At 38.6% G+C, this 144179-nt stretch overlaps 4 protein-coding genes across 11 annotated transcripts; 2 read left to right on the top strand and 2 right to left on the bottom strand.

The window, feature by feature from the left end:
* The first annotated feature begins 1905 nt into the window (after positions 1-1905).
* LOC149019316 (uncharacterized) lies at positions 1906-49257 on the top strand. 8 transcript variants are annotated; one of them, XR_016173048.1, is made up of 21 exons: positions 1906-2062; positions 2424-2546; positions 3423-3537; positions 4354-4512; positions 10323-10388; positions 10495-10584; positions 10750-11058; positions 11466-11563; positions 20303-20338; positions 20736-20856; positions 20980-21216; positions 21951-22046; positions 22165-22230; positions 22340-22378; positions 22478-22612; positions 22946-23307; positions 24445-24538; positions 42084-42278; positions 47245-47363; positions 47657-47687; positions 47773-49256. XR_016173048.1 is itself a non-coding variant. In XM_089153345.1 (20 exons), the coding sequence occupies exons 3-19, from the start codon at positions 3439-3441 to the stop codon at positions 47341-47343; spliced, it is 2301 nt and encodes a 766-aa protein (XP_089009471.1). In that variant the 5' UTR covers positions 1906-2062; positions 2424-2546; positions 3423-3438; the 3' UTR covers positions 47344-47363; positions 47773-49256. The 8 variants fall into 8 exon arrangements, 4 of the variants coding, with proteins under 4 accessions (XP_089009471.1, XP_089009472.1, XP_089009473.1 ...); XR_016173047.1 differs by having other exon boundaries at positions 47245-47405; XR_016173046.1 differs by lacking the exon at positions 47657-47687 and having other exon boundaries at positions 47245-47405.
* A 1561-nt stretch (positions 49258-50818) lies between these two features.
* Positions 50819-53328, bottom strand: LOC149019315 (CASP-like protein 1E2). Its single transcript, XM_089153342.1, has 2 exons — positions 53017-53328; positions 50819-52102 (listed from the first exon to the last, which is right to left on the bottom strand). Exons 1-2 carry the CDS (start codon positions 53238-53240, stop codon positions 51763-51765), a joined length of 564 nt encoding a protein of 187 aa, XP_089009468.1. The 5' UTR covers positions 53241-53328; the 3' UTR covers positions 50819-51762.
* Positions 53329-70900: 17572 nt separating this feature from the next.
* Positions 70901-127026, top strand: PES1 (Esterase/lipase/thioesterase family protein). The gene is made up of 13 exons (XM_089153341.1): positions 70901-71726; positions 71815-71866; positions 75867-75922; positions 76149-76307; positions 76425-76529; positions 90478-90584; positions 91328-91449; positions 102354-102462; positions 122574-122707; positions 122798-123164; positions 125131-125244; positions 126228-126313; positions 126435-127026. The coding sequence occupies exons 1-13, from the start codon at positions 71285-71287 to the stop codon at positions 126733-126735; spliced, it is 2154 nt and encodes a 717-aa protein (XP_089009467.1). The 5' UTR covers positions 70901-71284; the 3' UTR covers positions 126736-127026.
* A 3511-nt stretch (positions 127027-130537) lies between these two features.
* On the bottom strand, positions 130538-132996 carry PCB2 (NAD(P)-binding Rossmann-fold superfamily protein). The gene has a single exon (XM_089153340.1). It carries the CDS (start codon positions 132807-132809, stop codon positions 131535-131537), a length of 1275 nt encoding a protein of 424 aa, XP_089009466.1. The 5' UTR covers positions 132810-132996; the 3' UTR covers positions 130538-131534.
* Positions 132997-144179: the final 11183 nt, after the last annotated feature.

The following is a 144179-nucleotide window of genomic DNA, read 5'->3' as shown; positions in this document are numbered from 1 at the left end:
AAGAAGAAATTAAGACTTATAGGAAACAAGAAAAGGAGAATCTCACGGAGGATGTAGAGAATGGCCATGCAAGAAGCGTATGAGGTGCAGAATTGAGCCCATCATCTATTTGTTGAAAATTGTTGGTTTTACCCACTGAGCAACATTGCTTTGGTATATAATGTTGGTATTAAATAGCTTTTAATATACTTTAATTAAATTAAACTAACATAGGGTGGGGTGGGGTGGGGTGGGGTTGGGTTGGGCCAGGTTGGTTTGAGGGCTAAACCGTCCTATCAGGGCTCATTATTTTGTAATCCAAGCCTGCCCTTGGGGTTTGAAAAAATAGGGCTAGAATTGGACCGGGGTGGGTCAATAGGGTTTTATTGATACCTCTAGAAGAAGGTGAACGGTTTAAAGGTTTTTAATTTGCTTCAAAGCTTACTCCACTAATGTCTTCCATTTTTCACTTCTTTCCCATTGATCTTTCACTCTCGTCGTCTATAGTAGCTTGTACAATGACTCTCTCAAACACTCCCTTCAAATTAGACAACCAAACATATCTGATCATACATAGCCATCAATGTCCGTCTCCTTACTTAGGTTGGCCTATCTTTTTCCATATCAACCCAATGCACTCAACAAATGAGCAAATCAAGGTGTGAAGTCCCCGCACATTCCCGATTGGAGCAATTGAATGCAAAATTTATACCTGTTTGGTTGTGAAAATCTTTAGATTTATAAAATCTAGAGATTCATCTTTTTACAATAAAAACGTGAATCTGTAGATTTATGGGTACGGGGTGAAATCCAGAGATTTCATCTCTACTATAAAAACATCAAACATTTGCACATTCACAAAAATCACAGATGAATCCAAAAGATTTCATTCCACATATTCGGTTAACCATACAGTTAATTTTATAAATTATAACTTCACAGATTTGAAATCTATAAATTTAAAATCTCTAGATATTTAAAATTTCTAGACTCATGTAACCAAACAGGCTAAGAAAACTGAGGTTGTATGAATAATTTTAGATGATCGAATTGATGAGTAAAAATGAAGTTACATTATACCTTGGATGTAAAATGTGTAACTTTTTATTTATTTGGAAGGATTCCAATGCATCAGTTACATTGTCACACGTATGCACTATAATAAAAAATTCCAATTTGAATTTGACTTACTCTCAAGCCCCGAAGGAAACCTCCCTCCCCTTCGGACTCCATATCTCTTTTGACTCTATATATGCGGACACCTGATATCTATGAGGATTCACCCACCCCCGGTTACAACATTCCTTTCCATTGCGCCTAAAATATGTTTACCAATTAAATATTATTTAATTAGCATATATTTGGTCAATGTACCCCATAAAAACATACATATATTGGTTCATCAAACATTGACAATTTGGTAAAAAACTCAAGGCTGAGCTTTATTTTGAGAAATTCCTTTTCTATTTAAAAATATTTGTAAGAACACATTTCTACATCAAAAGCATCGAACGGTTTAAATTCGCCAAAACCCAAAAATTCGCTGGTATACCAGAACAAAAATTTTGGAACATCACAACCCAACATCAAAAGCATCGAACGGTTTCAAATTCGCCAAAACCCAAAAATTCTCTGGTGTACCGTGTACCAAAACTGCTGTTTCACCATTTCCCAGATAACACAAGACAGTCAAGCAAAACACTCCGGGCTATAATGGTAAAAGACCATCCATGCAACTGTTTTGAATCTCGATCCTAATCCGACGGTTTTTATAGGTCGGAAGAAGATCCCCTCATCCTAGCGATATTCTATCCATTCTTTTAAATTTTAATAAACAAAATGACGAAACTACCCCTATGACGATGACATGGTGGATGAAAAGCAAAACTGAGTCAAATCGAAGGCCACTTCCATTTATTTCTCTTTTAATCTTTTACATCTTTTTCCGATAACTACAAACAGAGCTCTGAGATAAAAGAATGGCTTCGGTTCCGTTTCGGGAGTGAAATCCTGTTGGTTCGCAGAGCTGTACAAGTAAGAAACGAGCGATACTCTCAACGTGTCTCCAATTGAATCGAAAAAGGTTGCACTCTTGATTCTATTTCTCTCTGAATTCTTTTGTAGCTCTACCGGTATCTCGTCTTCCTCTGCAGTTTTGTACAGACGAGATTTTTTTCATGATTGTTTTAAAATCTATGATATTGGATGATTTGCTTTGTCACTTCGATTGTAGTGTCTGCAATTCAAAACATAATCGATGGGTTATACGTAGAGAAAAAGGGGGATAAATTTGAAAACTTGTATTTTAGGAGTTTTGCAGTTGATATCTTATAATCTATCACCGTTTGTTTTTTGATACCTGTGAAGACCCTCTTATTGTTCGCATGGTTCTTCAATTTTTGAGGAAACCTAATATATTTTCGATGGTTTCTGCTTCATCACAGTGCTGGATGCTCGAGATACACCCATTGCTGGTGGCGTGGTTCTTAGCATTGGAACTAAGACGATCTTTTCTTGCCGTGTTGCAGAATATTGTAGCATTGCAGAATTCAGAAGTGATTTGACAAGTAAGCAAGCAGCTACTGAATGTTTTTACTTGTAGATTGAGTTTAACTATGGATTTAGTTGGAAAATTTTAGTCAATGCAATGATGAAGTTTCCGCCAAACAGACTTAGTGCTAATTCTCACTTATCTTAAAAGAAAGTTGGGGTAAGACATTATGACATGAAGCATGCTGAAGTAATCCCCAAAGTACACTAGTTGTTCTAAGCTTATTTTAGCTATCATCTGATGAAATTACCCATTTAATGAAGCTGCCAGTGTATCATGAAATCGTGAAGTACTTTTTGAACATGATATGATACGTCCATGTCATCAGTATACTGGCTAGGAGATGAGTAGGACAACTATGGATCAATAGATCACTCAAGTCTGCTTTGATGCCAAGAGCTTCCAGTCGTGGTTTTCATGGTATCTAGGGTGAACCAAGACGTTAGGAGGAGCATGGATGTAAGAATGCATCCCCAAGATGCTTACATGACAAAGGCACTTGGACTATTAACCCCCCCCCCCCCCAAAAAAAAAAAAAAAAAAAGGGACGAAAAAGACAACGGCACTTGGACATGTTTGTGATGGTGTTCAATTTTGCCAATAATTGATAGCTCAGTAAACTAATAATGGTTTATATTTTTGATTTATGGTGCAGAATTCTATTTCCTGCATCACCAAATATTTTCTCACACTGATTGAATTAGCTGTGAGGATTTTTTTTCTCCTTTTTTCCTCTTTTTTTTTTTTTGGGGGGGGGGTTGGGGTTGGAGGACGAATTTGTTTTTAATTCTTATTCAATTTGGTGATGAGTCAATCTTACGGGATAAATTGGTTTATTTTATGCTCTAACTGGTAGTAAATATAAACTTACGGTGACCATGATCTGTTTCAGGGTTTTTCTTATTGCAATGCACCGTGTACCTAGTGCAGGGAACACATCCAACTCATCCCGCCCAAGGAAGGAAAAGAGGTTGACATATGTGCTGAACGATGCTGATGACAAAAAGGTGATGTCAAATTTTCGTCTTTTAATTCTCATTGTCTTATTATCTAGTCTGGCCTTTTGGAAGCATAAAGATAGCATACTTATTGCACTTAACTACTACATTCATGATAGAATATAGTTTGATGATGTCTTGTCGTCTTTTTCATCTAATATTTTCCCATAACTTGAGGATGCTAAATTTTTTATACTTATGCGCTCTCGTGTTTTTCGGTCTGATTTGCATTGGGATCTCTTCAGCGAGTCCCTATTTTGGTTCCCTGCAGAAGTAAAAAGATAAAATAAAGACAAATTTGGGAACATGACCTTTAAAAAGGGCAAAATATTATATTTTTGGATGGCTGTTTTGTTTCCTGGTGGTGAAGTTGAAATAGGGGGAAGTAAGTAATTTTATGCACTTCATTGAACAGTATAACATGTATCATTTTAAATATTAGATAGCCAGTGAGGAGTTCTTCGATTTTCCAAAATATTTTTTTCACGATCAATAGTTCAAGGAAAATTTACCCGTAAAGGGCAGGTGGAAGTTATCCATGTATCTGATGATCATTGTGTATTAGGAAGTGAATTTTTAGGCAACCCAATGCTTGTACTATTGCTTTACAATAATCAATTGGAATTTGTTTATGGTTGGCTACTTTCCTGGCAGCTGCAGGGGATTATGTTTGTGCTTCTCTCTCTTTACTCATTCATATTGTTTACAATTTTTAGGAGAAAAATGAGAAATACTTTCTGTATTTCATAAGAAGGGAGTGAAGAATGGGTTACAGTTTTCCTGTTAGGGTATACTACTCTCATTTTGCTTCTGGTCTATTTGCAGCATTCTGCAGGGATAAATTGCTTGGCATTGTTAAGGAGATCAGTTCCTGATGGTTGTGATAATCTTTTCACTGGAAGCCGAGATGGTACACTGAAGAAATGGGCACTGGCTGACGATGCTGCCACCTGCACTGCTACGTTTGAGTCTCATGTTGATTGGGTATTTTCCTTTTTGTCCTATTTTACTTGTACTTTTCTCGAGGTACCTCCCCTTCTCAATTTTCTCAAAATGGAAACTATGACAGCTTTTGCTATCCTCTTCAATCTATATGAAACCTTTCTTGTTTTCAAACGCTTGGTATGACGGGTTCTTCTTTTGCCTACAAAGCAAGAGATAAGGCTCACTATAATAACTATGTATCATAATTTCATATTAAGTATGTGAATACATAAAATACTTGTATGTTCATGGTTTCAAGACAAAAGCATGATATTCGTCTCACAAAGATATCTGTTTTTCTGATGTGCACAAGAATACCAAGGGCGGGCGTAGTTGCAATGGTAAAGGTTGCTCCTTTGTGATCAACTGTTCACTGGTTTGAGCCTGGAAACAGGCTCTTTGCGTAATCTAGGGGTAAGGTTGGGTACATTATAACTCTCCAGCCCCGTATAGTGGGGACATTGTGCACTGGTATGCTCCTTTTTGTGCAAGACTACTTTGTTCCTGAGTTAAACAAGGATAGACTGGAAGTGAAAATTTGTGTTGCTAATGGCTAATGAATAGCCAAAGCCTTTTGAACAATAAAATTTCCCTTTTCTCTCCATTGATTTTTCAAGGGTGTAATAGTCATTGCTTGAAAGTAAAAGTATTAAGTTGTGTTAGACATTCTCTTTCCCTCCCACATGGACTTGATTTCTAAAGCTATTAGCTGCAATATCCACTTTTATTCTCAAGTGAAGCAACTTTGAACCAGTGTACATTCCATCAGGTATTGCATGGATGCCAATACTATGCAAGAATCCTCCTGGAGCTGGTGGTTTTGGGTTTGTGGTGTTGGTGACGCAGCCCCTATTCAGTGAAAGCCATTGCTTCCGAGATCTTTTACCATACCCAACTCATATGGGACCAACCAAGAAAGGGTTTCTTGAAATTTTGGTTATGGGATATTGGGGTTCTTTGTGATATGGGCTTTGTGATAAGATGATTTTTTAGGAAAAAAGATTAAGTTGGGTTTTGTGGTTAGTGATGGTACGCTCTTAAATAATATTTAGGATATAATGGATACTTTAGCTCATCCCTTGGGAGGTTGATAAATTCCTTCCTATAAGGTAGATTTTAGATGGGATGAAAACTTAGGGGAATGAGATAAAGTTTTAAGGGCCTGTTTGGTTACTTGAGTCTGAAGATTTAAAAAATCTAGAGATTTCAAATCTATGGAGTCATGGTTCATAAAATTAACTATTTGGTTAGCCTAAATCTCTGGAATGAATCTGTAGAATCATCCTGAAAAAACATCTATGGAGTAATGGTTCAAATGCTTAGTATTTTTATAGTAGGGGTGAAATCTCTGGATTTCACCTCATACCCATAAATCTACAGATTCACGTTTTTACTGTAAAAAGGTAAATCCCTAGCTTTCATGAGTCCATGGATTCACACAACCAAACGAGTATAAATCTCCCATTTGTGAATTCAGAGATTTGAAATCTTTGGATTCATGTAACCAAACAGGCCCTAAAGAAATTTATATTTTGATCCTTAGAGTAACCTTTTTAATTTCCATGACTTTGGTTGGGTGGTTTGGGAGATATTAGGTTTCTTGATTTTTGGAGGAAAATAGGGTGGCAATAACAAGGATGGGCAGATCTAGGGTTTGGTTGGTTAAATGAGGCTGCAATTGGGATGGAAGGTCACTAAGGTTGGAGGGATGAGGTATCTCAAGTTTGGGATGAATCTAATGGTTATATTGGCATATATTTGACCTTGAATTTTGAGTCTCTCTAAAAGTCTAAAAATTTAAGAACATGGAGAAAGACATGGGAAGAGAAGGGGATAGATGAGGCCTTCCAGTGGTACTTGATTTGGACCTTGAATGGACCTTGGATGAAGTTGGAACACTTCTATTGATTGTGGAGCTTGTCGTTACCCTCCTTTGCAAGACGATTCCATCGATGCTCAATGTGGAAAGAGATCCTGATGGTGCTTTAAGAAACTCCATCGTTAACTCAGTCTTTGGGTCACCATTGGCTAGATCCTCACTTGATCCACCCTAACCTAGAGTTGCTGTTACCACTGTTGACTCTTGCAAGTTGCTTTGCCTGGAAAGCACAACTGTCACAGTTTGCAATACCATGGATCTTCTTACCGTCACCTCCTTCTTCCTTCGTCGGATATAGTACCTTGCGACTTGTAGCCTTCTTTGTTTGTTAGTTTTTTTAACCTTCCCTAGCCCCTAAAACTCATTCTCCTCTTTGTGAGAATCCCTCACTCGATCACCTTCTCTCTCCTCTCCCGGTGGGCTCCTCACTCACTCTCCCTTCCCCCTCAAACCTCCTCTTTCTCATTTTACTTGTAGGCCCACATTGCCTGTAGGCCCTAATTAATAAACCTCTCCCTCTTCTTCATGTCTTGTGGGCTCCCACTTACTTCGCCTCTCTCATTTCTTGCATCTAACTCCCATCTTTCGTCTCCTTCCTCTAGGCCATCCATCCATCTCTCTTCAACCTCCCTTCCCTGCTTTTAGGTATGACCTAACCCTTAAAATCCCTCCGTCCTTCCCTATCCCTTGTGGGGAGCTCACCTCTTCCAAACTAGGGACCTCTAACTTTCTTAAGAGCTTTTCCAGCCACTACTCCTTTCTTTGCTTCCCTGTGGCTTTAACTTCTGAGAATTCTCCAGTGGAGGCTGCGGATGAAGAGCCCTCTATTCTAGGGTCCCATTGCAATCTTGACTCCCTTCTTGATTTCATGGAGGGATTTGGCCTTATTGAGGGTTGTTAGAATGAACACCACGAAATAACAAATTGAAACAGAAAGAAAATGAAAAATTTAATGTGGTTTACACATTAATGTGGTGTGCTATGTCCACCCACGAAGAAGAAGAAATTCCACTATGTAGAAGAGGGAAACAATGGAGATCTCTCAACTAATTGCCAGAACGGTGCTACAAGAACTCTTACCCAAAACCCTAAAATGAAAAATCTCAAAATCTCTCAATGACCTCGTAAGTGAACATAAGGTACATATATAGACTTCAATCGGGTAAATGGGTCAATCCATCGGGATGGGTAGGTTTGGGTCAAGCCCTTTGCTTCCATCACATCGTTTGGGTTGCCCACCAAATTATGTTGGTGCGGGTCCATCTTCGAAATTGGGTATAAGAATTTGGGTTAGGACATAACAATGGTGATGGAAACGTTGTTGCTTTTGAGGGTGTCATTGAGGGCGCTTTGAGACTAATTGCGACGGCTTTAGGAGAAGCAATTGCACTACCAAAGTGCTTCACCATGTTGATGAAGATTTCATTGTGGACTTTAGGTCTTCTAGAAAGAAGAAAAAGAATAGAGAGAAATTAGGTTATGGTTTCTTGATCCAATTTAGTTTAGTTTGCTTTTGTCTTCAGTTGCTTGCTTGTTTTGCTTTGCTGTTAGGTGTGTTGCCATTCGTTGAACCTTGTTCTTTTCTTTCTTTTGGTTGGGCTTGCCGTTGGTGTAATTTGTATCTCCTCCCCCCTTCTCTCGTCTGGTTAATGAATTTTTTTTATTCATAAAAAAGAAACATCATAAAACATTCACTGTTAGACTCACTTGCAATAACTTGACATAATCCCAGCATCAAACCTTAGGTCCTGCCAAACCCTAACTTAATTTGACCCTGAAACCTATTCTTGACCTAATTGAATTTACGAGCTCATCTCAGGTCCTGCTTATTGGTTTCTAGTTGGATCCTTTCCATTCCTAGATTGAGAACTTGCTCTTGACAGCCATCTCATTGGGCCAAAAATTCAAGATCTTGGTGAGATTGGGAATGTTTTCCTCCCAACTGGATGGCCCAAGTTGCTGACTTATAAGGGTCTTTTGGGGTGGGACTTGCTATCCAGCCTATGTTAGGCCTTCTAAACACAGTGGTGGCCACAGATTAATGAAAAAAAATAACTATATAAGTGAGTTCATTTTCGATCTTAATGGGGGACAAAATAGAGAAGAAGTTTAAAGAAGATAGGGGGAAGAAGGAGAAACTTGAGAAGAATCAAACCAGTAGTGGGGGAAGAGGGAGAAGGAGAATTCTGAGAAGGCAAGAAAAAGAGGATGGGGGGTTGGAGCTAAAACACACACACAATACTTAATCTTTAATTCATATCTTTATTATTCCTTATCAAGCTGAATACAAGGATTTAAATAATAAAAGAAACATAAAATTATGACTAAAATTGTTCCTATGTAACCTATCCAGAACTAAAATTCCACTTGCATAATTATTTTAGTAAATAAATAACATAACCCCACATTATCTCTGAGACTCCCACACAGAACAGTATCCCCTATCTTATATCCTTACAAGCTGGACTTGAGGCCCACCAAATATGAATAATTTCTCTCCTTGCAAGCTGGACTTGGGGCCCACCAAATATGAAGAATTATCTCCTAGTTTACTATGCATGAACAGTAAATGCTCGTTGTGCTGCATCAGACTCCTAATTTGAAACTGCTGCACTGAAGAAGTGAAGATGCAAACTTGAACTGTGATATATTATACATTGGACATGTTCATCATCAATGTTCAAATTACGGAGTTCACACGACATTATGGGCATAATTACATTAAAATTCCAAGATCTCACTGAGATAGATCTTGCTGAGCTTTGACCGAGACATACCCATGATATGACCAAGGTAATCTGGATGTTGTCGAGATATTCAAAATACAACTGAGATCTCCATGTGATATGTTAGTTTTTCGTCTCACCTCTTGTCTCGTCTTGCTTGACTGAAAAAGCCAATATCTCGAGAGATCTCACCAAGATCTGGCAAGTTCTCTAACCATGTTTCCAATATAGAACTACATTATGTTGTGCTGAATGCTCCAATTAAAAATCACAAATTACTTGATCTCATCACAGAAACCTTTCTATCTGAACCTAATCCTTGCTTCAGAGGGGACGAAACCTTCTGGAAGAGCAGGAGGCTTTCAATTGGAGCCTCTAATGTACCGTAGACCCTACTTTTTACGTTGCTGAGTACTGTGCAAATGTGAATTGTTGCGGCATCATAATATTCATCATCATAACAATGGTATGGGATCTTGATTTCCAGTACCTGTTGCCTTTGCCAAAAGTGGTGATCATTGGGTTTAGGTTGTCCCTACCCGTTGGGTGCACCTGGGTGGAGGCACAGAGGATGCTGCAATTGATGAATATTACGCGTTTGGATTGTACAATCAGAAGTAAAATGCAGTATGGGAGCTTCAGAGGTAGCCTCTTAGGTGAGAGGGAAAAGTTCTACATTATGGTAGTTCACTTTCTACGTATATTTATTGAGCTAGTGAGTGATTTCTTTCAATTTGATGGTCTAAATTTGATATTGTGGTGGTTCAGTTGGCAAGCAAGTATGCTTAATGCAGTAGAGAAGATGTTTTAATAGAAAATACCGCTGATAGAACAGACTGTGATTCTTGTTTGTGACCCAAGTAGTTCAAACTGGGGATAGTGGTTGCTGAAATGATTCACAGAGTATTTATGACTATCTTGCATTCGTATTTTATTAGCTGATTGAAGTGCATATTTGCTTGTGCTTGTTCATGTCTGAAGTAGCTAATTGCAATGTTTATTGGTATGCTGCTCTGTTACTTCTGTCCTACATTTTTTATGTCAGTAGGTATCTCTTGATGTGTCACGTTTTGAATTTCCTTGAAATTTGCTGCACTAGGTTTTTCGTTTTGTCTTGGGATATCCCTTTAGGTTCTCAAGCTTTGGATATCTCAGATGCTGCTTAGGTTTTACCTAGTTCTAATATGATTCCCTTGGTCATGTAGGTCAATGATGCAGTCCTAGCGGGCGACAACATTCTTGTGTCATGCTCCTCAGACACCACTCTCAAGGTTCATTTTATATAAGTAAAAAATTGTTGGTTTGCACTCATTGGTGTATTATTAACTTGTTCCATGTACCAAAAAAATTATTAACTTGTTCCATTTGGATACTTAGACTTGGAACTGCTCATCTGATGGGACTTGTACTAGAACTCTCCGGCAACACTCCGACTATGTTACTTGTCTTGCTTCAGCCCAGAAAAATGTAACTCCTTTCTCAATCTGAGGTCCCTGATCTCTTGCATGAAAACGACTTTTACTGTAGAAATGTTGTTTATCTGAATATCTGATGATCATGTGCTGGATGTGATTGTTACTACTATTTTCTTTCTATGAGTTTGTGATCCTTTTGTAGTGTTATGCATTTTAGAGCAATATTGTTGCCTCTGGTGGCCTTGGTGGGGAAGTTTTCATATGGGACCTTGAAGCTGCGGTTGTTCCAGTTTCGATGTCTACTGATGCAAAGGAAGATGACTGTTCAAATGGTATAATTGGTTCTGGGACCTCCGGGCTGCCTATTACAAGTTTACGCTCTATTGGTTCAAGCAGCAGTATTACACTCCACCAGACTCAGCCACATGGATATGGTCCTATTGCTGTCAAGGGTCATAAAGAGTCTGTTTATGCGTTGGCAATGAATGATGATGGAAGCATACTTGTTTCTGGTGGTACTGAGAAGGTACATTGTGATGGTTAAAAGTTATCTTCCTTTTTCTAGTGTTACCATATTCTCACTATTGGTTATGCTGATTCCCATTATGATGTCATCTATATTGGTTTCATGGGTTGGTGCATTAGTCTACACTAGGTAGACATAATTAGTTGCGCTAAATGGATGGATGATATCAATTCGGACTGTTGAACATATTGGGAATGGTTTGGATTGACCTCATTTCGAATTTTAGCCTTAAATCCAGTCAATTAACTACCAGATAAGGGCATAGTAAACCTAGATGCCACCTACACGAATGTATGGGTGCTCCCATGGTCCCACCCTTAAAGCTTGCTCTGAGTGGGTTGTTGACTCAGTATGAAACCATAATTATTAGATTTAGCATTTTTCAAGTAACCTATTGTGCTTTGTAGGTTGTCCGTGTTTGGGACCCTAGAACTGGTTCAAAGACCATGAAGCTAAGAGGGCATACAGATAACATAAGGGCTCTGCTTCTGGATCCTACTGGGAGGTTGGTGACCAGAATTTCATTTTATTTGATTAATTTGTATATTTCATTCTATTTAGTTGATTTATACCTTTTTCCGCTTTTGGCAAAGTTGTTGTCTAAATGATTGTGTTTTCTCAAATGAAATAAGAGGAGTTCCTTGTACCAAATGCCTGCTTTGTAATTTTTCTTGTATATGTATTCGGCAAACCCCAACTGGTACTTTGATCTAACTGAGACAAGCAATAAGAAACTTGATATTTTTCCCACCAAGTTTTGGTTGGTTTTAGGCGAAATTAAAGCCTGAAACTTCATAGAATCCCTATTTTGGGCTAGTTAACATATTCAAATGATCATATTGCAAAAGTAGCAAAATTAGTTTTTTGAATTTGGACCCCTGATTGGTAGTATACAATTGATTTTTCATATCTTAAACGTTTACACATAGTTAAAGTACAAAAGGACATATAATAACCAGTGTAAAGTTTTCAATGAGTACTGAGATGAATTATCCAAACATATAGTCAGAGATTCATAATCATCAAGGATATCATCACATCAATATCCTCCTTAAGTCCTAAAATATCTGCATAATATTTAATATATATCAATAATTACTACACTTAGTATCAGTTTCACTAAAAGTCCAATGGAGCTGACATACAATGTTCTCCAACTACCTATCTTGGGATCTGGTAGGAGATCTCGCTCTCGATCTCACTACCATGAAAAACCGAGATCTCGGTCTAGATATGCCATTTTTTGGGCGTCAACTCAGTAGCCCATCTCGATGGGTTTTAGGGTCCCAGTTGGGCTAAAACTTGGTATTTAGCCTATTTAAGGCCTTTTGAACACACTAGTGGACTTGGATTGGTGAGAAAACAACCCTAAGTATGATTTCTAAGTCTACCCATAGTGTGAAATCGAAATGTTGTAGGATTAGAGAATGCAAGATTATATAATAGGTAATATAAAATTAGAGAATGCAAGATTATATAACATGTAATATAAAACCATTAAAGCATATAAATAAAAATCACGTGTATCAAATACAGTAACTTAAATGTCATCAAGATAACATTCATATGAGTATTACAATCTTGACTTTCGAGAATAGAATGATAAAAGTATACAACCGTTAAAAGTTCTATATAAGTCATTAATGCATAAGTTCATAAGACAAGTAGAGGATGATTGAGCTTCCTTTGATGTTGTAGATGTGCTCAGAGTAGTTGCAAGTGAAACTTTGGCTGAAATCCGCAAAAAATTGGGCAAAAATTGAGAGTTTCAGTGAGATATGGTGAGATTTGGGGCGAGATATAGCGAGATATGGCGAGATATGGCGAGATCTCGAGCAAGATGTCCCATTTCGCAGATCTCGCCCTTAATCTCATCTCGTTTTATGAAAAAACCAAGATATCTCGCGAGATCTTGCCGAGATCTTGCGAGATCTCCCACCATGCTTGGGATATGGATCACTAAACCATGAGGAAACCCCCTGATCTACTATGATATGAATCATGCGATGCCACTAGCAGCATATACGGCTGGTGAGTTTGGTAGGAGAATTTGTTGTCCAGAAAAGATGATTCATTATGTCCCTTTGAGTGGGAATCAAACTCAATTATCAAAATTTCCTTAAATTTCAAGACGTTGAATCGAAATACCAAAATTTGGTCTCTTTTTTTTTTGTTGGACTCGAGATTATGTTTTTATTCTGGTTGGAACAAAATCTAATTCAAGATTTCGCTGAGTTTCCGAACCTTGGTTGTATCTTCTTTTAGAGGTCGATGGTCAGATTCTTTCTTGCCTAATATTTTTTATGCCTTCAAGAACGCTATTCTTTTTAGGTCCAATTTTTTCCCTAAAGCATCATGGTCAAAATCTTTTCCTGATACTTCAGTTCAATTGCCTTTCTATTTTCTTCACTACAGTAGCAATAAATGAGCTTTATCTAGCTAAATGGGGTTGGCTACATGTGCCTTTACAAAGACACAATAATAAAAGGAAAAGAGCACAGCATTGGCATCAACTCATTGGTAGTCCACTTAGATTTGGTTGATCATGTATCCTCATGGTGGCAGATCTTGCTTGAGAGTAAGATCTCGCCACTTAAAAAAATTGAGATCTCGACCGAGACGGCGAGATCTCAGTTGAGATATGCCAATTTTTTGGCGTCAACTCGGTGGCCCATCTTGGTGGGTTTTAGGCCTTAGTTGGGTTGAAACTTGGTATTTAGCTTATTTAAGGCATTTTGAACACACTAGTGGCCTTGGATTTGTGAGAAAATAACCCTAAGTATATCTTCTAAGTCAATCCTATGTGTGAAATCTAAATGTTGCCGAATGCAAGGTTAGACTACATGTAATGTAGAACATTTAATGCATATAAGTGAAAGGCTAGTGTACTGTGTATCAATTATCAAATACATCAAACTTTCAAAGAACTCAAATGTCTTCAAAATTTACAACCATAAAAAGTAAGTGATAAATCATAAATCATAAGTCACAAGTTCACAAGAGTACAAGACAATCATAGAATGAGAATATCAAATATGGCCATATGGGATCAATTAATAAAAATTCAATCAAGATCCTCAGCTCCAGCTGCTCCACCACCAACTCCAGGTTCTCCAGCTTCAGCTCCACCACCAACTCCAGCAACACCACGACCATGAGGTTCACAACATGACGTACACCGGCAGCTACACGTCGGCCCTCCATCTCCATGAGGTGGGCTATCATATATTCCCTCACAAGAGTAGGGACAACATGACACATGGGTGTATCACCATACCCACCAGCCAACTGTTGCTTGAATCAGCATTTTCCTCTATAAAGGTTCTTCCACAGTAGTTGCATATGATCCTTTGGCCTTGTGGATCCGTGAGGGACACTATGTTGCTACACAACATCATTGTCCTCCATGCCTATAAATAAAAATATAAAGCTACATCACGTATTCAATTGAAATCAATGGTAAGGAATTAGAGTACTACATTAGTTGTATGCAAGTAACGCAACACACAAGTACACAACTGCACTTGTAAGTTTGAATATTGAAACCTGACAACTGGTAACTAGTTGGTAACTTGGTATCACTCAAGATTCTCCATCAACTGATTCTGAATGGTGGCCACATACGACTCCCAAGTTAACTCATCACTATAGTATGTCATATATCGGTTTATGGGGCTCGGATATATCTCCATGTCGAATTACTGGAGGAATAACACTCTAGGGTAACCGTCAACTATGGGTGGGTGAAAGAGCCATTGCTGCTCTTATTGTTCATGTTGCTACTGAAGATATGAGTAAGGGTTTCTAAAGCAGTTAGTCAACAACCCACCTTCACTCCCATATGTGTACTCTCTAGGTGCAGGGTCTTGAGGAATAGCATGATCTCCATAAGAAAAATACCCATTGTAATTTGACCCGGTGGTGTGATCCTCGAATAGGTACTTCGATGACTGCCAACTGGTCAAACTCTGTTGTTGTGGACCACTATGACTATGAGCTATGCTCATGCTTCGCATGTTCAATACAAGATCATGTATGCTCGCATCATCATTCCTTTATCCCTGGTTTGATCTGGTCTTCCTACTCTTGGTATAAATCGGGGCAGTAGGGGAACCACAACTTGCTGTCTTGGAATGACTCGGATCTGGTGGAGGTGACCCTTTTTGTTGACTAACCTAACTTCCACCAGTAACACCACCAACCTAATTGCCTCCATGATTTGAAGGCTGACTTGGAGTGATGGTATCATCGCCATCATTTGAACTCCCCCTACTAGACCTCACCTCAGTAGTTTCAAGTCAACCAGGTGGCTCCACCAATTGTACACTTGGTTTTGCTAATGCAAATACAATAGCCTGACCCTCATCAAAAGACATGTGCTCAACCATAAAATCTGGGCCCATGGCAACAACAATAGTAAGATCTAGGTGCCCTCCTGGCCCATCCAGCACTGGGCCACCTCAATCCCTAACCTATTGATTTATACATCCTCCTCCTCATCCTTTGTGCGGGGGGGGGGGCTCATGGAATATATTTGTCAGCTCAATCAGTTCCCCATTTTTGTCATCCATATCGTCTTGTATTTGCCCTACTCTCAACCTCATGTTGTAATGTGCATACACTAAGTCCTCGAGCCTCTTACTCTCCAATCTGTTTCGTACTTTACTATGGATGAGTGAGAAAGTGCTCCAATTCCTCTCACAACCAGGGGATGAGCAAGTCTATGCAAGGACTTTAATTGCTATATCCTTGAGATTTGGCAAACTAGATCCATATAACACCCACCAGTCAACTGCATAACCAAATATAAGAATGCATTTGGCAAGTAAATCTTAATACTTTATACCTATATAACTAATAGGTTATAGTCTTATACTCTTATGGACTTATAGTAATGGACTATTTGCCAGGATTTTTTTTATGCCTAATTGCAACTGTAGAAGGCTTTCCAAAACTCCCAGAGGCAACCCTGATCTGTACACCAATTGTTTAATTATTGTATCGTATATGTAAGAAGTTGAAGAAACAATTGAATAAGTTCTCAACTCTCCATTAATTGTCCCCTGCATAACGGGATCTGACACGAGCTTGTCCACCGTGTCTTGCACCGCATTCATCAACCTTACATTAAGCCCCAGATCATTCTTGTAATGATACTTTGGGTTGAGGTAGTAAGCTTGTATTGTGGAAATAAAAAATTTGGTTAGTGACTTAGTTGTTTACTTGTTTATAACAATGTAAATTAAAGTATACAACCAAAACTTAAAGACTTAAAATGACCCACCAACCAAGTGCAAAGGATGCATCAAGTGCAACTCCCATCCATCATGGATGATCCTTTTATAGGATTTGAAGGAGCTAGGGGCAATAACTCTAACCAATTACTTCATTTGCTGGAGGGCAACATATATGTGGGCCATTGTGGGCTTCTTCTTTAAATCCACCATCCTTACAACAATCATAGTAGGCTCTAAACTGCCCATTGTCCTATTCAGCTGCCTCCAGAAGGAATCATTAGCAATGGTTTGTTGGACTACTATTGCATCAAGATGGCTAGATCCACGCTAACTAAACATGTGCCGAAGACCCACCACTTTCTTCTGGAAGCTTTTTAGAGCCACATAGTTGTTGGTGAATCTAGTCAATCCAAGTCTGACTAGATCACACTTACAGTGATTCCTCATCATCTTTAGCACATAACCATTGTTATAAATAAAATTATTGAGCCTTCTAGCCCTCTCAACTATAGCACTTATCAACTTCTTTTTCTTAAAGTCCTTTAACATGAGATCAATCGAGTGTGCTGCATATGATGTCCAAAAGAGGTGGATCCTACTGCTCTTCTTCTTCATCAACATTTCACCAGCTTTTTGGAAGTTAGCACCATTATCCATGACAATTTGGAGTTTTGGACAACGTTGCTTGGCCTTACCTTGAGGACCACCTACCTAAGAAGCTTGTAAAGGTAGTCAACATCTTTGATTTTATCTGAGGCATCCATTGACTTAAGGAAGGTTGTTTTTCTGTTGCAGCTTAGTATAAAATTAATGATGGACTCATGGACTGTCTAGTAGGACCAGTCCATCCATCAGCCATCACAGCAACACTATAGGTTTCCATCATTCCTTCAATGAACCAATGTATTCCTCCTCCTCATTCTTCACCTTTGGTAAATATTTATTCATCACTTCCCAAGCTCTTAGGCCTTTAACCCCTACACTTGCCTTAGCAACTGCATCGATCATCCTTGATAGTATGGTGTTTTGGCTACATTGGTTGCAATGTTGTTATAAAGCATGAACTTGCTGATTGCTAACCTAGCTTCCTCCTCCCTACTGCTTTCTCTACCTCCAGCAAACATATATGGGATGCTTCTTTGATAAGTGTCTTAATGCCTAAAGAGGGAAGGGTCTTGGTCAAATTTGGCATCGTAATGTGCAATTTTCCTCCCTTTCTGTCCTCTCACTTCCCCCACTTCCGTGAATACTATGTCTAGGTGGCATGGATGCCCTTGACCTTGAAGCACCTGCTCCTCTTGTCTGTTCATATTGCCTCACATTATCAAAATGTAAAGACTATTTGCTAGCTTCCATTGCAGCCTTTATCTGTTTTCATTTGTACTATGACTCAATACCGATACGCTTCCTCCTCTCCTTGTTGTTGTCTGACTCCTCATCAATGTCAACATAAAGTCTCTTTAGCACTGTATCTTCAAATTCCCTTTGCTTTTGTGCCATCTCATCCTTTCTTTGTTCTCCCTTCCTTTAAAGTTGTTGCAATTGCTTGTTGTACTTTATAAGGAACCTTGGGACACTTGGCAACATCTTTTGTAGCCACTAGCCTAGTGTTGCTTTAATCTAATTGAACCATCATAATTCAAGATCTTGAGGAAATATATTTGCATTAGGATTTTTTCTTGTTGGTAGTCAATGGATCCCCATGTTGCCAAGCAAGGTCTTGGGTCCCATAACTAGTGCCACTCCCACTAGTTGCCATTTAAGCTACAAGCCTACAACACTCAAATACACACATGGATATTCCCAAATAATCATTGGAATAATTTTTAAATAATTAAAAACATATAAAAACAATTTATAAAACAGCAAAACACACACTTTATACTAAGATAACACATATGCAATGCTCAAATAGAGATATTTGTATTTTCAAAATAAATTACATAACATAATAAGCATCATTGAAAAAAAAAAGATAATATTTTATTAAAATATTATCTTTCATAGTTATTTAAATCTGAAAAAAAAAATAAAAATACAGCAAGCATGATAATCAAAACATAACTACTTGGGGTTGTAGCCCTTTCAATGTAGTCTAACATAAGTTAGAATCATATTCGTATCATAAGTATTTTTTTTATTTAATTTTTTAGAAATAATATTTTTTAAATATAGAAATTCAAAAAATAAATTAATAGCAGAAAATTAAATTTGTTTCCATGAAAGTATAGATTGAAGCTAGTAGATCAACATATATTTATCACTGCACTCACATAAAGATTGTAGAACATGCTATTTGAAAAAAAATTCAAATTTGGGGAAAAATCTTACCTTTATTAAAGATCAAGTTGAAATAGTCTTTGAATGATGGTAATTTGATGTTGTAGATGTGCTAAAGAAGGTTGCAACTTGAAATCCAGCTAAAGCCCCAAAAACATTCCTGCAAAACAGTGTTTTATGGGATCTCGGCGAGATCCGGTGAGAGAGAGAGGCGAGAGAGGCAAGTTATAGGCGAGAGAGTCGAGATTAGGCCATTTAAAAGGGCTGAACCATGTGGTTCAACCAAAAAAGACTAGATCTCACCATCTCGCGAGATCTAGGGGAGATCTCGCAGCAAGATATTCCATCTCTCCCATCTCAATCTTCATCTCAACTCGGTGATGCAAAAAACCGAGATATCTTGCGAGATCTCCCACCATGTGTATCCTTGCCCTTCATACTGGATTTTTTTTTGTGGCAGCTGCTGCTGCCAACAGCTGACCGCCAAGATTTTGCCACGTAGGTAAAGTTCGATCAAACAGTGTAAAATTAAAGACAAGGGCTTATATTGTAAATATAATTTCTTGTTTTTACATTTAAAGGTTTAATAGTTTCAAATTTACAAATAAAAACCCCTCACTCTATCAACACTTAATCCCGTATTTAATGCCATTTCTGGATCAGTTCCTTCCGATGTTGACCCATTGAAACTATTGTTCAAATCTACGTTTGGAGAAAACTATTAAACCTTTAAATGTAAAAACAATTTAATAGTCTACGTTTGAAGAAAACTATTAAACCTTTAAATGTAAAAACAAGAAATTATATTTATGATAGAATACCTTGTCTTTAATTTTACACTGTTTGATCGAACTTTAGTTACATGGCAAAATCTTGGCGGTCATCTGCTGGCAGCAGCAGCTGCTGCAAATAAAAATCCCTTCATACTTGAGACAGTCACAAGACCTAGTATGCGTGTCTTTCCTAACACAATGTCATTCAGATGATCTGTTTTCAGATTAGAGAGGTTGAACATAACCATGCCCTGTTATTAACTCCTAAGGTTAGATTCTTTGGTTAGTTATGAACAGATGTTTTATCTCAACTTCCTTGTTGAAGAAAATCATGTAGCCACTTGTATAACTGAATTCTTTGGTTAATTATAAAGGGCCCTTTTATCTTAACTTGCTTCTGTTCTATGCTTTAGACTTTGTTGAAATACCAAGTAAATCCTTTAGGTTTCATCAATTTCATCAGACAGATTGGTGACAATAAATATTTCCACCTCTGTTGAGTGGCTCGGGCATGAGTAATTTTTAGCATGGCTAAGAGAAAATAATGGCCAAGTAACAGGGATGACTTTTCTTGTTATCCCTGTGTCATAAAATACCTTGAATCTTCCTTTGATAAGTGGCTTGGATTATTTTCTTTCGTGGATAACTGCTTTTAACATCTATATTTATCATTCACTTTGAAATTCTCAATAGTGCTGGCAATTATCAGGGCAACACTATGCTTAAAAAAACTCTCAAACAGGACACAGCATCTTATGTTGACTCGAACACAAAATGCTTATTAAACAGTTAGAATGTGGACCCCTTCAAAGAACATCCTCAGATACTTCAAACAAAAATGTGTGTGGATTTTTATAAAGGTTATGCTGAGATGTGATTGTTTGGAACTTTCCTTAGCTGTCTATCCATTGTCATTTTTTCATGTAACCTAACAATTGTGTTATTCTATTGCAGATTTTGCTTATCAGGATCCTCTGATTCTATGATCAGGTAAGTCTTAGTCGTTGGTTAATCATGTATCGTATTAGATCTCTGTGACCAGCCTTTTATCCAAGCTCTTACTGCATGTGTAATTGATAAAATTCTGTTAGTTCACAGTGTTTTGACCATATCTTTAATACCAAATCAACTGTCAACTCTCAATGCACTGAAGATTCTTTGCCTTTGTTAGTTCTATGATGTGTTACATTACTTTTTCTCCACGAGATTCTTGACTTTTGTCTATTAAAACAATTGATTTTTGACTAGAGGCTATAACTTTCCTTTGGAAAAAGATTTCTACATTCTTGAAGAAATGCGGATGGATGTTAAATTATTATTAGAAATAAAAAGGAGAATTAGTGCTTCTTGTGTTGATTGTCCTTTTCTACCCCCCCTCGAAAACTAGGCTTTGGGATCTTGGTCAGCAGCGTTGTGTACATTCCTATGCTGTGCATACAGACTCCGTTTGGGCACTTGCCAGCACTCCAACATTCAGCCATGTTTATAGTGGTGGGAGGGACCTTTCTGTATGTAACATTTCTCCTCTGGGCTTAATGAATCTTATTTGATGATTTGGTTGAACCCAAGTTTTTATGTTTGACTTGCTGTGGTCTTTGTTCTCTTTTGGATATTCTGGATGTTTGTTTCAGGTGTACCTCACAGACTTGTCTACAAGAGAAAGTGTGCTGCTTTGCACAAAAGAACACCCTGTTCTGCAACTCGCACTGCATGATGACGGTATATGGGTCGCAACAACAGATTCTTCTGTACATAAGTGGCCCTCTGAGGGATGTAACCCACAGAAGGCTTTTCAGAGAGGTGGTTCATTTTTGGCTGGCAATTTGTCCTTTTCCAGGGCAAGAGCTTGTTTAGAAGGATCTAATCCCGTAAGTCATGCATGTCCCTGTTCCATACTTGGAGCATCATGCATTTAGTATCCTTCTCTCATATGAAACTTTTACACTTCTAGTCTATTTCCTACATCCAGGATGAACAATGTGATATGCACTTACGCATGCTACGTGTCTTTTTTTTTTTTTTTTTTGGGGGGGGGGGGGTTGGGGGGGTGGGGCAGTGGGGGACTTAATTATCTAGCCTTTTTTGACAGTTTCAATTTATGAGTATTTGAGGGTTTGTGATGGCTTTTTACAATGGTGAGTCATAGTATACTTTTTGAGTTCACATTTGATTTTACTTATGAACTTCGGCCTTCATTGTACGATGATGGAAATTGAAAATATCTATCCCTTCCCTTGCCCCCTACCCCCCCAAAAAAAAAAAAAAAAAAAAAAAAAAAAAAAAAAAGAAAAGAAAAGAAAAGAAAAGAAGATAAAGAAAGAGAGTAAAAAAAATCCGAAATTAATGAGGTATAGGGACCTGGTTGAGTCCTCAGTTTCTGCCAAGGCTAACTTGTGTTTCTACGGAATAGTTTTTCCTCAGATCAAATAATAAAATGAGAATATCCTGAAGGTAGGCCAAAGGGTAGTTGAACTCTATGGATGTTAAAAGTTGTGGTTTGATGTTTATACTAATAATTTGCCATGCTACATTGGCTTTCTTTGGGGTATTTAACTGCTATTTTGTATGTTATCTGTAGGAGTTAATTGTTTGACTTTTCCAGGTGCCTGTTTACAAAGAACCATCATTTACTATTCCTGGATCTCCAGGAATCGTTCAGCATGAAATTCTAAACAATAGAAGGCAGGTCCTGACAAAGGTGATTGTGATGCTTGTTCCATGGCTATTACTTCTACCTAAATACCTATTGAAATTGACCCTTGAAATTGTCTAACTGCCTGTAGTTATAATGTAATTTTGTTGGGGCTTTTTGATAGGATTCAGCAGGCTCGGTGAAGTTATGGGAGATCACTAGAGGAATTGTGGTTAAGGATTACGGAAAGGTTTCAAGAATAAATTGGTTCCATTAACTAGGCAGTACTTAAATAATGATTAAAAGTAATAATTAAGGGCTATTTTATGATAGTTATTCATATAGCTTCTGATCTGCAGGTTTCGTTTGAAGAGAAGAAGGAAGAACTATTTGAGATGGTATATAGTTTTTCTAGATTTGTTTCCCTATTTGGTAGAACTAAATCTTTAGTACTAAGTTTTTTGAATTTGTCGTGTTTATTCTTTTGGCTTCTGCAGGTGAGCATTCCTGCGTGGTTCACTACAGATACTAGGCTTGGAAGCTTGTCTATCCACTTGGACACACCACAATGTTTTTCTGCAGAAATGTACTCTACGGACCTGAGTATAACTGCAAAATCTGAGGATGACAAGGTAAATGGACTATTCATGAATCACTCTAGGGTTACTTACATGTTTTTAGTTGTGTTAAATCTTGAAAGCTTCAATGTTCTGGTGTAGTCTACATCAGGCTTCTTGTGCCAATCTTCTAGTTTAATTTCAGCTTTCTTTTGAGGTATGTCTTTTAGTGGTGATAATTGGAGGTGTCTTGTAGTTGCTGGAGAACTTGGATGCATTTTTTATGCAACCTAACCTTTTGCAGGACTAGCAGATTCAAATGGAACAATAAAATCTCAATCTAATTTCAAGCATAATTTGAGTTTATTTTTATATTTCGTTAATGTGCTTTTGAATATCATTCTGCAGGTCAATCTAGCACGGGAGACGCTTAAGGGTTTGTTGGCTCATTGGTTGACCAAAAGAAGGCAAAAAACAGCATCACAACCTTCAGCCAATGGTGATGGTTCATCAGGGAAGGATTTTTCAACTAGAAATCATTCCCTTTCAAGAGTTGAGGTTGATGGTAATGCAGAAAATGACATGATGGTTCACTCTGCGTTTGAGTTTTCTACGGTTTCTCCTCCTTCTATAATTACGGAGGGTTCTCATGGAGGTCCATGGAGAAAGAAGATCACTGAGTTGGATGGTACTCAAGATGATAAGGATTTCCCATGGTGGTGTCTTGATTGTACTTTGTATAATCGATTGCCGCCAAAAGAAAATACCAAGTAATAGTCTGACCTTAATCTTAGGCGAATGTTTATAGATGCATAAAGTGTAATAGTGAATTTATTTGTCTAATAGTGTTAACTCTTTCTGTTGTTGAAATTCTTTGTTTCTTTGCTGTCGACTTGTGAAGGATATGGACAACTTTCATGAATGGTGTCTCTGGAGTTTGGTAAACTAATGACTAGGTGGAAATTTTGTGTGGTTACACTTGCATTTATGCTCTGTTTGAGCAATGAACATACCAAAGCTTGCAGAGTTAAAGTTGAAGGAAGAAAGCACTTCATTTTCTTTGAATGCATCTTTGTTATTGTCGGTCACATCTTGAATACATCACTACATCTTTCTTGTTTCTGGAACCACCTCACCAACCCCCTCAAAAGACTTTATAATGGCTTGCCAGTTCCCTGTGATGTTCTAAACCGAGTATTCTTCTTCCCATTTCTTGGGTTGGGGGCAAGGGGTGTTATGTTCAAAAGCACATAGCAAGAAAAGTAGATTTGGTTAGTACTTAACCTTTGGCTTTTCATTTATGGTATTACAATAGTATATGACTGGTTCAGTTGCTTGTTTTCTGCATATGGGTTAACAACAACAACAATAAGCCTTGTCCCAACTAAATGGGGTCGGCTACATGGATTCTTGCCCTCCAATCAGTTCTGTTCGAAGCCATGCTAGTTACAAGGCCTAAGCTATACATATCCTTTCTCACCACTTCTCCGTACAGGAGCATTTATAGGTCGCCGCTGAATGTGGCCGTGCCACCTCAAACGACTTTCTCGAAGCTTATCACTTATGGGAGCAACTCCTAGACCAACTCTAATATGATAATTTCTTACCTTATCCATCCTAGTTTTGCCACTCATCCATCTTAGCATCCTCATTTCTGCTACACTGAATTTATTTATATGATTCTTTTTAACAGTCCAACACTCTGCACCATATATCATAGTTAGTCGAACAACAATCCTATAAAATTTTCTTTTAAGCTTTAATGGAATACGCCGATCACATAAGATCTGCATATGGGTTAAATGTTCTTAAATTATTTTTTATCTGCATAATTTTCAGTTGCTTGTCACTCTTATGTAGCTAAATAAGGTAATTCTTAAATCAAGTTTTGTGTTATTTTCCTGTAGGTGCAGCTTCTTACTACAACCTTACGAAGCAACAACTGTCCAAGTTGTCACACAGGGAAAACTGAGTGCGCCTCGGATATTGCGAGTGCATAAAGTAAGGAGCTATATTTGGTTTATTTGGCTGTGAATTCTGCTAACATATCAGCCAGCACTCTGCAGTACTTGAATTGGATAGCCTGGTTCTCCTGGAATTGATGGACCATGAACATGTGACCTGTTGACAATTATGACTAGGACATCAGATATACTTACTGATGAATGCCATTTTTGTTTTAGGCATTTCTCTTTATGAAAGTATGGTGTGCATTTATTGGAAAAGCTAGGAAGTTCTGAAGAATTCCAATGAAAGTACCTTTAAAATTTGTCATGTTTACAAACTGTGTGGGGACTGCTTTTTACTGCTGAAGGATCATTGAATTGTAATTTTTACCCCCTATAACAGTGTTTTTGGTATTCTTTTGTACATATTTATGACCATGGAATACTAAAATTATCTTACTAAAAAAATGAAAAAAGATTAGGGGAGCAGGTATGTTTAAGCATGATGATTAACTGTAGCATAGTTGATGCAGCCCCAAAGTGAAGGGGTTCAAATTGGGCCAACTTTCCAGGATCTTAACTCAAAAAGTAAGGGTTCAAGGTATAAGATTTTGGGAATTATAATTGGGAAACATAAGAACATAGGTTATAGTGGTTGATAGTTTTGAAGAGATCTAGAGTAATAGGGCATATTGATGAATGAGGTAGTGACGTAACCCAGGGCCTGGGCCAGCCTTTAGGTTCCCCTCTAATACAATCAGCAGTAATTTATGGTTTAATCTCACTGTCTCAGGTCTGATCTTAAGTCAATTCTCAATAGGCATCAGCTGTCAAGGATCAAATATACCCTGCAGTTTTGGGTCTAGGGCTGGTTAGATGGTTCTGGGTTTTTAGGAGGGGTGGGCAGGCCTTAGTATAGGGTTGGGATTGTAGGGTTCATAGAATTCAGTTCAAAGCTTGCTGAAGTTTGGAATTCAGAACTGAAATTCAAGTCTAGGATTTGAGAAAAGTCTAGGGTTTATGTTTTGAGGGTTTCCAGGGTTTATGGATGATGTAGGGTTGATTGGGGTAGAGTATAGGTTTCAGCCAGCAGGGTGAGGGCTTGGAACTTAGGGGGTTAAATCTGATTTTGTGGAATGCCAGTATCAGATTTGATTCCCATGCTAGGGTTTCTAAAATTAGGTCTCCTAATGTGTCTAGGACTCTAGGGGCGCTGGCTACGGTTGCAAGGAAAGGGACTAAGGTTTGGCTAGGGGTGTATGAAGAAGAATTTGACTGAAACTGAATCTGTAATTGTTTGTCTATTAGTCAGTTTCAGTCCTAGGGTTAGGGTTTTGATGGAGGCCAAGGGGGTCTGTGATTCTAGGGTTTAGAAGCTAGGGTAGGGGCTGGTGCTTAGGTTGAAGGTCATTTGGGTTGGGATGGAGCGATATCCAAGATGAAATGAGATTTAGAGGGGGATTTAGGGTTATGCATAATTTTAGGTGAACGGAGAGCTTCTATGGTGCCGCAAGGTGGAAAGGGAGGTGGAGAAGGGATAGGGGATGGGGGATGGGTTGGGGTTTTTCTTACTTGATGTTAGAGAAGAGGCTTGAAGAATTGTTGAAGAAGATCACTGATAAGAGGTTCTTTAATGGCTGCTGCAGTTGAGTGACGAAGAAAGAGAATCTGGAAATTGCAGACTTGCTGGAAATCACAAACACCAAGGCCATGGACTTCCTCCCTATGAGTCCACGACTTCCAAAATCATAAACTGATTTTTTTGCTTCTTTTTTTTTTTTTTTTTTTTTGGGGGGGGGTGTGGCGTGGGGGTTTGGTGGCTCTATTTATAGCCTTACATTGAAGAAAAATTAAACTCTGACTCAATAAAGAAAACCAACTTGAACTCAACTTTAGGAAACCTACTTGGACTCAACGTAAGGAATCCAATTTGGCTTAGAATTCCCTATTACAACTAGAATTAATTCTAATCTAGAAAAGGACTCCTAAGTAAGAGTTCCTAAACAAATACAACTTGCAAATCAACTCTAGAAAGGAATTCTACTTGAAATTGGATTCCAACTAAGACTCTTAATGGAACAAGGACTCTTTCATGACTTGCTAACAAAGGACTCTTTGGACAAAACAGAAATAGATATGGACTCTTAAAATTAAGGGGAATAAAACTAGACCAATTTGACCTCAAGGGGAAATGGCAAAATGACCAAATTACCCCTGAGGTAATCCTGCCATCTCTTGGTGTCGTATGATTGTGGGCTGAATTTTGGCTAAAGTATGAAGTACCCTATGGTTGCTAATCCTGGTTGAGATATGGGATGAAAAGTTATTGGAATAGGATGGAACTTGGAGAAAACTTAGGTAATGGTAAAGATAGGCGATACTTAATGTTTGGGACTGTTTCAATGGTTAGATTGGTCTAGATCTAATTTTGAAATTTGGATTTCTTGGGGCGTACACAAATTAAAAAAAATGGGTTATGACCTTTGATTTTGAATGGTATTTTGATCTATACTCTTGATTGGAAGAAGGGAATGATAGGTATAGGCCTTGGGATGGATTTCCAATGGATTCTAATGGTTAGTTTGGGCTGGGGATAGGTTCTGATTGCTAGGTATAAGGAAAGCGAAAATAGAAAGAAAAATGAAATTCGGGGTTGATGAATTTGGAAGTTTAAAAGATTAGATAAAGTTGTTAAACTGGTAGGAAAAACGGTGGGTTTTAAGTTTTTGTCCGATAGATTATCAGCCCTATGGAAACCTACAGGAGCGTTGGACCTTATTGACATTGGCAATGATTATTATATTGCAAAATTCGCTTTCAAAGAAGATTTTCAGAGAGCCCTAGTTGATGGTCCTTGGGTAATTGCTGATCACTATCTATCAGTGAGGAGATGGCAACCGGATTTCAACCCTGAGGAAGAAGTGCTGCAGAAATTGGTGGTATGGGTGCGTTTCCCTGGTGTATCCATAGAGTATTTTGATACTCGATTCTTGATTAGACTCGGTAACTGAGTAGGAAACGTAATTAAAATCGATTCAACAACAGCCCAAGCTGTCCGTGGTAAGTATGCGCGGGTCTATGTCAAGATTGATTTACCCAAACCCTTGCTGTCCAAGTTTAGACTCAAAGGCCGTGTTCACCAAATTCTCTACGAGTCAATGAATTTGTTGTGCTATGATTGTGGAAGATATGACCATCATAAAGAACAATGTTCTAGTTTCTATGGCGGAGAGGAAGATGTACCAGCGCCTAAACCCAAAGAGGCTGCACAAAAGGCGTTTTAAACCACTAAAAATTTTGAGGCAAAGAGGGCACCAACAGATACATATGGTCCGTGGTTACATGTGCAGAAAACAAAATTCAGAAAAGACAATCGCCGGAACCCGTCTGATAATGCCGGAGAGAAAAATGGCAGACGGGAAAGAGGAGGCCAGAGTGGTACGGAAGACGGAAATAAAGTTAATGGAGTGGGATCGGGCTCTAGATTTGCAACACTTGCAATGGTTTCCCAAGAAGATCAGGAAGTGGTACCCAACATGGAAACTAACACGACTCGTGTTGCGGCCACGTGGCAGCGTATCACACATCAAAGAGAGGGTAGAAACGTGATGGCTCCTCGAAATCATAATCAAAGAGGTGTGTTAGAGACTAGACAGGATATTGAAGAGAATTCAAAAACTACAAGGCTGCCGACAAGTGGCCAACATGTGACTAACTACTCTTTACCAGTGGAGTTACAGAAGGCAAGTAATATGATAACAAATTTGACTTAAGAAGTTGTAAATGAGGAGGAACTTTAGAGGCAGGACCAAATAGGAGAAAAAGAGGATGTGGAGAATTTTGATCCTAATCTAATGGGTGGGAGAAGTGGAAATTGCTTTGAAAAAAGTAACCACTCATTTTGCTCTCTTGCTCTCTTACCTGAACAAGGTAAACCTCCTGATGAAGTTGACGATATGGATGAAATTGTGGTCGAAACACCGATGCTCAATGAAGGACAAGACCAGTCCCTTGGGAATGATGTGGTGATGAATGACGGTAACCAAAACCCATATCAAGTTTCTTTATGAAGGTTTTTGCATGGAATTCAAGGGGAGCGGGCAATAAAGCATTTGCCACCACTCTTGAGCATTATAGACAAAAGCATAATCCTGATTGTGTTATTATTATGGAACCTCGAATAAGTGGAGAGAAGGCGGAGCGTGTCATAACTAAAATTAAGGGTGTGCGTCACTTTAAAAGCGATGCAGTTGGGCTATCAGGAGGCATTTGGTTCATTTTATTCAATACAAGTTATCAGGTATCCCTTATTCATACACATACCCAATTTCTTTTTATTGAAATTTTGGATATCATCAATAATAATAGGTGGGGTCTTGTGGCTATGTATGCCAGCCCCATTGAATCCAATCGAAATGAAGGGTGGGAGGATTTGGCTACTATATTGAATTTATATCATTACCCATATTTAGTAGTGGGAGACCTAAATGATGTACTTGATCAATCTGAAGTAAGAGGTGGAAGTCCGGTGTCGATCAGAAAATGTACAAAGTTTAGAGGAAATTTAAATCTATGCAATCTTATAGACTTGGGATTTGTGGGTCCAAAATTTACTTGGAGAGGACCCAAGTGGACCGGTTATCAAAGAATCTATCGAAGGCTGGACCGTGCACTCTATTCAGGTGGGTGGCGTATCTTGTGGCCAGATGCTATAGTTAGAGTGCTGCCCAGAATCAAATCCGATCATCATCCTTTACTAGTTGAGACAGACTCAGTTAGAAGTACCTACAAAAAGAGACCGTTCAGATTAGAAGCCATGTGGTTCACCCATGCAGATTTTGTTGATACTGTGCGACAGGGCTGGAAAACAAACCATCCTTTGCCAGATGCCTTACATCATTTGCAAGAAAAATTGTCTACTTGGAACAAACAAACTTTCGGGAACATTGAAGCTACGAAGAGAAGTTTGTATGCTCGTCTAGGGGGAATCCAAAGAAAACTTGCAGTAGGACCCTATAACCCTTATTTAGGGAGATTGGAAGAGGATCTTATAGTTGAACTTGAAAAAGTTTTGCAGAGAGAGGAAATTCTATGGGCCCAAAAATCGAGGAAAAATTGGACTTTACAAGGTGATAGGAATACGAGGTATTTTCACATATCTACCTTAAACAGAAGGAAGAGAAATAAAATTGAAGGCCTCAAGGGAGAAGATAATCAATGGATTTTTGAGGATGCAGATCTGAAAAATCATGTTGTCAATTATTTCACAAGACTCTTTACTAAGGATAATATTGATTCAGATCCTTTCCAAACAGATCATAGTTTCCCAGTTTTAGACCATGATTGGTTATCTATTCTTGGTAATGAGCTTACTGACGAGGAGATTTATCGTGCTACTCATCAAATTGGTCCATGGAAGGCTCCAGGACCAGATGGATTTTAAGCTGCTTTCTATCAAAAAACTTGGAGTATTACAGGTAAAGATGTTTGCAGGAATGTGGCCAGAGCCTTTAATGGAGAGTTAGAGACTAAGATCAATGAGACTTTGTTAGTATTGATTCCCAAAATAGACAAACCTGAGAAGATTACACAATTCCGGCCTATATCTCTCTCGTAATGTCACCTCAAAATTCTGACTAAGTTGATAACTAACAGATTGAAGGAGTTTATGCCTAGCCTTGTTGCACCCAATCAAGTCAGTTTTGTTCCTGGAAGGAATATTCAGGATAATATCATTGTTGCACAAGAACTTTTTCACTCCATGAAGCGAAAAGGAGGAAAAATCCATCAGATGGCTATTAAAATCGACTTGGAAAAGGCATATGATCGAATCCGGTGGGAATTTATTGCTGATTCACTCTTGAAAGCAAGAGTACCATCCAAACTGGTTGATGTGATTATGATGTGTGTTACAAGTCCTACCTTTAGAATTCTCTGGAATGGGGAAGGTACAAAAGAATTTAAACCTTCCAGAGGAATTCGCCAGGGGGACCCTTTGTCACCCTATTTATTTGTCCTTTGCATGGAGAGATTGACCCACTGTATCCAAGATGCATTGGCTGTAGGGAAGTGGATCCCTGGTCGTATTCGTAAAGGGGGGATGGGAATCTCCCATCTTATGTTCGCCGATGATGTAGTTCTTTTTGCGAAGCTTCCCTAGAGCAAATTACCATTGTGAAGGAATGCTTGGATAAATTTTGCAATGCATCGGGAAGCAAAGTGAGCCACGAGAGAAAACCCGTATTTTCTTCTCCAAAAATGTAGAGAGCCAGAGAGCAAAGGAGATTGCACAAAGAAGCGGCTTTACCATGACAGATGATTTGGGCAGATATCTAGGGGTACCTATTCACTAAAAAGAGACAAGAAAGGTAGTTATCAATACATTATTAATAAGGTATCAGATCGGCTCTCTAGTTGGAAAGCTTCTTCGCTTTCCCTAGCGGGACGAGTTGTCCTGGCAAAATCAGTTGTAATGACTATACCTTACTACTCGATGCAGACAACTTTGATTCCAAAAGGGGTCCTTGGTGAAGTTGAAAAACTAACTCGAGCCTTTATATGGGGCGAGTCAAATAAAAAAAAAAGGGCACATCTTGTGAGCTGGAATGAGATTTGTAGACCAAAGGTGGAAGGCGGTTTAGGCTTTAGGAAGCTTCGGGTGATGAATGAAGCCTTTATCATGAAACTCGCTTGGGGGGTTAAAAAGCAAAACTCACTTTGGTCAGCAGTTCTTCAAGATAAATATGGATCAAAAAGGCGTAAACATCCCTTTAAAGCAACCTCTCCTGATTCTCCATTGTGGTGAGCTATCTGCAAAGTTGAAAATAGAATGAAAGAGCTTTGCAAAATAAAAATTGGAGATGGAAAGAACACTTATTTCTGGAGGGACTACTGGTTAGATATAGAAGGTAATTTGGAAGACCATGTGATTTCTCTAGTTCCCAGTCAGTGGCAGTGGGAAGTCGTTAACCAATACTTGGAAAGTAATGGCATGGAATGGACAACAAAAATTGAGGGATACCTCCCTACAGAAATCTGCACCAAACTGAAGGATATCCCACTTCCCTCTAGTAACAATGGATCTGATGTGATGTCTTGGATCCCATCCACTGAAGGTATTTTTTCGATACACTCGGCATATGAGACATTGATAAAGAACGAACCAGCTGTAGATATGGGAATATTCAATGAAAAATTTTGGAATACTTCTTGGAAACTTCATCTTCCAAACCGATTTTGCAGTTTCTTTTGGCTAGTTGTAAAGAATAGGTTGATGGCTAATGCTAGAAAGCGCCACTTGCATCTTCAAGATAATGATAAATGCAATCTTTGCATGACAGAGGTGGAAGATGTATTACATGTATTTAGGGATTGTTGCTTTGCAAGAAGCATTTGGAAACGTATGGTTAAACCACGAAATCAAATATGGTTTTTTAGGTGCGAAAAGCAGGAATGGATCTATGCCAATATCTGTGGGTTTGCTGCCAAATGGAGCAACGATTGGCCTGAGCGATTTGTGTGTACCCTACAATTTCTTTGGGGATGGCGAAATCGAGATATCCATGAGGTAGATTTTTCCAGACCAGGGAATGGTATGCTCATTATCGAAAAATTTTGTCGAGCCAATAAGGAAGCTTGGACAACATGCCGAAGCCCTGTTCTTGATCCAAGTAAAGAATTTGAAGTTTTAGGGTGGACATGCCCTAGAAGAGGATGGTTTAAGTGCAACACGGATGCTGCTGTGAAAGTGAAGGAATGCTACGCTCAATTAGCTGGGGTGATTCGGGATCAAGAAGACTTGTTCAGAGGAGGATTTGCTATCAAGATTCCTCTATGCCATGTAGTAGAGGCGGAACTGCGCGCAATCAAAGAAGGGGTAAAGGTAGCGTTGGATATGGGAGCATGGCCACTCCAAATAGAATCAGACTCGTTGAAGGCCATAAGGTTACTGGAACCAGAAGTTAACGAGCAAGGATCGATGGGAAGATTAGTTGCTGAAATTCGAAGCCTATATGCTTCTCGAGGCCATGTTAGATTTAGTCATGTGAGGCGTCAAAATAACAAGGCTGCTGATTGGTTGTCTAAGAGGCGGCTAATTGGAAGAGATGATCTGGTCTTTTTCAATGATCCCCCGCAGGAAATGACAGACATCCTTAGAGAGGATTGTCTCAAGAGTTGTGCTCTAGTTTGATTTGTTTTGTTTTTTGGGTCTTTTGACCCCGTTTTGTAACCCCAAAAAAAAAAAAAAAAAAAAAAAAAAAAGGGTTGGGTTGGTTTATAAAAAAAATTTTTTTAAAAAAAAAAAAAAAAAAATAAAGAAGAAACAAGGAAATATATTCTTGGGAGAACAGAGAAAAAGAGAAGATAGGAAATCAAGTAAGGAGAGGGAGAAGGTGGAGGGGAGGCTCTATCTCATTGTACCTTACCAGCAGAAGCAATAAACAAAACTCAAAATTCAATGCATCAATTCATGGCTTAACTGAGCAATTATATCAAACAGGCTTGACTTATTCCCCATATGATAGAAAAAAAGCAATCATCCCTTTGATTTAGTTCATTCAGTTATATGGGGTCCAAGTCATTGTAATCCTATTCCTGTTGTTGATGGTTTGTAATTTTTATTGATTGTCACACTCATGTTAGTTGGGTGTATTTAATACAACACAAGAGTGAAGTCTTCCACAAGATGATACAGACTCGATTTGATGGAAAGATTGGAGCACTTTGCATTGACAATAGGAAAGAATATTTTAAGCATATTTTTCAGTCATTCTAAGTAAATCATCATATTCACCATCGGACAAGTTGTGTTGATACCCCGGCCTAGAATGGTGTAGCAGAAAGAAGCACTGGCACCTATTAGAAGTCACTTGTGCTTTGATGTTTGCATGTAATGTGACTAATGTCCCATCTCAATATTGGAGTAATGTTGTTCTAACCGTTGTCTATCTGATCAACTAGATGCCCTCTTGCATTCTTGATTTTCAATCCCCTGGAGTTGTCCTACTTAGAAAGAGCCTTTTTGTAGTACATCCAATTTGGTTGTTATGCTATGCCCACGCAGCATTATAGCCTTGGCAAGCTTGATCCATGCAAGTCTGCAATTTCCAGATGCATCTTTGTTGGCTACTCTCCTTCCCAGAAGGACTACTGCTGCTACCATCCTCCGTCTTTGTTTCCATGGATGTCATCTTCTGTGAAGCTTCTTCCTACTATAACCGGGCACCTCTTCAGGGGGGGAGTACTTTTAAAGAAGATGTGTCGATTGAACTGGATGTTTTCCCAACAATTGAAGATGACATGGAACAACAGCCAGAGTAAGATGAGATGGAACAACAAGAACAACCTTCACCACCATTACCAGAAGCAATAGACATACATAGTGAGGGGGTGCCATGGACTCCTAAGGATACCTTACAGGCACATGAACAACAAACTTCTGTTTTGAAATCCAATGTAAGAAGATATTGACAAGAGAGTGAAGAGACCATTCCCACAGTACCCTTACTGTCACAAGATCCTCTCTAGGCTTGATTTTGGATCTCCACCTGCCCCTGTTAAGGACTCTTCCCTTCAACAACCTATAGCCTTGAGAGAAAGTGTTAGAATTTAGAAATGCACTTACTCCATATCTCATGTTGTTTCTCTTAACTCTCTTTCACCTTCCTATTGTATTTTTATGTCTTCCCTCCGATACCTATCCCACATAAGTGGCAGGACGCTTATGTAGATCTTGAGTGAAAGGCAGCAAGAGACCTGTTGGTTGCAATGTTGGGACTAGGGAGCTTGTAGTTCTTCCTCCAGGCAAGAGACCTGTTGGTTGCAATGTTGTATATGGGTTTTGATGGTAAAGCAGAACAGTGATGGACCTGGTGATCAATATAAGGCCAAGTTGGCTGCCAAATGGTTCACCTAGACCTTTGGGATTGATTTTCTAGAGACCTTTGCAATTGTTGCAAAAGTGAATGCAGTCACAATATTACTTGCATGTGCCGTCAACTTGGGATGGCACCTTCAGCATTTAAATGTGAAGAATGCCTTCTTACATGGAGAACTAGAAAAAGAAGTCTACATGAAAATTCCCCATTGTTTCTCTAACAACAAAACCTAGGGTAAAATTTGTAGACTTTGATGTGCACTATATGGGTTAAAACAGTCTCCCTGGTCTTGGTTTGAGAGTTTTTATAGTGCAATGTTGTCAGTAGGATGCTGACCGCACCCTCTTCATCAAAATAATAGGACCTCAAGTCACCATCCTCATTGTGTATGTTGATGATATAGTTGTGACAAGAAATGATTGCGGAGAAATACTCAAATTAAAGAAATTCTTGAGTCAGGAATTTGAAATAAAAGATCTAGGAAAATTGAGGTATTTTTTAGGGATTGAAGTTGCTCATTCAGCTGAAAGTATTTTATTATCCCAAAGAAAGTATGTCTAGGACTTATTATTTGAAATAGGCCTACTAGGTTGTGATCCAAGCTATACTCCTTTAGAAGTTGGGACCTTGAGTCAAGGAATAGGTGAACCTGTTGATAAAGGCCGATATCAGCAATTTGTGGGATGATTAAAATACTTATCTCATACACGACTTGGCATTACTATTACTGTTGGTATTGTAAGTGAATTCATGCATGATTAACATTCCAATCATATGTTTGTTATCTTCCATATGCGTTATTATTAATTTGTTCCTGCCAAAGGTGTTCTCCTATCCCCACATGATCATATTCAAGTTTAAGCTTTGCAATGATGCAGATTGGGGAAGCTTACATGATCGGAAGTCCACATCACGATACTGTACCTTTATAGGTGGAAATTTAGTCACTTGACAAAGCAAGAAGTGGAAAGATGTGCAAGATCTGGTGCTGAAGCAGAATTTCGAGCTATAATTCAACAGAAGACATTCAAGATGAGGTTCCTTGGTTTTGCTAATGATATTGTTTTGATTGATGAGACACAAGTTGGGATCAATACTCGAATCATGGAGAACAACTTTGGAATCAGAAGGCTTTAAACTAAGTAGAACAAAGACTAAATCTCTAGTTTGTAACTTTGGTCATGATCAGACGGATGATGAGGTGGTGAAGCTTTATGGGAAGGAGATTCCACACTATGATTTATTTTAGGTACCTTGTCTCAATCATAAATAAAAAAGGTTGTCTAGAGGATGATGTTTCCTAAAGAATTAAAATAGGGTGGATGAAGTGGAGAGGTGTGTCTGGAGTCTTGTGTGATCAATGTCTTCCATTAAAGCTCAAACAAAAATTTGATAGGACCATTGTACAACCAGCTATGATGTGTTGTGTAGAGTGTTGGGTTGTTAAAAAACATCATATGGATAAACTTAGCGTAGCAAAAATGGGGATGCTGAGATGGATGGGTTACAAAACTAGGAAGGATATAAGAAATGATCGTATTAGAGCTGGTTCAGAAGTAGCTATGAGAAATGATAAATTGAAAAGAAAGTCGATTGAGGTGCCATGGCCACGTTCACCAGAGGCCTTTAAATGCCCCTGTATGGAGAAGCGATTCAATACAGATTGAAAGAAGAAGAACTAGGGGCAAACCTAGGATAACCTTATGAGAAGTGGTGAGAAAGGATATGCATAGCTTAGGCCTTGTATCTAGTTTGGCCTCAAACAAACTTGATTGGAAGGCAAGATTACCTGTAGTCAACCCCCTTTAGTTTGGACAATGGTTTATTGGTGGTTGTTGATTAGACAAATTTGTGAGTTGTTATAGTTATATGATCTTCTTGAAGATTTGGGAGTACAGGCACCTCTTCCATGATGCTTTATTATGACAACAAGGCTGCCATAAGCAGTGCCCATAAACCAGTACAACATGCCAAGACAAAGCTATTAGGGCCCTAGGATCACAAGATCACGCCATGTGGAGGGGAGAGCGAGAGGGTTAGTGGTGAATGGGGGTTATAAATAGGGGGAAGGTATAAGGAAAGATTATCGGTTATCGAATGTGAGGTTTGGGGCAACCTTTGGTTGAGGGCACCATTTGGTGTAGGGGTGACTGGCACCATCAAAAGTCTCAAAACCAGTGTTATCTTCTAGTTTCTTTGCTGTGTAATTCATATCGAAGTAATTCAATATCAGTCTAGATAAGCAGGTTCCTATTAACTGGTATCAGAGTGCATTTCAATCCGCAGGAAGAGATGAAGACCAGAATGTCCATATTTTCCGGAGAAGGGTGTGAATGCATGGCTCAAGGAGGTTTTACACTTCTGCTTGTTGTTTGGAAGAGTAGATTGGGTATAAATACCAATTGGAGTGGCTCTTCAACAATTGGAAGGTGATGCATTGGACTGGGTTTACTGGAGTTTGATTGGAGCAGCTTCAAGGAAGCCCTGCAATTGGATTTTGGTGTGGGGAAGACAGTCAAGAAAATCAATGACCTGCTGAAACCAGAAGAGGTCATATAGCAAGAAGTATTGGTAGCTGGATTTGGGGCAAAATCTGAGGATTTGACCACTGCTGTAGACCTCACAAAGGGTGAGATTTACAAAAAGTTTCCACCACAGACCTGGCCGCTGAGATCCAAGCGGAGGTGCAAAGGATTGATCGCATATTGGGAGATGGCACAACTGGTGTTCTAATGCACTCAGTGGTAGTGCTCATTCTTAATGACCACAATAGCATCGTGCGAGACAAAAAGTCGAAGGCTGATTTTATACGCAACAGTCAAGGGATACATGAAGGGGAGATTTCTATATAGAGGAGGAAGAAGAGGAAGTCGGGAGTGGGAAAATGCAGATACTCCATCAGAACAAAGAGAAGAATGTCTGGGGGGTGCGCATTCCGGCAAAGCCTCCTTGGTGGCAGCCCCGGAAATGGGGAGACTGCAAGGTGGAGGAAGAATTGCTGGCTACATGGGGGGCAGAAACAGCGTGATTTCAGGCATCCTTGTGCCCACGATTGAGAAGCGTTGGGAGTTGCAGCACTAGAGGCTGTTAGGGTTTATAGTTACACCATAGATATGAATCTTGCAAGAGAAGGGAGGAAGAAGACAGGCTGGACTGATTGGTGGTTGGACCAGAGCATTAAAGCATTAGAGTGGGCTTTTGTTACAAACCCAGCTTTAAAGAGCCCAACTAATTCGAACAAAAAATAGCGGTCCACTTATGTTACGGACTGAAGGATCAACACTCAAAGCATGGGCCCATTGAGGGTAATAATGTTGGGCCCAGCTTAGATGACGGGCTGGGAGATGCACAGTCAGGGCAGCAAGTTATAGGCCCATTTAGAAGAATTAATAAACAGGTATTTTTGGAAACACACTGTTTCTTCTTCTTCTTGCCCCACCGTGTTGACCCAGTATCTGAAGTGTGAACTCGAACCAGGAAGGGCTGAGGGTGGTGGCGGAGGAGCTCGCTTCAACTCCAGTGGCAGCGGTGTGGATTTTCACTTTCGAGGAAGCTATCAGAGGGTGGATTGGAAACGGCGGCTTCACCTGCAGGTATTTTGACACTCCCTTTTTCAAACAGCCAATTGCGGAAGGGGGTTTGGTTTTGCGATAATGGGAAATCAAACTCCATCAAGGATGCCATTTGATTTTAGCAAACGAAAGAATTTTTTAAAGGATCGTGACATGATCCTTGGTGAAAGGTTTTCCATAACTCCATCAGATTCTATAGCCACTAGTGCTGCAAATAATGCTCTGGTCATCCCTTCCTTTTTTGCTGGTTTAAAGGGTGTTAAGGAGCATGCTTAAATCAGCTGTACTCGATTTTGTAGCAGAAAATTTTAATCTGGAGTTTTTTGAGGCACCAACAGGTTGGAAATTCTTTGGGAACTTAATGGATGTTGCGATATGTTCAAATGGTGGTGATGAAAGTTTTGGAACAGCTTCTGATCATATACAAGAGAATGATGCTATCGGGCACCAGTTGTATCCTTGGAAATGGGACTGCTATTGAGCTTCTGAGAATGTCGCTGAGTTGGCATCACTGTGTGGCAAGCATGTGAAGACCAAGTTCCTAATTTTCCTTCACCTCGAGGACAAGGTGAATTTCAAGGGGCCAAAAGTGTTAGGGCCTTGGGCTCAGAAGTTCACACCATGTTGAGGGGGGAGTGAGAGCCAGTTAGTGGTGAATGGGGGTTATAATTAGGGGGAAGGTATAAGGAAAAATTATTGATTATTGTATGTGAGGTTTGGGCAGCCTTTGGCTGAGGGCACCGTTAGGTGTAGGGGGTGATTGGCACCATCAAAACCAGTGTTCGTTGCTGTAATTCATATCAAAGTAGTTCAATATTTGTCTAGATAGGTGAGTTCCTATCAAAAGCATGTGGAGATTGACATTCACTTATAATAGAAATGTTGGAAAGCGGTGTCATCTGTATGCCATTTGTGTAGTTAAGATCAAGTAGCAGATTTCTTCATCAAAGGTTTGTTTGGACAGGTATTTCATCCCATGTTGTCCAAGTTGGGCATGTGTGATATCTATGCCCCAACTTGAGCGGTTGTGTTGAAGGACTCAAACCTGTCAAGCTAGCCCAGGTAATTAGGGGAGAGTCCTAATCGAATTAGGACTCTTCTCTCCCTGTCCTTTTAGGAGTTTAATGTTCTTTATTTGTTTCCTAATCTGTTTTGTACTCATATTTCCTCTAAGTCAGTCTTAAAACTACGAATTGTAAATCTATAAATGCCCTATTAGGGTGAATGAATAAAATTACCTTGGGAGTAAAGTTGCTTAGCACCTTTAACCCAAAAAAAAAGTTGCTTAGCACCAGTCGTCCATGACGAAAAGGTTTATATCGTCTACAGGCGGTCCAAATCTGGTGAATGGTTCAAAACTTCTAGAAGTCAAAGGGATCTTATTTGGTCTTCACATGGAGATGAATTAGAAGTCAGTTATTGTTTGACTATGAGGCATTGTACTTTCTATTCTACAAGTTATTGGACCTCACCTTTTTAGTACTGAAGGCATACATAAGATGCATCAAAGGAACCTCCTTCGATCCCATCACCCCCTGTTCCCTGGTCCCGGTTGGTTTGGTTTAAAGGTCACATTCCCCGCCATACACTCACCCTTTGGAGGGCCCTCAATCTTGCCCTCCCTACCCAATCTTTTCTCATTAGCCGCCATATCCCCGCTAACCCTACCTGTTCCTTTTGTTGGAATGCCTCTGAGAACATTGAGCACATTTTCTTCTCCTGCTCCCTTTCCCGTTCCATTTGGGACAAAGCCCTTGCCTCCATTTGGCCTCGCTCGCGTCGATCTTTTGCGTTTGCTAGGGATTGGTCCTAGATCTTGAGGAACTTTGTAGGACACTCTATTTGCGATCGCCTCGGCAAGCTAGTCTTCGGTGCCACCATCCACCATCTTTGGTGGGAGCGTAACGTTAGAAGATGGACCTCCAAATCTCGTTCTCTTGAGCTGATTTGGAACGCCATCTGCTTTGATGTATCTTCTAGATTGCTGTCTATCCCCCATCCCCTAGTGGTGGACTCCCCCAGAAATAGGTTAATTGTTAGTTTCTGGGATCTCCGCTCATCTTTTATTTCCCCTGCTTGAGTGCTTTGTGCTACTTCGTTTGTGGCTTTGTATTGCTTGTTGTCTTTAATATAATTATTTATTCATCCAAAAAAAAATGCATCAAAGGATCCAAAGCAGACATCTCAATTTCATGCACTAATGATTTGGATGGTGAAGCATTTAAAGACAGCATGACCCCCTGTTGAGCAATTTTTTGAACCCAAGTTTGGTCAGTAGCCAAGCTCTGCACTCAGTAACCAAGGGAATCCACAACTGCAGCTCTTGGAGTTCCAAAAATGGTTAGACAACTAGCAGCAGGTCAGACCAAACACGCATATGTTGAAGACGTCATGCTAGATACAACTGAAGTGTTGATAGATGATGCAGAAGTCAAGAATACTCCATAGTAACTCAAAACAAGCATGCTGCTATCCTTTATAGGGGGAATTTGTATATTTGATGAGTAAGTTCCTAAAGTTAAGGACGTCACAACACTTTACGACAACCTCTGGTTAGCAGGCGAACATGTATAGTTTGTCATGCCACCAAAGTATTGTGAGGGGCAGACTACTCATCTGGAAGATTTATACGTTGTCTCCATGAACTGCTGAAGTTTTGTTATGGATTGGAGCTCGACCTTCGTCACACCCCATGTTCAAAATCTCGTCTTGTCTCGATGTCTCAACAAGATCTAGACAACTGAGATGCCGACATTTTGCTGATGTCTTGGCAAAACATGGTATAATGATGTACCATGTTTTGGAGGGTTGTAGGTGGTTTTGGGTCTGATATTTTGTGTACAGCCTAATTTGAGGCTAGTAAATAAAATACCAATGTTATTTTGACTGAAACCTAACACAGACTGTCTCTTGATTCACACACGTCTAGTTGTATGCGGACTGGATGATGTATTTTCACAAATCTAAACATGGATATAGAAGAAAACATTGAAACATTCATTAAAATGCAAGAACAAATATTGAGAAGTAGCCAAATCTCAATTATAATTTAAAAATATAAATTGTAAATTTGTATTGAAGTTTTTCAAAATTTCACTGAAGTGTCCGAGATTTCGGTTAGATACCAAAGTTACTGCGAGATTTCATGGAGACTGAATCTCGTTTCGTACCATGTTTTGTCTCGCCAAGGTTGAGATGACCGAGATTATGAGCATGGTTTTGAACCATGCTCATACCAAGGTGATCATTTGAATGTCTAAAACTTGAGGTCGAGTTTTTCTTAAGAATGGGTGAGCTGATGTAGATCGATGAGAAAAACCCAGCCACTCCTGAAACCTAATAGTCAGCCCATCATACCAGCATATTTTGGGCCCAGATTTTTAAGTGTATATCCTGGTCTATGCTGTAGCAGTTGGTATTTCTGAGATGATGATGTGTGAACTAGAACTTGGAGTACTAGATTTGATGAAACTTTATAGGGAAATTTTCAGCACCACCCGTTGAATTTGCCACTAAAATTAATGCCACCCATAGAGTTATCCAATTTATCAGGCAGACCCCCTATTACTAACACCTTTAGTCCCAGCTAGTTTTTATCATTCATTTCCAATATTACCCCCACATCCCAAGGGAAGAAGATGGAGAAGGAGAGGAAAATGAAAAGATATTTGTGGGAGAATAGAAATCATGTAGAAGATGCAAAAATGGAAGAAGAGGAGTGATTGCAGATGGTAGAGGAAGACGAAGAGTAGAGCGTAGGGTTTTTTGTTCAAGGGTATTCTTGTTGTTTTGTAAAGTTTAACTTGCTTACATCAGCACTAACTGTGACTTTCTAATGGGTGGGGGGTGTCATTGATATATTTTTCTCAAATAGGGGATCTGATTAATAAATTGGGTAAGTGGGGGTGGCAATAGTTTTACGGGGTAACTTGGGGGTGGCGCTGAAAATTTCCCGATTTTATATTTACTCTAGCAAATTTTGTGTAAAACATCAAATGAAATATGATAGATATGATATGGGTGCTTTTTCATTTCCTCATTTTGTAATTGAGTATGCATCAGAACACATGTTTGCGTTTAAATTGTTGGACCATCAAACTAATATTCGATGGTGAACTTTGTTGTTATGTTAATTGGATTTGTTCTGCAGGTTATCAACTATGTCGTAGAAAAGATAGTTCTTGACAAACCATTGGATGGTGGGAATTCTGATGGAACATTTGCTCCTGTACTGGGTGCTGGACATTCACCACTGTCAACAGGTGGGGGAGATGGCTCCTTCCGGCCTAGCTTGAAGCCCTGGCAGAAGCTAAAACCTTCGATAGAGATCTTGTGCAATAATCAGGCAAGTGAATTTAGTTCCAATACAATTCCTGTTGTTTTCTACCATGTTGAATCAACAACTGAGAAAAAAGGTCTTCCTTGCATCAACATGATTCAAAAGCCAATGAAACTAATTGATAGTTTAAAATCCAAATGACTTGATTTTTATCCCAAAAAATGGTTGTCATTTATTTGGCTTTCATGCAAAGAAGTGCTCATGCTCTGCTACTAATGGTGATGTTGATAATTGTCAATAAATCCAACAAGAGAAAGCAAAAATTTTATTACTGAGAGTCAACGGTGAGTTCTGTCTGTCATAGTATCAAGGCCCAAAAATTAGCTGATTTTTGCAGCTTTCTGTTTCAGGCTGTTGCCATAGATTGACAGTGGAGAGTACCTACTCCCTAGGCAATCAGCTATGGATGATGTTAGCTTTCAGGGTTTTGAAGAATACTCATGAAGATATTGGTTTCATATGAAACAAGACTCTTCGGCTAGGATTTCCAGTCCTGGAGCAGATCTGCATACATGCCATTATAACCAAATAGCAAATATTAATCTTGAATCCTGACTATAACTTGTGTGGTCTTGAACATCTTTTTAGCTAACAATACTGCAACTAGGCAGTATCGGACAAGTCAAAACAGAAAGGAAGCAGAGCATAAGTGATATCAATTAAGTTGAGCACTTTGTTTTGATAAAAATAGGAGGCAATTAACACCACTCTTGCACAAATGGTTATTGAGCCCAATCAATCATTGAAGGAGAAATTCACCATAAAGTAGTGGCTCAATAATGCAGGTTCATCACCAAATTGGGTTCCTTTCTAGGTTGGGTTATGTAAATGCTGGGCCCTTGATCCCATGGGTCTATGTAATAGTAATAGGCCACTTTAATTGGCCCAAAGAGGGTGATTAGGTATTTTAGTTTCCATACTTGGTGTTTCATATAAGGTTGTTAAGGGGGACAAGTATTAAAAACGAATTTATGGATAAGAATTTGTTATCTTTGAGCATTGCTTAGCCTTGTGAGAGTTATTTCGTTTCCTCTTGCTCTCCATTGAAGTTTTATCTTTCTCCAGGTCTATTGAAGATATCTTTCTAGTTGTTGGGATAGTTGCAAGTTCACAGACGTCTTTGAATATTCATAAAACAGTTGACTTATTCTCAATCCCTGATCATCTTTTTCTTCTCATCCTCTACAGCCCCAAACTCTTTTGAGAAATATTTACCATCTGAAAAGAGGGGAAAAAACAGTCTTTGTCTAAAGAAATGTGTTGAGAAACGGTAGATGAATAGAACCTTTCAACAAGATAGTGCTTTTTCAAATCTCTCAAAGTGGAATCTATTCCAAACATATGTGCCAATGGTTCCTTACTTGGATAGGGTGCAAAAATCTAAATTTCACCCTTCCAGAAAAACTTCTATTGCTCCATCTCTGCAGGGGAAAAGAACCCGTCGCTGTCTCGACTATGCTACCAGAGGCTCTGGGGAAGTCGGAATAGGAGAGCGAGGATTCATTAAATTGTGAAACGTTACCTTGCCATAATGTGAAGTCTTTCCAATGCCAATAAAAAGTAACCCATCCAATGTTATTTAACATCCAAAAAACTGCTAAACAAAATGTGTCCCAAGCCGAAATTTTACAAGTACCGCCTCATCCCGGACCGTCGCAAGGAAAACTATAACCAAATCCTTTTTATCTGGAGAATAGTGAATTGCTATTATCATTAATAGCATTTAACCAGCCCGGAAACCATATGCTGCAACCCGCATTGAATGCAAATGCGGGGCCATTGGTTGAAGATAAAAGTATATTGAACCCATATGAACTCTTCCCATGAGCAGATTGTATCCATTGGGCAAATATGGGTTCGATCAAGATTTGTTTCTCTGGAGTACCAAAAGCAAGCATGACGTCGTTATGCACATAAAGTCCCAAAGTATGGAACTTGAGAAAGAGGCTGGCCCAACTTACATGGGCTCTATTTGATTATTTGATTTGATTTCTCCTCCTTTCTTTAATCGCAGGAGGTCAATCAAAAAAGAGATGTTAATTAATCAAAGGTCCAACTGATCACTGCGTCTATATATATTTATTTGAATGAAATATGAAATTTAGTCTATATATATTTATTTGAATGAAATATGAAATTTAAAATTCATATTCCTTTTTTTATTGTGTTATCTTCTCTCTTCTATTTCCTCCAGGTCAATACTCCACCTCTTAATCGGATGCCACCTATCTTTTTCTTCTAATCCTCTACAGCCCCAGACTCTTAACTTCCCTTTTTGTTTTTTCAAATTTTCAAGTTCTAAATGCTACAGACAATTCCCACAATTAAAATAGCTACCCTAAAGCTTCCCCTGTCAATCGGATCCTTCCATCTCATACTTGACCCTAGAGAACCCCATCTCGTGGTCTCTAGGAAACCCTAAGATTCATCCAGCCCAAATCGACTACCAGAATTAACTCCAATTCTGACCTGATTACTCCCCACACTCTCGTGACAAAAATATTGAGTTTGATTGCATTATGACTTGTGGAAACCCTAGATTTCATTATTCTTCACTGTCCAGAAACCTGAAACCATAACCTTTATTTCCTTTTAACTTAAAAAATTCAGCAAGTTTCCGTCGTCCAAAATTCTCCAAACCTTAACTTATAGCTTCGCAACACTCAATTGACATTATCGAACCATTCAACTTTAAGAATTAGCAGAAACACTAAATTGACCAAGGTGAATCAGTGAACATACTGGTTATTGGCTCCTAGTTTATCTCCCTCCATCTAGGACTGCACCACTCAAAGATATAGATGTACAGACTGGGGGGTGCCATATACACTCAAGCACCAGGTTCTGATCCTTCTCATAGAGCTGCGGAAGTTCGGACTGGGCAGTGTCACTTGTTGTTGTAGAAAGAGCTGCTGACATCCAAAAAGTAAGGGTGGTAACTTATCTTCAATTTGATGCTTGCTTTCTTTTCTGTAGCATCAGTTCAGTGTTTTAGACCCTCGAAACCAAGTCTCTTACCTGGAAGGATGTTTTATATGTACTCCTGGGAAAAGAGGGTATAACATAAAGCAATTGACTTTTAGTATGAAACTTAGACAGTGTACAAGTCTAATTACAAGGAAAGTAAAGCAAAGTAAAGCAGAGTAACTACTCATAGCGTAAGAATTACAATTAAACACGAATACCCTCCATCATGTCAACGCTGATACCTATTTAGATTATAAGCCTAATTACAAGAAAAGTGAACTACAATTATAACTCAAGAGTCTTAACTATTAAAGTTAAACAAGGACACTCCCCCGCTCATTAACAATGACAAACACCCTCATGGGATCAGTTTTTAACAGTATGTACAGCTGGGATATTGTGTACTGGTCCATCTCGAAGAAACATTATCATTGTTCTGCTGGCATGTATGTTCACTGATTTCCTTGAAGAATCATGCAGATTCGTATTTCATTTATCCTTCTTTGGGATGGGAGTTCTCTTGATTGAAAATGTCTTGAATTACTGTTGATGCAATTCCAGCACCAAATTTAGTTATTTTTCCTAGTAATAGGCCAAGGGTTAGGCCGTTAGGGTATATAGGTATTTGGTCTTCATTGGATGGGGTTTCCTTTGTAATCGGTCAACTTATGGGACCTACAAGTTTGGTATATGAGTTGAATATGGAAATTCCCTTAGTCTCTTTTCCTAGTCCTAGTTAGAGTTGATACATATCGCTTAATTAGTCCTTATTGGAGCTGATGCATGTTATTTAGTTAGTCCTTATTGAGGCTCATGCATGTTATTTAGTTAGTCATTATTGGAGTTGATGGGGAGTCCTTGTAAGTGTTTGAATTTTGAAACCAAAGTCATCTTTTGTTAGTCAAGTTAAGAGTTCGAGTCCAATTAGAACTTATATCCAGATCAAGATAGTAGTCCAAGTCCAATTAGCAATTCTGTTTTCATCTTTTATTGTGAGGTTATAAGCACCCCTTCCCCCCCCCCCCCCCAAACCAATAAAAAAAATCATGGTTCATCCATCATTCATGTAACTGGCAGTCTCAGCATAACCCCGTCCCTCTGCCCTCTTACATATTTATCTTATTTTTCTTCAACTTTTGGAGTTTCTAAAACCCTAAGACCTAGATATCCCGTTTCTCCCAGTTGGCCATCTAAACCCGACCAAACTTTGGAGAATCGTATTCCTATACCATCACCTACTTTCCCTTTAATTTTTTACCCATTCTGACTAGCCAAGCCCCAGAAAAATTAAGCCCTATTTCCAAACTCTAATTCCCAAAACCTAACTCAACAAGTTTAGTCCAGAGGAAATTTTTACCCTTTTACTGAAACTGAACAGAATTTTCACCATTGCATTCCAGCCCCATCAAAGCTTACTTGGCTTAAAACCCTACCAAAAATTACCACTGGGAACTTTAATGGCACATATTCATATAAACTCTAAGTTGAATTTTAAGATGAGGTTGGTTTTGACAAGATCAAGAACTGGCACTCATTCGATTGAGGCTACATTAATTCTGGTGGAGCTAACCTTGATGAGAACCTGTTAAGTTCAGGTTTGGTATTTGGAGATAGCAAATATGATCATTGTTCTACTTTGTTTTCTTAATGTAGTGATCACATTTCTTTTTGGAATCCCAAAGTTGGCTCTTTTGACATAGTTTATAGCAGTCTAGTTTCAAGATCTGCTCCAGGAAACACATGAAAACCAACAGTGAAAAAGAGCTCACCTGGTTCTTGTTTTTGTTTCAAATCATCTTGGCATTGGAATTGTAAGACAAAAATATGCACTTTGAGCTTATTAAAGCGTCAGACCACAAAAAAAAAAAGCTTATTAAAGCTTGCTCAATGCTGCAGTAGAGATTTCTTGTAATATACTTCATTAAAAAGGGAAATTTTCACCTTTTGTCTATCAACAATTGCAGAACTTTCTTTTTATCATTTGATCAAGTGTACGCTTTTTCAGGTTTTATCACCAGAGATGAGCTTAGCCACAGTTCGAGCTTATATATGGAAGAAACCTGAGGATTTGATCCTTCATTACAGAATTTTGCAAGGGCGGTGATTCTGTTGATCTTCAAGCCGGTCAGTGCAGCCTGATCGATCCTGTAATTTGCATATCAACATGTACTTTTCCAATCAAATCTTTGTATAGTTTTTTTCAAGGGTTCTTTTCTTCTTTTTGCTTTTCCCTTTTTGGGGGGTGGTGGAGGGGTTGTTTCCTGGATGGGCCAGTTAGAAGTGCCACATTACCTTTATGCGTGGCAAATTTTGGTGTACTGGGCCTGTGAGACGAACCTTTTGCTACCTTGAGGAATAATTTCCCTTGGGGTAAATATTAACTTCTGGGCATTTGAGTGTACTCCATTTTTTCACAGGCATGACTTCACTTTTGAAATCCCTGTGAAGGTAAGCCAATGTGGTGGTTTTAGATGAAAATGTGAGTTTTATGCATTTGACACTCTAATGGTATTCCTTTCTGCTCCAAATTTAGGTGCTTGAGGGAATCGAGCATTTTGGTCTGTGGACACTGTGGGGGCAATCTACTGCTGTATAAAACATGAAGTGTAATTAATTTTTTTTGGGATGCTGATCATGGTCAGGACTGTAAATCTGGGTAGCTGATCGATTATAGATGAAGCATTGGATTTTCTCCAAAATTTGCAGAGCGGGTGTTGTGTGAACTCCTGTTTAGCTGAATGATCTTCCAAATTTTGTCTATTCAGGTATGCAGATGGGGCGGTTATTTTCTTTGGAAGTTCCTTAGGATGAGTTTGCCATCTTAAGGCAAAAAATCTTTAGTTGGTGGAAGAGAACAGGAGTTTGGTAGCCATGAAAAAGCTCAGGAACCATCCCGAGAGAGGATAAAATTAATAACAATATGGTGCAGAGCATTGTAGGCTTAATGGGAAGACTTTTGTTTAGGAGGTAATTGACCTTCAAATAGAAGTATCCCATATATGTCAAACATGTTATTCAATGTGTCTATATCTGTTGTTCTGTTGTCCTGTTCAATTTTCTTCTATTTGATGGTGGAATCAGGAAGGATCAAATGAAGTTTTGGCCTCTTCTAACGTACTCTTCTTTTCTTGACATTTACTTAGTAAGTTGTCTTTCTGTAGGGGATTGTTTTGGGTTGGAGGTAACTCTTCCTCACAATTTCAGCCCAGAGAAACAACTCTGGGGCATAAAGTTTTAACAATGATGAGCTGACAAAGTACTCTCTCTTTCTTTTTATTTTTTCTTTCCTGGTAAAGATGTGCTATCAGGAGGTTGAACAGTGATGGCCTGGCAAAGAACTGTCCATCTACCTTTGTATTGAGGCTCTTTCAAATTTAGTGTTTTAGCACCCCAACAACTTATTGTTTTGTGCTTTGCTCTCCAAACCAACAGTAAGCTTCAACAGATCACTGTCAGTCGATTTAAAAATTGAAATGTTCAATGTGGTTACAACCCATTGAAATGTCAAATACCCAGGGCCATCACTGGCTTCAATCTTCATCTTTTCACCTGCCCAACCAAAAACCAAACCCGGCAGAAGCGAACCACCACAGTGACTTCTAATGTCGAAGGAAGCAGCCAGACAAACCGAAAATAGATTCAATACAAAATGAACCATTGGTTTTATAGGAAAAATGAGAAACAAGTGCCCTTTGGTTGGCAACAAACATGACTAGGGTTGCACTCTGTACGCCAATAGAAAGAACATACCCAAGGAATTCATTACAAAAGAACAAACAAAGCCCAAACATCTCGAGAAAAGCAGTCATTTTTTTTATATTTTTGGTACGAAGGGTCTGTATTAAGTCTGGAGATGGGGATATTAATATGCCTCAGCAAGAGTTGAACTCACGACTTCTTCACTAAGAGGTGTTGATTTCACCATTAGAACAACTCTGTATTGGCAGTAGTCATTTTTTTACATGAGAGACAGTACGCAGAGGTTTTATATTACACTAGAGCATGGTAAAAAATTTGAGGGAAACTCAAGTTTCGATCGAGTGAAAATGAAAAACTTATGTGGAAATTTCGAGGAACCGATGATTTTTCCGTACAAGTTTTGACAGGTTTTAGAGAGTATTTTGGGGTGGGATCATGTATTTAAGCTAACTAGAGTATAAAGAACACATTTGTTGTATTTTGCTAAAAAAATCAATGTAGATATGTCATTCAATGTACATAACATCAATGTAGAGTTGTCCAAAAAATACATTATAAACTTAACTACTTAAGCACATAACATTCAATATATAATTTCTAACTTCAAAATAATTTACAATAAAGGAAAATACAACTTAGTGTTAAAAAGAGTGCCAAGAGTGGATTCATCCTGTGAGCTGAGTAGTACTATTTTTGTAACATCCTCTCCTCCAACCAACGAACATAGACATCCCATGACATTTTATGCCTATGGTTGTCAAGTTAATCGACAACTGTAACTTTATGAGTCTGGTCATCAATATGCTTAAGATAACCAACTTGAGGGAATACGCACTTTGGATAGGGAAGTCCTGATGGAGAATGTATTTGTCATGGGTATTTGGAGAAACATGAAATAAATAAAAAATTGAAAATTTGGAAAAACTACAAAATTTACAGGAAAAAATCTCAATTTTTCACAAAATTTCCCAGGTTTCCACAAAATTTCCTAGGTTTTTACGAAATTTGGGAATTTTTTTTCCTCATGAACCAGCTGGTCCAATTGGGTTGAACAAAATTTCGACAGTTTTGATCGAAATTGAGGACTTTTTTTCAATCATCATGAGTTTCATTTCGCATTTTTCAAAATGGAAAATTTTGTGAAAATTTCGCAAGTTTCGATGAAATTTTGTTCTATGCACTAGAGTAAATGAAGATTCCAATCATTATTTACAATTCACTAATTCCCATATCGATCTAACCAGTAGTGTTTTTTTATGGTTGACTGGTAGAGTCTCTCAATCCAAGCCCTGATACCCATGAGGCAAACAAGTCCATTACACGCATAGTTGGTTTGAGAAATGGGAACTTTTCATCCAATAAGGATTTGTGTAACACACATCTATCAATAAAACTATTTATTGTAGCATCAGTTTTCTGAAACAAAAATTGAGTTTGGCTTGGATTTAAGTGAAGGAATATTTATGAAATTTGCCACTCCAAATATAACAATGGCAAATTTCATAAGTTTATTACAACTTTCAAATTTATTTAAAAAAAAAAAAATTACCATAGATATTTGTTTCTATTTTTAGAAACAACTTTTATCATTGTTTCCAGAAACATTTAGAATTATTTCTCGTGTCTTTCGAAACAAAAATTCTTGGTGAATTATCAAACACATTTAAAATCTACAAATATATATAAAAGTAAATTTTGGGCATCTCTATAATTTTTTTAATTTTTTTTTTCCGATCATCATCAAACCAGTGAGAGCAAATGACAGGGAGAGGTGTGGAAGAACAGAGGTTCAAACCGATGACCTCCTTGGACTTAACCTCAACATAAAAGGCTACCAATACCATGCTACAGCCTACAAGTACATCCACTTCAATTTATCACTTAACCCCTATTACTAAAACTTGAAGTCTCAGCTAGTTTTATGCATCTATTTTTAATAAACCACCTTAACTAATAGGTAATGGGTGATCCTTCTTCACTTCCCCCTGCAACCACAACCAAGTCTTAAATTGGTTATTTTGTTTTTGTAATTTCTGGTAATAGTGTTGGTTGGTTTTGTGAATTAGACACTTTTTGGCTCGGATGTACTTTTCTCTCCAATTCAGGTTAAGTATAGTTGTTTTCACTTTAGTGAATTGAGCGTCAACATGTTTATTGAATCAGTTGGGATGAGATTGTTTAAAACGACCTAGCACAATCCCAATGCTAAACTGCAGATTGTTTTTGTTGATTATATATGAAGACTTCGCTGCAGCCTTAATTGAATCAACTGTATATCAACTTTTATTGGTGAGTTTTAAATGCATACACATGGAGAGATTTGACAAGACCAAACGCCAAGTCAGAGCTCCAATACCTTTTGAATAATAAAAGCTCCAAGCAGCACAGAAACAGCTTAAAGCAAAAGAGATACACTGCAATCGATACAAACATAGCTCAAGAGACTCCCTCAAATTCAATGAAGCCAGCATAAGTTACACTAATTAGTGTTGGAAGCTAGCAATAAATTAAATTTCGCCCGTTGAAAAAAATGAATTTCAAAATGATCAAATAGACGTTACCTTTACTAGCAGAACTTTTAAAACTTTCCAGAATAATGTTGTTTCTCACCTTCTATCCGTTTTCTAAGACTGAATTAAATGGTTTCAATTAATGTACAACAACAACCAACTTGTACGTAGAACAAACTAGTCTTCAACGTGTACACCAAGCTAGCTCGGAATTCAAAGAAACACCATACATCACCTATCATCACCTGCCATGAAGATTAACAAACAACTACAGCAGTAATAATAATAATAATAAAAATAATAATACGAATATTTTAGAGTGATTTCTTGCGAAGTTGCAGAGCCGTGAGTGATAGTAGAACCAGATACGCAAGTCCTCCAACCAGAGAAACTCCAAGAGCGATAACGCTGTAACGGCAGTATTTCTCAAAGACGTTACAAACCTTCTCCCACCTCACATGAGCGTTCCCCTTGTAAGCTACCTGGCCAATCGCCGCTGCAGCTCCGTCGCCGGAGAAGAGCAGCGCCACCACGATCATATCAAGAATCATCATCACCGCTGCCACCCCATTTATCGCCGTCACCTTCATTATCGACATCATCAATGTCAATGCTGCGTATGCACACGCTATCACGTTCGCCACAAGGAAATATCTGTAGTAGGTTTATCCACAAAATCAAATTCATCAAATTCTTCAGTGATAGTAAGAAACTTTAATTTTAAATGGGCCCAACAAAATTAAATGGACGGCTTATCCAAAAAGTACAAAGGCCCAACCGTTAGTTGCGGTCTCTATTCATAAATGTGCAGCACTATGTTACCAACAGTTGAGATCAAAATCTCGCCAAGAATTCGATTTTTAGTCGCCTGTGAGACGGAAGGTTGAGATCGAAATCTCGACCTGTCGGTAGCAGGTAAATACGCAGCATTCAAGTCTCGCCCTTCAACGTAAGGCTCAGATATGGTTAATGGTATGGTCCATTTGGATACTTTCTTATTCTGTCAGTTGGGTTAGTCGGGTCGTAAATAGGCTATAACAGTTCAATTCCATAATTGAAGAGCATCAGTTTTTTTTTTTTTTTTTTTGTACAAAGAGGCTTTATTAAGCCGGAGGATTGGGATATTGATATGCCTCAATAAGAATTGAACTCATGACCTCTTATTAAGAGTTGTTGGTTTCATCACTAGAACAGCTCTAAATTGACAGAGCGGTGTTTATTGAGACAAAGATCTAATAATTGAAGAGCGTGGTGTTTATTGAGACAAAGATCAAAATTGCACGATGACCGTTAGATTGGAATCCACCAGTTCATCGGTACGGGATTATTTAATGTTTTACATTTAAAATTTGCAGTCATGGCCAAGTGGCAGTTGGCCATTAGCAAACTCTTTAGCAAAAGAGATTTAAGAGATCTTGATCGTCGGAAACTAACAGTTTCACCTGAGAAATTGAGTTTTCCGGTGGAGAGAACGGGAAAAGATAACGTTCTAAAAACTGAATCTAGGTATACTTTTCTAGTTTAAAGTGAAAAAAACTACGATAAATTGAGATCAGAGATCGGCTTACACGAAGGCGGAAGAGTATTGCCATTTAGCAGTTGCAGGAACGTTCAGAGGAGGAAGATTAGGAAGAATGACGACAGAGACGAGCTCAGTTTCCTTAGAAACAAGAGTGACGATAACAGCGATGAGAGTAGAGATCAGTGCCAGCGACCGAAGCAACACTTCTGAAGCTCTCACTTTTCTTTTGTTGGCCACCTTCGCCTCGTTCTTCACTCCACCGTTCTCCATGACTGCTTTCTGCAATGAAAACAAGTCAGAACAAGAACAAGAAGGAGGCTGAGAAGAGTGTTGAGAACTTAGAGCGACGAAAGGAACGAGAGAGTCTTTGTGTTTATAGGGAGTGAATGCTGTGGTAGGCGTTGTAATAAAAGCCAGAGACACGTGTATTTGAGTAGGTGTGAACGCATTCGTTTTTTTCAAACTACGTAGGCGGAGTATCTACCGTTAGATTGGAATCTTGGATTATTTGCTTGCTGCAGTTATGGATCGTAGTTTTAGTCATATATAGTAAATTAATAATAGAAGGGTGGAATTGTCAATTCACTGCGAAATGAGAAGAAGAAGAAGATCAGAAGAAGAAGAAGATCAGAAGAAGAATCGTTAATACCGATCGGAATCTGTCCCAGCAATCCGCAGTTGACGCGTGTAATTAAATGCGGGCAGTTGAGTCTCAACCCCTCACTAACAGGGCCCGACCAGGGACCAAGGACCAGGTTTTCCCATAATGTCTACGTTGGTCGAAATTACCATGGGGCTTGCCAGCTCCAAATCCTCTGGGTCCAAGTAGGGCGTCCGTTCAACTGTCCAACCACCTCACTAAAGGTGCCCGACTAGGGACGAGGTTTTTCCATATTGTCTACATTGATTACCATGGGACTTTCTAGCTCTAAATCCTCTGGGTCCGAGTAGGGCGTTCGTCCAGGTGTCCAATCTCTAAATGCCTTACTAGTGGTACCAGGATTGGTTCCCAAGTACCATGGATAGGGCATTGATAGCACTAGAGATCATGTTTTGGACTTTCATCCCTTTCTTTTTCAAGTGTAGTGTAAATCTAGAATGGGAGTTGGTAAACAAATCGATCTTTAGAATGAGATTGATTTAGATCAATTGCAATATCAAACAATCTCAGTGTGGTAGTTGTTGTGGGGCTTATTTTTAAATATTAAACCACCATTGTATGATTGAGGCTTGGGATCACTCTCATCAGTATGATTCTCTAGAGTATGAAATTTTTAGGGACGAGGTTTTCCATAATGTATACCATTGGACTTTCCAAATTCCAACTCCAAATCCTCTGGGTCCAAGTAGAGCGTGCGTCCAAGCATCCAATCTCTAGATGCCTTATCTATGGTACCAAGGTTGGTTCCAAATCCCAAGTACTATGGACATGGCATTGATGGCATTGGAGATCTTCTTTTTTTTTTTTTTTTGAACAAATAATAACTTATATTAAACCCTATAGGCTAATGCTAGAGGAAAGGAAATTAGTGTTTACAAAACAAGGTGGGGGTTGCCACCAGATATGATTAAGCTGAAATTTCTTAGAGCCACGGGCTAAGAAATCAGCAAGATAGTTACAAGATCTATGGACAAAGCGAAAACTTATATACACCAAACTAGAAGAGAGCCTCAGAATTTCCTGGACTAAGCCGTGACTTGGCCAGTCTAGAGACTGGACTTGGCCATTTAAGGCCTTTACAGCTATGAGGCAATCTGAAAATATTACAACCTGATTAATATGCAAATTACATATAAGTAAGACAGCGTCTCTAATTGCTTCTAATTCTGCTGCAAGTGCTGAAAAACCAAACCCAAAGTTAACCTTTGCAAGAACAAAATGTCCTGTAAGACTCCAAACAATGTTACTCCTCCCTGAATGCCTTGAAGACTTGTCCCACGAAGCATCTGAGAAAACCTTGAAATATGTTTGAGGTGGTAAAAGATTTGTATCTGAAGCACTACTGTTGCTTGCTGTGATATCCACACTATCAATTGGACCCTGGATAGAAGTGTGTTCTTGCACCCATTGAATTTTGTTGAGTAACCTATTCATCCAAATCATAGTATTAGAAAGTGAAGCACTTTTACCATTAAATAAAAATTCATTTCTAAAATGACCCAACAAAGTATACTACTAAACTTTACCATTCTCACTTTCATCCCTTTCTTTTTCAAAGTGTATTATAAATCTAGAATGGGAGTTGGTTAACAAATCGACCTTAGAATGAGATTGATTGGGATCAATATCCAACCTTGTCAGTGTGGTAGTTGATGTAGGGCTTATTTTAATATAGTGAACCATCATTGTATGATTGAGGCTTGAAATCACTATCGTAATTATGATTCTCTAGAATGTAGTATTTTTATATTATTTTATTATAAATTTACCAAGAAAATCTATTTCTAAGTCATAGTCTTTGTTTGTTTTACTATTTTTTTGGGGTAAAAGTAATTTTCGGTATCTCCAATACCATGCAGGCATTGGGATTAGCTCCATGCATGGGTATTATCGAATCACGATATCTTTCTTTATGTTTCTTTTGAGTTGACCAAGTCAATAAAAAGACAAGTTAATTTTATCTTTTCATTTTAGTCCAAAAGAGAAAACAAAGCTAGATATTTTTAATTTGGTTTTGTCGCTTTCAAATTTAGAAGAAAATTTTGACCAATAAAGAGTCTAAGAAATTATTTTCTTTTCAATTTTTAGCCCGGAAAATACGGCATTAGCGTGGAAAATCTGATAGACTTGGATTTCTTCAATGAATAGAAAATGAAAATGAAGATAAAATTTTAATGACTTGGTTTCTTCTAACTGTGGAGAAAAGATAGGGTACGTCTTCTGACTTATCATCGAAATTTTCTATCATATTTATGATTTTTATCGTTATCCTCCTTTGAATGAAGATGAAAGCTTTGATTTTTAATCAGTTACGAGAGTGATTGACATTAGATTATCTCAATAATCTCTTATTCCAAAAGGCATTTTTGAAATATGATATTAAAATACGACTAAGGGCGGTGGTTTAATGAGCCCAAGCTCACTCTCAAGCAGTTTGGTAGTTCTAATGTTTCATGTTCGAATTCTCTCTGCTCCTTTGTTTCAGACATTGAACAGTTGTATGCTCTTTGGCTTGGCCATGAGATCATCACCACTGGCTTCTGTGGACTATACTAGGCCTCTAGTAGGGCTACGCTGATGGGGTCAGTGCTTGTGCTTCACAGGGCTAATGCTTATAGGTCAAACCCAAAAGTTCGAACATTGCATAACTGGGGGAGGTGGACAAGGTTGCCACTACCAACCAAATAAAAAATTAAAGAAAAAATCTTGTCCCTGTAAGTTGATTAATTAACAACCCACACGAACTCCATATAATGACTCTACCTAAAAATAATGTTTAAGTGTCGGAGTGTCATTGTTGGTCAAATGATTTTAAGAGATATACTATCTTGTATCGAGTATTTTATCATACTGGACCTATTGATCAACGTAGTCTAGTACAACTCAATAGAGAGATGTATCAATTGTATCATATTGGTTGTTTGCAATATGGATATGTATCGGCTAGTATCATATTGTATTGTGGAATACTTTTTTCTTGGAACTACAAAGCAAGGGCGAAACCCAAGACACGACAAGCGGAAGCCAGGAAGGAATGCCGCGCCCGTCGGCCGGGCCTCCAGCTGGGTCGGCCAGTGCCCACCAGAGACATTTGACGACTGTTGGTTCGAGAAGCAACATTCTCACATCCTCTACCCCACGAATTGTGGAATACTTTAAACCTTGCCTAAAAACACCTTGCTGCAAAAATAAAAAGGCAGTCTTATAATCTTAGCGGCTACCGTCATTCTTGAAAGTGGTCTTAAAAAATCTGCACCCTTGATCTGGTTGGTAGACTAGATTGTATTTAAATGATCACAGGTCATGTTACTTTATAAATTGTCTTTCCATAGGCTTTCAAATCTTTTTGAAAAGTCGTGTTTGGTAGACTTTGAATATTTTAAATGCACAGTTTCCATTTTGCAGACATTGCAAATTCTTCAACATTAGCCACCATCAAGGATTGTTTCCAATGAATGATTAAAAATAAAATAAAAAAAATTAAGGAGAGAACAAATAAGAGAGGAAAAATAGGTAAAGTCCAATTTTCCTTTCAATTTTTAGACCGGAAAATATAGCATGGAAATCTGATAATTTCTTGCATGGATAGAAAATGAAAAAATGAAGATAAAATGACTTAAGCTTTCTTCTAACTGTGGAAAAAAGATTGGGTCTTCTGACTTATCATCGAAATTTTCTATCACATTTTCTCGTTCTTCTCCTTTGAATGTTTCTTCAAAATTATTTTTAAGTAAATTCTGACTTTTAATCAGTTGCCGAGAATGACTGGCATTAGTTTATCACTATAATCTCTTATTCCAAAAAGTTGTCTTTGAAATATGATATTAATATCTTGTCTTATCATCACCGACCAAAAAATGATAATAATAAAGGATAATTCTTGTCTTTGTAAGTTGATTAGCGACTCACAAGAACTTCACATGATGACATTAGCTGAAAACAAAGTTTACATATCAGAGTATTGTATTTGTCAAGTGACTTTAAGAAATATATCGTTTCAAATAGTAGTGGGCCTATTAGTCGAGTGTGGATCATCTCCACTGACAGAGACGGTTTTACAATCACAAACTATGTGGGGTCTACAAATAAATAAAACATTAAAAAAAAAACTCCATCACCTTAATTTTGTAGGTCCCCCTTAATTTGTGGTCAACAGCCATTGGAGGAGACGATCCGGACTCCTATTAGTCAATGTATTTTAATGTAATTTAATAAAGAGACGTATCAATATGCATTAAAGGAAACTTCTTGTCCCCGTAAGTTGATTAGCGACTCACAGGATCGAACTTCACATGATGACATTAGCTGAAAACAAGGTTTACACTATCGGAGTATTGTATTCGTCAAGTGATTTTAAGAAATGTATTGTCTCCTATCGAGTATTGTATCGTAATGGGCCTATTAGCACTGTACCTTAAATCGCCGACACGGGGTGATTTTTCGCCGTGTCGCTTGGGGGCAACACGACACTCCCCTAGGTGACACGATATATTCCTTAAGTTGGTGATATATTGCCAACTGCGATTATTCGGGCGATGGAGGAGGGAAAGCAGGAGGTGGCAAAGGAGGTTTTGGAGATGGAGTCGTGAGTGGACGTGGGGGTGGGTGGTGGTGGCTATGTTGAATGGAAGGATCCTCTTGAAGAGGGATTTTGAAAGAGAAAAGATGGGGTTTGATCAAAGACGGAGAGAGGTTCTCCGGCAGCAAAGTTGGTAAGAGTAGAGGCGGAGAGAGCAGAGGTAGTCAAAATGAGTGGCGGCGAGGTGGTGCCGAGTGTAAACGGCTTCTTTCATGAGGTGGGGCTGCTCCTTGCAGTGTCTCACAAATCACAATGTCTTCATTGTCAAGCTTAGATGCCTTGCAAGTGCAGTCTTTCATGAGGCGGGGCTGCTCTTGCAGTGTCTAACATTAGTCGGGGGGGAGAGAGAGAGAGAGAGAGAGAGAGAGAGAGAGAGAGAGAGAGAGAGAGAGAGAGAGAGAGAGAGAGAGAGAGAGAGAGAGAGAGAGAGAGAGAGAGAGAGAGTGGTTATGTTTTTCTTCCTTTTACTAGTTGCCGTATCTCCTTTCCCTCTATTCTTCATTTCTCCTCTCTCTCTCTCTCTCACTCACAACCTCTGTTCTTCATTTCTCTTCACTTGTTGTCGTTGCCGCATCATCAGATTTAGAACCTGCATAAAGCTAAGGCAAGACCAGGGTTTTCAACTTTTCAAAAGTAAAAATCGTCTAACAAGTCCGTGGTGTCGCCAGGTACCGACACAGCGACACTGGTTGTCATGTCGGACCGTGCCTATTAGTCAATGTATTTTAATGCAATTCAACAGAGTGACATATCAATATGTATTGTATCGATTGTATCCATATTGAATACATATCGGCTAATATCATATCGTACTAATACTTTAAACCTTGCCTGAAAATGCAAAAACAAAAAGCCAGCCGTGTAGTCTTAGCGGCCACCGTCATTGTTGAAGGTGGTATTAGAAAATCTGACCCCTTTTTCTTTGTTTGGTAGACTAGATTATACTTAAATGGTCTCAATTTTTTAATCTTAATTTTAATTTTAATAAATAGTCATATTACTTAGAAATCATCTTTCAATAGGCTTTCAAATCTTTTTCGGAAAAGTCATGTTTGGTACAATGAATATTTTACATGACCTTTCAAATACTCTAACGTTAGGCACCATCAAGGAAGGTTTCCAATTAATGATTGAAAGTAAAAGAAATCAATATGATCAAAATATATTGTCTCTAAAAATGACTTAATTATTTTTTAATTGAAATTTTATTTTGAAAATTGAACCTTACACAAAGGTGGGTGATAAAGAGGATTCCTTCCCCCATCTTCTTCCTCTCATTTCCCTCTTCCGCCTTATTTTTGCACGCTGATGGTAATGGCGATGGCGATGTTAGCAAGCATTGTCACCTTGATCCTCCTTATACTGATTGCGATCGTTATTCTCATCTTCTTGGCCTATAAGTCATAGCATTTCTTCTACTCTTCTTGAACTCCCTCAAAGTAACATAGTCTATTTTACGAAAACATTATGCCATAATGTTTTTGGATTTTTTTTTTACACTTTATCCCTTGTTTAACTCCTAATGGATTTTTTGAACATTTTGAAAAAAATGCTCACTAATATTGCTATCAACCCATTGGCATTATAACAGAAAGGTAGTGCGGAAGAATAGAATCACTATCGTAGGGGAATTGGAGAATTGAGCAAAGATAGTATCTTTTCTCTCTATCTCTTAAAAGTAAGAGTTTAATGAACAAATATTTATTAAAATTATGCGTAAACATATATTTATTGTACGAATGATCTATTTGTTGTAAGTGCAACGTTGATTAGACGGTAAAGGTAGCGTTTATCAACACAATGATTTTGGGTTTGATTCTCTGCTATTGTAAAATGCTTCTTTTAACTCCTCAAAATGTAAAATCAGGGCCCGGTTAGTCAGGGCCAACCTGACCTTATTAGGGTTTATCAGGGCAGGCCGAGTTGGGCCAGGCCCTATTAGGGTTGGATTAGGGTTAGGAATTTGAAAACCTTGACAAGGTTGGGCCGAACTTGGGTTCCAATTTCATTCTCTAGGGTTAGACTAGGGTTCAAGGGTGGCCCAAGCCCATTGATACCCCTAGTTCAACCCAATTTACTCCGTCTAAACTGGTTTAAGTTCTCATTGGATTAGTTTCTACTTGTTCCTGGGTTTAGTTTGGTTCAGACTAAATGGATGGGTGATTAATCACCTTGATCAATAAGAACTGATCCAAATTGGCCTTATAAAAACTTGATCCAAACCAAACCTTAGAGCCATATACTGTTGGAATCCAAATTTTTTATGTGGAATTAGAACAGTAGAAACAGTATAATTAAGCCTCTTGATTTCCCCCCCCCCCCCCCCGTAATAAACCACTTGGGTATTGAACGTCAATAAATAGCTGCAAGCTGGGGTTGAACTATGATTAGTGTTGATCCGTTGGCAATGATCAATGCCTTTGAGTGAAAAGATGAAAATTCTATTCTCCTCGGTGGTATGTTTAAATTATATATTAAAAGTACATGGAGATGTAAGAGATGTGAGTAAAGATCCATTTGATAATTCACCAAGTGTTTTTGCTTTGAAAAACACTAAAAAGAGTTTTAAGTGTTTTTTGAAGCAAAAACATTTTCTTTGGAGTTTGATCAAACTTGCTTCTCGAAGTAGAAAGTTTGAAAAGTGTAATAAAATTTACGAAATTTGCTATTGTTATGTTTAGAGTGCCAAATTCCACAAATACCATTCTAAAACTGTCTCATTTATACCCAACTTACATCCAATTTTGTTTCAAGAAATAGACACATAACTAATTATTGCATAAAAATGTTTCTTGAAGCAAAAATTTTCATAAATTTAAGTTTAAATTGCAAAAGGCATGTGAAATGAATCGGATTTTTTAAACAGATTTTGGCTAATTTTTCTGCTTCTTGAAGCAAAAAACACTTGAAACTATTTTTCAATGGGTTATTAAATAGGTCCTATGTTTGCCTTCAACCTAAGCCCAATCTAACTTTGACGTGAACTGCCAATAGTGGGTTAGTGAAACAATTAAAATCCCAACTTCCCACGGGGAGGTCGAAAAAAAAAAAAGAAAAAAGAAAAAAACACGCTTTGACATGAACTTTAAAAGTTTCAATCCTTAGTCCCTAAAGGCCCGAGAAACTAAGTATGCGTCCGATAGCGATCTTTCTTGAGAACGGTATTCTTTTCCAGAATTATTTTTCAGCATTTTCATCAAGGAACATTTTGGCCGTTTGGTAAAACTAATGCATTGAACTTTTGAGAATGCTTGTAGAACAAATTGGAGTTTGGTAATGTATGTTTTCAAGAACGATTTTTATGATAAAAGATGTCATTAATACATATATAAAATAAGCCCAAATTTTTTTCTTGAAGTTTCATATACTAAATCATACTTTAATATTTAAAATACAGAAAAACCAAAAAAATACTTGTTGTTGCCCACTTTTTGTTATAACTTAATTATTAATTGAACCTTGCTATTTATGAAATTATTACTACCCTCACTTTTAATGGTGTTAAGAGGTTATTGAGGTTGGATGTGTAGTGTCCATTTTGTTTTTTATTATTATAATTAAAAAGTCAAAAGATAAAATTACCCTCATTTTGAAAAACTATATAAAATACCAATTTTGCCTTATATTCTTCTCATTTTGGATTTAAAAAAATTGAATCCTCATAAGATGAATAAGTATTAACAACCTTAAAAGTTATTTTGAGGCTTTTGAAAAATGCAAAGATGCCATGCCATCAATTAACTAAAATAACTAGTAGCATGCATCAATAATTTAAAGCAAAGTCTAACGCTAGATTAGTAATTTAAAAAATCATAGGTGATAAGGTAGTAATCAAGTTATAGTTTGAGTAGAACGCATTTTGGTCGTTTTATTGTGTTCTCAGAACGATGAAACACCCAAAACAATTCTTTAGCCTAAAACATGTCCACTAATCACTATATTCATAATTTTAACCCCCAAAAAAGATCACTATACTCATCATCAATTCTCAAAAAAAAAAAAAAAAAAAAAAATTCCATCTTCAATCTTTTGAAATTACATGTTGTACCCTCCTTCACTTTCCTAATGGGCATTTGGTGGTTTCTGTTAAAAAGGTAAGGAGAGCTGCCCCTTTTGGGAAGAGTCTGGGCCTTTTTCTTTCAAAGTGAAGGAAAGCATCTAGGTTAATCTTGACTTATGAGGCAACAAAAAAGCACAGATTTTTTTTGTTTTTTGGTATAAGAAAAAACATTCAATTTTCCCATTTCGCAGAGCTAAATTTCTGGTTTTCCAGATATAATAGAAAGAGACAAATAAAATAGATAAAACCCAGAATAATGTTGATTTTTTTTCAATTAAAATGAATTCAAAGTTCCACAAGCAAATGCAAAATTGTGTTAGCCCTAAATGATTCAGTTCTGAGATTAAGAGGACTAGCAAAAAAGTGTTTTGCAAACCAAAATGACTGAAGAAACATGCCAATGAGTTTCATTTGTGTAATTACAGAACACACAGTTTCCACTAGATTTATTCCATTTAGCCCTCTTACTGTTTACAGCTAGACCATTATGGATGATGACACACTAGAGGAAAGTTTTAAACTTGGGATGAAGTTTAAAAGCTTTATAGATCTTCCAAAGTTTGGTCTCATTTAGGTCTAGAAAAGTTGAAACACAAGAGACTTTTGTGGCAGCCATCATAGTGGAAAAAAAATCCATTTTCACAAAAGGGTGGGACCAAGAATCATTTGAGGGTTTGTATTGAACTAACTTGTGGAAGTGTCATCCCTTGGGTGTTTGCCACTATGGATGGTGAAGAAGGGCCTTAACATAAATTGTAAATGGCACTCAATTTTCCTAGTTTTTACAAATATAACCCTATTCGTTTTCTCTTTGACTTGCTATTATAATGGAAGCCAAACATTCATTTGGACTAGAAAAACTAAGGAACATACCAAAAGATAATTTCTAGCATTTCTTGTTTTGAGAAACAAAAAATTAGCTGAAAAGTGTTCGATAAAACTGTGTTGTTTTAAGTGATTTTTGAAACATAAATTGAAATTTATACATGTTGTGACTAGTGATGATAAAGTGAAGAATATGCAAGAAATTGAGAGAAAGACACACATAATTGACGACAGAGTTCGACTTTTCAGCCTACATCTTCGGGACTGAAGATAGAATCCAATCCACTAAATCAAAGAGTAGCCAGATCTTATAGAACAGAGCAATATGTACAATTGAAACAACTCTAGGCTAGCAATCACAGAGGTGCAATCCACGCTCGAAACCTCCATTTGTACACTGAAAATCGTTCACAGAGAAGCAACAATGGTAGTATTGTTCTTGGAGCCCTAGCTTGCGGGAGAAGAAGATGAACCTAGCACTATGATCCCCAAAATGAATCTAACCCAAATACATGAACCAACCCAAGTATAAATAGCATAGCCTGAATCAGTAGTTTAGGTGTCGACTTGAGATGGCTCAAGCTAAACTTGTCCAACAGAAAATAACAAATTACAGATTAGACCCTATCAATTCTCCCCCTTAATATATTAGATAATACCTCCGTATAGTAGACTGGACTTCAACTGTCATCGTCCAAGTGTACCTGCAAGACAACAAAGGAAAAAAACAACAACAGTACAATGCAACACAACAAGCAAAATACCTATGACACAACTAATATGCAAAAGAAAAATATAAAACCTGCAGATGCACAATGCAACAAATGTAGCAGGTAGAGAAGCCCCACAACTCAAGTGTTCATAATTCTGACAAAAAAACAACATGGACAGCAAATCGTGCACAAGCAAAACATATCTCAAAACTAGAGATAAACATGAACAAAAGCTGTAAAAAATTGGGCAGCATCTCCCCTAAAAAAGCAACATGTTCAAAACCTTGAAAAACAACAAAATCCATAAGACACTCACCATAAATTAACAAAACAAAGTAATATACAACTCCAAGCTGCATAAAGTACATAAAACTAGAAAACAATATCACCAATTCCCAATAACTCAAGACAATGCAAGAACTTGGAGAGAGGCAACACTTTCTACCACAATCTGCAGGATTTTGCTCAGTACTCACTTTTCAATCAAAAGTGCACTATTAGTTATTTTCTCTCTAAGAAATAAGTAGTGAATATCAATATATTTGATTCTATCATGATAAATTGGGTTCTTACACAAAAAAATAACACTTTGATTATCAACAAATACAACATGCTTCTTCTTCAAAACACCCAATTCACATAATAAACCATGAAACCATATGCATTCCTTCACAAACTCAAATGCAGCAACAAGCTTAGCCTTAGTAGCAGACAAGGCAACCACAGACTGTTGTGGCACCTTCCAACTGATACAATTATCAGATGACATAAAGAAATAAGAAAAATAATGATTTCCTGTTATCCTTATTAGTAGCGTAATAATAACAAAGTCACTAGGAGAGCTCTTGAACACAGTATATTTATTAACAGTACCCATCAAATACTTCAAGAGCCACTTGAGAGCAAGTCAGTGTTCCTTACAGAATTTGACATAAACCTATACAACATGAGTAGTGTCGGGTCTAGTACATATTATGAGATACATAAAAGACCCCAAAAGACTAGAGTAAGTGACTTTATCCATTTCATCTTTTCAAAAATGGTCTTAGGATAATGATCATATGGAAGTTTAAAATGTGCAGCCAAAAGAACCTTGATAGATTTAAAATTCAGCATCTTAAACTTTTCAATGGCCTTAAGTACATAGTCCCCCCCCCCTCCCCTCATTTTGATATATCTCAATCCCTAACACTTTATTGGTTGGACCAAGCTCTTTCATCTCAAATTTAGACTTCAACTTGCATTTATTTTCTTGAATAAGACTAGAATCAACACATACAATTAAAATATCATCCACATAAAGTAGTAAATATAAATGAATAGAGTCTGAAATAAGAAAATAGAAGCAACTGCCATAAACACTTCTTTTAAAACCAACACTTAATACAAATGACTCAAATCTTTTATTACATCGTCTCATTGTCTCGAGGCTTGTTTAAGTCCATTCTTTAGTTTCATCATCGGTTGCTAAGATGTCTAAAGGGGGCTGCATATATATCATCTTTTCTAAATTGCCATTAAGAAAGACAATTTTAACATCCATTTGCTCTATTGTAATTTGTGCTTGAATAACTAAGGATAGCAACACCACTGTAGTCTTATACTTAGCAAGTGGAGAAAAGATCTCATCATAATCCACCCCTTCCTTTTGGACAAAACACTTAGCGACAAGTCTAGCCTTATATCTCTTGGAGTTATTCACTCTATCATCTTTAATTTTGAAGATCCACTTACAAGGTAAAAGCTTATGGTTTTTAGGTTTATCAACTAGTTCTCAAACTTGATTCTTATTCAATGATTCCAACTCCTCATTTATGGTTTGAATCCACAAATCTTTATCCTTGGAATCTAAGGCCTCCTCATAAGAACTAGGTTCACCAAGACCAAACTCGAAGCTAAATCATCAGCCGCAAGGGAAAAATTAGCTAAATACCTCTTAGGTGGTCTGATTTCTCTCCTCACTCTATCCTTGGCTAGCTGATAGCTATTCAAATCAGGAACCCCACCCATATCACTAGTAGAAGTTAGAGGAAAAAGCAAAGGTCCTCCACCAATATTAGGCTCCACAACCTCATGCTCATTATCACTAAAGCTAGGTTGAGGGGAAGTCATGGGTGCTACAGGTTCATAACCATAAATGATTTTAACAGGATCCAAAGGAATACCAACTTGCTCTGAGTCAAACTAAGTAAAACCAGTTAATCTTTAGTATAAAGGGTTAAGATTGGTATTATCAATAAACAAGCAAGGGAATACACTCCCTCTAAAGAGAATATCCTTACTTACAAATGTCTTCACCTCAGGTATAGATCATGTCTTCACCTCAAGTATAGATCTTGTCTTCACCTCAGGTATAGATCTATCCCACAATTTATAGCATTGAACTCCCTCAGGATAACCCAATAATATACACTTCCTACTCCTAGGTTCCAACTTGCCAATGCTTGATGAGCAAAGGCCTCACAACCAAATACCCTAAGGTTGTCCAACTTTGGGGGATTTCCCCACCACATCTCCTCAAGAATCAAGGAACCAATGGTCACAGAAGGGCATCTAGTTATTAGGTAGATAGACAGCTGTAGTCATAGCCTCACCCCAAAACCCCTTGGGAACCCTAGAACTAATGAACATGCATCTTGTTTTGTTTAGGATAGTCATGTTCATTCTTTCAAAAATGTCATTTTGTTGAGGAGTAGCTTTAACTATTCTATGCTTTGAATACATTTGTCTTTACAATACCCATTAAATATTTCATTAGCAAATTCTAACCCATCATCAGTTCTTAATGTGTTGACATTTTTTCCACTCATGTTGTCAACCAAAGCAACCCATTCCTTAAACCTAGCAAAAGTCTCATCCATGGACTTTAATAAAATCCAAGTCTTCCAAAAGTAGTCATCAACTAGGATAAGAAGTAGGAGTTACCTCTATAAGACATGACTAATACTGGCCCCCCACAAATCAGCTTGTAAATATTCCAATATGGCATTAGAAAAATGAGACCCAACCCCAAAACTCAATTGTATTGCTTACCAAGAACACAAGACTCACAAAAGTCCAAATTTTCAACTTTCTCCTTGCAAAAAAAAAATATTTCTTTAGAGCTTGCATTCCTCTATTATAATGTACTCCAACCTAGAGTGCCACACACTAGTACAGGTAGACTCACTAGACAAGCAACAATCAGTAGAGACATCATCAAGATAAGTACTATCATTTAACACATACAAACGAGACTGAGATTTACCTTTTAAACATGCATGTGAAGCTTTAGAAATTGTATGAACATATCTATATATACTTGTATCACAAAACTAGCACTATCAAAGCTGCTTATGGAAATCAAACTTCTCTTTAGATCAGGAATGTATCTAACATCAAGCAATATAAAAACATAATTAGTGTGAGTGAACAATTTAACAGTACCAATGCCAACCACATCACACACATCATTGTTACCCATCATTACTTTAACATTATCTATTTCAGTCAAGTATAAACCAATGTAAATAAGAGCACGTATGGTAAGTATAATCAGAACTAATAATCCAATTATCATGCCTATCACTATCAGAAATGGTCAATACCTCACAAATATCTTCATACACATTGGCTTGGCCATTACTAGTGGAGGGCATATCAGAATTTGATGTCTTATTTTATTTCAATTTTCTTTTCACTTTCTTACAAAAGAAACATCTCTTGTTATTCCCATTTTTATTCTTGTTAGTATTGGTATGGTTGTCATTTCCTTTATCTTTCCCTTTGGGGTTATCTTGTTTGTTAGGGCTCTTGCCATTTATAAATAAGTTCTCCCCACTTCCCTTGGCCTTCCTAAAAGCCAACAACTTTGATTTCCTATTCTTGAGAGCCTCAATATATTAATCAATGGTCACATTTTGACAAACATATTTATATAGAATTTTTAACAACAAGATAATCATTGTGAAGGAAACTCAACAATATAATAGACAAGTCTTGGTCATTTAAATTATTTTTCTCCCCAGTGCTAGTTAAATCTTGAACCAACTTCTTAAACATGTATAGATTTTGGTCTAGACTGATAGCAGGATCCATTTTGAAGCAATATAACATTTCCTTCAAATAGATCATGTTACCTAATTAAATTCTTTTTTTGATAAATTTGTTAAACCTTTCTCCATACTTTTATAGGGGGTATTATCTTCCTCATCTAGGCACCTATTAACACCATCATTCATACTCTAGAGCATGCAACCAATTGCATTTTCCACCACCTCAGTCCTCAATGTAAGGTCTATGCTTTCAAAGAAAGCATCAAGATCATCTATAGCCTTCAGTAATCTTTGTTGGATCATCAGGGCTCTTATCTTTCTCTTTCAAATCCCAAAGTCTCCACTTTTATCAAATTTCTCAGTGTTTACCCTTGAGCTCTCCATTAGAAATCTTAAATCCAGGAACTTAGGGTTTTCACCATTACCTACAGCCCAACAAGAGCTTGTGGTAATCACACTGGGAGGTGCTTTCTCCCCAGGCAAATCAAACCTCTTCTCAGTCTCCACTTTAATTTTTTTAAGCAATATTCTCACAAATTAGAATATACAAAATGAATACAGGTATAATTTGAACCAAAATACAATATAAAATTATTACAAAATTGATTTAAGACAACACGTTGGCCAAACCTAGCAATGTAACAAACAACAAACTACTATGCACAATTATTAACAGTTAATAGCAAGAGCATACCAACTAATCAAATTAGATAATATCAAATGTAATAAATCCTAAAATCAAGACATAAGTCACAAGAACATATTAATTAGATGCACACAAACCCTAGCCGATCTTGATTAACCAAGATAGTTAACCTAATCAGCAAACAAGGAGCAGGATTGACTAAACCACATGCCACGAACACTCAGAGAGATCCTAAACCATGAATTAGAGCAATTAGAACAAAAAACCCCAATTCAGTTTCATCATAGATCGAACAAAAGTGGCTTTGATACCACATGTTGTGACTAGTGATGATAAAGCAAATAATATGCAAGAAATTGAGAGAGAGAGAGACACACACACACACAAAATTGATGACGGAGTTTGGCTTTTCAACCTACGTTTCTAGGACTTAAGATAGAATTCAATCCACTATATCAGAGGGTAGCGGGACCTTACAAAACAAAGCAATGTGTACAATTGAAGGAGGCCCTAGGTTAAGAGGTCACAGCGGTGCAATCCATGCTCAAAACTTCCATTTGTACACTGAAATCCTTCACAGAAAAGAAGCAGCAACAACATTGTTCTTGGAGCCCTAGCTTGCGGGAGAAGAATATGAACATAGCACAATGAACTCTAAAATGAATCTAACCCAAATACATGAACCAACCCAAGTGTAAACAGCATAGCCTAAACTGGTAGTATAAGCCCCGGTTTAACATGATTCAAGCTAAACTTAAACATATGGTCCAATAGAAAGTAACAAATTACAGATTAGACCTTAACAATGCAAGTTTTTGCTTCAATAAAATGTTTCAAGTTGTTCTAAATCATGAATTAGAGCAATTAGAACAAAAAAACCCCAATTTGGTTTCATCATAGATCGAACCTCAACTAACTCTGATACCACATGTTGTGACTTGTGATGATAAAGCAAAGAATATGCAAGAAATTGAGAGAGACACACACAATTGATGACAAAGTTTGGCTTTTCAACCTACGTCTCTGAGACTCAAGATAAAATCCAATCCATTATATGAGAGGGTACCGAGACCTTACAGAGCAATGTGTACAATCGAAGGAGGCCCTAGGGTAGGCGATCACAGCGGTGCAATCCACACTCAAAACTTCCATTTGTACACTGAAATCCTTCACAGAGAAGCATTAGCGGTAGTGTTGTTCTTGGAGCCCTAGCTTAGGGGAGAAAAATACGAACAAAGAACAATGAACCCCAAATGAATCTAACCCAAATACATGAACCACTCCAAATATAAATAACCTAGCCTAAACCGGTAGTATAAGTGCCGTTTTAAGATGGTTCAAGCTAAACTTAAACCCTTGGTCCAATAGAAAATAATAAATTACAGATTAGACCTTAACAATACAAATTTTTGCTTCAATAAAATGTTTCAAGTTGTTGTGTTTGTTTCTTGAACAAAAAATTGGGTGCAGGTTGGGTTTAAGTGAAAGAATTTAGAGACCCATTCATGGAGTTTGACATTATAAACATGAAAACCCTAACAAAAACCTATTGATAATGTTTTTGCTTCTAGAAACAAGTTTTGTCAAATGCTTGAAAAAGTGTTTCTGTTTCCAGAAACAACAAGAACTGTTTTCTGAACCAAAAACACTTGGTGGGGGTCCTAAGCTCCTTCATCTATGAATTAGGAAAATCTTATATCCGTAGATGATGTGATCATCTAATTGGGTGGATGCAAATATTCTTTTTTTGTCGTTGGTGCAGTATAACACAATCTACAAACAAATATTAATCCAAAAGTTTTTCTTACTTTTGAAAGGTCTATTAGTATTCAATTAACTTAAATATGTCAATAATTCTTTCTACTGATTTTATAAATTTTATAACAGATCTACAAGAATCAAATGGGGAAAGATCTGAGTTTCTCTCACATCTCTTCATCACATATAGGAGTGAGGTCTATAGGTCCACAAGTGCACCTCCAGATGTTGACCAAATAAATTAGAGGGGGGAACCTTTGTAAATCTTATATAGATTTTTCTCCTAATATGTGGTAGAGATGTGTGAAGGTAGCACCTGCTTCTCTCCCAGCAGGATTCAAAGAAAAGACAGTTGCTCAAGTCCAAAGCCCTAACCTAGCCGGTTCACATCCCTTGGGCTAAAGAGGATCAACAAAGGCCTTCAGAGCCTCGCAGGAAGCGGATCAGGGTATTACAGTAAATTCGCATGGAAGGCAGGGCAGTTTTCTGTTATAAGTGGACACATCCAGCTGTTCACCAAGTTGGGAAACCAGAGAGGGAGACGGTAACGGCTATCCCGCCAACACGACAACACTCATTTCACTTTGTCTGCTCAGAAACGGCCCACGCACCCGTACTCTCTCAGTCACACAAAAGATCACATAGAGAGAGAGAGAGAGAGAGAGAGAGAGAGAGAGAGAGTTGCTCTTGCTTGCTTTTTCCATTTCCCTAGAATCAGTCCTTTCTCAATTCACCAATTCATGAATCGTAGCGAATATACAGTTCAAACTATTCGATTCCTGACAAATGATCGCGCTACCTTCCGGATATATCCACCATTCTCTTTACTTTGCCGTCTGAATCAGATAAAAAATCCAAAGCTAAAGATGAAAAGAGATAAAACCAACTCTCTGAAAGTTCAAAAGTTTGGTTTTTTTCACTATCAATTGTCTTTTATAGAGAATGTCAGGCAAGAGGAGTGTGATTTATTGCGTAAGCTTCTTCCTTTGAATATCTAACCCTCTCCCACTCAGTTTTCAAATTCCTAACACCGAAACCATGCTGTTCGGTCTATCTTTCAGTTCTTCATCCCGTAATTGGATTTTGCCTCCTCTTCCTGTGAATTCCAAGTTCAAGTGCTCTGCTCGGCCTCGCTTACATGTGTCCGCGACTGGGAATCGGTCGGTTTTGCCTTCGGATACAGTGGGTTCTGATGGTCCTGCTCCTTCGTTAAAGGAAGATGGAAGGATTGGGTCTGGAGCTATTGATGGAGGCAACGGTCGAGTGGGTTCCAAACTTGAAAAGAAGAGGTTGGTGATGAATACGGTTTCTGAGGAGTTGGAAGTTTTGTGGGATGATGGGTATGGGGAAGAGACTGTTAAGGATTATATAGACATATCAAAGGAGATGATTAAGCCCGACGGTGGCCCTCCTCGCTGGTTTTGCCCTGTTACATGTGGGCGTCCTATAAAAGACTCTCCCCTGCTTCTGTTTTTGCCTGGTAATCGTTGCTGCATTACTGTAGATGATTATTCTGGAATCTGTGAACTCTCGCCAAATGCTAACTGTTCTATGTTTGAGTTAAACAGGAATGGATGGGGTCGGGTTGGGACTCCTTTTGCATCACAAGCCTCTTGGGAGGTATGCCAAAAAAATTTTGTTCTTCTAAAACATGATTCTCTCTCTTTGAGAGATTTGGTTCTTTGGAATAGTTAGTGTAGTTGTTGTATTTGGTAATGCTAATGCATGTTGTGGTGTTTCAGACTTGTAAGGTTACCATAATGTTACTACAGCTCTGCCATTTGTTATTGTATGATTGCTTCTTTTGTTTCTCCCTGGTTTCTTGGATTAATTAATTTTGACCTGGTGGAGGATATTTCATCTAATAAATTAAATGGATCCATGTCTGGAGTTCTGGATATATGGTCAATCATTTGATAATAGGCTATGGCAATAGTTTGCAATCGTTCTGAGGTATCTGATGGAAATCAGTTTTCACCAATATCTTAATTTCTGATCGTGTTCTTGTTTAAATATGCACCCTGTAATTGGTTCATGCTGGCTTGTCTTTTAACTTCTTGGTTTTTTAAGCATCCCTAATTTTGTCTATCTTTAACGGAACTTAATTTCAAATGCCACTATTTTGGGGCGAGTGATGGAGGGTGCAGGTGGAGTACCATGTCTTATGGTTGAAGTGTTGAAATTTTTTGATAGGTTTACATTTGGTGTACCCAAGGGGTATTATATTATTATCAGATCCCTGCACTGGTAGTTTTAGCTTTTCAGATATTTCTACTTGTTACTTTTGAAGTAATTAGTTTTCTACTGACACAGGACTGCTAATCTATGAGCTCAATTGCATGGGACTGCATCCAATAATCAATTCTTTTCTCTAGCATGAAGAACCAAGCAACAGGATCATAGAGCACTCTCTCAGAACCATTAGATGTAGGATAGGTGCAGGGATCCTCCTTATACTTAAATCGTAGGTTGTTTTAAATTTCAATTAGCCTATTAGTTGTTTTATACTCCTTATTTGAAGTTACAATTCCTACAGGGATTTGACAGTAACTGTTCATGTAAACAGTAATCTTAGGCTAAATATGAGTCCTAGTTTGTATTCTCCAGTCTGAGTCTTAGTGCAGCCTTTCACTGGGGGTCCATACAAGGCAGCAATCTGCCAGATTTTTGATGATGCCAAAGCCAGAAAATCTCAAACTAGGTTGTCAAGGATTATTTGGGGATTTCTTCAGATTGATGGACTTGTGGCTTAGGATAATATTGGTAGAGTAAGATCTAGGATTTTAAGTTTGGAGTGATTTGGAAAGTCCTAAACTTTAAGAAGTTCTTGAGTCCAAGTAGGACTCTAGGGTCAAAGGGGCTAGAGGAGTCGTATGGGACTGCAATTTGGACAGAATGGTTTAACTTAGAGGAGAAAGTGGGATCTGGGACTGATTTAAGTTAGGAGTGATTTGGGAAGTCCTAAATTTTAAGAGATTGTTGAGTCCAAGTGGCACTCTAGAATTAAAGAGGGGTTATATGTGCCTACAATTTGGTGAGGGAAGGATTCCTCCTAAGGAGATCAAATCAGAGCTTGAAAATTCCACAAAGCTAGGAGTTGCAGATTTCAGATTCAAAGTCTGCCAATGTAGTTTAAAAGGCCATTCTAGGGAAATATCTGTAGGCTTATGGAGAACAAGTACTAGGTTTAAATGGATCTCTTAAATATTCCCCCCCCCCCCTCCCGGCAAAAAAAAAAAGAAAAAATAGGGAAAATATGGATGGGGATAAGGTCTAACCTCGCTTGGAGGATGGCCTCTTGAAGAAGATATTCTAGGATCTTCTTCTTGTTCGAAAGGCTTAGGTTTTAGGCACCAAGATTCTTTTTCCACCTAGGACCTTTAATGACCTAGGATGCAAGGGTTGGGTTTCAATCACCAATACCCCAATAGTCTTGAATTTCGAACACCAGTACTCTTCCATGATGGAAGATAATTTCAATCAAATGGATTTTGAAAATACTAAGTTCTGGCTAGCTTATTCCTCTGTAATGGGGGTTTAAGCAGAAGGGCTTATCAGCCATACGAAATTAGTCTTATGGGGACTTTAAAATAAGATGCAAAGTTCTGGATTGCAAGGACCAATACCCCATATAGTCTTGTATTTAAAACATCAACATTCTTCCATGATAGGAAATGCTTTCGGTCAAAACTGAGTTCGAAAATACTAAGTTCTTGGCCATCTTATTCCTCCATGATGGTGGGTTTAAATAAAAGGGCTTATCTGCCTTACAGAAGTAGTCCTTCAGGGACTTGAAAGTAGAAAAGGAAAATCACTTGCATGGGCTGCATAGAGTTCCAAATTTGTAACTTGTGTCTAACAACTTTTCTAAGCTGAGGACTTAACTAATCAGAAGTTTGACTTGAACTAAAACTCTAACTTACCCAGTTGAGTCAGGACAACAGCTCTTAACTGGATGGGGGACTTATTTAATATCTTAAACAGTTAAACCTAAGGTTTTCTGTCCAATACAAATTCAAAACAACTTAGAACTGAATTTAAAACACATCACAGCTCTTCTGTGCATGGGAAGTATGTCAGCCTTGACTTACAATAGTTGGGGAAGTGGTACCCACAATGTAACATGAAACCAAACTAATTATCAAGTGATTTCCATACTGACACTAGATGTCCCATTACAAGCCCGTTAAGAGGCTCATTTCACCTTAAAACTAAAGAATCAAGGGCCCATGGCATATGTAACCCTTAAAATAAGCCCAAATAGGGGATGCGTCTGCATCAAGTTTTATGTCAGCCATTGGGGCTATGGATATAGATGTAATTTGCCCAGTTGAGGCATGATTTATTGAATACGAATTTTGTTTTGATTTTCTGCCTTTGAATTAGTTGGTCTAATTCTCAATCCCCCTTCATCGAATTCTTCATCATTCCTCTGAATGCTAAGGTTCAATTTCCATTAAGGGTCCTTCAGGTTGCTGGAAACTTTGCAAGAGGACATCTTCTAATCTCGATCTTATGTTTTTCACTTAACCACACGTTAAATCATCCCAGACCCCTCATCTTCTTCTCCTAATCTTGTACAGGTCCAACCCTAGCTTTCTTCTTTGTTTTCTTCCATTCTCCCAATACCCAAAATTGCACATACCAACTCTACCATCAGAAACAGCCCATACTTTGGTTGAATATGCCCCTGCCCCAAAGGAAAATTTAACCTACTTGCATCTGCCATCCCCCACTTGAACCCTAGAAAGTCCCATCTCTGATTCTTCCAGCAAACCGAATTTACAGAGTCCAAATCAACCATCAGGAATTTAATAAATCTGGCCAGTCACTCTGCACATTGTCCTAAAAAACCGTCCGAGTTTTGTTGGATTCTGACCTCTAAAAATGCTAGAACCCTTAAATTCTATTTTCACAAGCCCAAAAACCTAACCCTAGTTTGCCGTTGCTTCAAATTCAGCAATGGTTCTCGATGAACAAAGCACCAAGCCTTCACTAATAGACTAATAGACTACCATACATGTCACCCTATCATTAAACCCTTGGTTCTATCAAACTCTAACCCTATTTTTGGCCTACCTGATCTTACCAGTGCATCCCATATCCTGGATATTGGCTTGGATCTTTTCCTATCTGGAACTTCATCAGAATTCCTTGAGGAGGAAAAATCTTATTTATGTCTCTTCTGTTGCATGAAACATAAAATAAACTGAAACTACAAAAGATGTTGAGTTATTTCCCTCCCAAAACATGTGGGTTTTATGCTCCCTGCCCTTCCTGGAAAATTTTGCAATAATTTGAAGCAAATATAAGGAGAATATCAGGGAGTCATCTATATCTATCCTTTGATCTATTCTTTTTTGTATTTCTTTTTTGCATGTACACCTGACCTTGCATATGAAACTTTTTATGACAGTGCAATGCCATTTGAAACCATTAAAATTGGATCTTGAGAAATGCAATCATTATGCTCCTTAAAAAAATGTCTACTTAAGGTTATTTTCTTTTGTTTTAATTTAATAAATGCTATAGTTTAATATTTTTGTGTACTTAATATTTTATTAGATCCAGATTGTACCTAAGTCAGTATTCTGCTAATTTGTGAGTACTTCAACTGCAGGGTTTTTGAAGTTAGATGTATGCACATTCCTGTTAATGATCGAACACCATTTGAAGGTCCTCATCCTTCATAATTTTCTTTGGTCTTTTAGATTGGATTTCTTTTGTATTCTTTAATGTAATGGTGCAGTCTTACTCTTACATACTAATGGTTAAAAGGTATTTTGTTTTTTGAATTGTTGACATTTTCATCTATATGTCAACCTTTTGTTGTTAAAGATGATGGTACTGGTTTTTGTAATACATTAAATATTAACAGTATATTGGGTTTTTTCTCTTGAAGGGCTAGTGAAATTTGTTGAAAACATCTTGGTGCTTGAGCATGCAGTTTCTCCAAATAAGCCAATTTATTTAGTTGGCGATTCCTTGGGAGGATGCTTAGCTCTTGCAGTTGCTGCTCGTAACCCTACTATCGATCTGGTTTTGGTTTTAAGCAATCCTGGTTGGTTGGAAAAATTTGCAAATCAACTTTTTCATTACAACTTGAGCCCCCCCCCCCCCCCTCTTCCCTTTTTCTTTATGTGTCTCAGTCTATATTTTTGTTTCCTGTTACATGTAGCAACATCATTTGGCAAGTCCCAGCTTCAACCTTTGCTCCCCATCTTGGAGGTTTTGCCAGATGAACTTCACATTACTGTACCTTACCTACTTAGCTTCGTTATGGGTATGCTACTTATTTCTTCTAATACTCTCACTTGGCATCCTTCTTTCTATGGAGAAAGCTAGAATTATTTTAGTACCTTGTTATTACTCTTAAGGTCTTCACTGTGGTAAATCATCCTTGTTCTTTTGTAATATAATCTAACTCTTCTCTTTGCATATTTAGTCTGCAAGAAAACATGCTAAACTGAATTTCTCTCTTCTTGTGGAACTTTTATGTTGCATGATCAGAAAGCTTTTGTATTGTGGCATGCTATATCTGTTATGTTCAAGGCTGAAACTCTTGGAATTTATTTTGGAAACATGGGATTGCTGAAAATTGGCGCATTAGAGTAGCTAAGCAAGCAGGAACTGTAACTACTGAGACTGTCTGGACCAGTAATGATTGAGTACCTATTGATTTACATATAGTTCTCAAGATCTCAAAATCTAAATCAATATAAATGTAAGCTGTCACGACTTGTTAGGTCGTCAATCGGTTAATAACTAGTAGTGCTCCATGCTTGACAAACCTATAACCAATTTGCGGAAACCAAGGATATGATTAGCAAAGAGCTGCACCTTACGTTCTTGATCAATTCCAAAACAAGACCAACTTTGCATACAACAATGAAGAAAGGTATAAGAGAGTGCTTTGAGAAGTTGAGGAGAAAATGGAAAAAATAAATGGGTTAGCTATGTCTTATCTATTTTGTATGGGAATCTTTATATACCAACTGTAGATTCAAACCAGCATCTCATTATCAAGTTCCTCCCAAGTATTAAAGAAATTCAACATATGCTGCTTGTTTTCTTTGCAAGAATGTGCTATTAGTTGCTTCTGTTTCTTTTATAAACCCCCCCCCCTCTGAACACACTCTTTCACATGGAAACCTAGCCAAGAACTCAGCAATTGGCATGCTTAAAATTGATCAACTTTCCTTTGAAATTTGTATCTTGAGCATTTGTACCATGTTTCTTAATGCCCAAGATTTTGATCTTTCTGATGATGGGTCATTATCTGAAAATTGCATGGTGGGAGATCTCGCTTGAGAGCGAGATCTCGGTCAAGATCTACCAAAAAATGGGTGTAATCTCGGTGGGTTTTAGGGCCCCGATTGGGCTGAAACTTGGTATTTAGCTTATTTAAGACCTTTTGAACACATTGGTGGCCTTAAATTTGTGAGAAAATAACCCTAACTATATCTTCTATGTCGACCCTATGTGTAAAACCGAAATTCTGTGAAATGCAAGGTTAGACAACATATAATATAGAGATATCAAGTAATTCAAGTTATCAACTATCAAGTATCAAATAGAATGAGAATGACGAACCCTCCTCCGCTGCTCCCCCTCCCTCCCACTGCCGTCGCCGCCCACTCATCCACCGCCACCGCCACCTCCACCGTTACCATCGCCACCACCATAGCCTCCGCCTCCGCCTCCACCACCTTCGCATCCACCGATATCACTAAATCCTGTACCCCTCCCCTCCTCCCTTCTCTGTCTCCGCCATTAACCTCCATCACCTGTTCCAAACCCCTCGCTTCTTCTTTCCATTCTTCCTCCCCCCTGCTACCTCCGCCACCATCGACACCTCCACCCCCCCGCCAGTCTCGTCTTCACCTGTGAACCCCTCCTCTGTCAACCCTACCCCTCTCCCTCATGCCTGGAGCACCCTTTTCCATCAACCGGCTCCTTTTAGCAAAAACCTCTCCTACTTCCCTCCTTCCCCTTCTGACTCTCCCATCCCCCTGGTTCATTGCCCCGCCTCTGCAACTGCGCCTGAGATTCACCGCTGGAAGAATGCTGTCTTGGGACAGTTTCTTGGCCCCTGCCCTCCCCTTGGCATTATCAAAGCTTCTCTCTTTAAACAATGGAAGTCGCTTGGCTCCATGGATACGTTCGTTATCGAGGATGGCATCTTGCTGTTCAATTTCTCTTCCCCTTCCTGCCAATCAAAGGCCATTGATGGCTCCCCCTGGTATGTTGGAAAAGCGCCAATTTTCATTAAGCCATGGACTCCTTCTATGCCCCTTCGTCGAGTCGATCTCAACTCCCTCCCCCTTTGGATCAACCTGCCTGGTCTTCCGCTGGAATTCTGGAGTAAGGAATGCTTGAGTCGCATTGGCTCAGCGCTGGGTCGTCCTCTTCGTTCTGACCTGAAGACCTCCAGGCTCGAAAGGCTCTCCTACGCTAGACTTTGTATTGAGGTTCCGGCATCCAAGCCCCTGCCTCCCTGTATTTCCATTGCTGATGATTCGGGTACTCACTTAAACCAAGTCATCGTCTACGACTGGGTCCCCGCGTGGTGCTCTCAGTGTCTTGCTTTTGGCCATGATACTCATAAATGCACTGCCTCCATCATTCCTTGCCGCGCTGTGTTTGCTTCTAGAGTTCCTGTGCCTCCTTCTGGATCTCCTTCATCTGCACCTTCTTCTGTGGTTCTTGATCGAGCTTCTTCTCCTTCGCCTCTACCGGCTCGTCCGCTACTGCCTTCTCCTCCTCTTGTTGAGGTTATGTTGCCGCCGGTGTCGAGCATCCCTGAAAGACTGATCGATCGACTGGAAATCATCTCTATCGCAGTTGCTGATGATGATCCTTCGTCGGCGGAAATTGTTTCCGGCAAAACCGATAGGCGTAGGAGGAAGAAGAATAGTCTCCGTACAACTGCTCCTCCCTCGAAGTCTGTCGCTGCTGCTGCTGGGTCGCCGTCTGCTACTTCTCTGGCTTCTGCTGATCCCGACTGTCTGTCTCTGTCCTCTGCACCTGCTTTACCAGATCCTCCCACCATTGGCGAGCCCTCTGTTGGTGATGGCATCCTCAAGCTCTCTGCCCCTGGGTCGCCGAGATCCCTGGTTCGTCAGGTTTGCTGCTCCCAGGTATCTTTCCCCTCTCGTACTAGCCTTGAGATTGTCGCGATCCCTGAGCCTCTGCAAACCACCTCTTCAAGCCACCTCCCCTCTCAACCCTACACCCAAACTCTCCCCTTATCCCACTCCACCGAAAGACCTTTGGATAATATCTTAAATCCCTCCTCGACCCACGCAAAACCGCCTTTCACTCCTTTGCTTTCTAACCATCACCTGTCTCGTGGGCCTTTTTTTATTAGCCCACGGCCCATTTCCTCTCAATATGGGTATCCTCTGAACCATCACAACTTAAACCCTCTTTTTAAGCCCAACCCTCTTTGTTCTTTCAACCGATCCATACCCAGGCCTGAACCACACGAGACTTCTGCAAGACTCCTAACCCCCAGCCCAACCAACATACTTCCGCCATCTCCACTTTCGCCCTCCTCTATCACCTCGCCTATGCCTATCACTGAACACCAAAATCCCACCACCGCGCCTTCCTTCACCCCCTCACCTTCCCCTGGCTCCTGCTCTACCATAGACCCTGATATGTTTGAATCCCCATCCCCCATTGGTTCATCCCTGTGTGAGACTCCCCCGTACCTCAGTTTGGAGCTTCAACCTTGCATGCATAATAAACAGAATGGTTCCCCCCCCCTGTAGCTTGTATGAGCCCCCCTCCCCTTGCTGCTTGAATGATGCCATTACCCATGGTTGTTTGAATGACTGATTTCATTATTTGGAATGTTAGGGGCCTCAACTCCCTTGCAAAACAAGCTGAGATAAAACACTCAATTCGGGAATCTAAAGCCTCTCTTGTGGGGTTGTTCAAGACCCATGTTCAGGTTGAGAACTCCCATCGGATTGGCAACTCCATTGCCCCTACTTGGTCCTTCCTCTCTAACTATTCTCATTCCCCCAATGGCCGAATTTGGGTCCTATGGGACCCCTCTATATTCCAAATCAATTTGCTGTCCTCTTCTGCCCAATTTCTTCATCTTCATCTATCCTCTTCCTCCTCCCCTTCTTTCTTCCTCTCTATTGTCTATGGTTTCAATCGCTTGCTGGATAGAGCCTCTCTTTGGGACGACCTTCGCCTGATTTCCTCTTCCTTGATTGGTCAACCTTGGGGTATTGGGGGTGACTTCAATATTGTTCGTTTCTCAAATGACCGTATTGGAGGTAACCCCCCTGACCCTGTGGCTGTTGACAATTTCAATTCTTGGATCGATGACATGGGTGTTTCTGATCTTCGGTGGATTGGCCATCGATTCACTTGGCATAATCGTAGGTTTGGATCTACTCTTATTGCCTCCAAAATTGATCGTTTTCTTGTTAATCACCCTTGGATCATTCAATTCCCCACCTCCCATGCCCATTTCGGCCCTTCCCTTCTCTCCGATCACTCCCCATGCTTCCTCAACCTTCTTAAGCATCCCTTTTTTGGCCCTAAGCCTTTCAAATTCTTTGATATATAGGTTTCTAACCCATCTTTCCTGACCATTGTCATGTCGGCCTGGGCCCAACCTGTCCACTGCCATTCTCTTCCTCTTGTGGCGTTTGCCTGAAAGTTGCGAAACACCAAAATTGCCCTCCGTGCTTGGAACTCAACTACAGTGGGTGACATTACCTCTAGAGTTTCCTCGTGTCGGGATAATCTTGCTAGGATCCAATCCAAGCTCCAGAATGATCCCTTCTGCCAGTCTTTATCTGAGGAAGAAAGCTCCCTCTCTTTGCTTTTTTCCTCTCTTGTCTCCCAAGAAGAAAGCTTCCTTCGCCAAAAATCCAGGATCCAATGGCTTGAGCTTGGTGACGCCAATACCGCTTTCTTCCATCGTTCCCTTAAAGCTCGCCAAAATTTCAATTCCCTTCCGGGCCTGCTAATTAGTGGTGGTGTTTGGATCTCGGACCCCCCTAGCATTAAACAAGAAATTGTCTCCTTTTTCTCGAATCTTCTTTCGCCCTCATCCCTCCCTCCCCGCCTCCCCCTCAACCCCTCCCTTCTCAACAAATTCTTGGACCCTTCTCTCATCCCATCCCTTTGTGCTATCCCATCCTTTGATGAGATTTGCTCCGCCATCCGCTCCTATAAAGCCAATAAGGCGCCTGGCCCCGATGGCTTCAGTATGGGATTCTTCTTGGCTACTTGGGATTTCATTGAGCCTGAGCTCATTCATGCCATCCGCCTTCTTCCTCAACCCGTCCCAACTTGCCACCATCAATAATACCCTTCCTCTGCCTCATCCCCAAGAAGCCAGGAGCTTCCTCTCTCTCTGATTTTCGTCCCATCTCGCTCTGTAACCTCATTTATAAATTCATCTCCAAAATCTTGGCCAATCGGCTTAAATTGGTCATCCCCTCTTTGGTTAGCCCTAACCAATCTGCTTTCATTGCCGCAGGAGTATCTCAGACAATATTCTTCTTTGTGCTGAGATTATTCGTGGTTTTGAAAGATCCAACCACTCCCCTGCTGCCCTTATGAAGGTCGATCTACATAAAGCTTTCGACTCTATTCGGTGGGACTTCATCAGCGAAGTCCTATCAGCTATGGGCTTTCCCTCCCCCTTCATCCATTGGATTGAGACCTGCATCTCCACCCCTCATTTCTCTATCATCACTAATGGTTCCCCGGCTGGTTTTTTCTCTTCTCGAGTTGGTATCCGACAAGGTTGCCCCCTCTCCCCTTACCTTTTCACCTTAGCTATGGAAGTCCTTTCTCGCCTCATCCAATCCAAAACGGATCAACTTCTCATCTCCCCTATTCCCAAATGCCGATCACTAAAGCTCACCCACCTTGCATTTGCCGATGACCTCATGATTTTCTCTAAGGCAGATCACTCTTCCATCTCTTCCATCCTGTCTTCCCTCTCCCTTTTTGAATCCCTCTCGGGTCTTAAAGTTAATCTTGAGAAATCCTCCATTTTTCTCGCGGGTGTCTCGGATTCCTCTCGAGTTTCTCTCTTAGCGCTCACTGGTTTCAGTCCTGGATCTTTCGCGGTGACCTACCTCGGGCTCCCCCTCATCCCTGGTCGCCTCACTCGCCACCATTGCTCCCTTATGCTTGATCATATCCGGAAAAAGCTTCAACTCTAGAAAAGCAAGCTCCTCTCGTTTGCTGGGAGAACGGTGCTTATCCGATCTGTCCTCCAATCTTCCTATATTTACTGGTGTGGCATCTTCTCCCTTCCCGTCTCTGTCATCCACTCCCTGGAATCCATTTTCTGTGCTTTTCTTTGGAAGGGCCAAGAATCTTCCCGATTCCTCCACCTGATCAGCTGGATTTCCGTTTGTCGTCCTAAATCTGAAGGTGGCCTTGGATTCCGTCGAATCCGGGACATGAATATGGCCTGCCTTTTGAAACTCATATGGAAAATTGCCTCCAAACATGATTCCATCTGGGTCTCTTGGGTCTATTCATTCCTTCTCAAGACTGACTCCATCTGGACTGTCTCTCTTCCCCCCAATCCCTCCTGGATTTGGAGGAAACTCCTGCTTCTTCGCGATCGTGCCCTCCCTGCCATTTCTATCCTTGTCTCTTCTGGCTGGACCCCTGGCATCCGATGGGTATCTTATACAATCTCCTTGGCCCCAAAACCGTGTACAACTCCCGTATCCCCAAAACCACTCCCCTCTCCACCTTTGTCTCCCATGGTATTTGGTCCCCCCTCCCCCACCCTTGTCTCACATAGGTTTGGACCTCCCTCCCCCCCCTCCTCCCCTCCACAAATGACCGCACTACTTGGCTCCACCCCCGATGCACCCCCTTCACCACTGCCTCTGCCTGGAACCTTCTGAGAGACCCCTACCCTCCCTTACCTTGGCCCCCCATTGTTTGGTTCAAAAACCATATCCCACGCCATGCCCTCACTCTTTGGAGAGCCCTTAACCTTGCCCTTCCAACCCAAGCATTTCTCATCAGCCACCACATCCCCGCCAACCCAAACTGCGCCAGTTGTTGGAATGGTTCAGAGGATATTGACCATCTTTTTTTCTGTTGCCCAATTTCCCACTCTGTTTGGTCCCTTGCCACTGCCTCCATTTGGCCTTACCGCGACATTCTCATCGTTTTGCTCGAGATTGGAATTGGATCCTGCGAAGCTATGCCGGTTCCATTATCTGCGACCTTGTGGGCAAACTTGTCTTTTCCGCCACTTTGCACCATCTTTGGTGGGAGCGTAATTTGAGGAGATGGACCTCCAAATCTAGATCCAGAGATATGATTTGGAATGCCATCTGTTTTGATGTTTCTTTGAGACTCCGGTCTCTCCCCCACCCCCTGTTGCTGACTCTCCAAGAAATAGGGTGATTGTTAGTTCTTGGAACCTCTCAGCTTCTTTCCTTCCCCCCTCTTGACTGGGGTTCCCCCTCCCCCCTTTTTTCCCTCTGTATGTTTTTCTTGTTCTTCAATAATTTAAATTATTATTCATCCAAAAAAAAAAAGTATCAAATACATTAACAATTTAACATTACACATCAAGTATTCAAGTGATCAAACTATCAAAGAACTTAAATAGTTAAATCATAAATGTCTACAAAGTTTTACAACCATAAGAAGTTTTAGACTTTTAGTAAGTCATAAATCATAATCCATAAGTTCACAATTCACAACTCACAAGTCACAAGACTAACAAGATCACAAGAGTACAAGAGATAAGAGTAACAAGATTAATAGATTACAACTTACAACTTACAAGACTATAAGAGTATCACTTAACATTCTACATCAATTGATTATGAACGATGGCCACATATGACTCCCAAGTCAACCCATCACTGTAGTATGTCACATATCGGTTTATATGGAACTGATATGTCTCCATGTCAGAATACTGGAGGAATAGCACTCTGGGATAACCGTCAATGATGGGTGGGTGAAAGAGCCATTCTTGTTGTTGTTCATATTGCTATTGAGTATGTGGGTAGGGGTTTCTAAGCCACTTAGTTAACAACCCACCTTCACTCCCATATGTGTACTCTCCAGGTGCAGGGTCTTACGGAATAGCATGACCTCCATAAGAAGAATATCCACTGTAATCTAACTCGGTGTTGCGATCCCCGTATTGGTACCCCGATGACAGGCAAGTGTCCAAACTCTGCTGTTGTGAATCACTGTGACCATGATCTAGGCTCATGCTTCCTATGTTCAATTCAAGACCATGCATGCTCGCATCATCATTCGTTTGCCCCTGGTTTGATTTGCTCTTCCTACTCCTAGCATAAGTCCGAGAGATAGGGGAACTGTGGTTCGCATGTGTCGGATGACTCTGACCTGGTGGAGGTGACTCCCTTCGTTGATGCTGACTTCCACCAGCAACACCACTAGTTTGACTGCCTCCATGACTCGATGGCTGACTGCCACTTGGCCCTCTGGTATCATCGGCATCATCTGAACCCCCACTACTAGTTGTCACCTCAGTTGTTTCAAGTCGACCAGGTGGCTCCACAAATGGTACAATTAATCCTTCTGATGCTGCTACAGCAGCCTGACCCTCATCAGAAGACACATGCTCAGCCACATCATCCGAGCCCATAGCAACAGCAATGGTAGGATCCGGCTGCCCTCCTGGCCCATCCAACATTGGGCCACTCGATCCCTAACCCACTGATATATGACATCATCTTCCTCATCTTCTACGGGGGGGCTCGTGGAATATATCAGTCAACTTAATCGGTTCACGATTGTCGTCATCTATATCATCTTGTATGTGCCCTACTCTCAATCTCATGTTGTAATGCACATACACTAAGTCCTCGAGCCTCTTACTCCCTAATTTGTTCCGTACCTTACTATGGATAAGCGAGAAGGTGCTCCAGTTCCTCTTGCAACCAGAAAAACCAGAGGATGAGCACGTCTGTGAGAGTACTGTAATTGTTATGTCCCTGAGATTTGGCACACTAGTTCCATATAGCACCCACCAGTCAGCTGCATAACCAAAAATAAGAATGCATTAGGGAAGTAAATCTTAATATTTATATAACTTATCAGTTATCATTTACAGAGTTATAGACTTAATGACTTATAGTAATGGACTATTTACCAGGATCATTTTTTTGCCTAGTTGCAACTACAGAAGGCTTTCCAAAATTCCCAGAGGCATCCCTGAACTCCTTGATCTGTACACCAATTATTCAATTATTGTATTATGTATATGCTTAATGCACTAATGCAAGAAGTTGAAGAAACATTGAATAAGTTCTCACCTCTCCATTAATTGTCCCTTGCATGGCGGGATTTGACACAAGTTTCTCCACCACGTCTTGCACCGCATTCATCAACCTTACATCAAGCCCTAGATCATTCTTGTAATAGTACTTTGGGTTAAGGTAGTAAGTTTGCATTGTGGAAATAAAAATTTTGGTTAGTGATTTGGTTGTTTACTTGTTTAGAAATTATAAGTTATAACTTATAACAAATTAAGAATGTAAATTAAAGTACACAACAAAAACTTAAAGACTTAAAAGTGACTCACCAGCCAAGTGCAAAGGATGCATCAAGTGCGCCTCCCATCTATTATAGATGATCCTCTCGTAGGATTTGAAGGAGCTAGGGGCAGCAGCTATAACCAACTCTTTCATTTTCTCGAGGGCAGCATATATGTGGGGCATTGTGGGCTTCTTCTCCGAATCCACCATCCTTAAAACAAACACAATAGGCTCTATAATGCCCAAGATGGCTAGATTCACGCCAACCAAACCACTCCTCACTTGCAAACATATGCCGTAGACCCACCATTTTCTATTGGAAGCTTTTCAGAGCTACATAGTTGGTGGCGAATCTAGTCAATCCAGGTCTGACTAGATTACCCTTACAGTGGTTCCTCATCATCTTCAGCACATAACCATGGTTATAAATAAAATTACTTACCCTTCTAGCCCTCTCAACCACAGTATTGATTGACTTTCTTTTCCCCAAGTCCTTCAACATAAGATTAATCGAATGTGCTGCACATGGTATCCAAAAGAGGTGGATCAGGTTGCTCTTCTTCTTCATCAACATTTCACCAGCTTTTTTGAAGTTAGCATCATTATCTGTGACAATTTGAATAATATTCTTTGGCCCTACCTCGAGGACCACCTCCCTAAGAAGCTTGTAAAGGTAGTCAACATCTTTGATTTAGCCTGAGGCATCCACTGACTTAAGGAAGGATGTCTTTCCATTGCAGCTCACCATGGAATTAATGATGGACTGTCTAGTAGGACCAGTCCATCCATCAGCCATCACAGTAACACCATATGTACTCCATTTTTCCTTTAATGAACCAATGTATTCATCCACCTCCTACTTTATCTTTGGCAAATATTTATTCATTACTTCCCAAACTGTTGGGCCTTTAACCCCTACACCTGCCCTAGCAACTACATTGATCATCCCTCGATAGTATGGTGTTTTGGCTACATTGGCTGCAATGTTGTTGTAGAGAATGAATTTGCTGATTGCCAACCTAGCTTCCTCCTCCCTACTGCCTTCTTTACCTCCAGCAAACATATATGGAATGCTTCTTTGATAGATGTCTTAATGCTTGAAGAGGGAGGGGTCTTGGTCAAATATGGCATCATAATGTCTAGTCTTCCTCCTCCTTTCGGTCCTCTCGCTTCCATGAAAACTATGTCTAGGTGGCATGGATGCCCTTGACCCCAAACCACTTGCTCCTTTTGTTTATTCGTATTGCCTCACATTCTCAACATGTAAGGATTGTCTGCTAGCTTCCATTGCAACCTTCATCTATCTCCACTCGGCCCGTGACTCAACACCCATAACCCTCCTCTCTTCATTGTCGCTTGACTCCTCATCAACATCAAGAAAAGGTCTAGACAGCATTGTATCCTCAAATTCCCTTTGCTTTTGTGCCATCTCGTCCTCTTTTTGTTTCCCTCCCTTTAAAGTTGCTGCAATTGCTTTTTGCACTTCATAAGGAACTTTGGGACACTTGAAAACATCTTTGTAACCACCAGCCAAATGTTGCTTTAATCTGGTTGAACCACCAGAATTCAAAGTCTTGAGGCAAGACTTGCATCGGGATTTTTTCTTGTCAGCAGTCCAGTGGATCCCCATGTTGCCAAGCAATGTCCTAAGTCCCACCACCAGTGCCGCCACTCCCACTAGTTGCCATTTAAGATATAAATGTACAGCACTGAAAGTCTGAAATACTTATATGATGTTCCCAAATAATCATTAGAATAATTTAGATACATAAAAACATGTAAAAACAATTTATAAAACAACAAAACACACTTTGTTCTAAGATAACATATATACAATGCTCAAACAAACATGTTTGTATTTTTAAAATAAATTACATAATATGAGCATCATTTAAAATAAAACAGATAAATTTTTAATAACATATTATTTTTTACAATTATTTTATGTAAAAACAATTTATAAAACAGAAAAACACACACTTTGTTCTAAGATAACATATATACAATGCTCAATAAGACATGTTTGTATTTTTAAAATAAACTATATAATATAAGCATCATAAAAAAAATTAATGAAATATTATTTTTCATAATTTTTTATTTAATTATTTAAATAAAAAAATAAAATAAATACAGCAAGCATGATAATCAAAATATGAATACATGGGATTGTAGCCCTCTAAATGTAGTTTAACATAAGTGATAATCACATTCATATCATAAGTATTTTCCTATAATTTTAATTTTAATTTTTCAGATAATATATTTTTTAAATACAAAACTTTAAAAAAAATTAATAACAGAAAATTATATTTTTTTCCATGAAAGTGTAGATCAATGCTTGATCATCAACATATATTTATATACCACACTCACACATCCATTGTAGAACCTTCTATTTGAAAAAAATTCAAATTTGGGGGAAAATCTTACCTTTGTTGAAGACCACTTGAAATAGGCTTGAATCACTTGAAATATGCTTGATTTTGCTGTTGTAGATGTGTTGATGATGTTTTGAAGTTGAATCCCCAACAAATTCCGGCCAAAAATGGCCTTGCAGCGAGAGAGAGGTGAGATATGCCTCTCTCGAGCGAGACAGGGGGTTTTTAAACCCCTAAACAAGTGGAAAAAGCACCTTAAGCGAGATCTCGAACCAAGATCTCCCATCTCTCATCTCTTGCCTCCCATCTCGTCTCGCGAGATCTCCCACCATCAAAATTGGGCATGTGAGACATCTTGTAATAAAGGCATACTACATAATTTTATTTTCTCAGATAATTGATAACTACCTCTTTCATGTTGTTTCTGCACTAGTCTCCATGCAATGTAGTTATATGGTTGTCTGGCGTTGACAAATCAATAAGCTCTGCTGGTGATGACTGATTAGAGCTAATTTTTTAAAATGATGTCAAGCCATTGAACTCCCCACCCCCCCCCCCCCCCCCCACCCCGAAGGAAAAGAAAAAATAAATAAAGAAAGAAAGATAGATAGAAAGATAGAAAAACCAACCCAAAAATAAATGAATAAATAAATTACAGATACTAGAGATCAGACTACTCTTTGGAGTATTTGTCTTGTCACTTGCACTAAATGGGGTTCGCTGCATTGGATCCTTTCAAAACAAAGAGGGAAAGCTGAGGTCCTCACAAAGGAAAGAGAGTAAGAAGAAATTAAATAATGAGAGAATAAAAGTCAAGAGCTGAAAAAAGGAAAAATGAAGGTAAGAGGAAAGTAGATAACATAGGAAATCAAGCAAATCTCAGCTATCAAAAAGCTTTCAATATGCCCATTTATTTTTTTCCGTACGTAGAATTTGAATTTGAGTTATATATTGAGCCACAGGATCTCTAGTTGGTGATCCAACTCATCTCTCTCTCTTGTTCCTTTTTTTTCTTCTTTTCTTTCCCATGTCCCAAAAATTATTTTTGGGTTGTTCTCTCTCTCTCTCCCCGTCCCTCCCTCCCTCCCTCCCTCCCCTTGTTCCTTGCTAAATCAAGAACCTATCGCATACAAGGCTAGTCAGATTAGTGGGAATACAAGAAGAGACAACTGGGACCCTACCCATATAAAAAACCAAAAAACTCTTTACAAATTTCTAGTCACAGTTTTTTCTCCATAGCCTTGAAAACACCGTATGTGCTGGTTCCACATTGTTATTAAACCCCTTCATTTCTTTCCTTCCAAATACTTCAAGAAGATGCAGCCTATATAAACAACCTTAATTTCTAGCCTCTCTTTTTGTATAACTGCTCAAAAGATGTGGTGTTTACTTATTTCACCTATCTCAATCACAAAATTCCACAATGAAAATGGGCATTGAATCAAAAAGTGCTCAACTGATTCACTGAATGCAAAGCATACAGAATACACATCAAAACCAGTGTCCTGTGAATGTCAAATGATTGTTCAAAGTATAATACTACCTTTAGTGGCATCTAACCAAAAGAATTAACTCTAGGGGGAACATCTCATTTAACTGACATCACTGGGAACATAGATACTTGGGACCTCCGGAAACTTGCACATTGTCCTTAAAGAACTGGTATCCTAACCATCTGAGCCTCAAAGTCTTCTATCTTGTTGATCCTGTCTCACTACTTTATCATCTGAACTGCTTGTGGCAAATCAATTTAATCCCCTCTTCTTTAACTTTCAACCAAAGAAAATAGATTCAAGCAATATAATCCATCTATTTGTCAAATAGATCAATTGAGGATCCTTTTTTCTGGCCATATAAATATGAGTATCCTATTTTAATTAGGGTTTTTAACATTTAAAATGTTTCTCTTGGTGTGGACAGCACAATGATGACTTGGGGGCATATTTTTCATATTTTTGCCTTCACCACTGCATTTTTACAGTGTTATTACTAGAGAAATTTGGTATTTATCACTATTACTTCAAATTCTCCCCCTATCATCTTTTCCTGTTTGTCGTCCTCTTCTCATGCACCCAAGATTTGAAGTGCTCTTTCTTTATTCTCTCCTTTTCATTAAGATTTTAGATACTGTTGAGCAATTGTTTACTGTATGACCCTATTTGATTATCCATGATCATCTGTGAAGATTTCCAAAATGGTGGCACTATTATTTGCAGTTTCTTTCTTTCTTTCTTCCTTTTTTTTTTTTTTTTTTTTCCCACTTTTTTCTTCCAATTTATTACTTCTCATTTTCCTTTCTTGCTCTTAACTTTAGGTGATCCCGTGAAGATGGCACTGGTCAATGTGGAAGAGGAGCTTCCTCTTACACAAAAACTTGAGCAATTGTCCGAAAACCTTACTTCTTTACTACCACGACTTTCTGTAAGTCCTTGTTTCCATGGCTTGGGTTTCTCATGCATTATCGTGGTTTCTGCTTTTTTATATTGCTTTCATTGTTATGATCTTATTTTGCAGCAGTTCAGTAGTAAGACTGATAGGTTTCGTAGATATTAGCTGGTTATGCTTTGTAATTCCTAGGTACTTTGGTTTATAAAAAATTCATTATTTGAATAAAGTTTGGCCATTCATGCCTGTTAATCAATTATTTTGCTTCTTTATTTTTCGAAAGGGTGTCTTGGGAAACTTGGAAGTGCAACACATAATCCTATTGTTCTTACAATATTCAGTTTGTCATGCATTTATGCAAAAGGAAATGGACAAATGATAAACTCAATGTGAATGTGAACTCATGCATGGGGTTTTCATTTGGACACTTGCAAAGTTTTTCATTGTACTTACAAAAGAAAAAGAAGTATTTCATTGTAGTTACCAAAGAAAAATAAGTATTTCATTGTGATCTGTCTGTAATAGAGCTTTTGTATGTATATATATTTTTTCAAATTTTTATGTTCCACATCTGATCATCAGGTCATATGATTGAATTTTGTTCTGCTAAGACTCCCACATCACCCATGAAGAATAACTTGGTCCAAATTTTCACAACATTTTTTATACCTCATGATTGAGTAACACTAGTTGTTTTTGTTTTTCGGTTCATTCAAGAGGTATACAATGATAGAAATACTTCTTTCATTGTGCTTGATTATTTCCCTATTTCTTTGCAGGGTTTGGCTGATATCATACCAAAGGAAACTCTTCTCTGGAAACTGAAGCTGCTGAAAACAGGAGCTACTTATGCTAATTCTCGTCTTCATGCTGTCAAATCTGATGTACTTCTACTTGCCAGGTGTTTTTTGACTCCCAGGCTTTAACATTTGTTAGTCAGGTCATACATGTTACCCAATTCTTGATGCAGGTGGCCTGTATGGGTGTTTCCTGTATGTAGTTCAGGACAGGCCCAATTTTTTTGGAATGGTATGACCCACGATCTCTTGTTCATGCATCAAGTTTAAACCGTAAAAAGATGGCAGTAGAGAAATTAGCTTTGGAAATCCAATGCTATGTTAAATACTTAGTTGTTAGGGCAATGCCAGGCTCCTTGTTTGTGTCACTTTGCATCCGGCCCCCTTCCAACTCCTTGGGTTGCCTAGACACTGAAATTTATGGTTAACTCATTTGGAAATTGTGGAAAATTGTTGAGACTATCGCTTATGGTAGAATGGCTTGAATGAATCAACGTGATTCCCAAGCACTTATTTATATTGATATGAAGAATATGAAGTTACATAAACACCCTTACTTGGGCAACAAGAAAATAATAAACTGAATAAGTAAAAATAATTGAACCAACCAACACTCCCCCTCAAGTTGAGGCAAAGATTTTAGTCATGCCCAACTTGCCTACAATAGGGAGGAAGTCTCCCTCCTTCAAACCGTTGGTAAAATATCAGCCACTTGGTCTCCAAACCCTACAAAAAGCATACTGATCAGCCCTTGTTCTAGCTTTCCTTTGACAAAAAACTAATTGATTTCAATGTGCTTAGTTCGATCATGTTGCACAGGATTATTAGCAATATTAATGGCAGCCTTGTTGTAACAATATATCATCTTGGAATTTCAACTCCTATGTCTTCCAATAGACCTTTCAGCCACAGCAGCTCACAAACTTCACGGACCATAGCTCTATATTCAGCTTCTGTGCTGGATAAAGCTACCACATTTTGTTTTTTACTCCCAAGTAACTAAGTTACCTTCAAGAAAAGTGCAGTAGCCTAAAATTGACTTCCTGTCAGGAGATCCAACCCAGTTTGCATCAGTATATACTTCCACCTTTAAATTATCTGTCGGTGAAAATAGTATCCCTTTCCTAGGAGTTCCCTTCAAATATTGTAGTAATCGAGTAACAACCTTTATAAAAGCTAAATATGGATCATGCAGGAATTGACTTACTAGCCCCACGGCGTAGGCAATATCAGACCTAGTATTGGATTAGTTGATAAGCTTCCCTACCAGCCTTTGATATCTTCCTTTGTCCACAGGTTCTTCCTCTTTCTCCTTGAGTTTAGCTCTAGCCTCAACAAGGGTGTCAACTGCCGTACACCCCAACATTCCCACTTCAGATAATAAATCTAGAAAATACTTCCTCTAAGATAGGTATATGCCCTTCTTTGATCAGGCCTACTCAATTTTAGGAAATATTGTAGCTTTCCTAGATCTTTAATCTCAAACTCTTTGCCAAGAAAGTCCTCCAACCTCTATATTTCTTCACCATCATTCCTTGTTATAACAATATTGTCCACATAAACAATGAGAAGAGTGATCTTGGTACCTGACTTCTTGACAAATAGTGTGTTATCAACATTACTTTGTTTGTACCCAAAAGAGGTCAGTGCCTTCTGGAAATGGCCCAAACCAACACCTAGGAGATTGTGTCAACCCATAAATTGACCTCTTCAATCGACATACTTTCCTTGTAGTACTGTCATCAGAGAAGCCGTGTGGGATCTCCATATAGACTTCTTCCTCCCACTCCCCATATAAGAAGGCATTCTTCACATCTAGTTGGTCCAAGTTCCAGTCTTTGTTCATAGCTATAGACAACAGAACTCTAATAGTGTTCAATTTTACAATAGGGGCAAAGATAATTAATCCCATAGGTCTGGGTAAACTCCTTTACAATCAGTCTTGCCTTCAACCTATTAACCGATCCATTCGTAATTTGTTTAACCACAAACACACATTTATGGCTCCCAAGTATCATTCTTCTTCATTACCTACATTTCCTCTATCATAGCTGCCTTCCACTTTTTATCAGTATAGGCTTCTTGCCAACTATTAGGAATAGAAAAAAATGATATAAAGGATATAAAAGCATGGTAGGAGTCAGACAAATAATCATAAGAGACATAGATACGGGATGCTGAGTACAAGATCTAACTCATTTTCTAATAACAATAGGAAGATTAGAAGAAGATACCTCAAGGAGAATAGTAGAATCTGATGCAAGAGTAGGAGACTAGAGTTGTAGCATGCTAACTTTCTCCACTTGTTTAGGCTGATTGGGATACTTCCTCAGATAAGTCTGCACCTCTTGTTTTGATTAATTTTGTTTTGAAAGACCTCAATAGACTATCTCATAGGAGTGGTCTCCCCCTGACCAGGATCCCCACGAGGTTCAGAGGAAGGATGAGAATTGAAGCCCTCGGGTATGCTGGCCGAATTCTCCCCCTGGTCAAGAATTCCTATATGAGGTTCTAAGTTTTGTGTGTGTGAGTCTATATGTGTGGCAAGAAGGTCTAGGGTTGTAAAGAACACCTCTCTTCTTGGACTCTCCCCTTGGAGAGGTGCTTAGTGAGGACAAGACTCATTAAAAATGACATCCATAAACTTAATGGCTCTCCTGGAATCAGGGTGATAGCATTTGTACCCCTTTTAAGTAGCAAGATACCCCAAATATATGCAATGTAGGTCACGGGGAGCCAACTTACTCTGGTGGGCTGTGATTCTGGCATAACACACACATCCAAAAACTTTGACGGAATAACAATATAGAGTCTCCTTGGAGAATCTTATTAGAACACTTAAACTCAAGTATCTTACTAGGCATCCTATTCATAAGGTAAGAGGTAGTAGGTATAGCGTCACTCTAGTATTGGTCAGGAACATTCATAGTAATCATAATAGAATGGACTATCTCTAATAGATGCCGGTTCTTTCTTTAAGTAACCCCATTATGAGCAGTCGTATCAACACAACTGGTTGTGTGTATTATACCAGAGTTAAACAGATATCTCTGAAATTCACCATCAATATACCCTGTGCCATTGTCACTGAGAAGGATCTTCATAGTGGCATTGAATTGAGTTTTAATCATATTATAAAAATCTCAAAAACATAAAAAAACTTGATTTTTTGTTTTAAATGATAAATCCAAATAGAATAAGAGTGACAATCAATGAAAGTTACAAAGTATCTATGACCAACAATAGACACACGGAAACAAAGGCCCGCACACGCCAATATGAATTAACACAAAATGAATAGATTTTCTATTATAAAGAGAAGGTAAATAAGTAGAACGAGTCTACTTCACAAAAAAAAATCATCCTTATTACAAGAAGAAACTAAATTAAGAAATACTTTCTTAAAAGTTCCTAGAGGGGGTGACCTAGCCTATATGCTATTGATGAAGGCCTGACATAATCTAATGAACCTAATGAGAAGATGCAACTAGAGCAGAAGTAGATCTCCCAATCATATTATGTGTAAGAATATTGATAGACAACAAGTTAGTAGAGGCATAACTTTGGACAAAGAAAGTGATGGAGAATGTTGAATGGTCCCTTTCTAGCAATGGAAAAATAAGAGCCATCAGCAATTCAAACTTTATCTTTCCTTAAGGTTGGAGAATAATGTAAGAAAAAAGAGGATGAACCTGTCATGATCTGTGGCACTTGTATCATTAATCCAAGGAGTGAAAACAAAAGAAAACATGGAAACCTGTAAAAGTTTTACCTAATGTTGCAAGATAAGAATTGGCATGGGTAGTGGAAGGAGCAATAGTAGAGGCTGCACTAGTAAAAGACTATAAAATACATCACAGAGTAGTTAATTCTTCCTGTGAAAAACCAATGTCTGCAAAGGGTGCCGTGAGAACAGTCTTAGAAAGATTAGCCTTAGGTTTTCCCCTTATTTGTGCCATTTTTTGCTAAAAATCTGCAGGCTTCCCATGGAGCTTCCAACAAGTGGCCTTGGTATGTGTTGGAAGTATGGTTGAGGTTTCCTAATTGAAGTAGATTCCTCTTTTAGTTATATTTGTATTCTTTATATTGGTTTCGTATTTTTGTTAGATTAGGTTTCCTAATATCTAGGATTGGTTTTTCTATTATACTTGCTTTGTATTTCCTTATCCTACTCAGAGTAGGATTTACTTAGATTGTAATTATAAGTACCCCATTGGGGCCTATGAATGAGATAACCTTCTGATCAATAATTTCTTCAAATTCCAACATGGTATCAGAGCCTAATTTCGATTAGGGAAGAGAGGGAACTAGAGGAATCAAGTCCCTCTCTTTTCCCTCATCGCTGCCACTGCTACTTCCATCACTACAACCTGAGTCATCGCACCAACCAAACCACATCATTGCCACTGCTACTACCCCTTCCACCGCTGCAACCTGGAACCAACCTAAAACACACCATTGCCAGAACCATCGAGCCCATTGTTTAGGGGAAAAAAGAAACGAAAAAAAAAAACAGAAAAGGAAGAATTGGTCCCTCTTGATCTCTCTCTCGATTCTGAAGCACCTCTAGCTTCCACTGCGATCTACAACCCTCCATCGATGTTCTTGGCTTTTAGTCGTTCTTCTTCACCTCTGATTTGTTTGTTTTTTTATTTCGTTTGTGATTTTCGGAGATCTGGTTTAGTTTACAATCTGGTTTGCAGCTTTGTGTTCTTGGCTCAATGTAGTTTGTCGTTTTTGGATTTGGCTCACTGTGGTTTTTAAGATCTGATTTGAGACTACATCTTGTCTACTTTGCTATCTGTTTTGTGATCAGTTATTAATCTATGATCGCTTTATATAACTCTGAAATTTCATATTTCTCAAATTTTCAACTCTATTTTGTGGTTTTTTTTTTATCGGATTTCCTCGATACTTGATGGCCTCTGCCTCCACCTCTTTGTCATCAACAATCCATCTTTCAACCATCATACCTGTAGAACAAGAACAACCATCATCTCTGCAAACAGAAGAAACAAAAAAAGGGAAGAAATTCCAGTAACTTTGATACAGCCCCTGCAAGTATATCACTATCGTTGTTGGTATCACTTTCCCATCTTCTTCTTCTTCATCAACCTTTGAAACTAGACCTGAATTTTTTTCTTCTCTATTGTCGATATCTTCTATCGAATTTTAAAAATACCATCGTTATGATTCTTTTCCTTCCGCCATCATGAGTTTTTTCTTTCCTTCCAACCATTGAGGGTTTTGTCGAACTGTTTCTCCCTTCTTAAAACCAGCGACAGTACCCAGAAAAGAAAAGAAAAGAAAAGAAAAAACACTAATGTTCCAGGGGTTTATTTTGTGAATTCAAATTTTTAGGGGGCTGGTTTGTGAATTCACATATTTTCAAGGGGCTTATTGTTAAATTTTCATATATAGGTGTCTACTCGTAAATTCTCATATATCCAGGGGTCTATTTGTAAGTTTTTATATTTTTAGGAGTCTAATTGTGAATTTCCATATATTCTATCTCATATATCCAAGGGGTCTCTTTTTTAAATTAAAAAATATTCGTAAGGAGAAGAGAAAAAAAAAGTGTTGGTTGGACCTTTCAGATTTTGTCATTTTCTCTAGATTTGTTTTCATGCTACTTTCATCTTACGATTACAATTTCTTCCTTACCAAGTTTACCCCATTGGCTTGAATTTTGTCTTCTCAGAATTCTCCTAATTACAAAATCAGGTCATTATCTTACCTTGATTTCCTTTGTCATTGTTTTACCCATGTGTAAAGCTACACGTGAGGGGGAGATTGAAGATGTCTACAATTCAATATTTACTTCAAGAGTATTGTCTACATTTTTCAGGTCATTTTTCGAATGCCTTTCTTTTAGACTTCTTTGTGCAGAATTTGATCTTTGTTGCCTTCAAAAATTTGTCCCTTACCTTGGCAATCTTCCACTTTAGAGATCTAACATTGCTATAGATTAACTTTTTTGGCCTATGCAGAACCTGATCTCTATTACCCCTGGTCCTGGAGATTTGCCCCTTACCTTGACATCTTCCACTTTGGAGATCTAACATTGCTATAGATTTGGTGTTTGCCTTTGCAGAACTTGATCTCTAGTACCTTTGGAGATTGTCGCTTATCTTGACAATTTTTCCCTTACCTTTGGAGATTGTCCATTTACTAGATTTTCATTTGCTACGGCAGCAGCATACGGCAGCTGCTGTTGCTAGCAGCCAATGGTCAAGATACAACCACATCCTCAAATGTATATCTAACGGTCCAGATTAAAACTCAAAAAGATATTAAATAAAAATATAATTTTTTTCTTTTGCATTTTAAGGGTTTCAAATTTCATAAATTTACAAACTCAACCCCTCTGGTAGGCAACCGAATCTAAACCTCGTGATAAACTCAACCTTCGGTAATCCTAGTTTCTGCAAGTTCTATCAATGCTTTGTCGCAGATCTTCTTGGAACCAACTTACTTTTCGGTGAGAGACTTTGAAAAAGTGTGGAAAAACGACAAGAAATCCGAAGGCAAAATAAAGGGGCAGAAAAACCCTAGTTTTCAAAAAGATAGTTAGAAAAGAATTGCAGATAGATTAACTTTGGTTGTACTTTTGATGCCTTTGATGGAGAGATAGAAGACATGAGAAATCATGGCAAAACCAAACGGATCTATGAAGGATCCATTCGGAACTTAGGAAGAGCTTCTGTTCGAGTGGGAGCTTAGAAGTGAGGTTCAACGATATGATGTTTGGATCATGCAAATTCTGAAAGATCTTCCTTTATAGATGCTCTGATTTTGCTTCCTTTATTCGAATCAAAGATCTCTCTGTTCTTTCTTTCTTTCTTTAAGATCTGAGAGGTTTGTTCTGTTTTTTTCTCTGTTTTGTTTTTTTTCTCCGGTTCATTGTGATTAAAAGTTAAGAAATTGAAGGAAAAGCATGAACGACGAAGGAGAAGTCCTCGCCAAAGAATGTTGCCTGTGGAAATTCCCACCAAAATCAGCCTTTCAATGGGGTTAGATTTGGCTCGTTAACCAGAGGGGTTGAGCTTGTGAATTTAAGAAATCTAAAACCCTAAAAATGCAAAAGGAAAAAAAAATATTTTCATTTAATACCTTTTGAGTTTTAATCCTGGACGTTCGATATACATTTGAAGATGTGGTCGAATCTTAACCGTCAACTGCTGGCATTTGGGCTGCCGCAAATAAAAATCCCCCTTTACTTGGCAAATTTTCCCTTTAGAGATCTAACATTGTTACAAATCTAAAGTTTCACTTTTCTTGCTGTACCCTTGCAATTGTTACCCGAAAAATATATTTTCCATTAGATTTGTGCAGAAATTTGGTCTTCTCAACATTTGAAGATTCTACTTTTTTTTTGGGGCATTCTTCCTTGGAGACCTAAAGTTGCGGTTGAGATGAGGACAAAGCAAGTGGAAGTCTATAGGCAGACGTAATCTATAAGCTATTAATGAAGTTTGAAGATCAAGTTGCAGATGTTTACCTAGACAGATGTTATATACTATTTTAGGCAAATTGGGCATGTGTGATATCCATGCCTCTACTTGAGAGGGGGAGTGTTGGAAGTATGATTGAGGTTTCCTAATTGGAGTAGACTCCTCTTTTAGTTACAGTTTTTATTTTCTGATACTCTTTATATTGGTTTCATATTTTATGTGAGATTAGGTTTTCTAATATCTAGGATTGGTTTTTCTATTCTATTTGCTTTGTATTTCCTTATCCTACTTATAGTAGGATTTACTCATATTGTAACTATAAATACCCCTTGGGGCCTATGAATGAGATAACCTTCTGAGCAATAATTTCTTCAAATTCCAATAGTATAATATGGTTTATGGCAGTGCTCACACTTGACAATCTCCTTGGTCAAATCAGATTTGGTGCTAACAGACTGTAGGGCTGATTCTTTACAATAGGAGCATGAAACATGGCTAAATGACAGCTTTCCTCACTCTAAACAAGGTCATAAGACTATTCTAGTGTGGGAAAGGGAGAGTGACTCAATATTTGCACCCTGATATGATTATACTCCACATTTAACCCAGCCAAGAAGTTATATACCCATCAACATGCTTCCTATAGGCAGCCACATCATCAAGATTCATGGGGTGATTGTCCCCTTAGTGATCTAATTCCTGCCAAAGAGAGCGTAATTCAACATGGTACTAAGCTACAGTCAGTTCCTTTGGGTAGTCTTATGAAGCTTCTTCCGTAACTCATAAACCTGTTATCGTTCCCCAATTGTCCATATGTTCCTGTAGTAGCCTTACAAATCTAGACTGCAGTATCAAGCAATAGATATCTACGGGCAATATTTGGATTTATGGAATTCAAATGGAATGACATGATAAGAGAGTCATTCAAGATCCATTTATCCAAAGAAGTTCCCGTGGTTGTAGGCTTGATAGTGGTGCCCATAATGTGTCCAACCAGTCCTCTTTCGGCAATAGTCAAATATCCAGATTGAGATCAGACCAAATAATTTGTTCCATTTAAACTTACCAAAAGAGATGGAAGAGTGGGATAATGTTCAGAGCCATTGGGGAGCAGTAATACAATCAGTGATTGCCATGTTTGCAAAAAACCTTTTTGTTGTTCTTTAATCTTCACCCTTTCAAAACAACTGAAACGTTGTAGAATTGAATAGCTTGACCACCCAAGTAAATTCATGGATCCATAGGAGAAGGAACAATATCATCTCTCTCTCTCTCTCTCTCTCACTCTTCTTCTTCTTCTTCTTCTTCTTCTTCTTCTTTTCTTTTTATTTTTTATTTTTTATTTTTTAAATGATGATATAAGAAGCATGGGGCTGTTTGTCATAAGGACTTCCATTATGGGGTAGTGTGGGCTTTTAATTTTTTTTGGTTTTGGTTGAGTCTGATTTTGGTTCTTTTCAAAGGGTTCTATTCCCATTCTTTTCCTTCAACAGGGAAAAACAGGAAACAAAAAAATCGATTGAGAAGGGGAAAAAAAGAGACCTCCAGATTGGGTTCGATCGCAGAAATAGGTTGAAGAAGAAGAATATGCCATAGTTTCAGGTTGCAGTTAATGGAGAAGAAGAAAGAAAAAAGTAGAAGATGATGATTCTGCAATAATTTGCAGGTTGCAGTGATGGAAACGAAGGGAAGGTGGTCATGCGATGGCTTATTAGGGAGTTGCAGGTCAAGGCGATGGGTTTTGCTGGTCTACGAAGTGGTTGCAGGACAGCGATGGGTTGTGGAGTGGTGTAGTAGCAGTGTTGATGGTGATTGCAGGTCAGCAATGATTGAGAATTGATTTTTGTTGATGTTTTTTTTTTTTTTCCCCCTCTTCTTATTCTGCCCTAATCGATCTTTGGCTCTAATACTATGTTGAGACTATCAATTATGGTAGAATGGCTTGACCAAATCAATGTAATTCCCAAGCCCTTTACTTACATTGATATGATTATATGAAGAATACAAAATTACGTGAATACCCTTACTCGGGCAACAAGAAATAATAAACTTTACAAGTAAAAACAACTGAACCAACCAACAAAAATAAAGGACTCAATACACAGGGGGATGCTGTGTTTTGCAGTAATAATGTAACATGATGGAATTTATCTGTTCCATGACGTGTAGCCATTCTAGAGCTTACTCTATCTATCCAACACTAGGAATTTCCTTATACCTTTTCATATGGCATAACTAGTTGGGCCATTGGGCATGGATATGTCGAGGAGCAGCTCTTAAATTCTTTGCATGATTTAGAGTTCTTGTTTCTCCAAATCCCACTATCAAGATTTGGCAATGAGACAAAAAAACGAAGTATGAGAGTTCATGAAATTGGAGAATGCGAGGAGGGGCTTAGTTTCTTCAAAGACAATAATATGGATGTGCATTTTAGGCTTCCAGCGTTGACCTTATTGTTCTTCAAGAATCACGAATGAGCTCTTTCTGGGTGGATATATTGATTTGCCAGGGTAGTCAGCATATATTTCTGGCGCACTGGACTTGTCTATTGAGTCCAAAAGGTTTGCAAAGAGGACCAGGTGTGCAAACAATCCTTAGTTGTCTTGACAAGTTTCACATCAGTGAGAATAATGGAACCACAGCAGAGAAGTAGGGGTAGATCATCTTTCTTTTGGAGTACTGAAGGGCTTATGAAACAGCTAATAAATAAAGCTTTTAGGAAGGCACTATCTTTTGTGATTGAGGAGAAAAGTAGGCTGTAGAACAGAGTGGATAACAATTTCTTAAGATAAATAAAACATTAAGATTGTAGGTACCCACTTTGTTTCCACCAGTTACTGCCATACAGTTGAACCACCGGTTTCATGGATTAGCAGACAAAACCTACATGTAGATAAATATGGTATGTTGAGGCTGTTAGTTCCTAATGATTTGAAGTTCATAATCTGTTTAATCATTTTAGCATCCAAATCAATTTCGGCTTTACTGGTGAGAAAGAAAGTGAGTATGTTATGCATCAAACTCGCTTTTGGCCAAATGTGGAAGCAATAGAGGTTAAAAAAAGTCATATAGTGAAAAAATCTGTGTATAAGTAACACCATCAGGGGTTGAAGAAATCTTTTAAGGCTTGATGCTAGCAGCTATTTCAAAAGAAAGGACGAGGAAAATCCTTTTTAGATGCTAAAATTTAGAAATTACATGGAATCATATAATAGGGGAGGGCTACTGACCACATTACCCTCTGCTAAACTTATACATTGTTTGTGTCTTGGTTAGAAACTCTTCTAGGCTTACTTACTATTCAGGACTCAAATTGTAAAGTTAAAACTATACATAAGTACAATTCTCAGGCCATGAAGTATGGTCGTCCAATTTTCTTCTTTATTATATGTGGGTGGGACTCCATAGGCTGAGTCGCTAAATAAATGAGGTAGGCCACCTTCTTTTGAATATTTCATAGTCGTTAATTTTCCATCTTTTGAATATTTCATGATAAGAGAAGCTATATTTTTCTTTGCTTCTACTTTTTTTCTTGATCCTTTTGGTACTTTTAGTGGCAAGGATAACATGCTACCCAGTGGAGCTGAAGCTCAACGGCTTTCAACCTCATTACAAAATTGCCAAATTCGTTACTTCCAGGACAATGGTCATACCCTTTTATTGGTACGTGAGTTTGTCCTTTTTAATACCTTCCATTATATTTCTTCTTCTTTTTATCAATGTTCTTTTGATCTTGTTTTTGCATAGAAAGAAAAGCACTGAGATTCCCTGCCCCCTTCCATTCTCTGAGAAAGATGAGAGGGTGGGAATGGGTATTAGGAGGTATTTGGCTGATACTAAAACCCTAGAAGGGTTTGTGATTCCTAGGATGGTGGAGGAAAACTGAGTCCTGAAGAAAATAATCTTCATTGGATATTTGCTTTAAGATTCTAAAGTGGCTCTTACCACTTACACTTGGAATTCGGTTTACTCACTAAATTTTATATTATTGTCAATAACTTCAACTTGGAATAGAGTTTGTATATATTCTACTCAGAGAATCTTAGCTGCCTGGCCATGGAAATCCTTAAATTTGGCTTTGTCTCATATTAGTTTGCCATCACCCGATTTTGTAAATTGCTTCTAGTGGTCTGGACATGTGACCATGGTTCAAGAACTTAAGTGCAAGCACTTCTTTCTGGGATGAATAGAATTAGCTTGCTTCCCAGGAAGAAATTAAGAGGGGAGGGGGTAACAAGGTAGGAAAAAGTGACTGAGGGGCACAACTAAGGAGCTGTAGTAGACAGCAAAATGGAAGTGTCTAAGCCTAGGTAACAAACTAACAACAATGTGCCTGTTCAAAGAAAGTTTCAAGCTAACATCCTTGCAAATGGCCTGCCAATTCTAGTTGGTGAAAAAAGATTTTGAAGCCCATCTTTGGAGGTTGCACTCGAGCCAAATATGAGAGGTCATAGCTCCGGAAACCAATTTACCAATAATATCTCCAATTGAGGGATCACTGAAAGCAGCAATCAGCTAGCAAAACTCATGATCAGGGGGGTAGGGTATGTCTACTGCAAGAGGCAAGGGCTGAAATCCATAGGGGCTGGCAAAAAGAACAAGAAAAAAATAGGTGGTTAGAGTGCTCTTAACTGAAATTGCAAAGGAAAGAGAGGGAGGAACTGAGGTATGGTGGCTAACAAGGATTGTGTGGGAAGGCAGTTGGAAGAGTTTCTGTTATATTTGCTGGCCAGGTACTTCAGATTAAGGGTAGCAGTGGAGTTTTTTTAGGTGTTTATAACCATGTTGGTAATTAGTGGAATAAGTCATGTGTAGGATAGGGTAGTTAAGACTCGAATAAGTCATTGAAATGGGCTGTAAGTCCAAGTCTTAAGCAAGAAGTTAGGAATTGGTAGTTGTTAACAGATAGGAGAATTTGTGGGAGGTTTGCATATATTGTTATTTACTTGGGGTGATTGTAAAGGGATTTTCATAAGGAAAATGTAGTTGTTAACAGATAGGAGAATTTCTAGGGGGTTTGCATGTATTGTTATTTATTGGGATGATTGTAATGGGATTTTCATAAGGAAAATATTGTCTAATTAAGTTTTTGTTTATAGGGACTTTGGTTCTCTCAAAGAAACCATTTCTTGTTTCCCTTTCATCTAAATAGTATATGTTGAAATAGGATTACTCAATCTAGTGTACGTAACCATTACAAAATGGTAACCGAGCTAGGTCCACTGAATAGTGGCTCTAATGCGTGGAAGCTTATCTAGCCAAGATGATTGTGGCACAAGATTCAAGTTTCAGGAGATGATGGAATCGATGCAGCAATTTTTTGCAACAATGAATACAAGGTTGGACAACATGGCTGGTAGCAGATAGCGTGGGGAATCATCTTATAATCAGTCACACCAGTACGGAGGTCGCACCCATATCAACCCAACTTTAGGATCGACCAATCAAACCTTGGGTATCTATCTTCCTAGAATGGTAAAAGATAGATTTTCCCCTAATGGGGAGGAGGATCCAACAAGTTGGATTTGTTGTGCCGATCGATTCTTTGATTTTCACCATACTGCTGAAGAAGAGAGAGCTCCACTTGCATCCTTCAATGTGGAAGGCGATGCCCAGGTATAGTTTCAAGTTTCAACTAATCAAAGAAGAGCAAGGGGAGTTGAATAGACTGTTGGAGGTGATGAATACATTTATGGGTGAAATCTTAGGGCATAAAGCATGCATTTTACACACTTAGAGTAGAGCTACCTTGGGTTTTATGTTGTTTTTGCAGATTTTATGAATTTTTAGGACTTAAGCGAATATCTGGAGTTTTGGGTATTAAACATGCGAATTTTACACGTCAAGAGGTCCGTTCAAATTCTGAAGTGCGAAAGTGGGCCTAATTTGGAGCATGATGGGCTAGAGATACAATTATGGGCCAACTCCAAAATATCTTGTAAAATTAGATTAGGATTTTTATTTTTTCTTTTTTCTTTATTGTAATTGAGAATTGTATGGGGCCCACAAGTAGTCAAAAACTAGGATTTTCTATTTTTTTTTTTCGAAGATTTTATTTTGTTAGATTTTATTTATTTCTGTAATTAGTTTTTTTCTCTCTCTTCCCACTTTCTATTATTTTCACTATTTTATTTTATTCTTTTTCCTTAATTAACACAAAATCGTTTTTGTAAAAGCATTTTTTTTTTCCTTCTTTCCTTCTTCCACTCTTTCTTTTTCTTCTCCACCTTCTCTACGTGTAACTCAATTTTAAGTTTTATTTTTTTAATTTATTCTTTTTCTCCACTTTCCCTCTTAACGTATTTCTATTTTATTTTATTTTATTTTATTTTATTTCTCCCCACATTCTCTCTCTCTCTCTCTCTCTCTCTCTCTCTCTCTCTCCCCCTTGAATTTCTAATGAATTTTAGCTCTTTCTTTATTTATTTCTTTCTTCTTCTTTTATTTTACTCCTTAATATTACTAGTATTATTGTTATTATTATTATTATTATTATTTTCCTTGTTTGTAAATTATTCTCCTTCTTCTATAAATATTACATCCCTCTTAGGTCTAGTTTCACACTTTACTTTCTCTTTAGTTTTACTTTAGTCTTGCACTTTCTATTCTCTTTAGTTTGCTCTAGTTTCTCTAGTTCTTTGATTAATTTGTGGGCTCTAGTTCTAGTTTTTAGATTGAATGTTTAGGAAGATTGAAGTTGTGTAATTTTTCTTTTATGCAAGTGTAATTCCTTTAGTTTTATCAATGCAATTTCAAGTTCAAGTTCAAATTCAAGTTTCAAGTTTGAGGATCCGCTTTCTCTCTGGGTCTAGCAATTGCAGATCTAGTTTATTCTAGATTTGGTTGTTAGGGTTGGTTGAGATTCGAATCATTTATTCAAGTTTTGTTTGGAAGATGCAAGTAAGTAAGATTCTTCAATAGTCTTCTCTCCTCCCTCCATTCCTGCTTCTATCTACCCCTCCATATTCTTAATTTAGGATTTACTTTCAGCATTATTTATTGTTCTCCCTTCCCCTGGATCCTTGATCAGAGATGCCTACAGTCGTGCCTCTCTTTGGTTAAGGCTTCCTTTTCCTTTTATTGCTTTGTTTATTGCTTTGTTTATTGCATTCAAGAGACTAGATGGAGGGGTAAAAAAGCCAAAGAGTTGGATGACTTTAAATTTTGGTATACTGGGGATAAAACAAATAAAAATGGAGTGGGTATAATAGTGGATAAAGATTTAAAAAATGATGTGGTGGATGTTAAAAGAGTGGGTGATAGGATTATTGCTATCAAGCTTGTAATGGAGAAAGAGTTCGTAAATATAATTTGTGCATATGCACCTCAAGTAGGACTAGATGAAAGTCTAAAGCTAGAATTTTGGGAAAATATGGGTGGATTACTGCAAGGAATTCGTCAAGGAGAAAAGATTATCATAGGAGGTGATTTAAATGGACATATTGGAAAAGATCAAAGAGGATATGAGAGTGTTCATGGAGGTTATGGTTTTGGAGAAAGGAATGACGAGGGGATTTCAATTTTGGATTTTGCTACTGCTTTTGATCTATCTATTATAAATACTTACTTCAAAAAGAGAGATGAGCATTTAATTACTTTCAAAAGTGGACAGCATAGAAGCCAAATAGATTTCTTCCTAACTAGAAGGACTGATAGATTGTTGTGCAAGGATTGCAAGGTGATACCGGGGGAAAGCTTAACTGCACAACATAGACTTGTGGTCTTGGATATGTGCTTAGTCCCAAGAACACATAAAAGGTCCAAGGTAAACTATCCCAGAATAAGATGGTGGAATTTGAAAGGAGAGTACTCTAAATCCTTCGTTAATGAAGTAGTCAAACAAGGAAAATGGGATTTTAAAGGGGATACCAATGCAATGTGGAATGAGATGGCTATGTGTATTAAGAAAGTGGCTAAAGATGTTCTAGGTAAATCAAAAGGAAAGATCCATTCTTATAGAGAGACGTGGTGGTGGGATAGTGAGGTTCAAGCTGCCATTAGGAATAAAAAAGCTAGTTTTAAGACATGGCAAAGAACTAAGGATGTTGAGGATCTTCAAAGGTATAGGTTAGATAGAAATGAAGCTAAGAAAATTGCGGGAAAAGCAAGGGAAAGGAAGTATGAAGAGTTATACAATAAGTTGGGCACAAAGGAAGGGGAAAAATCTATTTATAAGATAGCTAAGATGAGGGATAGGAAGAGTAGAGATCTTGACCATGTTAGATGTATTAAAAATGGAGATGGTAAAGTATTAGTTTGTGAGGAGGATATTAAGAAAAGATGGGAAACCTATTTCTCTAGTTTACTAAATGAGCATTCTTCAAGCACTTATGTTTCGGACGATTACACTTTTCACCAAGGCACTGGTGTCCGAACTTATATACGTAGAATTTCGATGTCCGAAATAAAAGAAGCTTTAAGGAGGATGAAACTCGGCAAGACACAAGGTCCTGATGAAATCCCAATTGAAGTATGGAAGAGCTTAGGAACCCATGGACTAGTTTGGTTGACTAAGTTGTTTAATAAGATTATGAGCACAGGGGAAAATGCCAGATGATTGGAGGAGAAGTGTTGTGGTTCCAATTTACAAAAATAAAGGAGATATTCAAAGTTGTAATAACTATAGAGGCATTAAATTGATGAGCCATACGATGAAATTATGGGAGAGAATAATTGAAACCCGGTTGAGACACTTAACTACAGTTACGGAGAACCAATTTGGGTTTATGCCGGGAAGATCTACAACGGAGGCTATTTACTTAATTAGGAGACTTATGGAAAGGTATAGAGAATGTAGGAAAGACCTTCATATGGTATTTATTGACCTAGAAAAAGCTTATGATAGAGTCCCTAGAGCGTTAATTTGGCAAGTACTAGAGAAAAGAAGTGTTGCAAGTAAATATGTAGATATAGTTAAGGATATGTATGATGGTTCGGTGACTAGTGTTAGAACAGTGGGGGGACAAAGTAATGAATTCCCGATAACAGTTGGGCTACATCAAGGGTCAACTTTAAGCCCATATCTATTTGCACTGGTAATGGATGAATTAACCAAAGACATTCAAGATGAGGTCCCCTGGTGTATGCTTTTTGCGGATGATATTGTGTTGATTGATGAGACCCAAGTGGGGATTAATACCAAATTAGAATCATGGAGAGTAGCTTTGGAATCAAAAGGCTTTAAACTTAGTAGATCGAAGACAGAATATCTAGTTTGTAACTTTAGTCATGATCGGGCAGATGATGAAGTGGTGATACTTGACGATAAAGAGATTCCTCAGAGTGATTGTTTTAGGTACCTAGGTTCAATCATAAGTAAAAGAGGTGATTTAGAAGATGAGGTTTCCCAAAGAATTAAAATAGGGTGGATGAAGTGGAGAGGTGCATCTGGGGTCTTATGTGATCGGCGTATTCCATTAAAGCTTAAAGGAAAATTTTATAGGACCGTTGTCCAACCAGCTATGATGTACGGTGCAGAGTGTTGGGCTGTTAAAAAGAATCATATAGATAAACTCAGTGTAGCAGAAATGAGGATGCTAAGATGGATGAGTGGCAAAACTAGGATGGATAAGATAAGAAACGATCATATTAGAGTTGGTCTGGGAGTTGCTCCCATAAGTGATAAGCTTAGAGAAAGTCGTTTGAGGTGGCACGGCCACATTCAACGGAGACCTATAAATGCTCCTGGTCGGAGAAGTGATATAATCCATATTGAAGGAACTAGAAGAGCTAGGGGTAGACCTAAGATAACCTTAGGAGAAGTGGTGAGAAAGGATATGTATAGCTTAGGCCTTGTATCTAGCATGGCCTTGAACAGAACCGATTGGAGAGCAAGAATCCATGTAGCCGACCCCATTTAGTTGGGAAAAGGCTTATTGTTGTTGTTGTTGTTGTTGTTGTATTTACTTTCTGTTATTTACTTTCTGCCTATTCATTCATCATCTCGGACCACATAACCGGAGCAAGCCTACAGTCGTGCCTCTGCTTTTGGTGACGGGTGGTGTTGCATCTGCATTTTAGCTATGAACTAAATTTTACTGACTGCTTTAACATACTAACTGGTTTTACTTTTTTTTTTTTTTTTTTTTTTTTTTTATTGTTCGCATTTTTTTTCTCCTGTCTTTTATTTATGCATTGGTTATGTTTGCTTTATTTTTCGTTTCAATTCGATTGCATTAGATGTATGGATTAGGATCGTTGGTTTAATTTAAGTAATTAGTTAACAAAAGTTGAATCATTCCAATCTCGCATTACTATTAAGAAATTGAATTCTAGGTGGCATATCTCCCTGAGATCGACCCGTTAGCTACACGATATTGTACCTTGTGGTTATTTTATTTTGCAAACAGGAGGCACAAAGGAGCACACGATTCTGATCGATTGACTTAGGGTTTTTACAACAACTAGCGCTTGCCGATTCTGAAGGCAGAGAGACACTGGCAGTCCTCTGCCTCTCTCTTTGTGTGATTCTCCTCCTCTCATTCTCTTCTTCTTTGATTCTCCTCTCTCTGCTTCTCCACCTCTCTTTCTTCCACTTCTTCTCTCTTCTCCATGTTTTTAGAGATCAACGAATTTAGAGGCGTAGAGACGCTGGCAGTCCTCTGCCTCTGTGTCTCTCTCCCGTTGCTCTCTTGATTCTCCTCTTCTCCTCCCTTCGGATTCTTCATCTCCTTTTCTTTCTCCTCTCCCCCCCCCCTCCTTGTCCACCAATCGTTCTCATCTTCTCTCTCTACTTCTCCACCCCTAGTTCTCATCTCCTCTCTCCGCAAACTATTGGGGGAATAAAATGAGGCTGTTTCAGGGTTCTGTTTCAGGTCGTTGAGGGCCCCTGTCTTTGAAGGTCTTTCTAGCATGGGAGGAAAACCATGAGGGCCTTTGCTGCTGATCTCTCCGATTCAGTTTTGATCCCAGATCTGGACTCATCTCCTCCCTCTGTCTCTCCTTCTCTCTCCCTGTCCCCTTTCTGTTTCTGGGTTTAGCTTCTTCGTTGAGGGTTCTATTCCTTGATGGCTTCTCTGGCGTCAAGGGAAGTCGTGAGGGCCATCATTGTTCTCTCCAAATCAGGTTTGGTCTCAGGTCTAGATTAATCTTCTCTCTCCCTCTTCCCTTTCTTTCTTTCTTCTCTTTCCTCTCTCTCTCTCTCTCTCCCCCCTCTCCCCTTTCTGTTTCAAGGTTTAGCTTCAATTTTTCAAGGGTTACCCTTGATGGCCTCTCTAGCACTGGGTGAAAGCCATGAGGGCCATTATTGTTGAACTCTCCAAATTAGGTTTGAACTCAGATTCGGTTTCATCGTTCTTCGTATCAATCTTATGATGCTACCAACCCTAACGTCTATGGTGCTCCCGTGTCAGTCCCTGCTGCATGTCCTGCACTTTGCTGCATCAAAGGCTTTTTGTGTCACCAACTAATCGAGTAACTGAGTCGGTCTAGTTGGGTCACTGCCCTTTTAGTACATTTTGGTTGTGGTTGTACTTTCTGCTCCAATTGTATGGCTTTGTTCCCTTGTGCCTGTGTTCTACACTTGTTTTAATGAGCGTGTCTTTGGCTTTTTACTTTTTCCTTCCCCTTTTCTCCTTTTTGGTTAATGAATTTATTTATTCATCAAAAAGAATAAAGAATAGAAGAGCAAGGAACCATCACTTAGGAGGCTTCAAAGAAGCAATCTGCTTGAGGTATGGCCCACTTTATGTCAAGATTCTTTTGAGGATCTAACTAAGTTGCAGCAAGTTGGAACAATTGAAGCTGTGTTTGATGCTGCAATTCTCTGGAATTGTCTTCCAAGGAGTCATGATTCCAATTTAAAAAAAATGTTTGGTTCAAAAAAGACTCTAAATCTACATGATTCCATAGAACCAAACCAGGTTATTCTACATTTTAGTGTAAAGTGGGTGATTCCATGGAAAACACCTCAATAGGTAGTTTCCATTTAGAATCATCAAAATGAAGCCTTTGTATAAATACAAGTGATTCCATGGATCACAAAAGCGGCTGATGTTCATTCCCTACCTCTCATGTGAGATGGCTAGGCTTCATCCTCCATCAATCCCGTTTCGGTTTCCCCTTCTTACCATGGGTGCTCCCTCTTTGGATTACTTGAGTCTTAAATTCCAATAAATAAAGCAGTTCTTGGCTCAATAGAACTACCTATATGGAGCCTAATTAGATCATACTATAGAGAACTCATACCATACTGAAATTGAGAACCATTGCTTGAAAATCTTAGATCAAGGCATCAAGCTTCCATTTTGATGAGGATAATTCTCAACCAACCAGTTTACTAGAATTCATGAAATTAATCATTCTTTACACTCTACAAGCAACTAGATTACAGTAGCAGATGGGACAATAAGAGGTTAAGGGTTTCTGTAATGAAAGATCGATTTGGGTGTGGGGCATTTTTTTTAAGGTTTTGGGCTCACAAATCTAGCAAAGCTGGTGAATTTGAATTAGATTCCATTGGAGGGAGAATACAAGGTGCGTTGGGTCATGGGAGATGAGGATAGTCAGCTAGGTTTTTAGGTCACAAGTTCTCATTTCTTAGTTGTTTTTGGGTTTCACTCTTGAATTTGATGGTTATTGGGGAGGTTTTTTGTAAATTTCAAACTTATTATCCACTTTGGTCCTCACACTGTTTATGGCACCCATATCCCCAAATCCACCCTCTTGTCAAACTTCATCTCAAATGGATCTTGGACTCAACCCCCTCTCCCCATTCTCACATAGGTTTGGGAATATCCCTCCCCCCCCCCCCCTCTCTAGCTCCACTAGAAACCTCACCATTTGGCTCCCCTCCACCTCCAAAACCTTCACCAGTCCACAGCTTGGAACCTTCTCAGATCCCATAACCCTAAGCCCCCTGGCCCCAATTGGTTTGGTTCAAAGGCTTCATCCTCCATCATTCCCTTACCCTCTGAGGGCCCTTAGCCATGCCCTTTGTTGAGAAACACAATTTTGGTAGAATGGCTTATCGATCAATGATCTCAAACCCTCTATTTATAATTAAGTGGAAAGTACACTATTACAAGGAATAGAATTTTACATGAATACAAACTCTAATTGAACTCCTAGTAGAATCCAACACTCCCCCTCAAGTTGAGGCATAGATATTAATCATGCCCAACTTGCCTACAATAAGAAGGAAATCACCTTCTTTCAAACCCTTAGTGAAAATATCTGCTACTTGGTCTCCAAATCTTACAAAAGGCATGCAGATAAGCCCTTGTTCCAACTTTCCTTCGACAAAAAACATGTCAATTTCAATGTGCTTAGTTCGATCATGTTGCACCGGATTATTAGCAATACTAATAGTAGCCTTGTTGTCACAATATAACATCATAGGGTTTGGAACTTGGACTCCAATATCTTGCTGCAAGCCTTTCAACCATAGTAGCTCACAAACTCCCCGAACCATAGATCTATATTCAGCTTCGGTACTAGATAAAGCTACCACATTCTGTTTCTTACTTCTCCAAGTAACTAAATTACCTCCAACAAAGGTACAGTAACCTGTAATTGACTTCCTGTCTAGAGATCCAACCCAATCTGCATTAGTGTATGCTTATACTTTTAGATTATCAGTGGGTGACAAAAGTATTCCTTTCCAGGAGTTCCCTTCAAATAATGTAGTATTTTGGTAACAACCTTCATATGAGCTAAATATGGATCATGCATGAATTGGCTCACTATCCCTACAGCATAAACGATGTCTGGCCTGGTGTGGGACAAGTAAATAAGCTTCCCTACTAGCCTTTGGTATCTTCCTTTGTCCACTGGTTCTCCCTCTTTTTCTTTAATTTTAGCTCCAGCTTCAATAGGGGTATCAACTGATTTACACCCCAATATTCCCACTTCTGATAATAAATCTAGGACATACTTTCTTTGATATATGAATATACCTTTCTTTGATCGAGCCACCTCAATCCCTAAGAAATACTGTAACTTCCCTAGATCTTTAATTTCAAATTCTCTGCCAAGAAAGTCCTTCAACTTTTGAATTTCTTCATCATCATTCCCTGTGATGACAATATCATCTACATAGACAATGAGAAGTGTGGTGTTAGTACCTGACTTCTTGACAAATAGTGTATGATCAACATTGCTTTGCTTGTACCCAATAGAAGTCATTACCTTCAGGAGGCGTCCAAACCAGCATTTAGGAGACTATTTTAAGTTTTAACCCATAAATTGACGTCTTAACCGACAAACTTTCCCTACAGTATTGTCATCGGAGAAACCATATGGGATTTCCATATAGACTTCTTCCACTGACTCCCCATGTAAAAAGGCATTCTTTATGTCTAGTTGGTGCAAGTTCCAGTCTTTGTTCACAGTTAAAGACAACAGAACTCTGACAGTGTTTAGTTTCGCAACAGGGGCAAAAGTCTCCTGATAATCAATCCCATAGGTCTAGGTAAACCCCTTTGCAACTAGTCTAGCTTTCAACTTGTTGATTGATCCATCCATTTTTTGTTTAGCCACAAAAACCCATTTGTAGCCCACTGGTGTTTTTCCTGGAGGAAGTGTAACCAGCTCCCAAGTGTCCTTTTTCTTCATTGCCTGCATTTCCTCCACCATAGTTGTCTTCCATCTCTTATTAGCATAGGCTTCCTGCCAACTTTTAGGAACAGATACAGAAGACAAAGAGGATATAAAAGCACGGTAGGAGTCAGACAAAGAGTTATAAGAAACATATTTAGCTATAGGATGTTGAGTACAAGATCTGACTCCTTTTTTAACAGCAATAAGAAGATCAAAAGAAGATACCTTAAGGGGAACAATAGAATCTGATTTTACAACAGGAGACTGAAGAGGTAACGTATCACCTTTCTCCACCTGCTTTAGCTGGTTGTAATTTTCCTTTGATAAGTCTGCACCTCCTTATTTTGGTCAATCTGGTTTTAAAAGACCTCAACAGTTTGTCTCACATGAGTGGTCTCCCCCTGGCTAGGTTCTTCACATGGTTCAAAAAACGAAGGGGGAGGATTAGAGTCCTCAGGTATACTGGCCGAAGTCTCCCCCTAGTCAGGAAACTCTTCTGGGAGTCCTAAGTTGTGTTGGTGTGTGATAGGAAGATCTAGAGTCGAAAAGAACACCTCTCCTCTAGGACTCTCCCCCTGGAGAGTTGTATAGTAAGGGCAAGACTCATTAAAAATTATATCCATGGATACAATGGTTTTCCTGGAAGGAGGATGATAACATTTTCTGAGTAGCAAAATACCCCAAAAATATGCAGTGTAGGCCGCGGGGAGCCAGCTTACTCTGGTGGGCGGTGATTCTGGCATAACACACACATCCAAAAATCTTTGGGGGAATATTAAAAAAAGAGGCTCCCTAGAGAATCTCATTAGGACATTTAAAACCAACTATCCTACTAGGCATCCTATTCATAAGGTAAAAAGCAATGAGTATAGCATCACTCCAATATTGGTCAGGTACATTTATAGCAATCATAATGGAGCAGGCTATCTCTAAGAGATGCCGATTCTTCCTTTCGACAACCCCATTTTGGGCAGTCATATCAGCGCAATTGGTCTGGTGTATTATGCCAAAGTCAGAGAGATATCTCTGAAATTCACCAGCAATATACTCTGTGCCATTGTCACTGCGAAGGATCTTCACAGTGGCATTGAACTGAGTTTTAATCATATTATGAAAATCCGAAAACATCGGAAATTTTTTTGTTTTAAAAGATAAATTCATGTAGAACGAGAGTGACAATCAATAAAAGTAACAAAGTACTTATGGCCAGTAATAGACACATGTCGGCAAGGACCCCACAGGAATAGTTTTTCTATTATGAAAAGAAGGTAAATAAGTAGAACAAGTCTGCTTCGCAAAAATGCAGGCTTCACAGAAAAAATCATCCTCATTACAAGAAGAAACTAAATCAGGAAATATTTTCTTAAGAGTTCCTGGAGGGGGCTGACTTAGCCTACGGTGCCACTGATGAAGGTTTGATATTACCAAATGGACCTGATTAGAAGTTATAGTCAGAGCAGAAGTAGATCCTTCAATCGGCTTGAGCAAATAAAGTCCACTGTTTAGTTTATCGCGTCCAATCTCCTTCCCCGTGATCATATCCTGGAAGACACAATAAGATGGGAAAATGTCACTTTACAATTCAAGTCATGTGTAAGACCATTGATAGAGAGCAAGTTAGTAGAGAAAGAAGGAACATGTAAAACTTTAGACAAAGAAAGTGATGGAGAATGTTGAATGGTCCCTTTTCCAGCAATGGAAGAATTGGAGCCATCAGCAATTTGAACTTTATCCTTTCTAAAAGTTGGAGAATATTGTAAGAAAAAGGAGGATAAACTTGTCGTATGATCTGTGGCTCCTGTATTAATGATCCAAGGAGTAGAAACTGAAGAAACTTGGAAGCCTGTAAAAATTTTACTTGAAGTAGCAAGGTAGGAGTTGGTTTCTTTAGTAGAGGAAGGAATGGTAGAGGCTATACTGGCAGTAGAAGACTGCAGAATACGTTGCAAAGTAGCTAACTCCTCCTGTGAAAGACCAACGTCTGCAGAGGGTGTTGTGGAAACTGTCTAAAAAATATGAGCTTTCGGTTTTCCTCTTTTTTGTGCTCTTTTTTGCTCAAAATCAATAGGCTTTCCATGGAGCTTCCAACAATTGACCTTGGTATGATATGGTTTGTGACAATGTTCACACTAGGCAATCTCCTTAGTTGAATCAGATTTAGTGCTAACAGACTGTAAAGCTGATTTCTCCACAATAGGAGCATGAAGCATGGTTAATCGACAACTTTCTTCACACTGAACAAGTGCATAAGACTATTCTAGTGTAGGAAAGGGAGAACGACTTAATACTTGCACTCTGATTTGATCATACTCCACATTCAAACCTATCAAAGAGTCATATACCCGAATCTTATCAACGTGCTTGCTATAAGTAGTCACATCATCTGGATTAGTGGGGTGATAATCCCCATAATGATCCAACTCTTGCCCAAGAAAGCTCAATTTAGCATAATATTGGGCCACAGTCAGTTCCTTTTGGGTAGTCTCATGAAGCTTCTTTTGTAGTTCATAAACATGTGCATCATTCCCCAACTGTCCATATGTTTCAGTAATAGCCTTCCAAATTTGAGCTGCAATATCAAATAATAGGTATCCATGGGCAATATTTGGATTTATGGAATTCAAAAGGAATGACATAATAAAAGAGTCATTCAAGTTCCATTTTTCTTGAAAAACACCTGTGGTGGTAGGTTTGATAGTGGAGCCCGTAATGTATCCAACAAGTCCTCTTCCGGCAATAGTTAAATAAGCAGATCGAGACCATATCAAATAATTTATTCCATCAAACTTTACCGAAAGAGGATGAAGAGTGGGATAATGTTCGAAGCCAGTGGAGGCGGTAGTACCATCGGTGGTTGCTATGCCTAACAAAATGTCTACAGTTCTTCAGTCTTCACCCTTTCAAAATAACTGAAACATCGCAAAATGGAATAGGTGGACCACCCAAACACTAAGAGATCAAGAGACCCTTGAATATGTGAGAAAGCACAAATAGATATATGCAAAATTGCAATTAGACCCCTGGAGATATGTATAATTGCAAAGAGCCCCTCAAAATATCGTTAATTGCAAAGAGCCCCCTATAAAAATGAATAATTACAGATAGCCCCCTGGGAATATTGATAATTCCATATAGGCCCCTGTAAATCTTTGATTTCTCAGAAAAGGGACCCCTTTACAATTAGACCTCTGGTTTGGTCCATGATTTCAGTTCAATGGTTCAATGGTTGAATAGTTCAGGATGGTTCAGGGGTTTATAACAGGTTTTTTTGAGTTCTCGTTTCAGAAGAAGAAAAGGAGGCGGAACCAAAAAAAAAAGATGGAAGAGAAGAGCAGAGATGGGTCTTGGGATAGGGAATGAGTTTTCGAGGAGTCTTGGGATGGATTTGCGATGGGTTTACGATGGTTCTGCGATGGTTTCAAAAGTTGCAGAAAATTTTACGATTGTTGCAGGAAAAAAACTGTCGATGGTTTCAGAAGAGAGAAAAAAAGAAGAAAGAATCAGAAGATTAAGAAAGAAAAAGAAATTCTGCGATGGTGCGATGGGTGCAGAAGAAAGAAAGAGAAAAATTTCAGAAAAAGAAGAAGAAATGATCAGAAGAATAAGAAAGAAATTCTACGATGGTGAGATGGTTTTAGAAGAAGAAGAAGGAATGAAAAAAAATCAGAAGATGGGTTCAATTGTGGGCGATAGGAAGAGAAAGGCAGAGCAATTGCAGAAGAAGATGAGGATGCATCGGATGGTTTGGCGACAGCGCAGTTGCAGCGGCGGTGGTGGAGGTAGGTTTTCTCTTCCTAATCGAACTTAGGTGGAGGTATGTTTTTCTCCTCCTAATTGAACTTAGGCTCTGATGCCATGTTAAGAAACACAATTTTGGTAGAATGGCTTATCAATCAATGATCTCAAGCCCTCTATTTATAATTAAGTGGAAAGTACACTATTACAAGAAATAGAATTTTACATGAATACAAACTTTAATTGAACTTCTAGTAGAATCCAACACCCTCCTTACCCAATCCTTCCTCATTGACCGCTACAACCTCGCTAACCCCAACTGCATCCTCTATTGAAACAGTTTGGAAAACCTTTGGCACCTTTTCTTTTCTTGCCTCTTCTCCAAATCTATTTGGGGAAAAGCCCTTGCATCCATTTGGCCCCGCTCGAGACAATCATATGGGTTTTTTCGAGATTGGTCTTGGATTTTGAGAAACTTTTCAGGCCCTTCCATTTGTGATCGGATTGGTAAGCTAGTGAGTGTACTATGCCTTGATCCATCACCTTTGGTGGGAGCGCAATCTTCTGAGATGGACTCCCAAATCCCGCTCTATAGGCAAGATTTGGAACGCCATCTATTTTGATGCATCTTTTAGAATGTTAGCCATGCCCCATCCCCTGTCGACAATACCCCAAGGGACAGGCTTATTGTTGTCTCCTTGGGTCTTAGTTCCTTTTTTCGGTCTTCTGCTTAAAGACCTGGTGTCGCCTTGTTGCCTAGGCGATGCCCTATAGCTTTGCGTGGTGTCACCTTGGTTTTTGTTGCCCTTAATCACCTCACCTTTGCCTTGTCGCCTTGACAACAATGATTTTAATACCCAATTTCAGCAATTATTGCAGCCCTAAGAGGACATCTTTCAAGACCCTAATGGACTTCTGCCCTAGCATTCCCAAGATCATTGAATTCCATTGAAGAATGGACATAGCTGCTGTCTACTTGATCATATCATTACCCTCATTTACAGAATAATGTGATTGAGAAAATGGTGGGAGAATTATTAAAGAATACGTGATTCGTTTTGAGCACCAGTCCATATTCTTCACCTGTCTTGCTGGTCAAGAAACATGACAATTTATAGTGAATGTGCGTGGATTACAGAATGCTTAATCCATCAATGATTAAGTATAAATTTCCTATGTCTATGATTGATGAATTATTGGACAAATTATATGGGGCAAATTATTTCACCAAATTGGATTTAAGATTGGGCTATCATCAAATTCGCATGCACCCACCAGACATTGAGAAGACAGCATTTTGCACTCACCGTGGGCATTATGAATTTGGTGACACCATTTGGATTGATGATGCTCCTTCAACTTTCCAAGCTCTAATGAATTTTGTCTTCAAAGATGTTGAAGTATACGTAAATTTGGAGTTTTACTGTTCACGTGAACAGTGTTTCTACTGTTTGCGTGAACAGTAAAAACAGCTTTTACTATTCACGTGAATAGTATTTTGCTGTTGTTTTGATTATATTTTCTATTTCTAATGTGGGAATCTTGCTACATAAGTTTTGGGAGTTTCTTAGAAAGCATAGTTTCTATTTTGGTGGTAGTTTCTATTTTTAGAACTTTCTATTTTAGGAGTTAGGAAGTTACTAAAGCTATAATATTTTGTTTCCTTCTTCTAGAGGACAATTACTTGTCTCTCAAGTTGTATTAGATTCATTAGAAGCTATAAATAAAAGTGCTCTGTGATTCTAGACTCTTTAGCTAAGAATCACAGGTCTTTTCTACAGGTTCTTCATCTCTCTTCTCTTCTTCTTCTTCTCTCTTTTCTCTGTCCAAGTTCAACTGCTATTTTGATTGTTTAAAGCTTGTTTTCTAACATGGCATTAGAGCTTTTTTGAATCAAAATAGTGTTGTTCTCAATATTCTCTTCTGAAATTCTTTTTTTTTTCTTCTATTTCCTTGGTGTGCAGCCACCTAATGATGTATATTATGGACTGTTAGATCAGATATTCATGTGAACTGATCTTCTCTACCTATTACCTTACTCTTACACGTTCCAGAACTTGAATACCTTTGTTACATCTTTTTTTTCTCCTATTTTGTCCTAAGGTTGCAGAATTTTTTTTGTGTTCTTTCTACTTCAAGTTTTGGAAAACTGATTTGAGTGATATCTACCTCAGTTTAATGTCTTCTCTTACACGTGACTCAATCATGAGTACGGCTGAATCAAAAGGATCTCAAGGAGATCATGTAAACGTTCAAATTACATCTATCAAGCTCAAAGGTAGTTCTTATTAGTTGTTGTGGTCACAAGCGGTTCGGGTGTACATACTTGCAAAAGGTAAGCTTAAGTTCATTTAGGATGAACCTCCTGCTGAGACTGACAAATCTTATTTTAGTTGGATCCAAGATGATGGAATCATCAAAATTTGGATGTGGAATAGTATGGAACCTGATATTGCAGCGAATGTTATGTTCCATAAAACTGCAAAGGAAATATGGGATGATTTGCAAGAGACTTATTCCCAAGCTAAAAATATGACTCGGATTTTTAGTATTTATGAAAAGCTATTTCAATTTCAGCAAGCTGACAAGTCTCTGCATGATTATTACAACTCCTATAAAGGCATAATGGAGGAGTTGAATGTCTTTCAACCTCTCAAGTTGTATTAGATTCATTAGAAGCTATAAATAAAAGTGCTATGTGATTCTAGACTCTTTAGCTAAGAATCACAGGTCTTTTCTACTGGTTCTTCATCTCTCTTCTCTTCTTCTTCTTCTCTCTTTTCTCTGTTCAAGTTCAACTGCTATTTTGATTGTTTAAAGCTTGTTTTCTAACAAAAGATTACCTCCATAAGTTTTTGTGAGTATATTATGAATATTTGATGATGCCATTTGGGTTGATTAATGCTCCAACTTTTCATGCTCTAACGAATCCGGTCTTCAAAGATTACCTCCTTAAGCTTTTGTGAGTATTTTTTTTTATGATATTTTAATTTATAGTAAGACTCTGGATGCATGTAGAAAGGGCTTTTCTATTCTGAAGCAAAGAGAGAAAAATGAATTTTTTGTCAAACAGAGGTGAAATATTTGGGACATAAAATTTCCAATGGAATGTCAGTGGATCTGGACAAAATAATGGCAATACTTTGGCCAAAACCATAATCTGTGAAGGTCCTTCGTGGATTCTTTGGATTGATGGGATATTATCACAAGTTTGTCCAACAATACGGGAAAATTGCTGCTCCACTCACCAACATGTTAAAGAAGGGATGCTTCAACTGGGAGCCACAATTTGAAGAGGCGTTGGAGGCACTCATATGAATCATGACACGGATACCAGTCTCAGCAGTCAGCACCTCCAGCTTTTTTTAGACATTCAGAATGAATGTGATGCTTCTGGATCAGGCATTGCTGGAATATGATGCAAGGATATTGACCAATCACTTTCTTTAGCCCTGTATTACGAGGTACAAATTTATGTTTATCCACTTATGAAAAAGACATGTTAGCATTGGCCAATTTATTGTGAATTGGATCAAAGAAGTTTGAAGTATGTACAGGATTAGAAGATTTCCCCAGCCCAACTAAATGGCTTGTCAAGCGATGGGTCATGATTTCGTGATCGCCTACAACGCTGGTAAGGAGAACGTAGTGGCTGACACGTTATCTAGAATAGATATAAAAGGAGAAAATTATGCTATCAGCAGCCCCGCTCCACGCTGGATTACTCCAACTCAAGAAGAGTTGGAGAGCAATCCTGAACTATGAGAGCTTAAGAAGTGTATAGAAGAAGGGGAGGCAATTGGCCGATTCAATACCAAAGAGGGGATATTGTTTTCAAAACAGAGATCTATTTGTTGGAAGACTCTTCATTAATTCCTACTATTGTGGAGCAATTTCACTCAAGTACCCATGAAGTGTATATAAATTCTCTTCAACGGATTAAATCTGTTTTTTACTGGAATGGAATGAGGAGATATCAGGGAGCATATCAAGAAATGTGAAACATGTCAATGCTACAAATGGGAAAATAATTTTCCTGCTCTACTTCAACTACTTCTTATTCCCACCCAATTATAGACCGATATTTCAAATGGATTTTATAGATGGACTGCCATATTCTAAGGGAAAATCTGCCATATATGTCATGGTGGACCGACTTCTAAATTTGCATGCTTCTGCCCTATTTTCCATCCATAATCAGCCACCTCAGTTGCCCAATGATTCTTTGATCAAGTTTTTAAATTGTTTGGGATGCCTAAGACTTGTTTGTGATAGAGATTCAATCTTCACTAATCAATTCTGGAAGGAGTTGTTTAGTTTGCAAGGTACGAATTTCAATTATTCTGGATGAAACGTATGATTTGATTGCTTTTTATGACTAAAGATTATGTGTATATTAGGATAACTAAGTTCCTTGTAGTTAAGCTATGCTTTGAAATCAAGCACTATTGACTTAGTTTTCCATAAACCTGATAGTAAAGAGTTTCAAAAGGCCTGAAATAGTTTGTATACCAAGTTTCATCCCTATCCTCGAGTAAAATAAAAAACCCCGTGAAAAAATAAAATAACTGAACTAATTCATTAAGGTTTTGCTCCAACTTGGTTTTTAAGGTTAATGAGTGGGACCTTGAGTTTTGAGTACTAGAAGCATGATCCTACCACTCTTTTGGTTATTGGCAATACGTGAAGACATGCAAATTCCAAAAAACCCCGAACTTTTAAAAGTTGAAAACTACACCTACCAATGGAAGTCTAGTTTTTGAAAATGGGGTGTTGATTTTTTTTTTTTTTTTTATCATTTTATTTTTTAACTATTTTAATTGGATTCATAATGGGTTTGCGGGTATTTTCCCATTTATGAATAATATCTTAAAATGGCATTTGGCATAAATTGGTTTTAAGCAAAGTTTCTAGGGTTTTAATGGGGATAAGTGAATTTATATTAGATCTTTAAGTCAAACTTGCAAATTTACTGAAATATGGCCGAAACAGTGTCAACACCAGGCAAAATGTGATTTTACCCTTGGTTTTGTTACTTGCTAAACCAAGATATTTTGGTCAAATTTGGCAAAGAACCAATAATAGCATCATGCGGGTGTCTTCAAATTCATGATTTAATAAACCACAAAGCTCCATGATTTAGTAAACCACAAAGCACCCTTCTTCTTCTTCTTTCAAATTTCATGCTTGGGAATTTGGTTTCTTTCTTAAAAAAAAATCAAATTAAAGTGACAAACTGCACTTTCAAATCATAGTGCTTATCTAATTTCTTTTCTCTGAAAGTGTATTTCTATATGTATCTTGACCGGTTCCATGCATCTACAACAAGCAATATGCATTTCCACTATCATATGATACATCTCTTGAAATCAACCCAACAATACGATACACAATATCTGTACTTTAAACCTTCGCTGCAACAATCATGACCTTTCTTCACCTATTCATTTGGATGATGAATTATAACTCAGCTGACTGAAATACTCATGTTGATGATGCAGGAGGATGGCATTAATCTTTTGTCAGTCATTAAAGCTACAAATATGTACAGGCGCTCAAGGCGACATGATTACGTCTCTGAATTTATTCCACCTTCATTAAGTGATTTCAAAACAGCTTTTGATGCAGGAAATCGGTGAACATTCTATCTCAGCACAACTAGTTCAATTTCTACAAATATGTTATGGTTTCTTGATCACTATACATCATAAAATATTAATTGCAGATTATTTCGACTAGCCACCAGCCCTGTAATCTTTTCAACTCTTAAAGATGGCAAAATAGTGAGAGGTCTTTCTGGGGTTCCCGATGAAGGTCCTGTTATACTTGTTGGTTATCACATGTTGCTTGGCCTTGAACTTTCTGGACTTATTGAAGCATTCTTGAGGGAGAAGAAAGTTATGGTTCGTGGAATTGCACACCCAGCAGTGTTCACAGGCTTCAAAAGTCCTTTACCAAAATTCTCTAGGAATGATGTGATTAAAGTATTTGGTGCATTACCTGTCTCAGCTAGCAACTTATTTAATCTGCTGTCAACAAAATCATTTGTTCTTCTTTATCCTGGTGGGGCACGTGAGGCTCTTCATCGAAAGGTGCATCAATTTATTTCAATTGTCATGTGTTGCAAGTTCTTCTTGTCTTTGTGATAAATCTTTCCTCTATTCTAGTCATTTTTGTTTCATAATATTTTGGAGGCTAGGTAGTCTGCGTTATCTACTTAATTAAAGTGATGTAGCCCAGGGTTTGGGTTAGATCCTCCAGGATCTTCTTATATAGAACCAGCACTAATTAGGGTTAGGGTAGGTTTGGCTAGGGGTAGGGAAGGGGCCTGCACTTGCTGCCTTTGGAAGTTCAGGTCTTATTCTAATGGTTCTGGAGCATGGAAAAGGTTGAATTAGGCTTCAGGCATCAGAAGTCTTGACTTTGCAGAAATTCTGAAGTTGAATTTTTCCCAAAACAGGGGACCAAATAGAGAGAGGGGCTTATGGGGGGCTCACAAGAACTGGACAGATGGGGAAGGGGTCTAGTAGGGTCACAGGAAGTGGGGAGGGTGCCTAAAGGTCTGAAACAGCAAGGGGAGGGGTTCCTAGGGCTTACTGGGGTGTGGGGGTGATGTTCCTGCTATGCGCAGAACAGGGGAGGGGATAGGGGTGTCTTACGAGTGGGGGAGAGGGTAAAAGAAAGGCTGCGATGGGTGGTGGGGGTTGTCTGCTTACTGGTTGAAGGCTGGAACTATAGCTTCAAGGCTGAGATATGCTTACTGGAATTACAGAACTGAACTTGAGAGCTTGGAGAAGGTGAAGATGCTGCTGGACTTTCTGAAATTCTTTGAGAATTACTCTCCAGCCTAGGCCGCAAGGGTTTCCTTCACCGTGGCCCAAGCCTCTTGATTTACTCAACAATTCTACCTACTCTGTTCAAAATAGAAGAGGCTATTTATATGAGGTCCTATGGTGTATGCTCTTCAGAGTTGATATTGTTTTGGTGGATTAGACAAAAACAAGGATTAATGGTAAGTTAGAATCATGGAGATCAACCTTGAAAGCAAGCAGGTTTAAGATTGGTAGATCATGGACAGAGGTAATTGATGTGTCTGACTTTGGTAGACAAGGATGTAATAAAAATTGAGAGGAATGCAGCAAAGTGACTGTTTTAGATATCTGAGGTAAATCATAAATAAAGAATGTGACAATCGATGATGTTTTACAAAAAATTATAGTGGGATAGATGAAGCGGACACTGTGTAACTGACATATTCCTTTAAAGGTTTAAGGAAAGTTAAGTAGGACTGTTGTTTGACTGGCTCATATGTATGGGGCAGAATGTATGGGAGCTAAGAATTGTCATATAGAGAAATTGTGTAGCAGAACCAAGGATGCTAAGATGGATGTTTGGTTAAATTAGGAAGGATAAAGTAAGGAATGAACTCATTAGAGCTGATTTGGAAGTTACCCCAATTAATGACAAGCTCCAAGAATGTTGTCGAGGTGGTATAACCATGTTGAACAGAGCCATAGGGACATCCCAGTAAAGACTAGTGATCCTAATCTAGATTGAAGGAGCTAAAAGCCAGGAGCAGGCCTAAAATGACCTCTGGAGAGGCTGTGCAGAGTGAAATGCATAGACTGGGTCTTGTACCAAGTATGACTTTGGATAGAGCCTTTTGGAGGGCTAGGATCCATGTTGCCAACCCCATTGAGCTGAGATTTTCCTAACGTACTGGGCTGTGCCTCTTTCTTCTCACATTCATGTCTCATTTCTTACTTCTTATGTCGCAGTTACCCATTTATGCATTTCGTCATGCATCTTATTTTCTGGCAGTTTTCCATTCTATGTAGTGCATGGACCCATGTAGCAGAACCCATCTAGTTGGTAAGGTTGAGTTTGTTGTTTGTGTACAGTCCATATGTACATCCGCACCAATGTCACTCTTCAAATGAGTTGGGCCTTTTTGTCTTTATACACTGAATTACCTCTTGTTTGGTGATTAATTTTTATAATGTATTTATTGCAAATAACTTCCTTTTCTAATTGCCACGGATCTTTAATGTTTGGCAGGGTGAAGAATATAAATTATTTTGGCCGGACCAACCTGAATTTGTGAGAATGGCAGCTCGATTTGGGGCCACAATTGTACCATTTGGAGTTGTTGGAGAAGATGATATTGGAGAGGTAAAAAATCACAAGTGTGTGTTGACCATTTCTTTGAAAATACAGAGAGATGATACCACTCTGTTGGTGGAATGTTTTCAGCCAAAATACATAAACCTAGTGATCCAATATTTGTAGAATAATGCATACCTTATAGTTGCAACACGGGAATCAAAATTTTCTATCTTCCCTTCTTTTGCTTTTGTGTGTGTGCGTGTGTGCATGGGTCTCTGTCTGTCTCTTTGTCTGTAGCCATATGTTTCCTTCACATAAAGCATCCATTTGTGTGTTTACCAGTATACTTCTCCTTGTAACATCTTTTTTTTTTTTGCTTTGGATTCTGTTTCTACTTTTTGGACAACCAGATTGCATCGGTCTCCTGTTTGTTTCTAGAACGTAGATTTGGGTTTTTTTTTTTTCTTAAAAAAAAAAAAAAAATTCCACTATGCACATGCCAAAGAGGGAAACTATGACTTTTATCAGATAAGTTATTGTCCTCTCACACTCAGACATAGAGTTTCTGCATCACTTCCTCACTGTTTATGTTCTTGATTGTAATTGTTTCCTCCATCATATGTAAATTTTAATGCGAATTTCTGTTTCTGTATTCTCTTATGCATGCCTTTCTAGGTAACCAAGATTTGAAAGGACAGTTGCTCATTTTTCTGTTCTTTTTCATTCTTGTGTTATTGAAAATGCTTTGGAGTTTGGAAGGCAGGTGTTTATTTTTCTTTTGTTCTTTTTGATTCTTGTGAGTCCCACTCGATCTTTTGTGATCCAGTCTTTGGTTCAAAGATCCAAATATGTGCATATTTTGGTATTTTGATGCGGAACTGACTGTGCTTTAGGCTGATTGGCATTTATAGGGGACATTAAATATTAATTGTGATTTTAGTATCCTTCTTCTCCTGTTTTTCTGTCTGGAGTTTATCTCTCTTTTGGTCATAACATCATGATATTAAGTACTGAATTTGTTGACATCATCATATTGTTGGATCTGACAGTTGGTTGTTGATTACAATGATGTAATTAACACCCCCTTCGTTAGCAACTGGGTAAAGGACCAAAATGAGAAGTCTACAAAAGTGAGGTATTTCATTGTCCATCTGAGTGATATTTACATTTAGTTTCTGTTTCCAAACGCTTTCCAGTTTACTCATGTTGCTACAGAATTATTCCACTCTTTAACATGGCATACATTCTGATTATAGGGCTGATGCAAAAGGAGAGGTTGCCAATGAAGACCTTTACTTCCCTGGGATTTTGCCCAAGTTGCCTGGCCGTTTCTACTACATTTTTGGGAAACCAATTGAGACCAAAGGAAGAATGGATATACTGAAAGAGAGAGAGAATGCAAATGTATTGTACTTGCAGGTAAAATCTGAAATTGAAAGCTTGATTTCCTATCTCTTAGAGAAACGAGAGAAGGATCCGTATAGGGGTATCATAGAAAGAATTGTGTACAGGGCTATTTCAGCCCCAGTAGATGAAGTCCCCACCTTTGGTCCATGAACAAGTAGTAAAAGATGTTAAAGAAGAAAGAAGACAAGGGGAGGAATAATTTTACTTAATTCATTGTTGTGGCACTATGTATATATGTGTATGGTTGAAGAGTGGTCAAAGAAACAGGAAAGAGAAAAAGAAATGTAAGATTCATTCAGATTTACAAAAAAGAAATGAAATACAATTGCTTTCTCACATACATGAGGCAACCGATCCAGGTTTTGCCAGGTTTTGGCAAAGATGACATGGTGATATTATAACCAGAGTGCAACAAAGTACTATGCAATGTGAATAGAGGTGATGTAGTGTTTCTTGAAATGCATGTCAATTGTCATCGTTGATTGTTGGTTTAGTAACTCTAACCCAATATGATTCTCCCAAATGTGGTAGTTTGAAATTTCAGAAATAATTGGAAATTAGAAAGTTTAAAGTCCAGGGAATAATCCATCTTCTTCCCAACTTCTACCTCCATTAATCCAAGTGACATTTCCTCTCCTCTTTTCTGGGGGGGCTCCATGTATTTGTGGGCGCAGACACTGACTTGAAGAACAATCATAGTCAAAACATAGGCCTCAAAATTCAGATTCCCAAGAACATAGAAAAAACTCTACAACATCAAAACAACATCCTATGCTTCGAACTTCCATCCTCAAGAACACTAGCCGCAGAGTCTGAAGAGGAGGGTTTAAACTGACCGCAAGGCCCAAGGAATCTGAAAATGGGATGATCTACCAACGAGCAAGATAAATTGACTAACGGACCGCAACCCGGACCGGATTCTCTGAAGCATGATAGGTCAAGCGACTGAGTACAGATCACCTTTCCGTGGGAGGAACACATAAATACTTTTTCACAATACATATTGTGTGGGTCCACATCTGGATATTGAAATCTCACCTCTTAATGTGTTTGTAAGTAAAAATAATAAATAAAAAAAAAAAAAAAAAAAAACACACCATCACCTTAACCCTGTGAGCCCCTTGTAATCGTGGTCAACAGCCGTCCAGGGAGCACAGAGTGCCCACTGATTTACGCTTCGTACATCTGTTGTTTCACCAGCTTTGTAAATATGCTGATCTAAAGATTGACAGTCAGCCTTAATTTTGAAGCTCAACGTCAGATTATTAACTACTTAGATTGGCATTTTACTGAGGTGATACATTACATTGACATTGCAGGAAGTAAAAGATTGGGTCCAAGTTAGGTTGGTGTTTCAACACCTCCCCTGCCATCGATGGGATGCTGAAATCCTTCAAAACAGTTTTTAATAAAGATTAAGAACAAATGACTTCCTGGGTTTTTTTCAGCTTTCCAGATGTACCTTATTAGAGAACTACTTTGCAACACAGCATTGTCAGGATCAGAAGATCTTGGGCTTCGAAAACATCAATTGAACAACCATTCCTTACCCTTATTACAAAGGCCTCACGTAGATTATTAATTGATACATGATAAAAGCATCTTTCTAGTTAGGATCCTCTTTATCAAATGAAAGCCAAGAGAAATGATGATACAACAGAAGCAAATCCACCACTACCCTAATCACAATGGTTGCTCTGGCTCTCGTTCTAGCAGAGTCTTTCCCACTTGCATGTTCATTTATGTGTTGGAAACTCTCTTTTTTTAAACATCCACCTCAGGTACTCCTACCCCTCCTACTTGATATTGTGGATAGCACTCTGTAGCCATATACCTTCATAACAGGCAACTTCATACTCAAATTTTGATGAACAATGAAACATTATGCAAGTGGGTTATTGATCCAGGGAGGGATTGGAACTTTCTTGTGCACAAGGTTTACAACATAATGACATCTCAGAAAAATCAAGTGTTATAGACCAACAAGAAACACAATTCCGAAGAAGTGATTCCTTTTGGAATGAACTAAAAGTGAAATCTGTAAGAACTTCTTCCGTGACCTTTTAGTGTGTGGATGCCGTCCGTCCAGAGCTAATATCAATTTGCATCAAAGTCATTCTCTCTGTCACAACCTTTACAAAAGCTTTCAAGTAATAATCTTGCATAATCTGACCAAAATAAATAAATAAATAAAATTTGCACAACCCTGGAACAAAAGAACAGAGATAAACCCCCAACACCAACCCTCATAGGTCCCTTAACTGCATTAGTACTTCATTATCTTGTTTCTTGTCATTTGGTAGTAGAGAAAGAACTCAGCTATCAACATCAGTCAACAGAAATGTAAAAGAAAGATTCCTGCTTATCAAATTCTCCCTTTATTCTTCCCTGTTCAACACACAACACCATAGAATCACCATGACACGTGCACACCCTTTCTCATAGAGTCTAGAATTATCGAACCTTTTCTCTTTATTCTTTCGAGAGACTCCAGTGAAATGCAATATACCCCTCAATGTGGTTAAAGCATAAAATCAAGTTATGTTAACTTGACCAGTCTATGATGCCTTGAAGGCCAATAAAAATCATGTACCTAGGATAAAACAGAATACGATCCACCTTCCAAATCTTTTTGTTGGACCACACTCAAAAGGAAACATCTTACTGCAGGAGAACCTGATCCTTCTTCAGATTTTTGGGTGGAGGCACTGTAAAAGAATCACCAATTCTATCCACCGGGGGGATGGCACTTTTGATATGTAAGGGCTATATAAGAAGAAGCTTGGCTTCTCTTACAACCAAGGAGGGACTAGTTCACCCCAAAAGCAAATTAAGCAATGGCAGGATACAGTTACAGGAGTGGAGGATATGTTGCTCAGGAGAAGAACAGGTCAGGCACTACAATCCAGCCATGGAGAAGTTCCTGTGATGGAGTTGAAGAACAGTCAGACCAATGGAGAAGTACCGGCCTTGTTAACAACTGTGAGGGGTGTCAAGATCAGAGGTTCAACCCTGAGGACAACACACGGTGTATTGTTACCAAAAGACAGACTGTAGTTCAGCACATCAATGGCCCTCTGGTTACTAGGTACAAAGACAACGCCCCTACAAGAACAGTACCAACAAAAGATTATGGAACCATCAACAACGAAAGGACCAGTCCTGCAAACCTATCTTATGAACGACCCCCAGTAGTTGATGAATTTATTGGCAAAGTCCAAACAGAAGCAAGTCGACCGGCCAGAATGGGACCTTTGAATGGTGTGTTTTGGCGTCATACACCCAAACCGCCTCCTAGTCATGTTGGAGCCAATGGTTATCGTGACTCCAAGGATCGTGATCGCTATGAGACAGCACCAAATGTTACACAAGAACCCACAGTGATCACAACAGGTGGTTGGACAAGGCCCAGCCGTGCTGTTTGGGCTACACCAGCCAATTATGACAGCCCACTTGGCAAACCAACAAATGAAATAGAAACTGCTGTTAATTACCTGAAGGAAGCAATAAATACTTCATCTGACAAAACATTCACAACAGACCGTCTCACAAAACCCTCTCCTTCAGTACCAAGAGTTGACTTTTCTCCTCCAAAACCAGCTATTGATAGCAAAGAGGCTGCATGGAGGTACAATGGCATGATACTGAAACCAGGTACCTGAACTAGAGCATGAGATATTGGAAAAAGCTTTAAGGCACTAGGTGGGCTTTCTATTCTTATGTTACTACTTGAGTATGTGGTTTTGTCCTTCCCTTCTTTCTCTGATCTATTATGACTGAAGGTTATTTGATATGTACAATAAGTTTCCTAGGCATCTTACAAGCATTGCATTTGGAAAATAGTATGTCAGACAAGCCAACAGAAGTATGGCATTTGGGCTGTTAAGTGAGTCTATGATATGGGTTTTAAAGCGTGTCAGTTCTATATGGGTATAAGTAATGTACTTTGCTTATTCAATATCCTTCCGTGCAGTCTTTAATCTAGTCTTTGATTGTGTGGACCTAAGTAACTAAATCCCTTTACATCATTTAAGACCTCATACCTGCGTTCTCTTTTCTCCTCTCTTTCTCACGTCCAGGTACTAATGCAGGTCACAAAAGCGCTTTATTTGGTCACCTGTTACTGTTATATGGGCAATACTTTCAAAGAGCTTTAACAATTTCAAAATTTGAGATGCATAACCATGGAATCTTTGTAGTTAAGCCACAAAAGCGCAATCCAACGTGACCAAATGTTTCCTTCAGAGAATCCACTTTGCATCATCTAATGGTCTTATCTTGAGATATCGAGCTCTAGCGCTTCAACAACCTAATTTGGCCATTTTGTTGTCGCAACACCAGCCTTGTAATATGGTTTTCACAACCCAAATCCTCCAAGTTGCATTGAATGCTATGTGTAAATGGTTCAATTGGTTCCACCAACTAACCAGTTGCATTTGATCGAAACTTGAAAATGAAAAGTAAAGGGAATATGATAGCCACATATACCACCATCCAGTTTAGACAGCAGTTGGGGTCTTCATGACAAGAAAAGCAGAGTTCAGCTTAAAAGATAAAACAGATTAGTGCAGAAAAGACAGGAAACTTACAAAATACAGATATACTTCAGCAAGTCTAAAAAAAAACCATCATTTAAATTGACACAAGTAATACAGTCAAAAAAAGATAAGCAACAACAGAAAAGCTTATCGAAAAACTTGAGTTCAAGTTCATAGAATAAGTTGATACTTTAACATAATATGAACAATATGAAAACGTAAGCTTCACAGGGACTCATACAATATAAGGTTTGACAGAGAACCAAATACCTCAATGCAATCTGTGTTACAAAACTGTTTGATCCGGATGGTTCTATCAAGCCCAAGGACCTCTTTTTTGCGTTTACCACAAAAAGACATGTCTCGCAGTGGCATTTACGACTTAAAATTTTCAAACTACAAGGGCAACAGTCAGAAAATTGTTTGCTCCCCCAGTTCTTGACCAGTCATTCCTTCCCTAATGACCTTCATAAAGAAATCTTCCAAGGTGTCTTTCCCATAGCTTGGAGTTTTCTCTGCACTGTACTCTCCGGTCTCTGGATCCAAAACTAGCATACTCTCAGCAGCATAGTACCTCCCAATTTTCCCAAACTCAGCAGCATCTTCCAATGAAGGGAAGATCTTCACAAGAAAATCAAGAACCCCAATAGCAAAATCCATTATCCCAATCGGTACTTTCAAGAACTTGGGTTCTTTACCCAGGAGCCTAAATAGCATCTCCCCCTGTTCCAGTGGTGTCAACGCCTTCCCATGTCCACCAATTGGGAGAACCTGGTTGATCTTATCTTTGCTCAAGACGCAGTCAGCAATAAATGAAGCCAAATCCTGCTCACTGATGGGCTTACATGCACAGAGCTTCCCATCTCCAAACGTCACATAAGGCTTCCCTTCTTTCACCAATTCGACTTGCCCACCCAAGCTCTTGAAGAATGCAGTTGGCCTCACAATGCTGTAAGTGAAATTCTCATCTTCCTCGGCTTCCCTCATCAGTTCACCTTCAAATTTCAACTTGGCTCGCTGAAATTCAAGAAGCGGTTTCTGGACGCAAATTGCAGAGAGCAGAACGAAGTGCGAAGCACCTCGTTTCCTACCCATTACGAGACTATTCTTTGTGGCCTCGTAATCAATCTTCCACGAATCCTTGACGCCACCAGAACGACTAGCAAGGCAGGAAACAACGACATCGATTGAAGATCCAGAGCTTTCCAGACAATTTTCCAGAGAGTCCAGACGGGTAACATCGGAGAAGCCTACATGAGCCCCCTTCAACTGTTCTAAGGTCTCTTCCTTACTGTTTCGCCCTCTAATTCCGCTCCTCTCTCTGGCAATGGCGATAACATTAAAACCTCTATTCACCAACTCCTTAACTACGAATTTCCCTATGTAACCAGTCGAACCCACAACCAGGACATTGATGTCTCTGGGATTTTTTTCCCGGAATGTTGATGGGGCGGACTCAGCTTCAACAGTAGTGGCATTCGAAGCTGTAACAGAACAAAATCTCTGTTTTCTAGTGTTAAGCTTAATGGGTTCAGAGAATTTTAGCAGAAGAGCAGATGAAGAATTGAAAAAGCTGAGATTGAAGTGAACTTGTTTGATGGGTAGCTGAAAAGGGTAGCATGTATTGAAGCCTCGCAGCTGTGAAGAACGAAGTTTGAAGCCACTGCTGGAGAAGGAGAGTGACATCTTTCTCTTCAGCTAGCTGATAGGAGTGAATTCATGAACGAAACCAGAAGAAGGGGTTTGTTGTTGGCACTGCATGGTTGCATAATCAAAAAGGCTTCTAAATTCATCTGTGGCCGTGGTGAATCGCTTGCTATCACGCTATCGAGACAGAATCGAGAGAATCCATAGACAGCTGGACATGAACAGATCAGGAAGGGGGAGAGATGCTAATAAGCTGGAGTTGTGGATACCGTAGTAAATATATATGAGTAATTTTCATTATTAAAAAAATAGCATATTATAAAATAGAAAAAATATATTAAATACGACAAATGAATTAAACTTTTCTATTGAGTCATATGCATTATATATTTACAATAGAAATAGTATCCTCTCTAATATGAAAATATTAAGGTTTACAAAAAAAATAACATATGATTCTTATACACAATAAAATGATCTTGATATGAAATAATACATTGTTGCGATATTCAATTAAATGTAAACTTGAATCTCCAATATTGCACGCTGAAAATATGTGAGATCTTCATTTGAAAACTTTTTTTTTTTTTTTTTTTTTGGTTATAAAACGAGGTCAAAAGACCCATAAAAAACAAAACAAATCAAACTAGAGCACAACTCTTTAGACAATCCTCTCTAAGGATGTATGTCATTTCCTGCGGGGGATCATTGAAAAAGACCAGATCATCTCTTCCAATTAGCCGCCTCTTAGACAACCAATCAGCAGCCTTGTTATTTTGACGCATCACATGACTAAATCTAACATGGCCTCGAGACGCATATAGGCTTCGAATTTCAGCAACTAATTTTCCCATCGATCCTTGCTTGTTAACTTCTGGGTCTAGTAACCTTATGGCCTTCAGCGAATCTGATTCTAATTGGAGTGGCCATGCTCCCATATCCAACGCTACCTTTACCCCTTCTTTAATTGCGCGCATTTCCGCCTCTACTACATGGCATAGAGGAATCTTGATAGCAAATCCTCCTCTGAACAGGCCTTCTTGATCCCGGATCACCCCAGCTAATTGAGCGTAGCATTCCTTCACTTTCACAAAGCAGCATCGTGTTGCACTTAAACCATCCTCTTCTAGGGCATGTCCACCCTAAAACTTCCAACTCTTTACTTGGATCAAGAACAGGGCTTCGGCATGTTGTCCAAGCTTCCTTATAGGCTCGATAAAATTTCTCGATAATGAGGGCACCATTCCCTGGTCTGGAAAAATCTACCTCATGGATATCTCGATTTCGCCATCCCCAAAGGAATTGTAGGGTACACACAAATCGCTCAGGCCAATTGTTGCTCCATTTGGCAGCAAACCCATAGATATTGGCATAGATCCATTCTTGCTTTTCGCACCTAAAAAACCATATTTGATATTGTGGTTTAACCATACATTTCCAAATGCTTCTTGCAAAGCAACAATCCCTAAATACATGTAATACATCTTCCACCTCTGTCATGCAAAGATTGCATTTATCATTGTCTTGAAGATGCAAGTGGCGCTTTCTAGCACTAATCATCAACCTATTCTTTACAACTAGCCAAAAGAAACTACAAAAACGGTTTGGGAGATGAAGTTTCCAAGAAGTATTCCAAAATTTTTCATCAAATATTCCCATATCCATAGCTTTTGATATGATCTTTTTAGAGATGATGGACATCCACAAATAAATATTATTTATAACAATCTTGCATTTGTATTTATGGAAAAACCAATTAAGAACAAGTGTTACTTCTAAGACCAAAATACTCTTATGCCTTTTTTTTAATAAAAATTTGAAAACAAAAATTAATTGAAGTCCCTTTAGTAGCACTTAAAATCAGATTCGGTCCTTTTAGTCACTAAAATTACATTCTTTTTTTCCAAATAAAACTAATATTGTCACATACTCACATGGATATTAACACCAGACACGAATGACCTTAACACCTTTACCTTAAATTAACACGAATTAAATGAAAAATTTTATCTCATACAATATACCCTTAAGATAAAATGATCATCATACCATCATCTTAAAAAATGACCCTCATCTTGAAAAGAAAAAAAGGTAGTGGCTACGACATTGCTAACCTATGCCATGTCAAATGTCATGTTGCCAAAAGAGGTTTCCAACAACCGACCACACAAATTAGGCATGTTGATAGTAAAATGGGGAAATTAAAGGAATTAGTTAGGTAGGACGTGCATGGCCAAGAGAGATGGTGGGTTAGGTTTTTGTGGCCTACATATTTTCAATAAAATCCTTTTGGCAAAAAAGGCTTGGTGATTGATGCACAATTCAAACTCACTATGGACATCTGTATTAAAGAGTAAATACTTCCCCACCTCTGATGTGTTAAGCTCCTCATGTCCAAGAGAAGCTTCATGGGGATGGAAAAGTATCGGTATGGAAGATGTATTTAAAAAGAGGTTGATTAAGAGAATAAGGAATGGGAGAGACACTCAAATTTTTAATGAGCCTTGGATACCAAATCTCCAAAGTAACAAGTACCCCTAGTCTAGTTAGACCAAACAAGGTTAATGAGCTCATCAAGTAGAACACTTTGACTTGGGATGTCCCTATGTTGAGAACTTTGTTCTCAAATGTGTTAGTGTAGGTTACACAATCCCTGTTGTTTCCCTTGACATACAAGACATGTGGGCTTGAAAATTTATAGAAAAATGGGCAATTTAATATTACATCATCCTATTATATGTAGTTGACTTCTTCTATTTTGCACGGGATCCCAAGAACATCACACTCGGGTCACTCCTACTGGAAGTAAATATGAGAAATAAAAACCCTGCCAAAGGTTTAAAAAAAATTATATGGAGGTGGAAATGAAGCATTGGCAACAACAAAATCTTTATTTGAAAGAAAGGGTTCGCATAACCCCATTTACTCCATGTGTATGTCAGGTGTGGAAGACCTGGTGCATGTTTTATTTGGGTGCAGACGTGCCCAATTATGTTGGAGAGCCTCTCCTTTGAGAGTGGAAAACAATGTTTTATCGGAAAATACCATTATAGGTTGGTATGAATTTGTTGAAATAAATTTAAGAGTTTGAGAAACATCAATTTAGTCCACACTATATGGAGTCTAATGGCATGGGTGTTAAGCTTGCATATTGGGTTGTAAATTGGCACGCTTTATTGCAATACCTTAAGAGGTATATACATAAGATATAAAAAAATGTCTACCTAAAATAAATGTACAATGAAGGTATTTACAATCAATTAAGAAGGTGTAGATTCAATCATTTAGCTAGCTAATATAAATGATCTTTGACTATCAATCAGTTAGCCAGTAGATTGAAGGGGGTAGATAAGGTAGATTTGTGACGTGAGTTGTCATGCTAAGGCTCCCCCTCAAGTTGGAGCCTGAAGATTTCGAACGTCCAACTTGGATATAAGCAGATCAAAGTGTTCACGCCCAAGTGATTTAGTAAAAACATCAAAGATTTGTTGAGTCATGGCAATTTTGACTGGTTGAATAAGACCTTGTTGGAGCTTCTCTCGTACAACATGGTAGTTGATCTCGATGTGCTTTATATGCTCATGGAAAACAAGGTTTGCAGCAATGTGGAGACCTGCTTGATTGTCACAATGTAAAGGAATCGGATGGAGAACATGTAATCCAATGTCACATAATAGGTAAGATAACCAAGTAAGTCCACATTTGGCAATGGCCATTGCCCGATATTCAGGCTCAATTGAAGAGCGGGATATTGTATGCTGCTTCTTGTCTTCCACGAAATAAGGCTAGATCCAAGGAAGATACAATATCTAGTTGTAGATCGACGAGTCATTCGACAAGTGGCCTAATTTGAATCACAATATGCTGGAAGGTGAAGTGTTGAATTAGCAAGAAAAAATAAGCATTGACAGGGGTAGCCTTAAGATAACGTAGAAGTCGATGAACAACATCTAAATGAGATTGATGTAGTTGGTGCATAAATTGACTAAGAATGTTCACCACATACACAATGTTAGGTCGAGTAACAGTTAGATAGATCAGTCAACCAACCAAATGTCTATAAGTGCTAGGATCATCAAGAGTATCATCTATTGAATTTGTCGACCTAAGATTTTGCTCCATTGGTATATCGATGGGATGAGAACCAGTAAACCCACAACCAAATAAGATATCTAGGACATATTTCCATTGACAAAGATAAAGTCCCTTGGTAGAATGGGTAACTTCAATACCAAAAAAATACTTGAGCATACCAAAGTCCTTCATGTGAAAACGTTGGTGAAGCATGGCTTGGATAGATTGAATCAAAGTATTGCTAGAACCAGTGATGACAATGTCATTCACATATGAGAGAACATGCACAATATCCTCTCGATGTCTCAGTATGAACAAAGAATGGTCCGCCGTCCGCTTGGGAGTGAGAGAATCCAAATTCATGTAATGCAGTGGAGAACTTAGCAAACCATTGTCTAGAGGCCTGTTTAAGTCCATATAAAGACATATGTAGGCGACACACTAGGTTATCCCCCTTTTGATGATAACCTAGTGGGGGAACTATGTAAACTTCCTCATCAAGATATCCTTGAAGGAATGCGTTGTGAACACCCATTTGGTGTAAAGGCCAGTCACGTGTAGTAGCAAGCAAGAAAGATACTTATAGTTGCAAGTTTTGCCACAGGGGCAAACGTGTCAAGATAATCCACACCTTCAATTTGATTGTATCTTTTGGCCACCAAACAAGCTTTGTAACTTTAATGGTGCCATCTGAATTTCGTTTAATGTGATAAATCCATTTAGAGCCAATGGGCTTTTTGTCAAGTGGTAATGGAACAAGTGACCAAGTGTTGTTATTGGATAGGGTTGCAATCTAAGATTGCATAGCATCATGCCATTCTTGGCTTTTTATTGCTTCAGCAAATGTCATAGGTTCAATAGCATCTGAAGACGAAGTTATGAAAGCAACATGGGGTGGGGAGAAATGGGAATAATTTAAAAAAGTAACCAAGGGGTAGGGTGTACCCGAACCATGATCGGATGAAGATGATTGGGACTAGGGTAAGGCATAATCATAGTCCTGTAACTATCTCGGGGTTCGCCGTGATCACTTTAGACGATCAATGGGAACAATGGGTGGTGGGGAAGCAGAAAGTGTAGGTTGATTGGGTTCCATTGGCAAAGTTTGGATAATATTGTCGGTTTCATATATAGTTGCTGGAATGGGTAAGGGTAACACAGGGGAACCAATAGGAGATGTCAAGATAGGAAAGAATAAGGGAAAAATATTTTCATGAAAAATAACATTACGACTGACTATTGTCTTTTTGGACAAAGATCAAAGATGTGATAACCTTTTTGCCCATAGGGATAACCAATAAAAATTCTACGAGAGACCCTTTTTATCAAATTTATGTAATGGTGTCATGTTTTTAGCAAAGCACAAAAGACCAAACACACACATATGGGAAAAGGTTGGGATTTTGTTAAAAAGTACCTCATAAGGTGTCTTTCCATGGAGTACAAGGGTGTTAAGATGATTTATGATGTAATAAGCAGTGAGAATGCAATCCCCCCCAAAATTCTAATTGCAAATGAGCTTGGAAACATAAATCTCATGCAATATTTAATAAATGTCGATGCTTGCATTCTACAACCCCATTTTGTTGAGGGGTGCAATTGCAACTGGATGAGAACACCATGGGAGGCCAACAATTGATTGGTTTTTTTTTTTTGGTTAAAACAACAATTGATTGGTGGGTGCATAAAAAATTCAGTTATGTTATCGGAACGAAGACATTTTATATGAATCTTAAATGGAGTTTGAACCATAGCAAAAAAATTGAAGAATGAAATGATTCACCTCAATTTTTGAAGTCATTAGATATATCCAAGTACTTCGTGAATAATCATCAATAACTGTTAAAAAATAATGGTCACCAGATATAGATGTTAAGCGATGTGGTCCCCAAACGTCAAGATGTAACAATGCAAAATAAGAGGAAGTAAAAACGGAGCTATTAAGAATGGTAGTCTTGTGTGCTTTGCCAAAGGACATATAGTACAAGTACATTTATTTGATAATAAAATGTTAGAATCCAAACGCTTGAAAGAAGAGGTTTTTGAACTAAAACTAGGGTGGCCTAATTGCCAATGCCAAAGGTCAAAATGTCTACCATGGGAAGCAGAGGCAGCAAAAAGAGGGGAAGGTAAGTCCAAGTAATAGAGACCGCTAAAACGTGCACTCGTCACAGTGATCTTCATTGAATGTTGGTCTTGAAATACACAAGAAGCAGAAGTAAATGTGATAGAAGTCCTAAAACAATTGGTGGCAGTTGTTAGCATACTGATGGAGATAATATTATGCTTAAAAGAAGGGACATGAAGGACATTATGGATAAGTAATTGAGGTAGTAAGCAAACAATACCAACATGAGTAACATGGGCTTGTGATCCATCGGGAAGTGCAACAAAAAATGGGGGTGGGGGTGGGTTTTATAGAAAAAAAGAGAGAGATCAAATACGATGTAATATGTTGCATCAGAGTCGAATATCCAAGTAGTAACAGAAGTAGTATTGAAACACATTTGGTTACCTGTGAGATTTGTTAAAGGACGAGTACCATAAGGAAGCAATGAAAGTAGTTGCTAGTCACTTTCACTTGAAGATGCTACAGGTGGTATAGCAGGGGTTGCGGAAGCTTCAATAAGTGTAATCATGGTGAAAGGATTCCCAAGAACACTAGATTAGGACAAACCATGTTAAACTTGCATATTGGGTTGTAAATTGGCACACTTTATTACAATACCTTAAGAGGTATATATGTAAAATATATAAAAAAAATGCCTACCTAAATGTACAAAAAAGGTATTTACAATCAATTAAGAAGGTATATAATCAATAAATTAGCTAGCCAATATAAATGATCTTTTGATTATCAATCAATTAGCTAACAGATTGAAGAGAGCAAATAAGGTAAATTACTTTTGACTGTCAATCAAGTAGCTAGCAGATTGGAGGGGGGACAGATAAAGTAGATTAGTGACGTGAATTGTCATGCTAAGAATGGGTAATTTGGAAGGCTAGAAATGAGTATGTACTCACAAAAAAGAAGCCTTGTATTTACATAGATCTTTGGCCTTGTTTAATAGTTTAGTTAATGCATGGAGTATTCTTCTATAGGCATTAAAGGTTCCATTGAGGTTTAACCAAAAAAAAAAAAAAGTTCCATTGAGGAGCAACAACCTCAAAGAAATATTTTGGGAGCAAACGTTAGGGAGACAAGAGGAGGTGCGGCAAAAATGGCTCTTGGGATTCAACCACACTTAGAGGAGGCTGAAGCTGTCTTATATGGGGACTAGATGGCTCTTTTTGGGCAGCAAAGTTTGGAGCTTGCAATGCTTTATCAGCAGCACAGGTGGAACTAGAAGCGATAAGAGATGCTATCAATATGGCCTAAGCTTATGCATTACAGAAGTAGTGATATCCTCTGATTGTAGAGATGTTGTTTTCACCCTTAATGGGCAACCAAGCTCTCTAAACTGGTTATGTAACAGCTTGTTAGAGACAGTTTTAGGTTTAATTTCAAGCTTTGAACTATTAAGATTCAAGTACATTCCTAGAAGTGAGAATTCTCTAGTGGATTATTTAGCTAGGGATCCAGGCTAATTACTTTGTTCTTTTCCTCAAGATATTATTTAAGAGAGGCAAGTTGCTACTTCAAACCCCCCAAAAAATAAAAATAAAAAATAAAAACCAATGAAAAAAGGATTGAGTTTGTTAGATTTTCAATTATATGATTGAGTTAAATGATGATATCATTATAAAATGCATCCGATTTCCATCATTGGATCATTATTTTATGACCTTTGGACTATCATCATCGCGGCTTAAGGTAAGGACGGTTATCGCCATATAACATAGACTATATGACTCTTACACTGTTGTTGGCAACTTAGTATGCTTAATTTATTAGTTGATTCTAGACATCATATGACTACTATAGTTACCTTATGATAGTAGCACCATACTTAATTACTTTGTTTATCATGTCTATTTATTCTTGTCATTTACTTATACACTCGATCATGAGATGTTATGACATATCTTTCAATATGATGATGTATCGTTGATATATGATATGATGGAAATAAGCATGTGATTGCTTAAGTATAATTTGGGATTTGGGAGTGTCCTCTTGACGCTTTTGTTCTTGGACATCGGAGGGAATAGTATGGGATGTTCTCCGAAGATGCCCATCGACGCTTTCTCGAATTATTGGATGACATACATATGATCTGTCTAGTGGTATGGCTAGGATGTCCTTGTCGTGTCAAACCCGAATCGGAAGGGTATTGAGACTGAACGACCCGTGGTGACAGTGGGGATTTGTGGGCACTCAAGACCGGTGAAATGATCCGTGAGAGGTCATGAATCACATTGTGGGAGCCATTTATTGGTAGGGTTGCAAATGACTAGACTTGGGCTCACGGGCACTCAAGACCGGTGAAATGATCCGTGAGGGGACGTGAGAGCTTCTCGTTTACTATTTGTGGATGACCAATAGGGTTGATGAGTCCGGTGGGTATATCCGTGACTCTAGTGTGAAGGATACCGGAAAGGATCCCAAGATATCTTAAATGGTTGAGGAGGAATGAAAGTATCCGGATCTGAGTTGACATGACTAAGTAGATGACTTGCATTGGGCTAGGCTTTACTGTGACATGCGCCAATACTTATACCAAATGGTGATGTGAGAGAGTGGTGACCAAATCCCCAGCCAAGGAATGTTCGAGAGGGATGCAGGACCCATTACCAATCAGCTGCCCAAGATATCTTAAATGGTTGAGGGAACCCAAGATATCTTAAATGGTTGAGGGTGTGAGTGGACCTACCCAAAGAAGTATGGTGCTATGACTTAAAGCATGTCTACCAATAGAGACCATCATACATAGAGTTAGATTCATATTTGCATCATTTGTTTCATATCATATTACATCATGTAATTTATGTTATTATGGAATAGCTTGTCTTACTAAGATCTTTTGAACTCACTCCTTTTTGCAATATATTTTCTTACTTTTCTACAGGTACTACTACTGTTGACTATGATGGTCAACACTATGAAGACCAAATTGATGACTCACATAATACTGATCATGGTGACTACATCGGTGAAGACTATCAGTTCGAGACTGATATTTGTCAGGAGCAGATTCGGCTTGGTCTAGTTTCTTATGATTTTCTTATTGAGGAAACATTGTATAAGTTAGAAGAAATTGTAACTTAGTTGATTACCTTTTTCTTTCCCTTCTTTTGAGAATTGATTGTAACCTTTACTTTATTTTGATCTACCTTCTGCGGTTGTTGTAAAATAGGTTTCCCCCTTCTTTTCACACTTTAACTATTTATTTGATTGGTATCATTTCCGCACTCTGATGTTCTTTGTGATCCTTCTAAGATCCTTTATTGACTTTTACTATTAAAGAAATTGAATACAAAGATTTGTTATTGCTTTTGATTATATTATTGTGCTAAGTGGCTATGATCGTTCATAAATTTGATCGGCGGGACCGTAAATCACTCCCCGGGTAATCCAGATAGGGTACCCCTTGGTGGATCTAGGGTGGATGTGATAGGCGGAGCTGTGGAGCGGGAAGAGCTGGGATCAGCGTTGGTGTGTTGGCATTTCCAACACAAGGTTTGAGCAATGCGATATGAAAGACAAGATGGATGTGAGACTCCTTAGGCAGCTTCAACTCATAAGCCACACGCCCAATTCGTCGGAGAACAGGGTAAGGACCATAGTACTGCAAGGAAAGCTTATGGTTTATGCGGTGAGCGACAATCTATTGCCAATATGGTTGTAGGCATACAAAAACTAGATCCCTAGGTTTTAATTCGCGATCAATGCGCTTTTGATCTACCTGAGTCTTGATACAATCTTGGGCATGCCTTAGATTTTCTTTGAGTAAACGAAGCATACAATCTCGATCTTGAGAAGCACTGGGGATGTACTTGACTATTAGAGGTGGTGGACAACCATATAGGCCTCAAAGGGGGTACTTTCTAGGGACGTATGATGTGTCGTATTGTAGTATTCTGCCATGTAAGGAATTTCGGCCAAAACTAAGGTTCGTCACTGACAAAGCACCGGAGGTAAGATTCGAGGTAGCGGTTAAGGGCTCTGGTTTGGCCATTGCTCTGGAGGTGATATGCTGAGCTCATCGACAGTGAAGTGCCTTGCAAGCGAAAAAGTTCCTTCAAAAATTTATTAATAAAAATTGGGTTGCGATTGCTAACAATAAAGCGTGGGATGTCATGAAGTTTAACCACATCAAGCATGAACACCTCGGCAACCTTAGTACTGGTAAAGTGTGTTAGTAGAGAAGAAAAATGGGCGTATTTGGTTAAACAATCGACAACCACCAAAATCATTGTCTTCCCTGCGGTCGATGGGAGTCCAATCCGGTGATGAAATCCATGGAAACTTCTTCCCACACTCTCTTTGGAAGGGGAAAAGGTTGAAGTAGTCCTGCCAATGACGTTTGCATTGTTTTGACTTGTTGACAGATTTGGCAGTGGGCAACATAATCTTTGGTATCCTTCCGCATACCCTTCCAGTATATATTGGTTACAAGTCGTTTGAAGGTGCGAAGGGAACCGATATGACCCTCGCTTGGTGTGGCATGAAATTCTGAGAGAAACTGAGAGTGCATGGGTGAAGTGGAGGTAAGCACAATCTGACTAAGGTAATACAAAATTCCATCTTTGAAAACATACCCATTGCATCATTCCAGAGACGTGCTTAATTGTTGACAAATGTCTTGCAACTCAGGTGATGAACTCACTTATGCTTTTATTTGCTCAATGAATTTGGGGACAACAGTGGTGTAAGCGAGAAGCTCCAGGGTAGGTGTGTGCGACAAAGTTTTAGTAGCAGCGTTACTTGTGCTGGGGCAATAGGAGATCTCAAATGTGTACTCAAACAACTTCGAGAGCCATGCTTGTTGTTTTGGTGAATGAATGAGCTGTTTGGTAAATTCTTTCAAACTTTGATGGTTTGCTTGAATATAAAACTTTCGACCAAGAAGATATTGGCGCCATTTACAGATTGCTTGTATGACATAAAGCATCTTGCGAGCTGGACAGTTTCCTGTTGAAGAAAGCAATTGGATGTCCTTGTTGAGAAAGGATCGCTCCAATGCTGGTGCCGGAAGCATCAATTTGAATAGTAAAGGGCAAGTGAAAATTTGGAAGTGCCAAGATAGGGTCCTGTGTGAGTAATTCTTGAAGCTGCAAAAATGCTTGATGGGCCTCTGAAGTCCATGAGTATTGTCCCTTTTGAGCAGATTGGTCAATGTGCTGGTCACTATAGCATATCTACGAACGAATTTACGGTAATACCCCGAAAGT

The sequence above is a fragment of the Hakea prostrata genome, chromosome 4, assembly GCF_041222555.1.
Source record: "Hakea prostrata isolate BN-2017 chromosome 4, UWA_Hpros_2, whole genome shotgun sequence".
NCBI classification, from domain to species: domain Eukaryota; kingdom Viridiplantae; phylum Streptophyta; class Magnoliopsida; order Proteales; family Proteaceae; genus Hakea; species Hakea prostrata.
The sequence above is the reverse complement of the archived record's forward strand: the minus strand, read 5'-3'. Positions and strand labels throughout refer to the sequence as shown.

What these genes read in the sequence shown, in the direction of transcription:
- PES1 (XM_089153341.1), top strand. Translation starts at nt 71,285, where the DNA reads ATGCTGTTCGGTCTATCTTTCAGTTCTTCATCCCGTAATTGGATTTTG. An exon ending in ATGGTCATACCCTTTTATTG is followed by an intron (nt 102,463 to 122,573) that starts GTACGTGAGTTT and finishes TTGATGATGCAG; the next exon opens with GAGGATGGCATTAATCTTTT. An exon ending in GAGAAGATGATATTGGAGAG is followed by an intron (nt 125,245 to 126,227) that starts GTAAAAAATCAC and finishes TGGATCTGACAG; the next exon opens with TTGGTTGTTGATTACAATGA.
- LOC149019316 (XM_089153347.1), top strand. Translation starts at nt 3,439, where the DNA reads ATGCACCGTGTACCTAGTGCAGGGAACACATCCAACTCATCCCGCCCA. An exon ending in TGGTTAAGGATTACGGAAAG is followed by an intron (nt 22,231 to 22,339) that starts GTTTCAAGAATA and finishes TCTGATCTGCAG; the next exon opens with GTTTCGTTTGAAGAGAAGAA. An exon ending in AGGAAGAACTATTTGAGATG is followed by an intron (nt 22,379 to 22,477) that starts GTATATAGTTTT and finishes TGGCTTCTGCAG; the next exon opens with GTGAGCATTCCTGCGTGGTT.
- PCB2 (XM_089153340.1), bottom strand. Translation starts at nt 132,809, where the DNA reads ATGTCACTCTCCTTCTCCAGCAGTGGCTTCAAACTTCGTTCTTCACAG.
- LOC149019315 (XM_089153342.1), bottom strand. Translation starts at nt 53,240, where the DNA reads ATGGAGAACGGTGGAGTGAAGAACGAGGCGAAGGTGGCCAACAAAAGA. An exon ending in CAATACTCTTCCGCCTTCGT is followed by an intron (nt 52,103 to 53,016) that starts GTAAGCCGATCT and finishes AACCTACTACAG; the next exon opens with ATATTTCCTTGTGGCGAACG.